The 108,357-nt window shown below is 36.5% G+C and overlaps 4 protein-coding genes across 7 annotated transcripts; 2 read left to right on the forward strand and 2 right to left on the reverse strand.

Annotated features, from left to right (window-relative positions):
* The first annotated feature begins 14,282 nt into the window (after positions 1 to 14,282).
* LOC129755845 (serine proteinase stubble) lies at positions 14,283 to 26,151 on the forward strand. 3 transcript variants are annotated; one of them, XM_055752537.1, is made up of 2 exons: positions 14,283 to 14,780; positions 24,070 to 26,151. In XM_055752537.1, exons 1-2 carry the CDS (start codon positions 14,297 to 14,299, stop codon positions 24,228 to 24,230), a joined length of 645 nt encoding a protein of 214 aa, XP_055608512.1. In that variant the 5' UTR covers positions 14,283 to 14,296; the 3' UTR covers positions 24,231 to 26,151. The 3 variants fall into 3 exon arrangements, with proteins under 3 accessions (XP_055608512.1, XP_055608510.1, XP_055608511.1); XM_055752535.1 differs by having other exon boundaries at positions 23,962 to 26,149; XM_055752536.1 differs by having other exon boundaries at positions 24,061 to 26,141.
* A 20,212-nt stretch (positions 26,152 to 46,363) lies between these two features.
* Positions 46,364 to 67,253, reverse strand: LOC129756511 (elongation of very long chain fatty acids protein AAEL008004-like). Its single transcript, XM_055753417.1, has 5 exons — positions 66,912 to 67,253; positions 66,515 to 66,846; positions 66,350 to 66,455; positions 46,833 to 46,969; positions 46,364 to 46,750 (listed from the first exon to the last, which is right to left on the reverse strand). The coding sequence occupies exons 1-5, from the start codon at positions 66,970 to 66,972 to the stop codon at positions 46,565 to 46,567; spliced, it is 822 nt and encodes a 273-aa protein (XP_055609392.1). The 5' UTR covers positions 66,973 to 67,253; the 3' UTR covers positions 46,364 to 46,564.
* Positions 67,254 to 75,456: 8,203 nt separating this feature from the next.
* On the reverse strand, positions 75,457 to 84,183 carry LOC129757887 (elongation of very long chain fatty acids protein AAEL008004-like). The gene is made up of 5 exons (XM_055755259.1): positions 83,998 to 84,183; positions 83,794 to 83,934; positions 83,532 to 83,725; positions 83,215 to 83,458; positions 75,457 to 75,875 (listed from the first exon to the last, which is right to left on the reverse strand). The coding sequence occupies exons 2-5, from the start codon at positions 83,852 to 83,854 to the stop codon at positions 75,556 to 75,558; spliced, it is 819 nt and encodes a 272-aa protein (XP_055611234.1). The 5' UTR covers positions 83,855 to 83,934; positions 83,998 to 84,183; the 3' UTR covers positions 75,457 to 75,555.
* A 9,651-nt stretch (positions 84,184 to 93,834) lies between these two features.
* LOC129755667 (elongation of very long chain fatty acids protein AAEL008004-like) lies at positions 93,835 to 97,834 on the forward strand. Of its 2 annotated transcripts, XM_055752281.1 has the most exons (5): positions 93,835 to 96,213; positions 96,288 to 96,546; positions 96,613 to 96,803; positions 96,870 to 97,001; positions 97,068 to 97,834. In XM_055752281.1, the coding sequence occupies exons 2-5, from the start codon at positions 96,486 to 96,488 to the stop codon at positions 97,488 to 97,490; spliced, it is 807 nt and encodes a 268-aa protein (XP_055608256.1). In that variant the 5' UTR covers positions 93,835 to 96,213; positions 96,288 to 96,485; the 3' UTR covers positions 97,491 to 97,834. The 2 variants fall into 2 exon arrangements, with proteins under 2 accessions (XP_055608256.1, XP_055608257.1); XM_055752282.1 differs by having other exon boundaries at positions 93,835 to 96,546.
* Positions 97,835 to 108,357: the final 10,523 nt, after the last annotated feature.

Consider the following 108,357-nt stretch of genomic DNA (forward strand, 5'->3'; position numbering starts at 1 on the left):
TTACTTAAGTAGAGCTCACTCTAATCCTCTTGGTTTTTCACCACCACGTTAACTGCACACCAAGATTGGCCGGTCGGTCGGTCGGTCGAGGGATATAAACGATTGTTAAACACGATTTTACTTCGTTTCATCCGGTTTTTCCGGTTTCCGTTTATTCTTCTTCCTACCCGGGGATACTTAGAATGGACGACAAAGAAACGAGTAGAAGGTAAGAATTTTATGGAGAAAAAAGTACGCAAGTTAAACTTGTAGAAAGGCACGTATTTTCACTCGATCTTAACCTTTTATCAGCAGCGGTGCGTTGAACATATTTGAAAATATTAGCAGCTGCTCATTAAAAAAGGGAAGGGAAATGTTGTCGGGTAATTTGTAGAAAAAAAATTAATCCCCAAAGGATTTCGAAATATATCTTAATAGTAAAAGTCAGCTTACAGTTTATTCAGGATATCATATTGGAACTTGAGACGAGCATCGAAATATACTGAGATATCCTAGTTGTTATTAGAATTTACATATGTAGGGGTGGTAAAATGGACACCTTAAGGCATTGCATCAATTCCTCAACAGTTAAACGTCAAAACACTGGGTGGATTGCACACTTTCAATGAGCCACTAATAGTTGATACAAAAAATTAATAAAACAGCCAAATGTACATATTTTTTAAGTTTTTTCAAAACTATTTAAAAATCCATTTTTGTGCGAAAAAAAACATGTGCGGGTATAATAGTCACAGGGGGGGGGGAAGAGGTGTCCACGCAAATAACTCGGAATTGAACAAATCTTTTTGTGTGTGGTCATTTCAAGTGCACAGCAAGAAACTGGTCACGACCAGACATTCCCGGTGCATGTTCCGTATACCCAATGGAACCAGATTCTGAGTAATACAAAAAAAAATACATCATGCGACCACTCTAAGTACTCGGAAATCTAAAACTAGGGATCAAATTCTGTCAACCTTATTTGAAATGTCCAAACATGTACCAGATAACCTTAAATTCAATAGAAGGTAAAAAAAGGAAAGTTAAAATGGAAATAAACACTGTCCATTTTACCACCCCCCATGGGGTGTCCATTTCACTCGCACTATATGTTTTTTTTAAAACAGTTAAATTTAACAAAAAATTATTGAAAAAAACACTTATCTTAGATGATATCTGTTGATAAGTACTCTGAGCACAGATATTTGTACAAAAAACTCGGCGGAAAGGCGTTTAACACTCTAAAAAACGTTAGTTGTTGTAGGCCGAAAACAACATCACCACCTGGAAAGTGCACGTGTGTTTTGTTTTTGTTTATTATTTTCAGTGTTTGACAGCTCCGTGTTCCATAGGGTGTCTCTAATAGCCTCTAGTGATTCTGTGATAGGGTGGCCATAAAGTTTGCACTACTTTATAAAGAAATAAGTAAGATTTAAGGGGGTGTCCATTTTACCACCCCTGTCCATTTTACCCACACTTCCTCTACATAAATAGTTGATTCTACTATGTCAGTGATATTTCAATTTTAAACTTTGTTCTATCGAAATCTATAGCTAAGATGAAGCATATGAAGTTGATTATATAATGCAAGATTTCTGAGCTGTCACTTGCTGAAATATACCCATTAGAACGATGCATGAATGGTACTGTCAAAAGCGCTGCCTGCTATGTCAAATCTGTAAATTCTGCACCTCCCAAGTCCCCGCCCAAGAAATCTCTGTTAATTTAGAAAGCAGTTTACTTAGTTCTGATCTAGCGCAATGAGTTTTCATTTTGTATCAGGAAACAAAATTTGTCCTTAAAAAATTACCAAAGGTGTTCTGAAGCCAAAACAACTAACTTCAGATGATAAATGTGCCTTGTTTCCTGCACTATATTTCATTTGAATAAACCGCGAACCATATTCGTTCCCTTTGAAATATATTCTACGCTTTACAATTTGTCTAAGTTTCTCTGGCGGATAATTTTAAAGCTGGTTAAAAGTAGTACGAAGATCAAAAATCGCCAAAAGCTAATTCGCAAAGCCAACAATCTTGTGTGTTTATAGAACCTTTGCAAAAGCATTCCACAGAATTATTGAAAACGCTAGCAATTCAAACCTGTAGTTTTAAACAGCTTGCACTGGATTCAGGTTTTTATATTTATTATTTTTATTGCTTATAACATTTTGACGGAATTGCCGTAAGAAGCGCAGATATTTAAGGCTGCTGCTGCTGATTGTTTTGATTTGGCCTTCTGGTGGAATAAGACGGAATTGCCGTTAGAAGCGCAGATACTTAAGGCTGCTGCTGCTGATTGTTTTGATTTGGCCTTCCAGTGGAATAAGACGGAATTGGCGTTGAAAGCGCAGATATTTAAGGCTGCTGCTGCTGATTTTTTTTGATTTGGCCTTCTGGTGAAATATGATGGAATTGCCGTTAGAAGCACAGATATTTAAGGCTGCTGCTGCTGATTTTTTTTGATTTGGCCTTCTGGTGAAATATGATGGAATTGCCGTTAGAAGCACAGATATTTATGGCTGCTGCTGCTGATTGTTTTGATTTGGCCTTCCGGTGAAATAAAACGGAATTGACGTTGAAAGCGCAGATATTTAAGGCTGCTGCTGCTGATTGATTTGATTTGGCATTCCGGTGGAATAAGACGGAATTGTTCTATTATGTTTGTTACGATTTGGCTTTCCGATGGAAAAAGGTGGAATGGGTTTGGAAGCGCAGATTTTCAGGCAGCTTCTGCTGATTGTTTATTTCGATTTGTTCTTTGGGTGGATAAAGACGCAATGGCTTTGGTAGCACAGATTTTCAGGACTATGGTGGCTAATTGTTTGTTATAATTTGGCCATCCGGTGAAAAAAGACGGAATTGACGTTAGAAGCGCAAATTTTTAAGGCTGCTGTTGTTGATTGTTTGTTTTAATTTGGCCTTCAGGTGGAAAAAGGAAAGAATTGGCTTAAGAAGCACAGATTTTTAAGGCGCTTCTGATTTTTTATTTTGATTTGGATTTTTAAGGCTAATGCTGCTGATTGTTTGTTTTGAATAAGCCTTCTGGTTGGGTAGGCTGTTTCTAAGAATACTATCGAATTATTCCGGCTCTGGTAAACAGAGACAGAGTGATAAGGAAAGCACAGTTTGAGAAAGCTGTTGCTAAGAATGTTTTTTTTTGCGGATTGTTCCGGCTCTGGTAAATAAAAGCAGAGCGACAGGGAAAGCACAAATTGGGAAGGCTTTTGTGAAGAATATTATCGTACAAAATGAAGAATATGCAAAAAAAAAATAAGATTTGAAAAGCATTTGCAGGGAATGGAATGTAGAATTGAGATGAAGGATATTTTAGATATAAAATTTACTATTTTAGAAAAACAATGTCTGTAAATTAAAGATTCTATAGGGTTGAGAAGGAATGTGGAGATGAGATGAAGGATAAGCAGAAATCAAATAAAATTTGTAGGATGGAGAATAAAGATGTGGAATATGGAATTAAAAATTGAGGATTTTTGATAAATAAAATTTTGCTCTAAAGGAAAAAAAAAAACAAAAGTCGACGCGTGAAAAGTTTTAATTGAGAATAGAGGTGAGAAGGAATATTCGGCAACACTGAAGATAAATAAAACAAAATAAATTTCTATGACAACGTTTTATATTTTGGCAACACTTGACAAACAAACAAAACAAAGTCAGTCATTGATCTATTCTTGTGAGTGACAGACGTGTTTAAGTGAATCTCTGAATTGAAATTCAGACACCTAATTTTAAACGAGTTTGCTTCCTAATTCGCAAATTCTGATGACTCTCTGCGAAAATTATTCAACTTGCAATGTCGTTCCCCTTCTTGCCATTACGCAAATTTTTGCTAAATTGTGTCCAGTAACAGTTTATTCGACGGCATTATTTGCCAGTGATGTCAGAAAATAAAGACCCAAAAATGTATACTAATTCAATAGGACCTTCTCCAAGCCCTAGAGGAGGTTGTTAGTTCAACAACCCTCAACCAAAATCGTCTCATTGTGCGGCTTTAGAGGCAACTTATCAGGGGACGACATTCCTCAACCGACGCTTTGTGGCAATGGCTGGAACCTGGGTGCTTCCTAATAGGCATCCTAGCTCAGCTCAACTAGCGCCGGATTTCTACTCCCACCACAGCATAGCATCGCATCACCGCATTCAAAAAGCCCATTCCTAATCGCGTTCGCCAATGAATAATTCATCGCATCATCTCGTTCCGGCAAATCCTCGGGCCCTTCACACTCCAGAAAAGGACTCCAGGTTGACGTTTCAAGTGCAGTCTCGTTTCTTCTCATTTCCCTCGAGGAGGGGATGTTTGGGTGGGTTTGGTCCTTTGAGGAGGGATTTAAACCGACGAAACCCACCTGGAATGCTTCCTTCTACCCGTCCTAAAGGCGGAAAACACTATTCCCGCCATTCATTCGTTCGTTCATTCTGCTAAAATGGGAGCATAGGTAAGTTCTCTCTGATCTTCCGGCCTCAGCAGTTCGGTTGCCTTCCGGTGGTGGTATGGTGCGAGCCGGTGGTGACAGGAAATGCTTTGCAGTTGCTTCTAGTTGGGTTGGGATGAATGACATTCCTTTGCTGGTGCTTCCCTTTTGCAGCTGAAGCTGGAGCGAGAATGATAAGAAGTGTCCTACCGGTGCGAAGTTGGAATATGATGTAATTTTCTGTTAAAAAGGGGTGACTGACATTACTTTTTTGCACCGAGAAACCGGATGGTGGGATGTAAATGACCTTTAATTCAGGAAGCCCGACCGAAGTAGTGCAATGGACTTAAAATCGATTTTCCAGCATCTGTAGCCAGCAGGTTTAATAGAGGAGATGTGAGATGCCTTCAATTTCTGAATAGACGAGTTAGATAAATGGAGAGTGCATGAAATGTTCATAATAATTGTGGCTTCAAGAAAATCAAAATATTAAAGAATTCGTTCGATATTGAAAAAGGTATTGGTGCAAACGTTATTGAACACGTTCCTTTAAAAAAAATCCTAATACCTAGGATTACTTTATCTTTTGGATATTACCTAATCGTACAACTGAGTCTTTCGTCACAATTCTCTGCACTCGGAATCGAGTGCTGAAGCAGTTGAGAGCAAGCTAATGCTAAATAGCGACACTGCTATGAAGAAAGGAACGGTCAAATGAAACACAGCACTGAAGTTTTTGTTTTTCCTCTATGCATCACGTTGGTAAAAGCAAAACAATAAAAGTAACTATAGCAACATCAACGAACAAATCAAACTAACTTTCTCCCATACACTTAGGTTGTTCGCGTTAACTCGTCGTCTATACACATTTGGATTAGTATGCAGAGAGAAAGAAGCTCTGAGGAGCTTTTACGAAACATTTCTGGGGAGAAATTCCAGTCATGGAGGTCAAGATCCGAATCAGGATCAGGTTAATGATCAGGATAAGGATCCAGGTCAGGATCAAGATCTGATTCTAAACAAGATTAGAATCAGAATCAGCATCATGATGAGGATCAAGATTAGAATCTGGTACAGGTTCAGGATCAAATCATAATAAAGATAAAAAGAGATCCATATCAGGAACAAACTAAGAATAAAGATCATGAACAGGATCAGGATCTGGAACTGTATCGCTATCCTAGTCGACATCTGGACTAGGATAGCATCTAATTTAAAATTTTAGAAATCAAGATACGGGTCAGCCTCAGGAACAGTATATCGGGTTTCGAAAAGTAGCTGATTGTCACCAGGATTTTATTTCATACAAACTAAACAGAAAATAGAATTAAATGAAAAACAATCTTTTCTCATAAGAATATCTTATGAAAATGAATAACCCCTCATTGAAACCGGTGTTCGTCCTTTGAGTTCGTTCTATCATAAGACAATCTTATGAGTTTCATTATTTTTTCTTATGGCGCCACTTCATAAGAGAATCTTATGGCATACATAATAAGATTTTTCTGAGTGTAGGTTTCTGAATCTGGAATTTCATCAGGATTAACTTCAAGATCAGAATCAATGTCAGAGTAAGGAGCGAAATCTAGATCGGGTTCAGAATCAAGATCTGAGTCTAGATCAATATGTATTATGTTTCAATAGTCAAAAGAAGGTGAGAAGGAAGTCGTTAGCCTATCAAATGGTGTTTATCAGTGTTATAATTTTGATATTGAGCTGAACATTATTCATATTTTGAAAACGTTTCTCGGTGAATTCAGTCTCAAAAAATCATAAAACGATGCTTCTAACAGCGTGTTCGTAAACTCATTTGTTTGGGTGATGCATCGATTTGTTTGGTAGATGTCAAATCACCTTCCTATGCGTTTGCACACAGTTTGTTTAATTTACGAACGCCAGCATCGATAGAAAAAATCACTTCGATAGAACAAATCAATTTACGAACACGCCGTAATACATCCGATGTTTTGGCATTCATGGGATAACATCCGTGGAAATGCACATAATATCAGTCTAAATTGATATATTCCTGGAAATTGTTGAGTTTTGCACCCATGCCATCAGTGGGCTAGCCATTACCGTCTTACCACGCTAACCACTCGACCACCGAGACGTACGTTTCTCTATGAACGTGTGACCAACATCTATTTGCTAAGTGCTAGTAAATCTCGTTTTAAGCTATATTTGATCCGATTGAAGTTTTTTTATGCCTTGAAAGCATTGGAGATGAAAGCTTAAATCTGATAAAGCACGTTCGCCGCCATGGGACCCATATTCGGAGGACGGGTGTATTTCCTTGGAGGCCCCGTCACATCAAAAACGTGTGACGCTCTATTCTTCAAATTAGACACGTTGAAAAACATGGAGTTCTCCCTATTTGCTTTCTCGCTCCGAGAATATCTTTGAGCTCGTTGTGAGCCTGGCGCTAAACATGTTAAATCTGAGAGATGTGCTTCACACGGGTTGAATAAAGTTGCATCTGCCTGGACAAAAATTAAAGATGTTGTACCAAAGGATGATTCGTCGAACGTTGTTTACAGTCAAAATCTGAATCATAAGTGTGTCTTATTCTCGTCCATAAGAGTCCCAATGAAAAAGAAAGAGAAAGTCTGATGATACAGAAAAAAATATGACATCGCTGTTACAGTATACTGTGCAATGATTGCAGTTTATTGGCATGACAACGAATACACTAAAAGAATGGATTGGAGGACACAGCTACTACGAAACGAAAAAGCGGACAAATTCGACCGAAAAATGGCATTTTTAAAAGGACAAACAACACTTTTGGACACTCATTGAACATGGAAAGGACTGATCATAAGCGATCATAATTACACCTCTGAACTTCAAACTCTTGAAATGTGTCACATCGCTATATCCATGCAACCTTATACAAGCCGTGTGGAGAACATCTCTCAGAATATTCCCTAAAAGTTTAAAAGAAACTTAAAAGCTCATTCAATGTTTTATGTTTTCACACCATAGAAAACGAGGCAATTTTTCTTCAAGACAGTTTCAAAGAATCAAAAAACATTCGGAACAGTTAAAATAATAATCAATCAAAATTTTTGTTAACTTTTTCCAACTTGACAGATTCCTTACCGAGACGTCGGATGTAGTAAACAAATTTCTCCCCGATAGCAGTCCAAATATTTTCCGCACGATTTGACCACCGTAGTTTGTTAATTTTACCGGTGGGCAGCATTTTTATCTTGTAGAAGTAAAGACAGGTATGTTTATTAATCAGCCAGGCGAATTGCGCTTGATAAAACCTCTTACATTTCTTAATTTCATGGAATCAATCTTTTATTGGAATTGTAGCTCACTGACCCTGTAGAACTCCTTAAACGATTTTTCATATAAAGTTTGGTCGAATATTATATTTCCAGCTGATTTTGGGTCTCCTACTGGGTCTAGAATACGGTTGCCAGATTGCCCGGTTTTATCCGGGTTGCCGGATTTTGCCAGGTTTTTATGAAAAATGGCCCGGTTTTCCCGGCCCGGATACGTGCAGAAAAAAATCTGGCAACCCTGAGTCTAGAACCTGCCCAAAAAAAATTGTCAATGAGCTTCAGTATTGGACGCTATCTCAAAAACCACTAGACAGATTGTCACCAAATTTTTTACACGTATAAAGAACATGACTAGGTTTTTTCACTTAAAAATTTATCAATTATTCACTAAACAAGGTGCTGCATTTTTTATTTTCGAATAAAGTCTGCTTCATTTAATATTGGAACACAAACAATTGCGTGTAGTTCAGTCATTTATTAACGAATTCATAATTTGTTTTTCATACAAATGTAGCATTTTCTTTACTCTTTCATAAAAAAAATTAAAAAAAATATTCATTGCTGTTTCGAAGAAATTCTCGTACTTTTCCCGTAATACGGCAATTAGGCGGCGCACACCCTTTTCGTCCACCGTTTTGGCGATTTGATTCCACCAGTTCTTCATTTGAGTCATGTTCCTAACAAGTTTTCCCTTTGCCTCCGCTTCGTGATTGCCCAGTATTTCTCTATCGGCCGGAACTGGGGGCAGTTTGGGGGGTTGAGGTCCTTCGGTATTACGCTTACCCCGTTCGTTGCGTACCATTCCATAACCGTTTTGCTATAATGGCAGCTTGCGAGGTCCGGCCAAAACATTACTGGACGGTCGTGGGCACGAATAAACGGCAGAATCCGTTTCTGTAGGCACTCTTTTTTGTAGACTTCTGATGTCATTGTCTTGTCAGTGAGAAAGACTTTGGTTTTCTATCCACAACTGCATATCCCCTGCCAAATCATGTACTTGCGGGCGAATTTATCCACAAACACGAACTTAAATTTTGCAGGTACATCCCCCCGAGCCGTCGCCAAATAAAATTTTTGACCTGGGATTTGCCCAAAGTCCGCCTTCACGTAGGTCTCATCGTCCATCAGAATACATCCGTCGAACTTGGTCAGCACTTGGTCGTACAGCTTTCGAGCACGGATTCTGGCCACATTGTTCTGCTTCAGCGTCCGATTTGGCTGTTTGCTGGCTCGGAATGACCTTATTCCTTCCCGGAGACGAATTCGTCGCACCATACTGTGAGCGGCCTGGAACTTATTGGCCAAATCGCGGTCTGAAAGATTGGGATTCCTCTTGACGGCCTTGATGACTTTCCCACGCAGTTTCCGGTCGACAGTTCCACTCCGACGCTTCGAATGCGGCTTCCGAGCCGTCGTCAATGTTTCCTTGTACTGCTTGATAACACGCCATACGGTATTTCTGGGCATTTTAAGCTGTTTAGCTAGCTTCGATGCCGACAACAATGGATTTTCAAGAAAACTGTGCACAATTTGATCTTTCCGTTCGGCTTCCATGGCGGTTGTTTACAAAATGCTATCGTTTGGTGTTATGACATAAAAACATGGTGAAAGGTAATGAATTTCCCGACACGTGGGTGAAAAAAGTTTCCAAATCCGTCCACTAGGAGCGCCACAATGAGCAAAAGAATTTGTTCCAATATTAAATGAAGCAGACTTTACACTACTTACAATACATATTCTTAGTCGTAATTCCAATTCTCAATTTAAAATCTGAATCCATTGTATGATTTGAAAAATATGAATCGAAATGCGAAATTCAATCAGAATCTAAGAAAAGCAATATTTTGGTTTTGATTTTTTTTTTATTTCGATATCATTACAGTACAGGTAATTAATTTTAATAAGGCCGGAACAAATTGCGTCAACTACCATGGATCGACGCTCATAACCTCCCGCCTTATGAACAACGCTGTTTGTTATTGAATTTGCCGACACTGGAATCAAGGCGCGTTTACCTACAACGGCTTTTCATCTTCGACCTCCTGCAGAACAACCTGAATTGCTCAGAACTGCTATCACTACTGCTGTTCAGTGTTCGGCACAAAAGCTCTAATCCGTTATTCGCTAGTTAGTCCGCTAACTTTTCGCTAGCGGTTTGATTTTGCTGCTAAGTTTTGATTGATCTAGCGAATTAAAAAGATCCGCTATTATTTGGTTCCGCTAATTGAAGACCGCTAACTCCCATATATTTGTATCAATCTCTCGAATTATTAGTGACAGAATAAACTTTTTGTCATTTATCAAGTTGAGGTGACATTGGGCATCATTCTGATTGCTTAATTGGATTAGTTAGAGGAATGTGTACTCGAGTTAGAGAAAAGATGTATTAACTGTAATTTTTCTCTCTTTTAGCACTTTTTTTCGCAATATTTACAGAAGAAGATAACAATAAAAGATGTTAAACAATTTAAACTGTTTTAAATATCCCTTAATCAACATTTGTTTTCAAATGGTTGAGATATTGTAGCCTTCGTTTTAAGTTCAAATAGAAATTGTACATCCGTTTACGTTTGACAAGGTTCCTGCAAATTTGAAAAAGGGGGAAACAGTTTATAGATTTTAAATGATAATAATGTAAAATAATGCATAAAACAACAGAATGAAAAGAATTGCACAAAAGATTGTTTGCAACGAAATTGCATACTATCTACTTTGCACAAAACTGATGAATCGAGTAAATTTTTAACCAAAATTAAAATAAAAAAAGAGATATCTCCCATCTCCCACTTGCTGTTATTTGCTCTTGTAATTGTTCGAAAATTCGTTCGTGGAACACAGAGAGTTGTTTAAATTCCCATCTTCGACAGATTTTGTTTTGCTCATATAATTCTATAAAAATTCGATCAATTTATCTTATTTTAAATTAAATACTTGAAATATTATTTATTCTCCCTTGAGGAGTTGGGAAAATCGATGGGGCGGCGTGACAATAGAAGAATTTGATATTAGTTCCGGCCCTTACGTTGGTCAACAGTTAGCGATTAGCGATTAGCGCTTTAAGCTTAAAGCGATAACTTTTTCGGTACATTAAGCGTATTTTATAAGCGATTGCTAACTTTGAATGAGTTAGCGATCTAATTAGCGGCGCTATTTTTTCAGTTAGCGATGCCGAACACTGCTGCTGTTAAATGCTGCCATCAGAACAACCCGGACGCGCGATTTTCTTAGACTTGCCCTGCGACGATCCCAATACGGTAAAAACAACCCGTTGGATGTATGCTGCGTGCGCTTCAATGAAATATCTAGTGATTTCGATTTCAATGTTCCCAAAACTGTTTTTAAATCTAGAATAAGATTGTTTAAATTTTTTTCATTGTACTTAGTGTAGTACGGACGAGGAAATAAACGGAAGAAATAAAATTATAAGTTCATTGTAAAACATCTAAAAACCCGATTTTTTTTATTCAAAAAAAAAAATGCATTTTGCAAAATATGCAACTCATAAATTTTATGGGTGTATCAACGGTTCTATGCCGTCGATGCCGTCGTGTCGTGTGCAAAAAAAAATGCGTGCGCTAGGGGTATTGTATAAATACCGAGGCGGTTACACAATTTGGTCACACTAACTTAACCCATAATTACCTTCTTGAAAAAAAACAGACCCCCCTATCTGCTCTACCTGTGATGTTGCCCTCTCAGTTCCCCACTTATTATCAGAATGCCTTGCCTATAGTACTGAACGTTCGGTAAACGATTTGGATACCACCCTGGAGCTAGTACTATCACCTCCCTATGAGAAACAACTTTTGCGATTCCTAGAAGACACACAACTACTATCCAAAATATGATCCATCACAGCAGGGACGAATAACCTTAAGGTTAAAGTCCCGTACCAAACAAGCAACAACAACAAAAGCAATTTGGTCATTCGTTTGCAGATATTGTAACAAGAAGGATGCACTGGTTCCTCCTAGGTCCTAGGAGAAGAACGGAACACTTGGTAAACTCTCACGATTTGTGTAAGAGTTTATCGTGAAGAGTTGCTGAGTGTTCTGTTTCGACTCTTAGGAGGAATCAGCAGGAAAAAGAGCAGGAAAGAGAGCAGGAAAGAAAGCAGGAAAGAACCCCAAAAATGGCAACCGAGAGGAAGGATCCCACGGCTACTGCCTCCTTGAAGGCTCCCACGGTGGTGATTGGTTCCCAGAAGGATTCACACGCTATAAAGGGCGCATCGGAGGAAAAATGCGCATCTGAGAAAAAGTGCGCATCGAAGGGCACTACGGAAAAAAAACGCGCACAGGAAAAAAAGGGCACAACGGAGAAAATTGCGACTACCAAAAACGACACTTAGTTTTTAGAGCATCTGCAAAGATTGGAATAAATAAATAAATTAACTTCATAACGTAATTCGTTTGATTTTCCCGTTCTTACAACTTTTGAAAAGTATAGGGATGGTTGAGCTGCGTTTCGGAACGAAGAGACTCGGTTTCCGAATAATGACTGAAATAAAACTTATATAATTTTACACTGTTTGCGAAATATATTTTATTGATCGCTTGATTTTTATATCACGGAATGCATAATTATAACATAACAATTTATTTCTATTCGCTTTTTGGAAAAAAATTAAATTTTATCGAAAGGAGGGGAAAATTACATCTATTTTTAATAACACTTGTAAAAAAAATCAATCCCTCGTGTTTTAGATTCCGTATACTTTTAGAAATGTTTTGCTGTGTACATACATACAGTCTTTTCCAAAAGAATATTATTTCTTTTAGCATTTTTCAAACACGTTATGTGTTCGAGGATTACAGATTGACAGCAATGTTAACTACAAAAGTTTGAGTTCTGGAAAAAAAACATAATGGTTCTCTTTTTATTTGTCTTCCCTTATTTATGTTTCATCATAAATTTCGAAAAGCAATTCGAGAAAGCACAAGTTTTCATTAAAAAAAACGAAATTGTACCTATTGATAAATGAATGAAAAAAATCATGAATGTTAAATAATCGAGCTTTGTTGGGAGAATATTTTTATAATATGACCAAGTGTTGTACCTAGTTATTGACAACATATTTTTCTCCTATTTTTCCCAGATTCGAAGAGCCACATTTGCCCCGGAAAAACATCCGCCTGTGCCACCAGCAACAATTGGATCGGCTTCACCTTAGCAAATCATCAGCAAATCAAGAACAGGGACAGGGACAATCCTCTGAATCCGCATCACCGGCATCATCATCATCGTCAAACGTCAGCAACGCCGTTGATGCATCCACCAACACCAGCAACCGAAAAAGCTTCGGTCTGAATGGCGGCGGCTTTGAGCTGATACCGGAAAAATTCCACTCATTACGGGACGCCAGCTCATATGCGGAGCTGCGGCAAATCTTGGGCCGCAACGGAAAATACTTGAAACGGGCCGGGACAGCAACTGGTTACAAAAAATTTACCTTCTCACCAGAAGGACACAACAAAACACTTGGGCCACGGCCACGTGACTCGTACTCGTTGTTGGGTGGTGGCGATTATGGCCACTTGTCCCATTCAGGTGGTGAAGACCGGAAGGCATCGGAAGGACGTCAACAGCAACAGTTTTGCAACAGTTCTGAAACGTGGTCTGGAGGGAAACGTGAGCGGTTCCAGTTAGGTTCTAAGGACTGCACTCAGGACAACTTTGACAACAGTAGTGCTAGTGTTAGTTTTTATGACGGAGATCGTTTAGTGACTCTTGCCCGATTAGCTGACTTTTATCACAGGGAGGGTTTTCAGTGGCACCTGGACTATCTGGACGCGTGTTCGCAACGTGCTGAAGCAGTGAAGTTACGGTTTATTCAGAAGAAATTTGCCAAACAACGTCGTAATAGAAGAAAACCTAGTAATGGGTCAGTGTATCGAGTGCAGCGTTTCGAATCGGAAGAATTGTTGAGTCGGTCAGTGGAAGAGGAGAAAAAGTTTCTTCAGCAAACTATTATGGACAATTATCCGTCGAAGCTGTGCCAGCAGAAATCTGACAAGCTCATAAATCTCATCGAGAATCTGTACCAGCTCAAACTGGAAGCCGGAGAGCTGGAGAACGAAAACGCATTGCCAAAAATCATCTTGACGGATTGCTGTTCAAGTCCGACGCCGGAAGAAGATACGGACTTTGGAACGGTAGCAGGAGATGTAGCCAAATCAGTGCAAAACAATAACGCGGAACATCCAAAGGCTAGAGACAATTTTAACAAACATAGTGCTAATCGAACCGGTGATAATCATCTGAACAATAACGGAAGCTGTTTTCTGCAGCCCCATTTCAACGTTCTAAAGCTAGACAACCGCCTAGACGTTCCAGCAACAGGACCTTACCAAAGCGAAGCGAGGCCTCCGTAACAACCTTTGATAACCTCTCTTTACTTTACCCTCTTGAGGAAAACTATGATAGTGAGAAGACAATTCAATCTACCCAAGATAGCCAATCATTCACATTTCATCAATCTTCGTCTTCAGCGACCACCCATCGAAGAATCTAGCGCATCGACGAGCAATCGACGACGAGCTCGAACCTAACTCGTCAAAACAACAAACAGCTGGCCAACCCCCGGCAAACCATGGTTTCAATTATGGATATCCAGCCCAAAAGACAAATCTGTGATACCCGAGCAACACTGTCGCAAAGTGCTGTCAGTCAGAAATCGATCGATCTGGAAATCCCGATCCCCCTCAAATCGCCAACCTCACCGACCTCACCGACCTCGGCAGAGCAGCAAAGCCCACCGTCCCCGGGCCACATCGATACCGAGCTGGCCAAGCGCACTATGAAACTGGATCTGGTTGCAACGGAACAGCAACAGCACCAGTCCCAAAGTTTCAGTCCAACCGGAGGCGGAGGCGCGGCCAGTAGCAGTGGTATTGCTAGTGCTAGTGCTAGCACCACAACGATCACCACAACCGCCACCACACATTCCTCGACGTCGACGGCGAATTCGGCTGCCACGACCACTACCGCCGCGATCCTGATGAAGCACCGGAAGCTGAAGGAGCGTACCTTCAGTGATGAGCTGGGGTCGCCCAAGTCGCCGGCTGCGGCGATAGGTATTGGATTTAATTTGACCTTTAGTGTTGGGTGTGGAGTTTGAATAGCTTTATTCCTGTTTTGCACATTTTGTGAACTGTATTGCTTGATAAACGTTTCGATTCATTATAATTAGGAGAGTTGGTGAATCTAAATTACTGAAATAATACAAATGACATCACCTCTACGTTTCGATTTTAAAACTTTCCATTTATGGAATTATGTGAACCGCAGATTTTTTTTCTCAATTTTGAAAGTGACACACACACGGACATAACATTGAGCCCTATTCTGCAGACCTCAAGCAAACGATTTAAATATTAATATATCAGTAATGATACCATCCATGACTTATTTGACTGACTGGTATCAAGTATCGACAAAATTGCAATTCATGTACGCTGCCGTTAAACGCATAATTGTCACATGTGACATTTCGACGTTTTTGACTTTTTTATGCAAATCGTCATAATTTGATACGTATTATTGAAATTCTTTGTCGAAACATAAAGTTTATTTTAGAAATTTCAAGAAAAATTCGAAGTCAATTTGTCACACTGGGACAAATGGACGCATAACTGTCACACTGAGACGATTGGACGCATATTTGTTACACTCAAAAATGAACGTATTATAACTTCGGAACGTCTAAATAGATTTTCGCCAAACTTGGCATACGTGTCCTTAATAGTCTGGAGGGGATCACAGAGATATAAAGAGGGAGAAGGGTCACTGTTTTCACGACATCGCAGCATGTATATGCAAGAAAAACTTTGCAAACTGCTTCGGGTTCGTTGCTGGCGCTTGGAAGAGTACATGCAAACGTAACCCGCTTCACAACATTAGTCAAATTATTACTCTTCTGGTGCCGCGGAACTGTAATCCACAATTGTCCAGGATGGCCATATGTGATTGTCGGTGGTTTCAGCAGACCATTTCTTTTTTGGTTTTGCTTTGAGTTTTTGATTTTGACGCACCTCACAAAATACCGGAGATGTCTGTTTTTTAGTGTTTAAGAACTATTCCGCCAGAGTTACTTCATCCGGAACTTGTCCCAGGGCCGTATTCACATCAAACGGATTGATTGTCGTTTTCTGCACTTCCCTCGCTGTTGCGACATTTTCAGCGCGGCAGCTGACAGTTAGTTGAAGAAATGTTGTTTCCTGTAAAGTAAGTGAGCTGCCTCAATTTGCTCCATGGGCCGATTCATTGATCGAATCCGTTAAACACTTCATGTTTGTCTCCAAATAATGTACGAATGTACGCTTTCAAATAATTCGATTCAGACCTGATTTTTAAAATTTAAGCTTCCATTCACGAATAAAACACAAGAGCCACACACGAAATGCCAAACCAAACAACTACTGAGAAAATGTTCGTAGTGTGATAAATAGGAGAACATGCCCTATTATGCGCCACCTAAGTGAATCGCTGATTTTCTATGTATTCCACGTACAAATTGTGTTAAAAATGAGTGCAATCGTTGAAGAAAATTGTTTTCTACAAATGCCTATGATTTTTTATTACTCAAATCGCTATAGTTTTATCAAAAACTTGATTTTTTAAAACCTTATTAAAAGCCACAGAACAAAACTGTGTTGCAAATACGCGCCACCGTGTATTCAATACGCGCCTAGCAGCCGAACACACCCGAAAGCAGCCGAAGACCGAAAACACACCAATCCTTACAGACACTTAGAATGAAAATAATATCAAAATGGACTAATCAAAAATTAAAAAAAAAATAAAAGTAGATTTTTTGGGCTGAATTAAGGCTGAAAATAAGGTTTTAGATTTTTTGTTATTTTTCAATTAAAATTGGCCTTTTTGAAAAATTAATGCTATTTTCAGCCTACTACGATTGGCGCGTTATAACGAGCGCATGGGCCGTGATAGAACATACCCATAAAAAACATACCATAGCGAGTTCGGTAGGGGAACATGTCCTATTATGCGCCACCTAAGCGAATCGCTGATTTTCTATGTATTCCACGTACAAATTGTGTTAAAAATGGGTGCAATCGTTGAAGAAAATTGTTTTCTACAAATGCCTATGATTTTTTATTACTCAAATTGCTATAGTTGCTTCGAAAACTTGATTTTTTAAAACCTTATTCAAAGCCACAGAACAAAAATGTGTTGCAAATACGCGCCGCTGTGTATTTAATACGCGCCTAGCAGCCGAACACACCCGAAAGCAACCGAAGACCGAAAACACACCAATACTTACAGACACTTTGAATGAAAATAAAATCAAAATGGACTAATAAAAATTTAAAAAAAAATAAAAGTAGATTTTTTGGGCTGAATTTACGCTTAAAATAAGGTTTGTGACTTTTTGTTCATTTTCAATGAAAATTGACCTTTTTGAAAAATTAATGCTATTTTCAGCCTACTACGATTGGCGCGTAATAACGAGCGCATGGGCCGTGATAGAACATACCCATAAAAAGCATACCATAGCGAGTTCGGTATATTTTTTTAGCATTAAATCATAGTTTAGATTCTCCTCTATCGATGTGTCAGAAAATATTGTCTTATTCGTTTTTCTCTGCTTGGTGACACCTTATTGCAAGTGTTTTAAAATTTAGATCGAAATGAAGAAAAACCTAAATTGTGAAATTATCACGACACAGGAGCATTTTAAGGAAAAATTCATACTTGCCATGACCAATCACAGCATTTAGAACAAATTGGTAATATTTTGCAGGCTTAAAATGTTTCAGATTCTTCAAAACAAGGGTGGCGCGTATTAGCCACATGGGGCGTTATATGAACTTTTCCCCCATGCGTCCATTTTTCGACTATTCATAGAATTTTGCGGCATAAATTTCACACAAGGATTTTAATTGAAAAAACAGTTCATTTTCGAAAAATTTTATCGAGGCTGATATGATAGTGATAGGAGTATACTTTAGAGATCTAGGGCATTGAAGTCAACAAAAATTGCGAAACTATGCGATAACAGCAAAGTGTTTTTGTGAAACTTTGGTCGTGTTTTTCTCGCTTTGCCTTTTTGTAACATGTGACAACTATGCTTCCCACGACAGTACGGTATAGTCCAAAAATTGGGATACGTTGACTAGTAAATTGATTTCGTTCCCCTGGTTACATATCTCGATTCTCGACAGACATTTATGATTTTAAATTCATTGTTTAAGTAATTTGTTCAAAATTTTGAATGCATAAAAATTAAATCAATTTTAATTTAGCAGATGACCTTTAGAAAGCTTTGAACAGAGAACCTCCGAAAAAAGACATAATTTTAAAATTCTTATATCTGCTGGCGTATGGCGTATTAAAATTATTTTATAGTTTGAATAAGTTTTGAAATTGTAAAAATAAATCTTTTCAAGCATATATGAAAATTTGAGGGATCACATGAGAGTTTTGACCGCTATCTTGGAATTACCGGAAAAAAATTTCACTTTTTAAAAGAGGTTACATTTCTTCTTAGCAGCGCAGTATCTCATTCTGAATTGAACCGATTTTCGGCATTTAAATTCCAGGTTTATTTTGATAACATGATCGTCATTTTAACTTAATACACATAGTATCTCGAATACTACTGTTATTCGTAATATGAGAATGAAATAAACAAATGTAGTTTTCGTACCCGGCTGTTTTGTAGCAAGCAAGTTAACAGCTACAAACTACATTTTCAATCATTGAAATCGCTACGAGTTTTGAGCTTTTTTAGATGGAAATGATTCCTTTAAATATCAAAATTAAAATCCGCATGAAATAACATATAAAACTACAATAAATGCTTTCTACCGCCCTTCAGCAATTCCAAAACACATCATAATCTACTAAACGATTGTATATCATGGCTTTGATGAATTTATCTCTTTTTCCTTAAACAGCTACATACTTTTGTCCCGTTAAATCCTGATGATGAAAATTAAAATAGGTCTAACACATTCGTTAATCGATTTTTCCAAAAAAAAAAACTTCATGATGGTATAAATTGTCCTTATTTACATACTTTATTTCACTGACTGTACTACAGTGCATCAATTAAACTTATAATTTCTATAACTTCAGAAGAAAAGGTCGTAGAGACTTTAGATCTAGTGCAAAATGTGCGTATTGAGTGTATCAACAAACGCAATCAACATTATTTCCATGATTTTTTTGTTCAAAACTAATAATATTTAAGCATAAAAACTAGTTTTAAGAATTTTTTAAACTAAAAGTTTTATGATTCGAAATTTTAGATGGCATGTGAATGAAAGAAAGGTGGAAAAACATGCATTAATGCGTCAATAGCAAAAAGCTTGAAAGGTGTTGAAATTTTAGGCTAGAGGGCATGTTGATGAAAAGCTTCCATGAATTGTAACGCCTTTGCTCTACACCAGCTACCTTTAGAACAAAATGGGACATATATTGTGTGATTATTTTCCGAGAAATCCAGCGAAGCCTTTTTGAGTCACCGCACGCTTTGGAAAATTGAGTAATTGCTGGTTTTACCCTCAATTCCCCTATTTATTTATTTATTTACATAAATAGTATTCCGTCTCACGACATAACTTGACGAACATAATTCCTAAAATACACTCGGTCCATGGCAACCGTTCTCCAATTTCTCGGACACCCCATGTTCACCAGATCACGCTCAACTTGGTATAACCACCTCGCTCGTTGCGCCCCTGCCCGTCTTATTCCTACCGGATTCGTAGCGAACATCTGTAGGCATTCTCACAACATGTCCCGCGCAGCGTATCCGGCCAGTCTTCACCACCTTCTGACTAATCATCCTTCGCCTCCAAGCTGTACGCCGCCAAAGATTGTTCTCAACACTCGTCGCTCGAATACTCCGAGTGTACGCAGGTCCTCCTCGAGCAATATCCGTCGACTATGACCTTGTTATTGCTGGACAAGCGGGTTCGGTCGGACTCGGATCCGCAGGCCAGCATGTACTTCGTCTTGGACGTATTAATCATCAACTCAATCCTTCCTGCTTCGCGTTTCAGTTAGCGGTAGATCTCCTCCACCGCCGCGATGATCTGCCGACTATATCAATGTCATCGGCAAAGCAGATAAGTTGACTGGATCTGTCTACAATCGTGCCCTGCATTTCGCCCACCGCTCGTCGAATAACACCTTCTAGCGCCACGTTGAACATCATGCAGGATAGACCATCACCTTGTCGAAGCCCCCTGCGCGATTCGAATGAACTCGAAAATTCACCCGAAATCCGCACACAGCACTGCGTTCCATCAATCGTAGCCTTAATCAGTCTGATCAGCTTCCCAGAAAAGCCGTTCTATTTAGTCCATGATTTTCCATAGTTCGTTACGGTCGATCGTGTCGTATGCGGCTTTGAAGTCGATGAATAGATGGTGCGTAGGGACTTGGTGTTTCCGGCATTTTTGGAGGATTTGCCGTAATGTGAATATCGGGTCCGTCGTTGACCGTTCCTCTATGAAGCTGGCCTGATGACTTCCCACGAATCTGTTTGCTTGTGGCGTTAGGCGGCGGAGTAGTTAACCGTCTTGATCTCCTGCATGTGCGCCGTTCAGGTGTTCATCGAAGTGCTGCTTCCACCTTTTGATCATCTCACGATTGTCCGTCAGGATGTCCCCGTCCTTATCCCAGCACATTTCGCCTTGCGGCACGAATCCTTTGCGGGATGCGTTGAGTTTCCGATAGAACTATCGTGTTTCTTGGGAACGATGCAGCTGCTCCAGCTCCTCGAGCTCCTCCTCCTCCAGGCGGTGCTTTTTCTCCTGAAAAATTCGGACTCGCTGCCTCTTCCGCTGTCGGTGATTTTCCACATTTCGACGGGTGCCTCTTTGCACTACTGCCGCCCGCGCGGCATCCTCTTCGTCCATCACCCTCCTTCACTCCTCGTCGAACCAGTCGTTCTGTCGATTCCTCAATTCCCCTACATTTTTCAATAATTTCAGAAAAAAAGGATGTTCGTACTTGAAAATTTTAAACTAAATGGGTCTCATCTTATGTGATTTTTTTCCGAGGAACCTAACAATGCCTATTTGAACCACCGCACGGATTAGAAACTGAAGTTAGGGCTGTTTTCCCCCAATTTTATGAATTAATTAATAAATGTTGGGAAATTTAGTGTAAAAAAACAATAATTTCTGTTTGCAATAGACTTTGTTCGATTTCTCGGAAAAAATCACATAAGATACGTCCCATTTTGTTCAAAAATTTTAAGTTCGCACATGCTTTTTTTCTGAAATAATTGAAAAATGTTGGGAAATGGTGGGTAAAAGATCCATAACTCCATTTTGCAATCCGTGCGGTGACTTAAACAGCCTTCATTGAATTCCCCAGTAAAATCACAAAAGATATGTTTAATTTTGTTCAAAATTTTCAATTCTAAATTAGTTTTTTTCTGGATTGTTTACAAAATATAGGGAAATTAGGGGTAAAAAGGCACTATAACTCCGTCCGTAAGCTCATGCGGCGTCTGAATCTACCTCCAAGCGATTCTCCTGACAAGGTGCGCCGTCTGGATATATCCAAAAAACGCCATTTAATGCCATTCTAGCTTCGAGTCAATACACACTAAAAAAACGCACTGGTGTTTGTGGGATACCATAAGACGATTGATATAAAAAGGTTATAATCTAGTACGTCTATAAAGCCATCGAGGCGCCCCTCGGCGGCAAGTGTCCTCTCGCATCCATCTCACGCACACACTCATCCTCCACCGTCGACATCGTCAGTCCGCCATCATCTATCGACCCCTGTAGCGACGAAAGTAAGTCCGTGAAATGATACCCGGGAATCCACAGATACCGTGCGCGGGAATACCTCCAGTAAACGACTAGCTCCCGCTAGGACAAACCCTCGGCCCGAACCAGTGCTCACAATTGGCGATCCGTGCCAGGTTTGTTCTAATTTCCGAGGAACAAATAAAAGAAGAATTTCGAGACGGCCATTTTGAATACCAGGTAATTGCATATTTTGAACGTACGTGTTGAGAAATCGGGATGACGTGTGGAAACTTTAAATGTTTGCTAATTCGATTTTGAAAAGAGGGATTCCATTATCGAGAGAGGTGAATTGTGATTGAACACCAATCTATGTCAAGTTTGAAATTCAGGATGATTTTACCAGCTTGAGTTGAAGGAGCTTAGATACTGTTGGTTCCCCGCATACTAAAAAACTATAGCTTAAACAGTGCATACCAAATGTAGAAAATAAGCCGCTGGAATAATATAATTAAAATAGCTGTTAAAATCAAATCGAATATTTAGCTCGGTGTAGTACATCAATCGTAAAGTAGCGTTGCTTGAGCACAATCTTTATTTACTCTGAGTAAATAAGAAACCAACTTAACGAAAGTTGTCGGTTTCGGACTTCGGTCGGATCAGCAGAGGAGGAGCGGAAACGTAAAACGAAGCGATGATTGAGAGAAATGTTCGCCTTGCTCGAGAGATTTTCGAAAGGCAAGTCGGCAAACAAAGGCGGCACGAGCGCCTCGTCAGTTTTAAGAGCGACGTTCTAGGAAGGAGTTGTCTGGCGTTTCCGAAAATCAAAAGGCAGGGCTCTACGGAAAATTTTTGGTTGTAGGATACGACACCAAACATCAACAGTTCTAGAAATAGTGATTGTCTCTGTAAAAGTAGCTTTAATATTAAACTTTACTTCGACAACGTTAAAAACGAAAAATGAACGTTCGTGGGGAAAAGTGATGGTATTTGGAAAGGTGAACGAATGGTATGCACGATTAACTTCAAATTTTCTTGAATCGTCAAAATTATACCGAACCGTTACCCATAGCGTTCATGTCTTCTGTCAAACCCACAGTGTTGAAGCGCATTCTATTGGAAACGATCGTTCCATTGTAAAAAATGTGAAAAAATGAAAAAGTGCGAATACTCGAAAAATGGTGATTTCTAGTGACTAGTGACCTCGTTCTCCGGATTTAACAGTATCAGAGCTTTTTTTCTTAGGGGAAATTTAAAAGAAGAACTTTAACGATCTTAAAGCCTATAGAGCTTGTTCCACTTAGAACCGGGTCATTTTATTTTGTTAACTGCAGCGACTCTCGTTGTCGTACCGAGAAACTAATAACAGCGGTTTGATCTGTAAGATTTTATCTTGAGGTAAAATTTTTGTCAGCATTGGTACACACGTTCATTAATCGGCAGCCATTTATGGACAAATTTACTCCCATAAAAGAGGTTGAAAATATCCAATGTCTTTTCAGCGGATCTCTGTGCCGAAAATAAACTGAAAAGTGTACTGCTCCAAAGAGGATATGATTGAAAAAGCACTAAATGATTCATGATTATTACATTCAAGTCAAACAAAAAAAAATTGAAGGATTTTCATAATAATAGATAATTAATCAAAAAAATAGTGAGAATCGAACCCACTGCAACATCTCATCTCGGCTTGTCAGTCCGATATCTTACCCAATGCACCGTCTTAATCGGTTAGCAAACGAAAGTTTATTGTCATAGTCCTTCTGCCACCGCCGATTACCAAACGCATTGGCCGTTTGGCCGGTGTTTTTTTTTCATCCTCCTTTGTCTTTGATGGGAAAGGGATGAAAATGAGATGGGAATGGGGTGGGAATGGATAACTTGAAACTGTTTTCTATTGCCGGCCGGTTTACATACACACACAGCTCATCTGCAGTTGTACAGGGAGGAAAATGCCAGTTATTAGTTAGCTTGTTAATGCCGGTCTGGCATAGAATCTTATACCGATAATTCCACCTCCAAGAAAGTTCATTATTCGAGCAGATTCTGATTCGCGTGTGTAGTGATGACGATAGTGGAATGAAAAATGCTTTGGGAATGGTGAGCTAGATGTTTCCCAGTGCTCTGGACGATAAAACGCTGTTCAGTTGCCGTTATTAACGACTTGATCTATTATTTCAAATACGATTGTATGTTCGCTGGATTAAAACTCATTTGATCGAATGTGACGGTCGCCATACATAATTTAATGAACATCTGCGTTTTTCGGCAAGCATAGAACATAAGGGTTTCCGAAAATTATATGCAAAGAATTGATATTTTAGATTTAATGGTAAAATGTTTATTTTAGGTAAATTTAACAAAAATGGATGGAGAAAACATTCATTCTGTATTGATGACTAACTGTTGCTTAAATGTAGATGGCTAATGTTTCACACTGTGTACAATGTCCTTTTGCACAACCACACCTTGCCTAACATGCGACCCGTTTTCTCACTCTCTCGCCCCGTGCCAACAGGTCGGGGTGGCATCGGCGGCGGCGGTGGAGCATCTTCATCGTCGCCGCCAGCACCACCCCTTCGGCTGCAAACATCGCTTTCCTCACAATCCTCGCAAGACGTTGTAGACGACCGGAAGGCGCTGCGGGACGCCCTCTACCAGGGGATCTTCCATCGGCACCGGCGAACGATCTTCGCCGTTGGCAGCTTCCTGCGGATGCTGAAAAGCCGCAGCTCGTCCTACAACACGATCCGCAGCTCCTCGGAGGGCGAGGACGACACCCGATAAGATGACGAAGAATGGCGAACGAGCCAGCCAATTAATCGTTAAACTTTACATTAAATACCGGACACACGTTACACACTTGTTATCTGAACGAGAATGGAAACAACCTAGTTTGTAAGGAAGAAAATACACACTTAAACATTAAAAGTGAACTATTGTATAAGACCAAAAAACAAACTCTGTTTCGTCGTCGGTGGACGCGCCTGGGTACATATTGAATATCGTTATCGGATGAGAATGCATACAGTATAAGTGTTTTATATCGTTAATCAGATAAATAGCAAGAAGAAAAACAAACAGAATAAAATCTCGTAGCAGTTGGGACAGAAAAAAGCCGAGGATGAGAATAACGAAGAATATATGGTATATTATCTGGACACAGGGTGCTGCAGGTCTCGATTCTATAATCCTCATAAGAAATGTTCTTTGATTTTATTTTTATTTATTTGGCTCTGGAATCATTGTTAGATACTCGAAGAAAAATTCCGTCTTAGAGCACATCGATGTACCTACCTCCTCTATTCGAAACACAAACATGTCCTCGCTGTATGTTTTGCTAGCATTTTTCCAGGGAATCGAAATAGGGTGAAATGCATTTCAATTGGACTACCTTACTGGAGTAAGGAGCAAAACTCTTCATAAATTCAACAAGCAAGGGAAAAATTCCATCACTCATGCCTGAGCGAGTGGGCAGCAGAATTCCAAACAGAGCCGAGTTGAAGATGAAAAAATATGAAACCAGAAAATATCTGTAGGTGGAAAGTCAATCGATTGATTCGCTTCGACTCTGTTCTTTTTACCTATCATCCAGCTCCCATCCTTGAGGATTGAGGACGTGCAGAAACGAGATGCTGAAGCCTTATCTCGTGTTTTTTCTCTATTCTCGAGAGTCCCCATGAGCAGGAAACGTAATGAGAATCCCAAGACGTATGCTTTTGCAACCTGGAAAACAGGGGAACATCAAAAAGCATTAGAAAATAGAATTCAATTTGTAGTTGAATTGATCAAAACACTTAACACAACGAGATTAAATTTAAAACCCAAATGAATTTTCATGAAAATTCAACAAGAATCTTTATTCAATGAATTATGAACTTCCTCGCCTTAAATCTGAAACGTGGATCTCAAGATTGAAATCTGAATATGAAATATGAATCTGAAATCTGAATCTGAAATCTGAATCTGAAATCTGAATCTGAAATCTGAATCTGAAATCTGAATCTGAAATCTGAATCTGAAATCTGAATCTGAAATCTGAATCTGAAATCTGAATCTGAAATCTGAATCTGAAATCTGAATCTGAAATCTGAATCTGAAATCTGAATCTGCAATCTGAATCTGAAATCTGAATCTGAAATCTGAATCTGAAATCTGAATCTGAAATCTGAATCTGAAATCTGAATCTGAAATCTGAATCTGAATCTTAAATCTGAATCTGAAATCTGAGTCTGAAATCTGAATCTGAAATCTGAATCTGAATTCTGAATCTGAAATCTGAATCTGAAATCTGAATCTGAAATCTGAATCTGAAATCTGAATCTGAAATCTGAATCTGAAATCTGAATCTGAAATCTGAATCTGAAATCTGAATCTGAAATCTGAATCTGAAATCTGAATCTGAAATCTGAATCTGAAATCTGAATCTGAAATCTGAATCTGAAATCTGAATCTGAAATCTGAATCTGAAATCTGAATCTGAAATTTGAATCTGAAATCTGAATCTGAAATCTGAATCTGAAATCTGAATCTGAAATCTGAATCTGAAATCTGAATCTGAAATCTGAATCTGAAATCTGAATCTGAAATCTGAATCTGAAATCTGAAATCTGAATCTGAAATCTGAATCTGAAATCTGAATCTGCAATCTGAATCTGAAATCTGAATCTGAAATCTGAATCTGAAATCTGAATCTGAAATCTGAATCTGAAATCTGAATCTGAAATCTGAATCTGAAATCTGAATCTGAAATCTGAATCTGAAATCTGAATCTGAAATCTGAATCTGAAATCTGAATCTGAAATCTGAATCTGAAATCTGAATCTGAAATCTGAATCTGAAATCTGAATCTGAAATCTGAATCTGAAATCTGAATCTGAAATCTGAATCTGAAATCTGAATCTGAAATCTGAATCTGAAATCTGAATCTGAAATCTGAATCTGAAATCTGAATCTGAAATCTGAATCTGAAATCTGAATCTGAAATCTGAATCTGAAATCTGAATCTGAAATCTGAATCTGAAATCTGAATCTGAAATCTGAATCTGAAATCTGAATCTGAAATCTGAATCTGAAATCTGAATCTGAAATCTGAAATCTGAATCTGAAATCTGAATCTGAAATCTGAATCTGAAATCTGAATCTGAAATCTGAATCTGAAATCTGAATCTGAAATCTGAAATCTGAATCTGAAATCTGAATCTGAAATCTGAATCTGAAATCTGAATTTGAAATCTGAATCTGAAATCTGAATCTGAAATCTGAATCTGAAATCTGAATCTGAAATCTGAATCTGAAATCTGAATCTGAAATCTGAATCTGAAATCTGAATCTGAAATCTGAATCTGAAATCTGAATCTGAAATCTGAATCTGAAATCTGAATCTGAAATCTGAATCTGAAATCTGAATCTGAAATCTGAATCTGAAATCTGAATCTGAAATCTGAATCTGAAATCTGAATCTGAAATCTGAATCTGAAATCTGAATCTGAAATCTGAATCTGAAATCTGAATCTGAAATCTGAATCTGAAATCTGAATCTGAAATCTGAATCTGAAATCTGAATCTGAAATCTGAATCTGAAATCTGAATCTGAAATCTGAATCTGAAATCTGAATCTGAAATCTGAATCTGAAATCTGAATCTGAAATCTGAATCTGAAATCTGAATCTGAAATCTGAATCTGAAATCTGAATCTGAAATCTGAATCTGAAATCTGAATCTGAAATCTGAATCTGAAATCTGAATCTGAAATCAGAATCTGAAATCTGAATCTGAAATCTGAAATCTGAATCTGAAATCTGAATCTGAAATCTGAATCTGAAATCTGAATCTGAATCTGAAATCTGAATCTGAAATCTGAATCTGAAATCTGAATCTGAAATCTGAATCTGAAATCTGAATCTGAAATCTGAATCTGAAATCTGAATCTGAAATCTGAATCTGAAATCTGAATCTGAAATCTGAATCTGAAATCTGAATCTGAAATCTGAATCTGAAATCTGAATCTGAAATCTGAATCTGAAATCTGAATCTGAAATCTGAATCTGAAATCTGAATCTGAAATCTGAATCTGAAATCTGAATCTGAAATCTGAATCTGAAATCTGAATCTGAAATCTGAATCTGAAATCTGAATCTGAAATCTGAATCTGAAATCTGAATCTGAAATCTGAATCTGAAATCTGAATCTGAAATCTGAATCTGAAATCTGAATCTGAAATCTGAATCTGAAATCTGAATCTGAAAACTGAAATTATAGTCTGAAATCTTGAAACAAATGCATCCATTGTAAATTTTTCTGAGTTCGGATATTTTTTCTTGATTTAGAAGCCTAGCACCATGTGTTTAAGTATAGATTTACAACCAAAACTTCAATTTTTTTTTCACGATCATGAGACCTGTAGCATAAAGTTAGGTAGTTAGCTAATGTGAAGATAACTTTCCTTCATCAAAATGAAGAAAGAAATGGAGTGGTTTATAACAAAAACCGAACAAAAAAGGATAAAAGTGAAGTGAAAAGCCACAAGTGCATAATGGAAATGAAAAAGAGAGAAGGGAAAAATGTGGCAAAGTTTCAGAGTAATTGCCACCCCGAAAGCTGGCATCCAAGGGAACAGATTTACATATAAAACAGTAGAACTTCTATGCTATGTAGAAGATTGAGTGGAGTAATAACACAAATAAAAAACCAACAAAAAAATCCTTTTATCCCTGATTAGTTTTAAATTCGTGAGTAAAAGTTACAGTTCTTAAAAACGATTATAACGTATTAAGAGAAAGCCCAATTTTTATATAATCCAAAATCATTGTTGTTAATTTTTTAGCGCGTATAAAAATATGTATCGAACATTGCTTAACCAATAATACGCATACATATTTAATGGACGATGGTAAGCCTAAATTTCCCCCTCGAGTAGTTGAATTGTGTTGAACCTTCGTTAGCATTTCGTGTATCTCATAACATAAAAAAGGGAAATTAATCGAGATCAATCTGCCAACATGGAAAACTCCTGGGAAGTTCGCGGAAAACCAAGAGAGTATAAGAACGAAAAAAAAAACAAACCACACAAAACCAATCAATCAGTTAAGTTTACTTAGTCAAATGTAACGCGCTAGGCTAATGTGGGTGGTAACACTCCTAAACCAAAACCAAAACAAACCAAATGAAAAATGTAGGCCAACCAAAGCCAAAGAATCGGAACCACGTGTGGAAGCAAAGAACCGCAGTGCACTCACATGTATTGTGTAGGAGCTTGTTGGGTGGGTGTATGGAAAGTAACAAAAAAAATAGAGAATGAAAAACTAAACTAAACCGTGGGGCACGAGCAAACTTTAGAGGAAAGAAACTAGACAAAAAAAAACCACACTCACAAACCGGTGACAAAAACTGTTGTTGTAGGGCGCTTGAGATGACGCACGCATAACTGATACCAGAGGAGGAAAAAACCCAGTAAGGATTGTACATTTAGTGGATAATATACATACATACCTACTTACTTATGATAGTGAGAGAAGAAATCAGTTGTAGACTAGTTATTGCTGAACAAGAAAATTGAAGATAATAAGCTGTGTTGCGTTTTGTTGTTGTTTGCTATTATTACGATGACAGTCAGTCCCCATTATATGTTATTTTAACCATACATGAACGAATGAAAAACCCTCATTTACCCTAGCTAACAATAACAATATTATTTTTACACAGTTTTGTCATTTTTATTAAAATTACATTCTCAAAACTACTCAGGTACTTTTCTGTGCTTTGAAAACAACTACATCAGACTGACTCGATTTGGGGTCATTTTTGAGTTTCTTAAACTTTGGGGTCTAAAAAGCTTCGTTTTGGTTTGAAACTCATCCATGATGTTTTGCAGAATTTTTATAGTAACGTTTACATGAGTAAATTTGAACTTTTATGTTTGTATGGGAAAATTTAACATTTTGTACTGAAAAATAAACATAAATTTTGTTTCTTCTGTGGAACCGAGCCTGTTAATGCGTGTTGTGCAAATTTTTAAATTCTTTAAAGAAAACTTTCCACTCAACAACTTTCACGCCGCCGACCGTGGCCTAGAGGATAGCGTTTAAGTCTTCTAAGCCAGAGGTCATGAGATCGAGTCCCGGTCACGGCATACATAGTACTCTTTCTATGAGCTGGTGGTGTTAGCATTAATAAGATGCTAGTCATCAAACCCTTGAAAGATGTGCGCTTTAGTCTTAAGTTGAAATTAGATCTCTTCAAAGAAACATGAAGTTTCACTGAGATCCTATATGTGTGTGTTCGTTTTAAAACTTTGTCCAAGGCCGAAACTTCGTATCTTGTTAGGCAAAATAATTAGCAGTGATGCCACTTGAATTGATTGATTTTCAATGATAAAAGACATACTTCTATTCAACAACTAATATCTATCATTTTTGCTTAATGAGATACGATGGTGTTCAGCGGAAAATTTTCTTTAAAGAATTTATAAATTTGCACAAAACCCTTTACCAGGCTCGGCTCCACAGAAGAAACAAAAATGATGTTGATTTTTCAGAACAAAATAGTCAGTCTTCGCTTACAAACAGAAAAGTTCAAATTTACTCATGTAAACGTAACTTAAAAATTCTGCAAAAACTTTTGGACAAGTTTTGAAACAAAACAAATCCTTTAAGACCCCAGGGCAGGCCCGTGCGAAAACCCGGGGGGGGGTTTCAAAATTCAAATTTAGCTAAAAATACCACAAATAAACAATAAAAAAAAGAAAAGGAATTTCTAACATCGCATTTCATTCATGATTACCAAACAAACTAAAAAAAATGGACTGATAAAAAAATCAAAATTTTCAAATCATATCACTATGAAAGTTTAAAAGTAAGCCATTTATATTTTTTTTTTTCAAAATGATGTTCTTTATTTTAAACTAGAAATTTGTTTGAAAAGAATGGCTAAGCTAATTTAAAATAAACTTTTTCAAAACACAGAGCTTAAAAAAAATCTGAATTCTTAAATAAATGTCCAATCAGGTAAAAAACTGACCATGATTAGTTATTAGGAAAACGATAATAATTGTTAATTTTTATTCATCTTAATTAAAATTCTTTTCTTCATTTTCAACTCAAAGTTTGGTTGAAAAATTTCACTGTAGTTTTTTGAATTTGAGCAAAAAATATTTAATCGTGATTAAAAATGTGAATTTTCGATAAGGGGATTTTTTTTATTATCTGACGGGTTTGCGCCGGGGGTCTTCAGATTTTCCCCAAAATTGAAAATTTGATTCATTTTTGCGACTTAAAAACACATGTATTTTTTTCAGATTTCTAACATTTTTATTTTTCGAGTTAGCTTCGGTTAGATTTTTTTTTTCAATAAAAAATAACCATTTTTCAAAGCTACATAACTAAGTTATTTTTCAACGGAAATTATAAAATAGCACATCAAAATGCATTGAAGTTTTATCAGCTTTCCAAATAAAATAGTTGAAAAAAGATAAATAAAGACCTTCAACAAGAAAAGTTGTAAATAAACTATAAATGGCGTCTAAAAGTACCGTCTGCACCACCGAATATTTTGCAAAAAATACCATTGAATAGCTCAATTTGTGATGCAACTTTCATCTGAAGACACCAAAGTGGGCCATCAACTCCAATCTAACCGAAGTTAACTCGAAAAATAAAAATGTTAGAAATCTGAAAAAATACATGCGTTTTTAAGTCTCAAAAATGAACCAAATTTTCAATTTTGGAAAAAATCTGAAGACCCCCGGCGCAAATTGTCAGATAATAAAAAAAATCCCCATAACTGAAAAAATTAATTTGAAATTTGATTTGAAAAGAATAGATATATTTATTATTATTTGAAAAGTGTCAGTGCAAGCAGTCAGAGATTAAACCTATTTATAGAAAGATCCTCCTAATATCAAAACAAATGGCTTAAAAAGTTAATTGTATAAGTTCAAAATAATAACTTCATGTTCAATTGTACTTACAAGGAAAATTTGAGGAATGGGTAATTTCGTGAATGATCAATGAAAACTGACTAAAATTAAAAAATATGGAGTTCCAAGTTTCAACAAATATTGAAAGAATAAGCCAAATACAAAGTTAGTAAATAATCCGCGTTGAAATTAAGTTTAAAGTTGCTACTTTCAACTAGTATCTAACGTTTTAAGATTAATTTAAAAACCATGATCGATTCATAAAAAAATTTATCTTAAAAAAATTAATGAAAAGTTTTGGTGATAAAGAGTTTTAAAATGTATCAGTTTTAAGTAAAATCAAAAATTGATACCTGCTTAACTAACAAACCCACATAATATGGAAAATCTGATTCTGATTCTGTTTATCATATTTCATCCAATTAAGGGATAATATTATGATGATCATGCATGATGTAAAAATGTAAAATTCAAAAATAAAAAGAAATGAAAATATATCATTATAAATATTTTTGACATAACTGCAGAAAGTGTAAAAAAAACTTGATTTCATTTAACACATTTGTTGAAACCTGCTTAAGATAACATGTTTCCTTCAAAACATCTAAAATTCAGTTTGGTTTAAAACTTCTTGAAAAATTTGATAAAAGAGAAAAAGTAAAAAAACATGAAACTTCTTTAACTTTATTCGTAGAACTCCAAATTATTTGATTGTATGAAGTAAGTTGATAGTTCATTAAAACTTTTATTTTTAAATGGATATGTTTTTGAGTCGAGTTTTTGTACAAAAAGTGCAGAAGTTTTTAAAATACTGTTTACTTAAAAGTCATTTTAATAACAAAAGCTGATAGAAACATTGCATATTCAGATTCGAGGTACCCATTAGTCGAAATTACCATTGCACTTCAGTATCATTGCACTTCAGAGAAATGTAAATTTTGATGCCTTGTGTAAATTATGTGTTGTATTGAGCATTTAAAAAAAAATTAGTCGAAATTGGTTTCTTGAAGAATATTTCGTATCAGCATAACATTTGTAATGAAATAAACGATTTTTTTTAAATAAAAAATTGGTACGTTTCAAACTCTGTTCTTATTTAGTTACACTTCTTAAAGTAGATTTTTGTATGTCAAGTTTAGAGTTTCTATACAGAATATTAATAAAATTGCAATTTAGAACAAAAGTTAGTTTCAATTCGTAAACGTCGAATAGTGTCATAGATCGAAATGTCTCAAGCCAAGGGTGATGTAAGACTAAATTCCGCCGGAGGCGAGAAAAATTTCTGACTTGCTTGTTAACACATTTTAAGATCAAGTAATTTTCCATTACTACGGTGAAAATTTTACTTGGAAAAAATCTTCATAGGGTTAAACCCCTAAACCCCCCCCCCCCCCCCTTTCGCACGGCCTTGCCCTAGGGGCTGAGAAATTAAAAGATGACCCCAAATTTACTCAATCTACTACCTACTAGGGCAACGGATTTATTTTGGACCGGGTACATATTTTGGACCACCTTGTAGCTTTTTGCCAATATTTCTCTCATAAATCATGTTAATGAAATTATTGAAAGTTTGTTCTAAAAATTTCAACCATTTAAGATTGCCAGTAAAATGAGTACATCCAGGAATGATTTTCGAGGAAAAAAAACTTGGGTAGGTAGAAGAAACGAGATATAAAACCCGTCTAAAGGAGGGGTGTGGAAAAAAAACGACAACAAATCGGCAAATATGCAACGAGTTTAATTTTCGTAACAGTTGAAATATCTCAGTTAATATTAGAACAATTTTATCAAATAATATATTCAATTATAGCTATATCTATATATTTCAAAACTTGGGGAAAGGTTGTTGAAATGTGTAAATTTTACAAGCGATAAAGTACTAAAAATCTAGTTTTTCAGCCCCTGTGGTTATGCAATTTAAAAAAAACTGTTGGAAAATTACTCCAACGATAAATTTTAGAGAATTTTTTAGAATTTAGAACAAAGTTAGTATCAAACCTAAAACTGATTTTTTGTGAAAAAAATCTGGCTTTTAGATGGCTAAATAAATAGCATTAATCTCGCATTTTTTTTAAACTATCTACAGAACTGAAGCCAAACCTAATCCACTAAGGTTTTGGAAGTCAAAATGCATCAATTGATGTCGCGAAGTTAATGATGTCAGACTTTCTCAACTTATCATTGGGTCACCTGAAGAAGATTTGCGTTCTAAAAATTGAGCCTAAAGATAAGCCAACTGGCCAGTATTGAACACTGCAGAAAAATTTCGTCGTGATTTCAGTGTGCTGTCAGAATTTTCATAACATTTGGAACACATTATATGTATAACAGGAATTTTACTGTTTTTACTCTATTCTTATCGAACAAACAAAACTTGATTAGTCTATAACAATAAGAAAAGACAAAATTATTTGGATAATTCACATAATTGTGCATCAATCGCTGTCGAAATATAGCGAAATTAAGAAAAAAAACTGATTTAGTTTAAGGGTGGTCCAAAATAGAAACCTGGTGGTCCAGAATACTGACCAGAGTAATGATTGAAGAATCGTGTTTTAGGCTTTAAACTTGTACATTGCAACAAACGGTGATATTGTGCGATAGAAAAAGCCTTGATCTTAGTAATGAACGGGAAAAGCAGTCGAAAATTTTAACATATGCTTTTTTATTCCAGAAAATAGCATAGCCACTTCCCAAAGCGGTCCAAAATAGGTCCGTTACCCTACAAGCAAATTTCGCATCAAGCGGTCCAGTAGTTTCTGAACCCTTAAATAACACTGATACAAGTTCTTTCTATTTCCAATGAGATTTTGACGGTTTTAGGAAATTTAAAACAACACTTGAAAGCTTTAATCAGAAAACATATGTAAGGCTATGATCATTTAGTATCCGTGCAGTTACAAACGTGTGTATTTTAAAAACTATAAATTTGATCGAAAAACTTTCTATGTAGGAAATGAAGGTGTTCATATGACATTTAATGTAAAAATATTTTTAAAAAAAAGTGTTTATCAATGATTTCAAGAAATACTTCAACTTTTTCATAAAATCTCTTTTTTATCTTTGCACACTTTTTTCAGTCATGTATTGATTTATTTTTTTTACCACAGAAGCAAAACCTTTGCAAAATCATGATATTTTACACAAATTCTCCTGGAAAAAGCAATTGGAATCTGGTTCGAACCTTTTCATGAGTAGGCATCTCGAAAAATTGGACCTCTTAAATTCGGTTATATCATAAAGTTCTCTGTCCATCAGAACACATCTGTCACATTGCGTAAAAACCGGTTGCACAGATTGCGATCTAATGAACTGCTCACAATTAGTTATTTACTCGGTGTCTACTAGTCAGGCAACACTTTTTGCCAGCCGGAAACGGATTTACTGCATAGTAAAGCGGTCTACTTTTAATTATTCTCAATAACCATAGTCTTTTTACCCATATTTGAGATCAAAGGTCCTACTCCGATGCTTGGTTTGAACTTCGTGAGCATCCTAAAGTGGCTCTTTATACTTCTTAACCATTTGAGCCAAAAAAAAATTAGAAAAAATCAAAAGTGCATGAATTTTCAAGTCGACAATGAACAATTTCCGAGGTGATTGTGCAAACTTATTTTTACCATGTCTTTTTGCATCGTAAATATCTCAAACACATGTTAACTTAAAAATCTATCAAAAATAGGCAAGATAGTCCTTTTCTACCAACACAACGCTACTAAATTTTTGCATATCCGAGCTCGAGAAACGTAGTTATCACCGAAATAAAGTACCCGGATACTAAATGATCATAGTCTTATCTCCTGTTTTTATGTTGCAAGGTTTTCAATATGAAGTTTCAAATTAAATCATCGGATATTTTTTTTGACTTGCTCTTTCCGAAAGTATCAAAGCTCTAAAAGAGTAATTTTTGAACACAAATCCTCTCATAACTTAAAAAAGGGAAAGTCGGGTAATATGGACACCAACATCACAATAGATCATCAGATATTGCATTTTTCATCGTTATTTTCATGAAGAAGGGCAGTTAAAGATGTTTGCTATCGCATTTTTCATTGGCATAAGTAGATTTGCTTCTTCAAGACTGTTTTTATAGGAATCTAAAAAAAACACTTGCAAATTACACTTTTTTAAAATAGATTTTTATTTATTTACATAGTATTCCGTCTCACGACATAACTTGACGAACATAATTCCTAAAATTCACTCGGTCCATGGCAACCGTTCTCCAATTTCTCGGGCACCCCACGTTCGCCAGATCACGCTCCACTTGGTCTAACCACCTTGCTCGTTGCGCCCCCGCTCGTCTTGTTCCTACCGGATTCGTAGCGAGCACCTGTTTTGCAGGACAGTCGTCCGGCTTTCTCGCAACATGTCCCGCCCAGCGTATCCGGCCGGCCTTCACCACCTTCTGGATACTGGGTTCGCCGTAGAGTCGCGCGAGCTCGTGGTTCATCCTTCGCCTCCACACTCCGTTCTCCTGTACGCCGCCAAAGATGGTTCTTAACACTCGTCGCTCGAATACTCCGAGTGTACGCAGCTCCTCCTCGAGCAATATCCAAGTCTCGTGCCCGTAGAGAACAACCGGTCTAATGAGCGTCATATACAGGTTACACTTCGTGCGAGGGCTAAGTCTTCTCGACCGCAGTTGCTTGTGGAGTCCATAGTAGGCACGACTTCCGCTGATAATTCGCCTCCGGATCTCACGGCTGGTGTCATTGTCTGCGGTCACCAGTGAGCCGAGATAGACAAAGTCTTCGACTATCTCCAGCTCGTCGCCGTCGATCGTGACCTTGTTATTACTGGACAAGCGGGTTCGGTCGGTCTCGGATCCGCAGGCAAGCATGTACTTCGTCTTGGACGTATTAATCATCAACCCAATGCCTCCTGCTTCGCGTTTCAGTTTGCGGTAGATCTCCTCCACCGCCGCAGATGATCTGCCGACTATATCAATGTCATCGGCAAAGCAGATAAGTTGACTGGATCTGTTGAAAATCGTGCCCCGCATTTCGCCCACCGCTCGTCGAATAACACCTTCTAGCGCCACGTTGAACATCATACAGGATAGACCATCACCTTGTCGAAGCCCCCTGTGCGATTCGAATGAACTCGACAATTCACCCGAAATCCGCACACAGCACTGCGTTCCATCCATCGTCGCCTTGATCAGTCTAATCAGCTTCCCGGAAAAGCCGTTCTCGTCCATGATTTTCCATAGCTCGTTACGGCCGATCGTGTCGTATGCGTCTTTGAAGTCGATGAATAGATGGTGCGTAGGGACTTGGTGTTCACGGCATTTTTGGAGGATTTGCCGTAATGTGAATATCTGGTCCGTCGTAGACCGTCCCTCCATGAAGCCGGCCTGATGACTTCCCACGAATCTGTTTGCTAGCGGCGTAAGGCGGCGGAGTAGGACTCGGGACAACACTTTGTAGGCGGCATTGAGGACAGTGATCGCTCGGTAGTTCTCACAGTCCAATTTGTCGCCCTTCTTGTAGATGGGGCATATTACCCCCTCCTTCCACTCCTCCGGTAGCTGTTCTATGTCCCAGATCCGCACTATCAACCGGTATAGGCAATCGGCCAACCTGTCCGGGCCCATTTTGATGAGTTCAGCTGCGATGCCATCCTTCCCAGCCGACTTGTTTCTATTCAGCTGGCGAGTGGCTTCCTTAACTTCACTCATCGTTGGGAGTGGCTCCTCTACGTCGTTGGCTACGCCGGCGATGTACCTTCCCCCACCGTCTTGATCTCCTGCATGTGCGCCGTTCAGGTGTTCATCGAAGTGCTGCTTCCACCTTTTGATCACCTCACGATTGTCCGTCAGGATACCTCCGTCCTTATCCTGGCACATTTCGGCTTGCGGTACGAAGCCTTTGCGGGATGCGTTGATTTTCTGATAGAACTTACGTGTTTCTTGGGAACGATGCATCTGCTCCAGCTCCTCGAGCTCCTCCTCCTCCAGGCGGCGCTTTTTCTCCTGGAAAATTCGGACTCGCTGCCTCTTCCGCTTATCCAAAATAGTACAAACTGGTCTGAATCCGCTAGTGTGTTGATTTTCGGAATTCATATTTTTTTGGCCCTTTTTTCACCGGGGATCAACTTTAAACAGTTATTATCGCCTGTTTGCGATTCTGAGTAATTTTCGACCGACAATTGGTCTTGCCAAGGTCTTTTTAAGGCATATGGAGAATCAAACCAATGAAAAATATGAAATAGTTGGCGAAACTTATGTGTCCGTTTTATCCGACATTGAAGTGTCCGTCTTACCCGACCGAGCAACTTTTTTTTCAAAACGTGTGTTGATCAAGGCCATCGACAAAAATTTACTGGTTTTCCTCCAGGTGGTCAATGAGAAGCCTAATGAACATTCCACCGTGGAAACGTTTTTGTTTGTTTTGTTAACTGTTGTGAGACCTTGCAGCAAGTAAATCGAGAACGGACCTCGAAAATGAAAATGTTGATACATTTAGGCAAATATATTACCATCATTTGTGCCAAACATTGTAGATAGTGGTTTTCGAAATATAGAAAGTGTCCATCTTACCCGACATTAATCCTTAAATCCTACGTTTAATGTCATCCACAAAATTTCATGAATTATTATGTTCTAAAATAGATTGTGTCGAATTGCAACTTCGTTCGAATTTAAAAAAAAAACCTGTAATCTAGAATGTTTTGATTTCAGTCAAACCGAATGACATAATTTTTGCAGATTTTTTAAACGAGATTTAGGTAACCGGGTTTTGATTTGTTTGGAGAATGTAACTTTTATGGATTTTCAAATATTTTGTTCTCACGCAATGTCAATGAAATTCCATTATATGGAGCATATTACAAAATTCGTTGGGTACAACTTTTCCCAAGACGACAAAGCAGTATGAGTAACGAGACAAAAGTTATAATCAGTAAATAAAATTGTCCCTGATATTGTCTCAAAATTCTTTATTCCTTATTTTCGACGTCGGAGGGGTAATCAGTAGGCTCGAGCTCGATTCCTTTCCGAGGTGATATTTTTTTCATTTACCATTCATGATCGATGCATTTTACACTAAACGGTGAGGCGTAGATCCCTCAAACAAAGCTATACTAAAAGGAATGTGCGACAACCTTTTGTCGCTCCAGTATGTGTATCGGGATTATAATTTTAATGGCATGTTCGGTGGAATGAAAACTACACAGCAAATTTTTTTTTGCTGGAAACCAGCATAATTTTGCTGGTTTTTGTCCTGCTGACTTTCCAGCAAAATTTCCAGCACTTTAAATTGCTGGAAAAAAAGCAATTCAAATTGCTGGAAAATCAGCAACCCAGATAGCTGGAAAACAGCTATTTCTTTCAACACAATCGGCAGTATTTAGTATCAAATTTATAATTCAATTCAAAATTAAATTTTTAATATTGGCTTTGCATATAATTAGCAATAAAAACAATCATTTTTTACTATTTTTCCCTAAGAGATTTATTAATTTCTAGAAACATAATTTTTTTCAACTTTCTAATACCGGCTCTAGGGTGACAGCTTTGTGCCAAAATGTTGACCATCCGCTACCTGTAAAAATAGTTTTGATTAGTATCTTTTATGGAATAAATATCACCTGTCCAATAAAAACTCACCTTTGACTTGATGTCTGGTTGCTAGAATATAGAGGAAAATAAAAAATAATAATATTAATCTAACCAAAATTGGTAAAATAGAGTCCCAGCTTGCTTCAGCGTCCGAAAAAAAACAGACTTCAATTTACAATTCGATTGCTGATTTTCCAGCAAACTAGATCAATTGCTGAATAGTCCAGCAATTTGAAAACCGATTGCTGATTTTTCAGCAAAAATTACAAGAACACAACCGAATGCTGAAAAACTCAGCAATTCGAAAACCGATTGCTGGTTTCCAGCAAAAATTTGGATTGCTGAACATTTCCAGCAATTTTATGATTTTTTTTTGCTGGAAATCAAGGCAAAAATTTACAGTGTAGAAAGAATTTTATTTTTTATAGAAATTTGAAAGAAAGGTGGATAGGCAGGCATTAGTGCGCTAATAGGAGAATGCTTGATAGGTGTTGAAATTCGTATGTGAAATCAGATCAAGACCTATCTGAGAAGAGCTTTTAGCCTAACAATAAGCGAACCCATGTTAAAAATAATACAGGAACACTGTTTGGAAAATATGATGCTGAGCATGTCATAGCCAAGGAATCGTGCGCGTGGTTAAAATAGTGTCGTAGGCTTCTAGCTAGACTTGGTTTAGTCTTTTTACAAAAATCATGCATTTGTTCGATAGCAACAAGCTGCACCATTGGAAATGCCAAAACTTTTTTTTTATGTTTTATGTTTTTTTATGTTTACGTTACTTTATCCATATATTTCATTTCTGAAAAGAATACCTTTTTTTTTATTTATTTGTTTTGAGCCAATCCATTCATTTTGTTATTGTATTCCCTACAGCCTATACTTGGAAAAGAAGATAAAAACGTTTAAAAATGCATTTTAAAATTTGTAGGGGCACTGAAGGGGCATAATGAGAATCCCCCCTGCGGTTGTATAAGCAACATTGATCGGGCACGATGAGCGTTTTCTGCCGTGGAATCTATCAGCGAATTTTACTTGATGAAGTCAACTGAATAATAGAGCTACAGCTTGACTTGTTTCGTCTGACGATTTGGCCTATTGGTTCGACGTCGGAGGGGTAATCAGTAGGCTCGAGCTCGATTCCTTTCCGAGGTGATATTTTTTTCATTTACCATTCATGATCGATGCATTTTACACTAAACGGTGAGGCGTAGATCCCTCAAACAAAGCTATACTAAAATAATGTATGACTGTTTGTAGAATACAAACAATTCACACACACTCACATCTTACCAATAGGCAGAGGGCGGCAACGTTACACGATTTGCCTATGTATCGTGTGACCAACATCTTTTACATATGTGCTCGTGAATCTCGTTTTTTAACTTTTTTTCCTCAGATTTAAGCTTTTTTTGCCTTGAGGGCATAGGAGATGAAAGCTTAAATCTGAGGAAAAAGCTTAAATCTGTCAAAAAAGGGGAAATCTGAGGGGAAATCTGATAGATGTGCTCCACACGGTTTGAGTAACATTGCAGGGCTCTGCCAATAGGCCAAATCGTCAGATGTAAACTGGTGAAGCTGTAGCTCTATCATTCAGTTGCCTACATCGAGTTGAATTCGCTGCTAGATGCTACGGCAGAAAACGCTTATCGTGCCCCGATCAATTGTGCTCTGTTCGCCCCGAGTCAGCAAATTAAAGTAAAAACGCGTTTTAAAATTGATTTTAGTGCAAAATAAAAAAAAATTATGATGAAAATTGAGGAACAATGTGTCTATCCCATCATATTGCAGTGCGTACATTATTATTCAAAGATCATAAAAGCTTATTTCCTCGTGCTTGAAAATTATAATATTTATGTCACTTGAGAACCTAGATGTTTTTGTTTAAATATTTCTGTATAGATGATAAAGAGATATTTTTTTGGTGAAAAATTAATACTATAGGAAGTACGAAACTATATGAACATATATAAAAACTATATAAGAATGCGTACTTTTGTGGAAAAGAGAAGGGCTTACTTTGCCCCGGGTGCTCGTTATGCCCTTATCTCCCCTATGAGCCGTTCCAAAAAAAGAACTACAAAAGCTGTTTATTTCATTTGGTTCATTTGGTAGAGTTATTAATTGATCTAATGAAACTTTTTTTCCTTTTTTCTCAGGGATTTTAAACCAAGTTGGTTTATTCATCCCGAAACTCAAATGAAACCAAATTTTAACTGGTCATAGAACAATGTGGTACAAAGAAGGTGATGTAGTAGATAACTCAGTTTCACACCCCAGATAACCAGAAATCGTAAAGCAGTGTTCATTTTCGATTGTATATGCATCCAGTTTAAATTGGAATTGTATAAACATCATGTTGTAGCTAAACCAAGTTATATTTTATCGTTTATGGTTTGTATAGTTTATTACATACGATAACATTTTGTTAATCGTATAGAAAGATCAATAAAGTTGTTTTGAATCGCAGTAGAATTGTGTAAAGCTCAATATTTAATACCACTGTACAATTAAGCAATCTTTCATGCTTGCGATCTATGATGACATATTATTTCCATGCAAGGTTGTACAGTAATTGTGAGAAAATCGTATAGTGTAGTTTAAACAATCTATTCATACATGTCATTCAAAGTCGCTTATTGAGATTAACCTAATCGGTAAATAATTGTCAATAATGCAATTCCTATGCTTAGTAATATCGTAATCATCTTATGACAACAACTGCAAAAATTGGAAATCCTTGACAAATTATGTTTCAAACATGAAGGCAGTGTTAATTAATCATGTTGTAGCTAAACCAAGTTATTTTATCGTTTATGGTTTGTATAGTTCATTATATACGGTAATATTTTGTTAATCGTATAGAAAGATCACTAAAGTTGTTTTGAATTGCAGTAGAATTGTGTAAAGCTCAGTATTATATCCCACTGTACAATTACGCAATCTTTCATGCTTGCGATCTATGATGACATATTATTTCCATGAAAGGTCGTACAGTAATTGTAAGATCATCGTATAATGAAATTTAAACGATCTGTAGATTGTCAAATTGTTTAACAGTACAGTAAATAGCTAGCTAAGATCGCACAGCGCTGAATACAATTATTGATTGTTATAGAATCGTCTATGAGATAGATCAAAGTTGTATTTCAAAAAACGGCATCTATAAATAGATTTGAAGTCCGAAATGATGCAGTCAGTGGTATTTTATACGATCAACTGATTTTTAAACAGAACTCTCAACTGTACATGAACAAATTTGCTTGTTTGTATCAACATGAAATGGCGCCGAGGAAGTATCGAAAGACAGGGATCGGAACGTAGTGAGTTCGAGACTGAGGAAAAAGAGACACATAAAATTGTATAAAGTTCAATTTTTTTTCGCAGTAAACATTAAATTCTATTGTATTAATGTTCAAGGCGATTCATAGTAAAATCGTAATAAGGGAAAAATATAATTGCTTTGGGATACAGTAACAATAAATTGTATTACATGGCGAAGAAAGTTGTACAAACCTCAGGCTACCTGCAAAAGGAAATTGTAATCAAATTGTAGGGCAGGCAATAGAAAGTTGTAAGTTGTACAATCCTAAGATTTTATGCAAAGCAAAGTTGCTATCTAATTGTTGAAAATGCAATACAAAGTTTTATATTTTCAAGGTGAGCAGAATTTGGTCCGTATATTGCCTCCACTTTGGTACGTACAGGCTCATATAGAATATTCTATACAACTTTTTCAGATTGTACAAAAGTGTGTATATCTCAGAAACAACTGAAATATACAGACCAAAATGTTCACTGGGACTAATTTTCAGCTACTCAGTTTAGAGTGATGGTTATTCAGTTGTCGTCAAAACCATACCTACTCGGATCTGACTAAACGCCGTCTTCGCGACAACTGAGTCGGGGTTACTCAGAATGCGCGAATGATTTCGAAGCGGATTTTCGCTGATTTTTCGTGGTAGAACCATTAAAACAAATATGATTATCAAGAGAAATGATGGATTTGTAGATATTGATGATTAACAAGTCCAAATATTGCTCATAAACTTTTATATAAAAAACAGCAGGTCAAACTTCAATTCCTGAACTTCGTTTGAAACGCTCCCACGGATGTTTTCCAATATGTATAGCCTGTGGTTGGATTGAACATGCGTGATTATTCTTAAATTACAAATAAAACTGTTAAATTACCTGTTCATTAGAGTGCCCCAAATGACCCGACATTTGAAAAAGTTATGCGCTGCAGGCCTAAATTGATCCTAAGCCTAGTACAAGGTCTCAAACCAAATTTGGGCCAGATCGGATCACGAGAAGGAGTCGCTCAAGAGTCTGAAGTTTGTATGGGATTTTAAGACATTTTGTTCGGGAGGAATCTGAAAATCCAGTTTTCCATGAATAACTTTGATCCCCTTAGGCCAGCGGTCGGCAACCTTTTGAGACAGAAGAGCCAAAAATTGCAAATTAAGGAAATGTCCAAGTTTCAAAGAGCCGCAATTCATTTTATCCTTACTACAAATAATGGTTTGCATCCTGATGTTAACTCAGTTTTATTATCCTTTTTCACAACGCCACAGATTTTCGTTGTTTTATTGGCAAACGGAAGCTATTTTCTTTCTTCTGAATCAATTTCATTCAATTTTAAACTTTGGTGCAATTCTTTTCTAACACCTGTTCCCAGATAAAAAAAAATAGACATCCGATGTGTTCTGTTGAAATATTTAAAAAAAGCATTGAAAATTTCATATCATAAAAATGCATACATGTAAATTAATATAAAAAAAAACTTGTCACTATTATTTTTTCTTCAAATTCTACAAATAAGCCATAATTTTTTTTTGGTTTTGAACATCCGTTAAAATCTATCATTTGTTTATGATGCGCATAAAACTGTCATTTTAAAAAGATAGTTTAGATTTTGCCGCCGGTCGTGGCCTAGAGGATAGCGTTCCAGTCTTCTAAGCCAGAGTCCATGAGATCGAATCCCGATCACGGCACATATAGTACTCTTTCTGTGGTCTCGTGGTTTTAGCATTTGTAAGATGTTAGCCATAATATCCTTGAAAGATGTACGCCTTAGAGCTAAGTAACTTAGATCTCTTCAAAGAAACATGAAGTTTCACTGAGATCCTATATGTGTGTGTTCGTTGTGTGTTCGTTTTTAAATATTTTCCGGCTCTTAGAATAAATAAACCAACAAATTTTAAATCATAAATGCTCATTTTACGCATTTTATGCTCATTTTTCTTAAGTTTAAATTATCAATTCTGTTCAAAATCGTAAGCCTTCCAAGTTGTTTCTTCTCCATACTAATGAAATCTTAAAAATAATGTCTAAACCTCTGAACCTGAAATATATCATAGATTCAGATCGATCTTTCTGTTAAAGTTTCTATGAATTCCAACCACAAATTCATATTTTAAATTTTTATACAATTAGTCATTTGTAGTTTAATCTATTTGATTTTTTCAAACAGATATTTTAATTTGTTGCATGAATTCTTAGTTTTCAATTGCGAATTTGTATTGTTAAACATTATAAGAGTTTGTTGGCGGTTCCCTGGCCGAAAATGTTAATCAATTTTAATTATATAAGATTCGTTGTGTGAATAATTCATTCTTATTTTTCAATATTTCAAAACAAAACAATATATAATATTTCAAACAGTCAAAAATATATTTTCAAAATACTTTTTGATTTGATGTATTTCAGTGTATCTTGGATTTTTGGAATCTTCAAAAATAGATTCAACCGATGATGCAGAAATATGCTGGGGTAAAATGAAAGTTTTGAAAGCTATCTCGGATCTTCCATAACAATAATAAATTTTACATAATAATATACATCTAACTTTGGCTTTGCTTCGCTGTATTTCATTTTTCAACGAATAGTTTTTTAAACTCAAATTTTTGTTTTTTGACGTTATTTTGATCATCAAATCATAGAACAAACCAAAACCAAAATTCTGATAAAGACTTAGAAATCAAAATCAACTTATAGAACAGCCATGACGTTTTAAAAATAATTGCAGAATAAAGAATTAGGTTGAGAATTAAAAAAAAAGACGTAAAAGTTGTTAGAAGATATATTAAAGTTTATGGAAGAAAATGTTTCTTTACCAAATAGAGTTTCTCCTTCGAATAAATACCTAAAAATATTCATATTATACATGTAATTCTAAAATTAGACCAGCACTCAGTTCCCAGTTTACAAAAATATTTTTTAACAAACTTGGAAACTTTGTTCACTTGAACTCATGTTCAAAATTAGAATGAACTTTATTTTTTTTCATTGATTTGAAAAGGAACAGGGAGAAATGGAATTCAGTATTTGAAAAATTTAAAAACAAAATGTTTTAAAAAATAAATTTTAATGCATAAAACAATTATTATCAGTTTTCAAAGCATTATTAAAATCTTCATCTGATGTTCATATTTGATCAGAACGGTGGTAAAGCAAATTTATTTTTAAAATATTCAATTCAAGATAAACAAACTTGATTTCATAATCTTAACAGTGAGGATTTTATTTGACGATTAAAAAATGCTCGGTTTTTATCCGATTTAATCAGAAAATCAAATTCAATGGAAAACTTCCCGTGCCAGCGAAGAAAAATTTCTTCAGGCTTCCAAATGCTATATCAGACTTTAATGAAGAACGTTAACTGATTTCTAAATCTCAACTTGGTTGCAAACTGACAAAAAGCTATTAATTTGTTTTATAGTAGTTTTTTGGTTTCTTTTTTAACCCTGGGAAATATTATCTGAACTGAAGGAACTAATGTTACGTCCGTTTAATCTAGAAAATTTCTAGGATTTTCAAAATTTTCACACATTGAGCTAAAGAGCCGCAGTTATACATCCAAAGAGCCGCAGGTTGCCGACCTATGCCTTAGGCCGATTTCTTTTGAATACGGGTTTCCTGGGCAAACATTTCATCCGAAGACTCCATTTCGATTCAAGTTAAGACACAAAAAATATTAAGCTTCAAAAAATAGTTATCTTTTTTAAGGGTGATATTCAGCACTATTAACGAACGAGACACTGCTTCGAACATTTTGACGCAGCATTAACAGTGATGAATATCACCCTGAAAAAAGCTACCCCATTTTTAAAGTTTAAAACTTTCTTATCATAAGTCGAATCGAAATGCAGTCTTCGTATTTGTATCTACCACTTCATAGTAGTGCCCCGCGCTGACCAAAAATTTAATAAAATTCTACTGACTCATTTTCACCATCTTTTATATCTTCTAGCTTTCTATACGTCTTTAAGATTTCTTGATTGTGAAATTATCTTACTAGAAAGGACATCACTTTTCACCGATAAAAGCGATAAACAAATTAACATTGTGATTACTTTTATTTAAATCGACCTTCCTGATAGCTGAATATCGAAGAAAAATTAATCAAACGATTTTTATTAAAGTTTTTTACTGAATGTTTTCTTTATTGATACCTATAGTTACGATTTCATTGATTTGACGTTCAAAATGTCCTTTATGCCGAAAGTCTTAATTTTTTTTGTATTGTTTGTTAAATAATAGTTATCAACTCAGGGAAACACTTATCGAAGTGACTTAGCTCGTTCTAACTTACACGCTAATCTCACGAGAATGGTACCTACAATACGTTCATACAATTTAACTCTTTTCATCCTTCAGCTCCTTTTTCCGACCCTTCACGTAAGTTTTCACGTAGAAGTCTGCAAACAGCGTGAACATGAACAGATTTTGCGTGAAACCGACGAACAGAAGGAAGACAGGATAGTTGCAATAGCCGAAGATAAGTGGCAACCCGAAATGAACCATCAGGATCAGGAATTGTATCTGAAAAATAAATAAACAATTTAAAGAAACAAGTTCAGTTATTCCATTCCTCAGATGGCGGAACCAAATGTGTTAAACGTACCAGTTGCACCTGTGTGATGTGCCTCTTCCACCAGAGGGAGTTTTTCAGCTCGGGCCTGAAGGATGTGAGGAAGTAATAAAAGTACATGATGACGTGCACCATACTGTTGATCAGACCCAGGAGAGTGGCGTGACTGCCTAAAGGAGGAAAAAAAGAGGTAGGAAAAGGGGAAATTGCCATCAGAATAAACATTCAATTAGACGACCGGGTAATACCTCTTCTACTTTCCCGCAAGCATATTACCTAACCAAACATGTGCTCATAACACATAGAGGTCAATTTCAGCCAATTTATTTAGTTGGGATGCTTATCGCTGTTTAGATATGTACCCATGTCTAAAGTACTCTACTGAATAAAAAGGAGATTATACGAGTTGAACTCAGTTTATTTTAAGTTATTCTACCATGTGGAATAAAAAAGGTAACACATTTATGGCACGTGGCTTCGAATCGCATGAGAAATTTTTGCTTTCCAGTCTAACTGAAATTTAACAGTTTGTTTAAACTGTTGTTTATTTGTTTGGACACCTACTGATTTGCAATCTTTTAAGTTTTTTTAACCTTCCAAAGCCGTTCGCTAAATATCCGTTTCGGGGAAATTTGAGCTGTAGTTTGATTGTTCTCCTGGTTGTAAATGTTAATCGATTTTGATGATATGACATTCATTGAGAAGGTAGTTTATTGTAATTACTCAACATTTCAAATTTAAGCCGATATGTATTACAAGGTTATCAGAAACTGGTTCAGAAAGTAAAAAGTCCGAAAAATCAATTTTATTTTTAAAATATGTACTCATAACTTCTGACAGCTTTTCTGTATTTAAGAGATTCATTGATGAATCAATCAAGAATCCATCCATCCAACAATGTATAGATAGGTTGGGGTCCAATGAAAGATTTGACCGCTATCTCAGATCTTCCGGTAGAAAAAAATCTTATTTTGAAAAAACCACGTCCAATTTGGCTTTGCTTAGCTGTATTTCATTACCCAATGAACCGATTTTAGTTTTTTGGTCTGATAAAACTTCCAGTTCTTCAGTATATTGGAATGATGATAAAGATGTTTGAAATGTGCGCTTCGGGTCATATTGATCCGAACAGCTTTGAGGGTTAAGTCAGACATAGTGCCATGGCACCTGTTGTTGGCGGAATTGGGGTTACTTGATCTCATTTTTTTTTCATCATAACATTTAAAAAAATTAAAACTTTTCTGTTTTCCACAGTTTTTGACAACATGTACCAAAAAAGCGTATCTCAAATTTTTGGAATCAATCGAAACCATGGGGAAAATTTTAAAAAACAATACTCCAGCAAAACTTAATAATTAAATATTACTCTGAGAAACATTTGAAAAGGGTTGAAATAGATCTTTCAGTAGCATTTTGTTAATTTTCTAAAAAAAAATAAGACAAATTTAGTACATTCTATGAATATATGCCAGCAGCATAGTTGTTCAGATTTGTTTAGCACGAATTTCTAAAATATTTGCCTTTTATATGAGAGGCTAATTTCGAGATAAATATGTCATCCTAGAGATCAAAGCTGGCAAATTTTAGGGTACCAAAGTTCAACATCAATCTTAACAAATAAAATATTCCAAATTATTGTAAAGATCTTTTTACAAGCGAAAGTTTAGTTTGAATGAGAAATATTTTATCAAGTAACAATGCACAGTTTAAAAATTAGGACAAAAAATACCCCAAAAAAATAAGCCTCAGGTTTGTGGAATTATCTTTGGTTTTTTTTCATAAATTTACAGGGTGACTACGTGAAAGTGATACACTTCATTTATGTATGAGTATGAGTTGATGAAGTTTACCTTGTTCAACACCATACTCAAAAGCAAAGGTTGCTTTGAGGCAGCCAGAACAACAGAAACGACGATGGACACTGAAGGAGCTTAGTCAGTTACAAGACGGAGAAATCCCCCATAACCATAAACCATAAACACTGAAGCTTTGAATTTTTATAGCTTTGTACCAGCATTCAAGTGCCTTATTGCATTATATCAGCACATCAAGTGCAATTCTGCATTAAAACAGCCATTCCAGTGCTATGTTGCATCGTTTACGAATTATACCAAATTTTCAAAATCCAACTAGCATTTTAATTTCTAAGCATTAAATTGGCATCACATAAGCTTGCTTTAATGCTTTTTAGCACTATTTAAGCACTATAGTGGCATTATACCAAAACACATTGGCATTGATTGATGCGGAATTGATGTAAGTTTAGTTCACCGGTTGCTAGAAATATGGTACAAATTAGCCTTTAATTCATCGATTTTAGGCGAACCTAATAGGTCCACAAGCAAAATCATTGAAATATGCCGGAGCCATAGATGTCATGAGTTCGATTAATGTTCATCTCTAGCCAAATTTAAAAAAAAATCATGTAGGAACTTCCAGCCGATGGAGTCCCACAATATGCTTAAGAGAAGTATCAATAAGAGGCAAATTCAGTATAACGACAGTAAAATTCAGCCAAACGAAAATAAAAAAAAAAAACATTTCGCATTTGGACAACATTTGCATTTTACCAGCATTTTGCCCGCCAACGCTATAGCATTAACCAATGCTAATATAGTGCTTATAGTAAGGTTGCCAGAATTTTTTCAGCACGTATCCGGGCCGGACAAATCCTGGCTATTTTTTTTTAAACCTGGAAAAATTCGGGAATTTATTTCAAAACTGTCGACAAAAAATTTGGGCAATAATCGGGCAAATTTGGTCGAAATTGAGGAACCATCAAAATCAAGAAAAAAAATATTCATGATTATTTTCATAAGCTTGCTCAAAAAATTTCATTTCGGACACACAAATAAAAAGAGTTTATAAAACAATTCGTTTTTTTATTTGGCAAATAAAGTGAAAAAAATCCGTGCTTTTTTCAATGAAATCCGGGCAATCTGGCACTCTTATTTTATAGATTTATACTCATAGATGCCGCATCCACCGATTTTTCGGAATTCATACCGATTTTTGAACAAATTTTTATCCAAGAATCGGTATATACCGAATACCGATTTTTGATAAAACCTACCGATTTCATACCGATTTTTGAAAATTTCGTTCTGACATAATTTTTTTTCAAACTATAACTATAACTTACGTTTTGCTTTTTTTATTTTGAACCAATATAATTCTAGTGCCTATTAAGCTAGCAAGTCTCAGAGTATGCGAAAGGATTTTTGTCTTCTATGCCAACTCTCTTGAGATCGAATTTTGATTATCAAATAACATGGTAGATTAGAGAGTATAGCAGTTTAACTGATAAAAATTCTTTTAAAATTTGTGCGATGTTTTGGCAAAGCTCTAAAACATTACAAATATTTTAAAAATAAAGAGTTTCACACAACAATCAACATTCCCGGAGACCACGAGTAATTTTGATCTCAAAGAAAAAAGTTATGGAGGGTTTGATTTTGTTATTTTCTCCCTACACCGCAAAAAACGGGAATACTGACGAAATTTTAATCAGAATTGAATTTTTGATATCTAAAAAAATCAATAAGTCAAATAGTATCGCATTCTGCAACAAAGTTGTTAAATGAGTCTAGATCTATAATATCAAATACTCAACAACTTTTTTGAATGATGTGAAAATTAGCTGTAATCTTATCTATTCCAAATTTTAAAAATTGTAGAAATTAATTTTTCCTCAACGTTGCACTTCTGGATCCATTAATTTAGATTAATTTAGATTAATTTGATTCAAAATCAGCACCAAAAATTCTGTTCCCCTGTGTAGTATTCAGTATGAAAATACTGAATGATAATAGTGTTTAGAGTGAGTAACACAATAAACCCACAGAAAGTGAACTATGGATGCCGTGACCGGGATTCGATCTCATGACCGTTGGCTTAGAAGATTTGAAGGCTACGCTCTTCGTCACGGGTGGTGGCTGTAGGATACAGATTAGGCAGTGAAAAGAACAGAGTCAAAAGTTCATGGATTCTGATTCTGTTCTGGAACCATCTGACGAACAGATAAAATGAGATAATCGGAAAGCATGGACTGCTTAGATTGCAGCATATTTTCAGCGAAATGCGCGGACAATTTTCCTTTAAAAAGAACAGTGCCTGTGCGGAAAGGTGATTCTTAATTCGGATTTTATAGTGCGAACATCGAGACATCTAACGAAGACGGCAAATAAAGGCGACGGAATATCCTGGGTTTACGACAGTGGCCAATGTCCAAACTTATTTTCGATCGACATTTAAAAACAATCTGCTTAAAATTTTTGAAGAAAAAATAAGTCGTTAAACAAGTCGAACAAAGCTATCTTTCAATGTAAATATTTATAAGTTTGAAGCATTTATTTTGTAAATGTTGTAAAATTTTGTAAAAATTTCATCACATTTCCTCGCAATTAATTGAAATGTTTGTATTCTCATCATGCGTAGAATTTGTTCATGTATTAAATAATCTTTCTTTCTTATTTGCCACCAGACGTGCTGAGAACAGTAGCGTCTATTACTAGAGGGCTCAAATGAGCCTGTTGGGAGTGTTGTGAGCCGCTACACAAAAAACAATTAAGAAAAAAGTCGAAAAGAAAAATCTGATTTTTAGATACATCATCCAAGGGATCAAAGCTGTGAAATTTCTGAGTATTAAGATTCTTCATCCCTTGAGTATTTTACAGACTTAATCATCTGAAACCAGCTTAGTGAAAACACTAAGGAACGCATGACATTTTGGGTAAATTTTCGAAGAATCAAGAGTTTGCATAGGTTTTTGATCAGACAAAAGTTGTGCTCCTAGCAATTTAAAAAAATTCTGAGTATTTCTCACAAAATAGATTTTTTAATATACTTATAAGATATTAAGAAAATAAAATTATCCAGATAGTGAACTTTCCAGTTTTGGAGAAAGCTCATGATTTTGTTTTTTTTTTGAATTTCTGAGGGGAATAATTCGGGTTACTGCTTTACATTAGCTTTCGAGAAAGCTCAGCATTTTTTAATTATTTATTTATGAGCTCACCAGCTCTTGAGAAAACCCGCGAGTTTTGAAGAGAGCGTAAAAATTTTTGAAGGCAGTTTAAGGAATCATGTGTTCCTGAGAACGTCTCGATTTTTTTTATATTAAACTAGCTGACCCGGTGTGCTTTGCTACACCTTACAAAAACAAATGATATTTCTAGAAATTATTCAATTTTTTATTGTTTTGTTGGCATAATTTTAAATCAAATTTTAACATAATTCATGAGCAACCGCTATAAAATGAAAGATGCAGTTGGAGTTTCGAATCGCAACACAAAGATGACTTAAACTAATTTTCTGAATTTGGATCTATACATTTGTGTTAAAGATCTGATAATTTTTTGAAATTAATTTTTACGGCCTTATCGGTAAATGTTATGTTCTCATAGTGAAAACATTTCAAGAATTGAAAATTATAGATGGATAGAAGAAGATTAGAAAAAAATCTGATAATTTTAATCTGTTTTTCTAAGCTTCGCCCTGAAAAATCTTACTTATAAAATATAGTTGTTTTTGCTTGATATATTCTGGATTTATGCTAAAAAACTGATAAGAGATCCCTCTGTCCTTCCTTTTACCCCTTGCTGAATGGAGGTCGTGGTCTTTAAGAATCATACCCATTTTTTCGTGCCCAAAAATCATCTTATATCAAAAATATAATTCCATTGGCTGATAAGTTTTCAAGCTTTACAAAATTTATAAAGAGCTCCCTCCTTTCTTACCCTCACTATACTGTAAAGCGTAAGGGTCTATAACAATCGTAGAAACCTATCTCGTAACCAAATACCTTTCCATGCCATATTTGTTCCCATTTGTTGGCTACGTTAGCATGAATTGAGAACAAATGCTAACAAAATTGTATTGGACTCACCCCCTCCTATGTAACTACTTACTGAAAGGAGGATGGTGCCTCAGATAATCACAGAATCGTACCAACATGATTTTCTTAATTAAATTTTGTCCATTTCTCGAATTTTGTAAAAAAAAAAGTTAAATGTAAGCTTTCCTCTTCCCTTCCTATATACCCAATTCTATCCTCTTACTGCAAGTAAGGAATTGCTTCACATTGAAAAATTTCTCGCTCTGAAATACCATCCCATGCCAAATTTGGTTTTATTTGCGTAGTAAATTCTTGAGTTATGCATAAACTTGAAAGGAAGTACCATCTCCTCTTCCGTTCTCCCCATTGAATGGAGGGGTGAGAACTTAATATTCATAAAAGTATTTTTCGTGCTCAAATACTTGTTGATGCCAAATTTGGTTTCAACTGTTCGATTAATTCTCAAGTTATGCAAAAAAATTGTATGAAAGCCCCCCTTTCCCCCTGTATATCTTTCCACTGAAAAAAGGTGGGGCTTCAATTTATTATAGAAACATTTCACGAATCCAAATACCCTCATATGCCAAATATGGTTTAATTTGCTCGAACAACTCTGCAATTATAATGAAAAAAAGGGAGACCTCTCCTCTCCCTTTTCATCCACCTCTTTGAAGTAGTGAGCAATACAAAATATTCATAGAAACATTTCTCGCACTCAAATATCGTTCCATGCTAAATTTGATTCCTTTTGTCGTTGTAGTTCTTGGGTTATGCAGTAAAAATTGTATGAAACTCCCCTCCCTCTTTCCGTTCTTCCCGCTGGAAGAAGGTAGGGGTCTCAAACAATCATTAGATCATGTCACGTTCCCAAATATCCGCTCATGCCAAATTTGGTTCCATTTGCTTAATTAGTTTTTGAGTTATGTAAAAAATTATAAAAGAAACGCCCTCCTCCCTTTATATCTCTCTACTCGAAAGAGGGATGGGTCTCATAAAACCTTAGAAATATTTTTCGTATCCAAATACCTTCCCGTGCCAAATTTGGTTCCAATGTTTTGATTAGTTTTCGAGTTATATGAAAAATTGTAAGATAGCCCTCTTCCCCCCTTCCTATCACCCCACTGAGAGGAGGGAGGGGTACCTAATATTCATAGAAATATTCCTCGTTCCCAAATACCACCCCATGCCAAATTTGATACCATTTGCCTAATTAGTTTTTGAGTTATATGAAAAATTATAAGGTAGCCCCCCTCCCCCCTTCCTATCACCCCACTGAGAGGAGGAAGGGGTACCTAATATTCATAGAAATATTCCTCGTTTCCAAATACCACCCCATGCCAAATTTGATACGATTTGCTTAATTAGTTTTTGAGTTATATGAAAAATTGTAAGGTAGCCCCCCTCCCCCCTTCCTATCACCCCACTGAGAGGAGGGAGGGGTACCTAATATTCATAGAAATATTTCTCGTTCCCAAATACCACCCCAGGCCAAATTTGATACCATTTGCTTGATGGGTTTTCGAGTTATGCAAAAAATTGACTTTTGGATGGGAGTCTCAAACCATAATAGGAACCTTCCCCTGCCTTCAATACCCCCACCTGCCAAGTTTCACGCAAATCGGTTCAGTAGTTTCCGAGTCTATAGGGAACAGACAGACAGACAGACAGACAGACAGACAGACAGACAGAAATTCATTTTTATATATATAGATTCAGATTTGTGAGTAAGCTCACAAATCTGATCTTGTAAGAATCTATGAGTTCATTGGAAAAAAAAAGAATAGTTATAAGGGTTCTCACAGAACACAGAATTGTCACGTGTTTTAACAAAAGCTCAAGGGTTTTCCGAACAAATTATCAGTTCCATCAGAGAACATAAGGAAGCATGAGCTATGATGGGATTGTTCGATTCCAGATGAAAACTATTGGTTCAATTCATTAGCTCTTGAAGAAAATCACGAGTTCTCTAAATCCAATATTTATACGCTTCCAACATTTAAAGGTGTTTCTGATTTGGAGTTACTAAAATCATTTAACAAATGTGTTCGATTTTTTAACCTTTCTTTGCGGTTAAAAAAAGACAATTAGCCGGTTAGGGTCATATAGACTCGGATTACTATTTTGGATATATCTTCAAAATTACTTATCCGATTTTCATAAATTATATTTTTGGAATTGTTTACTTGTTCACTACCCATTTACTAAGAAAAAAATCAGTACAACTTTTATAGCGTTTGAAAATTGAGCCGAAAGACAAAATGGCCTAAAAATGATGGTAGTTTTGAACATAGATCGTGATCATTCCGGTTCGAATAATGAAATTTTTTGCTGAATAATTAGCTTATATTTAAAAAACTGAGCTGATAACAAATTTAATCTTTAAGAACATGAGAACCAATATTGAAAACTCTTAATCTATCTATAATCACATCAAACAAAAGTTTTTCAATACGACTTCAACAAATTGAGTTATAGGTATTTGATGCCAAACACTTATTTTTAAAGACCTTTTGGTTTTAAAGTCGTTTTCTGAAGACCATTAAAATAAAAACTCAATTTTTTAAGAAGCATCTGATAGCATCTGAACAAATTCGGTTCGAGAAATCTATTCAAACTTATTTAAAAAAAATGACTAAAGAGTACATCGAAAACTTTAAATTATTGAAATTCATTGAATTTCTTCCAAGGAGTTCCCAAAAACGTGTATCAATAAAAAAAAGAGTAACATTTAAAGTTGGTTTTCCGTTTTTCCGCAGTTTCTTATTTCAACCTAAGCTGTAGTATATTTTAAAACGGCGAAGTTTGTTTTATACCTGCCAAAAACTTCATATAATAAATGGCTTAATGAGTTTTAGTGTGTAAAACTTTTCAATACATAATGCTATGTTGTACAGTGTATCTATCAAGAAGTTCAAATAAAGTGAACAAAAGTTTTTTTGCTCTGATTTAAAAATATTTGAAAAGTATTAAAACCTCAAAATTTGGGCACTCTGGATTCCGGTCTCTATGCAACTGTCGAACTTGAAAAAGCGAGAGTCCAGGCAACCCAACTTTTTTTTTCCCGCTTCAAAAGGTTTCTCACTTATCCAGGTTCTAATTTCTATAGGTTTTGTAACAACCCTTTTCCTTATAGAAGTTATCAAATTATTCAAAATATCTTTTTAAGAAGTAATTAAAGATATTTTGACTGGAAGAAATAAAAAAGAACATAATAATTCTTTGTATGATAAAAGTCATGTTGTCAGTTTGGTATCAGAAATCAGTTTGGCACCAAAACTTCACTTAGGAAACATCATCTTAATGATTTGCTTATCATAGTCAGGAAAAAACTCTCGCCTATAAAGGTTTTTAACTCTCACTTATAGAAGATTTGTTCTAGAAAAATCACAGGATCTAACGAGTTCTCCAGCTTCTAGAGGTTTCTTGCTTATCCAATTCTTGCTAATCCAGGCTTGACTGTTGTATGATTTAAAGTTTATATTGCATTGCGTGCCGGTAGTTTCCTTTGTTTTCTTTTTTGTAGATCATTTCAAATGTAATTACAATAAAATTATTTGATTGATTAAAGCTATTTAAAAGTAATTATATTTTCAATCCATCAATTGATAGCTCAAAAAATTTAGACTGGAATTGTTTTCAGTTTCACAATGAATTTGAACTCTTTTTCTTCCGTTCATTTGCTCCTTAAAAATAATTAAATTAAACAGTTATACCTCTCTACTGCTTGTTTTTCCCAAACATTTCTTGTGCATTTGTCATTTTCTTTAATATTGGTATGTTTATCTATATCTTGTTGGGAAATATTGTTCAGTTGATTTATATTAAACCTCAATTGGGTAAATTCAAGCTTGCATCCGCCAAATTTTTGATCAGTTTTCTGGTTACTACGTTTAACGTGGTTTAACTATTTTGTTGTTTGCAAATGTGGCCTCACTTTCTGGAAAACATCAGTATTCCGACGAACAACAGCAAGAAATTAGAGATTAATTTGTTTTTCCCGCCAACGATACTCAGCAAGAAAATGGAAACAGAATGTCCTTCCAGTTTTCTTTTTCCTCCGGACCAAATGGTTGGATAAGAACGAACTGAATGGAGCAGAATTTCTGGTAAGATGGTGTTTTTTTTTGGAGTTACCAAACCAACCATTCGTCTTGTATAAGGGAGAAAAACAAAAACAAAGTCTTGACCTATACTCACCGAAGCGATGTTCACACAAGCATCAGGTTCTTGTTTAGTGTAGCATTTCTTTCTAACTTGTTTGTAACGCGTGGGAGATTTTTTTCTTCTGTTGCTGCCACGTGTAATTTCGATTCCAACTTTTCCTGTTTTTTACGATTTTTGTTTCAAAGCTGTTGAGTTTCTCTAGAAAGTTCATATTTTTTCGTAGGACCCATTTATTCATTCAAGGTTTTGTAGTACCTTATATTATTTTTAAAACAAATATTTATAAGAAAGGTAAAACATAAATTTTGACCTTGAGAAAGTTTTCTGGGAAGTTAAATAATCCAAAGGTAAGAGATGAACCATACTACTGTCCGTAGTCCGTCTGCATCCGAACAATTTGAAAACATTGGTTGGATCGCCGCGCGTCTTCGTTCGGAATGAAAGCATACAATTTTAATGAACTGTTAAAAATGTATCGCTCCCAGATTGCAACGCAAACCTTCTCCAGTCAGATCCGAACCGAGAGCCAGGATCGGATTGCTTGTGCCGTTGAGTTTGCTGTCGGGTAACGTAACCCATCTCAAGTGTAGAATGGCCCATGGTCCATGAGACTGGTGTAGAAATATTTGGACAGCAAGAAAATTGGAATTTTTTAATTTGAATAATGGACAAAACATGATTTCAATTGTGTACTTCGTTATTAACACTTGACATCATGGCCGTAGAAACGCCAGTTCTTATGCGAAATTCAAACATGTTAAAGCATCAAAATGGCGATCCAGAAATGAAAACTTAGAATCAGATGCATAATTTTTTTTATTCACATTTAATTTCAAATTCGCAAGTTGGATTAAAAGGAATAATAAAAATAATAAATACAGATTGAAACCGAAAATATCACAATTTAAATTATAGATCATGATTGAGAGTCTGAAACAAACTTCAATCTTTGGCTCGTAATGGAAATGCTGATTTGAAATCTAAATTCTGAAATCGTTTTTTTTTTGGTATGTTTCAGAAAATTGAAATTTGGAAACAGATCCAAAAATCAAATTTTGAGATCAGTTGCCAAATTTGCATATAGAAATTACATTCAAAATTCAGATTCAGTTTCAGCTCGTAAATGAGTTTTACAATCAAGATAAAATCATCAAGATTACTATGACATACGGAAATTCAAATTGCAAGAGATCGCACTTTGTTACCTTAGGATTTCTTATAGGTATAAATATAGCTTACCATTTTCAAGATTTAAGGATATATTTTCAAAAGTTTCTATTTAATACGAAAAACTGTTAATGTAAAAGAAGTTAAAAATGAATAATCAAATACCTAGTGTAAAAACAATCATTTTTAATGTGTATTATTCATGCATTGTTTAAGCGAAAATGTCATAGAAAAATTTGGTCGCTAAATCCCCCCATGAGTGAGGTTGCCAGAATTTTCTGGCTGGACAAATCCGGGCAATTTTATAACAAAAAAACCTAGAAATATCCGGGCATTTGATTTCAAAATTAACGACCAAAAATCCTGGCAATATCCGGACAAATTTTGTCAAAAGCCAGAAATTACTCGACACAAATTAAGAAAAAAATTGTAAAATTTTCATCAAAACTCAACGAGAGACTTCAAATCGTATGTTAGGCTTCCGAAAAACCTTTCATGATTGTTTTGATAAGCCTCGCTCAAAAAATTCCGTTCGTTGAAAAAAAAATTCAACATGTTCTTGTCTTCTTTTTTTTTTTTTGGTTTGATATGCCAAATACAGTGAATAAATCCGGGCAAGTGGGCCGGGCCAGACTGTTCCCAAATTTTATATTAAATATCCGGGCAAAACCGAAAAAAACCGGCAATCTGGCAACGTTATTTTAATCTTCTATTCGTCTATAATCTTAAAATTCTTAAACGTTCTTTCTCAAAGAATATAAAATTTCCCCGATATAGCCGATAAAATAATTTCTAAAAAGTACTTTTTGACAATATCCTTCAAATTTCAAAAACATACAATAAAACTAGATTTGAATTTATTTAGCAATTTCATTGGCTACCGAATAGGAAAATTTTCCGTTCTGTTTTGAAAATCTAATATAAAATCAAATGAGAAAAAAGACAAAAAAACTCCCTAACTTTTATTTTCTTCACATAAGTAAAAACGACTCGCAATCTTCAAGAAAGATGATTCATGTATTGAAAAATATAACATTTATATTCATAATAATAATCAATATAACCAAAAAAATATTAGTGCCGTTGGAGAAAAAATAGTTGCATGTCATTATCAAATCTATGCTCCCGAATCGTTCGAAATCAGCTTTGAAATCCGTCAAAAGATTACATATTCTTGATCTCCATTATAGTGAAAAATATTATACTAAAATCATTAATCGTATTAGAAATGATAGATTAAGTCGTTAATACTGAGAATCGCATATCGTACCAAATAAGGCCGGAACAAATTTCAAATCCTTCTTTTGTCACTCGGAGTTTGAACATCGCGAGGGGAGGGGACAATAAAAAGTAATGCGAAAAACAAATAAATAGGAATAAATTGCATGAAAGCTTGTATACAACAAAATTGCATACTGTATCGTTGCACAAAACCTATAAATCAAGTAATTTTTAATCGAATAATTCAATAAAATCAAGAATACAAAAGGTCCAAAAAACTTACACCTTCCAAAATTGGTTTTTTGGTCTTGTAATCTTTCGGATATATCGGATAGTTGGTATAAATCGGATATGATAAAAAGTCCACCATGTTTGCAAATTTGTTCTCCCACGCGGGATTCAAGTGAGAAAACAACCTTGTTGTTCTCTTTGCGAGTAACAGTGCAACCAGATTACTAAAAATCAGCTGGTTCATTTGAAAGAATTGTCCAATGATTGAAGCAGCAAATATTGTCGCCGGGGACGGTTTGCATAAATTGAAAGCAAAATTTGCGCTCTCTAACTTTCAGGATGTACGTATAAGGCGTTAAATATCGTCCAATTTTAAGACAGAATTTAAAAATATGTATGTATATTTCCTCCACTTTGGTAGGTAAATGCTGTTTTTTCGAGATGTATACAATCATTCTATAATGTATAAGACACGTATAACAAAGTTCTTGAGAAATAAACCTACAAAAATGTTGGCTGGGGATCTTATCTCAACATTCCTTCTCAACTATATTTTCAATAGAATCTTTTATTTACTGACTTTTGTTTTCTCAATTACAAAACTTTATATTTCGAGTATCCCTTATCTCAATTCTACATTCCGTTTTCTGCAAAAGCTTTTCAAATCTTCAAAAATTTATATATTTTCTGCATATATGTATTTCATCCAATCCGAAAATATACTTCACAAAAGCCTTTCCAATCTGTGAATTTTCCGTCGATTTGTTTTTGTTTACCAGATCCAGAAGAATCCGAAAACTTTCTTAGCAACAGCTTCCCCTAACTGTGCTTTTCTTGTCACTCTGTCTCTGTTTACGATAGCCGAAATAATTCGATAGTGTTCTTAAAGCAGCCTTCCCAACTTGAAAGCAAACTCATAACAAACAATTAGCAGCAGCCTTTAAAATCTGCACAGCCAATTTCGCCTTTTTCCACCGGATGACCAAATCAGAGCAAACAATCAGCCGCAACAGTCCTAAATATCTGCGCTTCTCAAGCCATTCCGTCTTTATCCAACGGAAGGCCAAATCATAACAAACAATCAGCAACAGCAACCTTAAAAATCTGCGCTTCCTAAGCCAATTCCGTCTTTTTCCACCGGAAAGTTAAATCACAACAAAATATCATCAATAGCAGCTTTAAAAATCTGCGCTTCTTTAGCCAATTCCGTCGTTTTTCACCAAACGAAAGCAAACAATCAGCAGCAGCAGCCTAATAAGTACCAAGAGTGTTCAAAAAAGCAAGCGAGATATTCTACCCTTCACTAAAATTTTAAGTTCAGAATCAAATTATGATAATATAATATTAAAGAGTAACAATCTAGACTAAAACTAATGCCAAAACCCCAAAAACCAACCCCAAGTTTAAAATTCTGCTACACTTTTTCAAAATTGTCTCAATTGACCATAGAAATTCAGGTCTGAATATTAAATTAAGGTTCTGATACCATAATTCCCATAACAAAAATTGTAATTCTATTATCGTATTTCGCATTTTGTATCCAGTTCAGGGTTCTTGATAGTTCTCCGAATATGAAAAAAAAATTGGTTTTGTATTCATATCTAAAGTTCTCAAATAAAATTCTTACACTAAATTCAAACATTTTGACAATCATAAATATGAAAACGCATAAAAGTAAAAAACAGTCGTTTTTACTTAAAAATCCGACAATGATAGCCGTTAAAAAATCCATTAAAAAAATCAGGTTAAGAATGCAAATTCAAAATTCAGAAAAAGATTTAGCTTGTAAATAAATTTTACAATCAACATAAATTGTTGAGGAATTCAAGAGATCATGAACTTAAGATTGCTTGTCAATTCAACTTCCAGATTTCAAATTTTTAACCATAATTAGTTTGTACACACAATTTAGCTGTAAATCACAAATAAAAAGTAGAATTAAAGTCAAGTTTTGTTTTATACAAAAAACCAAAATTTTATTTCACAAAATCATCTACAGGATTTTTATTATGGAATTGATTCTTTATGAAAAATATTTGCTGTTAAAAAAAACTTGTACCTTTCTCAATGCATTGTTTCACATTAAATTATTCATATTGCAGTTTTTATTAAACACAATTTCAAACTAAATCTATCAATTTGATTTAAGTTCGCATCAACCATGTTTTATCTGAAAATTTTTTTATCTCTTGCTTTTTGGGTTTTGTTTGAAAAATTGAATTATTTCTATCAATGGTTGAAATCTTTCAAATTGCAAAAAGATATGGAATGGCTTGTTCGATTTGAGTATAAAATAAGTTTTTTTGAGAAAATTTAAGGCTCTCCTAACTGTTCGGATGAAGGAAAGTCGTTTCTGAAGCGGCACTTTTTGTGGGGCTCAAAACTACAAATAAATTTTATTAGCTAAATCATTTTCCATACTTAGATCTTGTTATCTCCTATCCTAGCAAAATCGAAAAGGTCCTACACACTGTGGTGCAACTCTCAGATCGCACTATCCTACATTTGTAGATCAATTGTTAGAAAAGAATATAATTTTACGGAATAACTTTAATACTCACAGTAGATAGTTATTACAATAAACTTTCAAAGGTTATAAGTATAAACTGTTAACTGCTCCGATCTCAACAATACGGTATAAATATTCTAGAAGCTATCTTGTGTTCTTCTCTTCTGCTAAGTCATCGCGCTTAGTGTTGAGTGTTGACGAATGAATCCCTAAACGAACTGCCAAACACACTTCGACGATCAGGGGCTCTTTTAGAGAGAACGGCCATGTCGGTGCTAACATTCCCCGCCCCGTGGAGCTGATGACCGTCCGTATCCATCGGCTTCACCTGCAACATCCAGCACGGCAAGTTTGACCACTGGTCGTCTCAATTCTCCATTTCTGGTTTTCACCACGACTTGCCTTACTACTCCATCTTTATTCGGCATCACCTGTAACACGCGTCCGTGAACCCAGCACCTCCAAGTACCTTCGGCTATGTAGACCAACCAGGTCCCCGACCTTGATCGGATGCGTAGTTTGGAACCACTTAGACCTCTGCTGCAGCGTTGGCAAGTACTCCTTAATCCACCTCATCCAATAACGTTCAGTCATTTGCAGCGATCTCTTGAAACTACTGCGTAAAGCGTCCCCTAGATCGACCGGATCACACATCGCTTCTTTGTTCTCCGATGAGAAACCTTTGATCAGGTGGTTTGGTGTAAAAGCTACTTCAATTGCGGACTCTTGTGGCATGTAGGTAAGTGGCCTCGAGTTTATCAGGTCTTCTATTTCGGCCAAGGATGTAAGAAGTATTTCGTCGTTCAGCTTTCCACCATCGTCGTACGCCTTGAGAGATTCCTTCACCGAGCGCACCATTCGCTCCCAAACACCACCCATGTGGGTAGCAGAGGGAGGGTTGAAACACCATTCCGTTCTTGCGTCCGTTAAGGTCTCCGAACAAGCTTCGTTGATTCGTCGTAATTGCTCAGCTAATTCTCGACTTGCTCCCACCAAGTTGGTCCCGTTGTCAGAAAATATGTTCATAGGAGCGGCCTTCCTCTTCACGAAGCGACGTATCGCCATCTTGCAGGAGTCTGTTGATAGGCTATGGGCAACTTCAAGATGTACGCCTCTGGTCACGAGACACGTAAACACCGCAATGTACCGCTTTTCCTTATGACGAGTCACAGTTACTTCAATCGGGCCACAGTAATCGATTCCGACGTAACTGAAAGGTCGAATGTGCGGCGTCAAACGTTCCTTTGGCAAAAGAGCCATCTTTGGATGATCTGGTTTACATTTCCGTATCTTGCACCACTGGCACGTCTTCATCACGTCTTTGATAGCAGCACGAAGATTTTGTACAACGAAGCGTTGGCGAACTTCGTTCATTACAGTTTCCCGGTTGGAATGTCCGAACTGACGATGAAAGTATTCTAATAGTCTGGTGGTAACGAGGTTCTTCCGCGGAAGGATGACAGGAAAACGAAGATCAAAGGGAAGATCTACAGAGTGTTCTATCTGGCTCTCTATGCGCATCACTCCGAACTCGTCGATGAACGGAGATTTGTTGTATAGAAAACTGCTCTTTTCCACTTGTCCACTGGTTTGTCTCGGTTGAACACTAAAATTGAGTATTCAACAGAAAATCCCTGTTGTTGCGCCATCTGTCAAAGACGAAATTCTGCACGTTGATATTCTTTCTGTTGAACTTGGATAATTGTTGCCGGAAGTTGTAAAAGGGCTCGCATATTACCTTCTTTGCAGCAGTCTGCGGCAGTTTTCAATAAATCGGTATACCATCGTCATGGTTCTTACTATTATTTTCTATCTTGAAATACAGCTCAGATCGATGAGAGCAGCTGTAGTTGTCACGTCATGAAAAAGAAACTTTGCTCGAAGTTCTTCCAGCGTTCCCGGAGATGGAAGCGCTGATTCCGGCCAACTAGATTCACAATCTAGTAAAAACTGAGGACCATGATACCCAATGAGGTATACTTTTACTAAGGTGGCGCAAAAGAACGCACACTATTGCACGTAGGAGAGAAAAAAGGAAAATAAACATAAACAAATCCTACGTCGCGACGCGTCGTTGTCAGGGAGCTCAATTTATTCTAGGCAAAATGCGTCGCGAAAATGGTCGGTAGTGACGTCACTTTTGTCATGGTAACATGTTTTCGAGGAAAAAACTTTACTACTACCTTTGCAACGTTTCTTTCTCATCACCTCTCTTTCCACCACATTGCATGATACCATCGACTGCAAGATTTCAACTCTGCTTCTCCGGTCCACTTGGTTAGAATGTCAGCAACGTTGTCTTTCGTTGGAACCCACCGGCAAGTTCTTACATCGATTAGATCGTGTATCTCAGCAACTCTGTTCCCTACGAACGGCGTGTAGTTCCGAGGAACCGAAGCAAGCCACGAAAGAACTGCTTTGTTGTCTATCCACAAAAAAGATTCTCGTATTGGTAAAGAATGATTCGACCGCACCGCGTTGATCATCCTAGCACCAGCAACAGCTGCTTGTAACTCCATCTTCGGTATTGATAAAGGTTTCAACGGAGCAACTCTAGACTTAGACATCACCAAAGCGCATTTAGGTTGCCCCGCATCTACTATGGGGCCGTTCAAATATTACGTAACGCAATTTTCGAGAATTTTCAAGCCCCCCTCCCCCCTACGTAACACATTCGTCTCAAAATTTCTAAGCAAAATCCACAAAGCGTAACAAACTGCTATACCCCCTCCCCCCTTAAAGCGTTACGTAATATTTGAATGGTCCCTATACAGTAATATGCCACGCAGCCATACGCATGCTTGCTGGCATCAGCAAACACATTGAGTTGCAAGGATTCGTACGCAGCAGGATCGCAATTTTCAAAATAACAGCGTGGAACAGATCGATCTTGTAGACAGGAAATCAGTGATGTCCATTTCAGCCATTGTAGGAACTCTGGTTCTTTGAGTTCTTCATCCCAAGTTATTCCACTTCTCCACACATCTTGTAACAGAATTTTCCAATGAACCAATAACGGTGACAAAAGGCCCAAAGGTTCAAACAGGCTCATAAGACAACGTAACGCCATTCACGGCCATGTCGGTGCTAACACCTAACAAAAGCTTATTTTATGCTCAAATAAACTAAGTTTGATCTACCAGACTCTTAAACTAATTCAAAGATTTTAACCATCGATGAAAGCGAATTTAGCTCGCCTTTTAGGTTTAGGATAAATTATCAAAAGTTACAATTTAATACGAAAATTTGCAAGGTAAATGTACTTCAAAATGAATAATGATACCGCTACAAACATTATTTGTCATCCATGAGTCGGTTCTTACGGCCCTGTTCATAGCATAGCATAAGCATTTCAATTTGGCCGGATTTATCCAAATTTGCTCAGATTTTTAAAGATTTCTTCTCTGGAAATCTTGATCCGGCCTTGCATTCAAGATATTAATGGAAGTAACATGGATTTTGCTCGAATTCATAAACAATATGCAAAATCATGAAACATAAAATTTAGTTTACATTATTTATATTTTTGTGTCAAGAAACACAAATTTTTTAACAAGATTTATCAAAACAAACTTCAATCATGATTTTGGAATTGTAAAATAAGATTGGAACAATGAGCCTTCAAAAAACAATGTGAGTGTCTTCCATTTGAAATACTTCGATTTTGGTCAAGTTTGCTTGGGTATGGCCCAGTTTTTTTGAATAAAAGATTTGAAATTCAATATCCGGATGTTTCCTTGGATTAAGAAATAAAAATATCCGGATAGGTTAAGAAAATATTTAGGAAAGCTCAGCACTTGCTAGGGAAATGGCATTCTTTGAACTGTTATTTTTTCATTAGAACTGTTTTCATTTTAAAGAATGTACTTAAAGTTCTGTATTTTAATATAGTTAATTAATTTTAAACCATTATATTTGGAATATAAAAGATGTTTAAGAAAATTTAAAAAAACTGCCCCAAAAAGTCGAATGAAGTGTATAGAATATTTTAAGCGGCATTGTCTAGCCAACAACTCTCCATTCATATCCTTCGAAAGTAGGTACGCTTGTATTGTTTTGCGGGTATATTTTTCGTATGTTGTTCCCTCTGCTGCCACATGGCACGGAACGTTCTCGCCATTTCTAATCTGGATTGACAGGAGGCAGTATGATACCATAAATCTAACAGAAAACATACCCGGCTGGGTGATGCCACGTGGGTTGGTGTACCTAAACACTGATTGCTTGAAGAACATGCTCCCAAAGTCAACTAACAAATTCAAGTCATTACGGGGGTAGAATTTGAAATTTCGAGGGCAAAATTGACTGTAGAAAGCATTTTCTAATTGTTGATTTTAAATCTGCTTAGTTCCAAAGTGCTCGTCTGAATTTTGTTTTCGAGGGTTCGAATCTTATACATCAGATTAGTTAACCAACACTCACCTGAGACAAACTTCGTAAAAATATAGGTGGCAAAAACCATGCCCGCGTGATGATACGTGTGCAGGAACGTGATCTGATTGTTCTTTTTTCTCAGAACGAAAAATACCTGAAAATTGTGTCAGTCATACTTCAGTAGACATTCGTCAAAAGATGGCATCTACTCACGGTATCCAGCAAATCCATAATCTTGGTCAGAAAGTAAAGGTAGGTCATATAAATTAACGTTTGCCTGGACGGGGACACTTTCTGATTGACGGGCTCGCAGATCCAATCGTAATCATCGGAAAAGTACGAATTGAGCCATCCCGAAATGCCGATCCACAAATTCAGCACCACCTGGGTCCCGTTGTAGATGTTCATAATCGTGGTCAGCTGGTATGGTTTTCGGTTTTGCATCCATCTTTGGCCCCAGTTGTTGACCAAGTTCAGATATACTACGATGATCACGAAGATTGGCAAAGGTGAACCCAGAAGTGGAAAATGCTCTACCCTGGGGTCTGGAGATAAGAATTAGTAAAACATAAGCTGAGGTTTCGAAATGTTTGAGAGTGTTGATACGAACCGTTGTATTCCCGGAATAAATAGTTGTAATAGTCGTATACCGATTGTGCGACCAAAGCCATCCTGAGAGTATGCTAACACACTGAAAATTTGAATGCACTTTAAAAAATTCAAATCAGCCTTTCCTATTCTTCACAGCGACACTAATTTTGGGGGTTCCATAATTGAATTCACACTAGCTACCGAAAACCGCAAAAACTATGGAATAGATCCCACCACAGTCAACATTCCCGATCAGCGAACCCTTCTGAACTGCGTTAAAGACCTATTTAGCAATACGAAAACCCGTAGGCTAAGTGAAATTCTTGTCCCGGTTCAAAGTTGATCGCCGTCCGCCGTCCGCCGTCCGCCGCGCATCGTCATGGCGGATAGCAACTCAATCTAAGGAAATTTTTCCTCTATCAAACGAGGTGCCCTATATAAATTTCCGAACACAGTCAACGACACGTTTAGCAAATGCGACAGGTCAAATGTCGCTGGATAAACCAAGGCACAAATTTATTCCGTTGCAATGGAATGTGTTAAGCGATTCATATGTAGGAAGTTTAGGAGAATATAAATGTGAATTGCCCCATGGAAGAGCACACTTCATTCGGTGAAATTCATTGAAACCGATCTTATTTTATTTGAAACACATTCCATTGGTGCTACTATCAATAGAGGGATAACAGTACTTTTAGTTTTTTTTATTAACGTTACGCGTGTCACCGTTTGTCTCTTACATTTTTTCACTTAGATTTGAGTAGACAATCAAGCTAAGCTCGGATTAGCTACATTTTTATTCACTTAGCTTTTAGTCCACGTGTACCCTATTTTGTCATTTAGGAACAACTCGTCATGAATCCTAATACCTAATAGGGTGATTTTCCAATCATTGCACAGCTATTTAAGCACATGATTTTGTTTTTTATGCTGTATTTCAGTCATTTTAACCGAATTCACTATTTTTTTTGTCGATTGCTCTTATATAGGGTCAGTCAACAAGATCCGAAAGTCTAAGTGTTCGAAAAAAGTGACATATAAATTTGAAAAATCATTTAAAACAGCTTGTTTGAGCCCAATAGTTGCACAGGCAAATTTTATGACGTGTCTATTGTTGTCCGACTTTTTCTAATGGTTGCACATTTCAAAAACCTTCTTATGGCTCAGCCACCATGTGGTCAAAAAGGCTGATATTTGTTACGGAAGGTTATTATGAGAACTTCTAGTTCAAACGAAATCCAATTTGGAGATGGCCCCTTTCGAGGGGGGTCTTCCATATAAACCATCCAATGCACAATGGGACAATTCGGACCCAAAACCGAAAAAACATAAATCCGCCGGTTTGAGAGTCTGGAATAGCATTTATCACACGTGAAATTTCCTCAGAAATCAAATCTGAGGCCGAATTCAACTGGAGCTATCTAAGTGAAGTGTTATTTGACCTTATTTACTCAGTATTGAGCCTTTTTCTTTATATGTCTTACCAACATAAATTTTTGTGTCATGAAATTTTATAGAATGAACTGAAAGGTATTTAAATCTTTTTTAATGTGCCTATTTACAGTTGAAAGGATAAAGGTCGCGATCTGTTCTGCCTCCCTTAAGTTGTGGTTTCATTAAAGAATTGCCTTAGAACTCACTTCGAAGTCGATAGATTTTTACTTAAGGGGGGGGTAGGGTCTAACACTTTCAAAAAATCGATTTTTTTATTTTTATATTTTCTTATTGTAAAACATTTCAAGATTGTTGTGTCAAATTTTCAAGTCAATTGGAGCAAAACTGTAGAAATTATAGGCCTTTATCTCCTCCTATCTAATACTGCAAGAAAGCAAGAGCAGAAACTTCAAATGCGTTTTTCTCGAAAGCACTTTTTTAAAGTCCGTGGACATCGTCATTTGAAAACTACTTATCCGATTCTTTTCAAATTTGGAACATATTTTCTCCATATAAAATACCAGACCCCAACGTTTTTCTTTTTTGTTTTTTTTTACTTTGGGGAGATTTTACAGGTGAAAAATGGCGGTTTTTTTCGTGAAAAATCGTAGTTTTGACTTCAAACAGCCACAAAAATTTCATAAATTTTTTTTTAAGTTAAATAAAAACGTTGGGGTCCAGAAAAACATCTATCAAAAATATTTTGCTTGGATTTTTTGATTTCAGATGATTCTGTGCTGAGATACAGTGTCCACCGCAAATCCTGTTTTCTAAAAGGCATCCTCGAAAGTGCTCCGTCACCGGCACATTTTTCAATATTTTTCTACGAAAAAATTATTAAATGTTCTTTTAACAATGATTTGTATAATGCAAAAAAATTGAATACATTTGTTTGAACGATAGCTCTAAAAAAAAATCGTGAAAATGGTGTTTTTTTATACCCGTTAGACCCTACCCCCTCCTTAATGAATATCAATTCTGTTACGGGCGAATAGAGCCACTGTGTCTCCCAAGTTGCACGAGGTCGATATGTCAGTACTATGGGCGCTGACATTTTGAAATATTAGGCGTTATTCGTATTCGAGAACTGCTATCTGAAGTCCATGTTAAATACGATTTCGCAAATGTTTAGTTGAATTGCTTATATGGTTTGAGAGAAATAGAATTCAATAAACATTCTGTAAGTTGCTTCACGCCTTAAAGGAATTATATTAAAATTTATATCTTACCTGGTTAGTTTGAGCCAACAAATCCTGTCCACGTTCCGTTAGAAGATATTTTAATACTTACCATTGAACTTACCGTGAGTGAAAAATGCTTAAAATTTAGAAAGATTAAATTAAAATGTTTATGCTTACCAGGATTCAAATACTCTAAATTGTAAAAGCTATCGTTGGAGAATAATTGGAAAGCCATAAGAAACTAATAATGTAAGTCGATTGAATTAACTTCACAAAACGATATTAAAATAAATCTATTTTGTAGCTCTGAGTTACCCCACAGTAAACTTCAAGGATTGGTTTTATTTGGCGGAGAATATCGATCAAAACAAATTCAAAGCTTTAAAATTGGACTCAGCCATGCTCAAAGTTTCAGATCGTTTGTCTGATGTATTGATTATATCTTTTCTAAAAGTTGATTTAAATATTTCGAATATCTTTTTCAAGAATGTGAGATTATTTGTAATGAATGTAACCGCTCTAGCATCTACAAGAAATATTAATTTCACATTGCAATAATTCCCAACAGTTTTCCGGCTGAAAAACTGTTTTGATTATATTAAATTACACGAAGTTATGATTGTTTATTTTTCTGATAATAAGAGCCAAACAAAGCTATACTCAAATGTCTCCGGTCTACCTCGACGGCAGATTTGAATTTCTGAGAAAATTGCACATGATAAGTAATATTTCGGGTCTTCCAACCTTCATCTTCAAGTTTTTTGGGATTTGGGGTCAAAGTTTCCCTACTGTACAATATTTTTAGGGTATTATTATCAAAAGCAAGGGACTCGCTGTTGACATGAAATACAGTTCTATAAGAATTGTCGTCTCGTAATTAGAGAAACAGGGTTTTTTAAGAACAACCTTAAAATTCTTTGCATAAAATGTAAAGTGAAGAATGGTCGAGATAAGGGATTTCAAAATAAATCTGATAAAAAAGTAGTTCCAGCAGTCAAAGCAGTTTTAGGCGGCATCCATAAATTACGTAACGCAAAAAATGCACTTTTTTCACCCCCTCCCCCCCGTATGTCACAAATCGTAACGCTTCGACATACCCCCTATAAAAATTACGTAACGCTGACAATTACCCCCCCCCCCCATCTTCTCATGATTTTCGAAGATAAAAAAAAAGTTCTTTAAAAGGGAATTATTATCCATCCAAATCGCTTCTTAGTACTCATTGATGATAACTCTCTGATAAAATAAATTAATTGTCTTATTACGAGTTGCTCTGTGCTTGTTAACTGGTAATCTACCTTGTTTACTTTATTTTGTTCAAGCAGCATATGCAAAATATACTCCACTTAGTAATATTCGTCAGAATAATCAAAATAGCTGATCGGAATAATCAAAATCAAGTGAGAAAAAATAGTAAAATTTCCTTCTTAAGATTGGATTGAGTTCTTGGGGGTAAATGTACCTAATATTCGGTTTTCCAAAGGATATTTCACGGATATCCAATGCATTGTTTACAAACCAGTTTCAATCTTGTTAATGCTTACCAATTTTAAGGTGATTTTAGTTTGCTTATCATTTAGCAAAAATTGCATGATATAAAAAAAGCTGCGAATAAACTGAAGTTTTTTAGGAAAAAAATCGTTACGTAACGATGAGCATACCTCCCCCCTCCCCTATGTCACATTTCGTAACGCTAAAGCTTACTCCCTTCCCCCCTAGGAGCGTTACGTAATTTATGGATGCCCTCTTAGTACAGAGAACAGACGTACAAGCTCGAACAAAAAATCTCCAAGAAAGTGTGTAGAATTTCATATGTTGACATCCAAAAAATACGTTTAAATTTGACTTGAAACAGTGCCATCTAATGCGCTGTTCAAATGTTACAAATCAGATTTTCAAGAGCTCGGTTTTCAAAAAGGCGTAATCGTATAATTAAACTAATGCTGCGCTAAAATAAACGGGTTGAATTTATTGCTAGATAAATGCAATAAGAGTCACTTTCGACTGGACAGAATTTCACTTCCTTTATTTAATACAGTTTTTACTTATCTTTTTTTCGGTGAGTGCAACCCTTTTTTTTAGTTAATTTACGTAACGTTTGGGGTTACTTTTCATCACCCATCATCAGATATTTCCCAGAGTAACCCAAAACGTTACGTAAATTTAAAAATAAAAAAAAGTTGTTTCACTCACGGAAAAAAGTCCATAAGTAATACCGTATAAAAAGTACCGGTGATAAATTTTTATTCATTCCTTTATTATTATACTACTGAGGCAGCCGAAATAACTAACAGTTTTACAATAAGTTTTTGCACTTCTTGAACGGTTATCATCAGAGGACGAACCGGCTATATTCAGTCAATTAGTCAGTCAATTACATTATTGACGATCAGTCCTCATCAGAACTGATTCTAGACATCTTAAAGCGGATTATTTCAAGTATCACTTTTGCATCCCATTGTCCAAAATTTGGCACCACGCACTAGCTTGAAGGAAATAGCGAAGAACTTTTAAGATATTTTTCCATTATGCAACTGGACGAAAGTGTTACGAAACTTTACCAGCAGTTTCCTTGAAACATGCCAAACAGTTCATGCGACCTGTTCAAAACTGAGAAAAATTTTGTTTTATTTTTCTCAGTTTGGTTTTGACATTTATCTCTGGTGTGTTTGGAGACATCTGGTGGCCTTGCCAAAAAACAGAAATTGGTTCAAAACGATTGTTGGAAATTTTACACAAGTTCCGCTTATACGTCTGTTCTCTGTGGTTTAAGTGACTTTGACACTTTTTAGACATTGCAAGTTGTCTGGCTTTTAATATTCTAAGATAGCCAGATTCTTTGAATAAAGGTTGAATTATCGAAAAGTGAGTGGAAAACAGTTTATTATAGCGCAGAAATTACTAAAATTAATAGTTTAACGTAAGTTTTCACTTATTCAGCAAAAACGATGTTATATTAAGAGATAATCTGATTTTTATTTCAGTTGCATGTAATAAATCATCGTGTTCAATTTTGTATGGAAATTTGTATGGAAGTAGAAATTTTTGCATATGAAATCATCCAGTAAATTCAAATAAGCTGGAAATGAAGCTTGTTTTTGATATAGATTTTACCTATTCCTAACTTTCATTTTTTGCCGACATGAGAAAAATCAAACTATTTCACGAAAAAAGTTATAACAATTTCAAAATAGAAAAATCGGAAACCATTGAAAAGTATTGCAAAACTGCAGGCTTCGCTAGCTGGAGCATCCAATTATATCATGACATTTTTTTCTGCGAAGGTTATAAATCAACAATAATCATTGGCTATGCAAAGCAGTTAATTGTGATCTTTATTTTCATCCTATGGATAAGCAGCTTTCAAATTAGCAATAAAAAACACAAAAAAAATTTTTTTTAATTTTTTGTGTGACTTTGAATATTATTTCTGGGGTACACGTTAGGTTTGGTTTTTGTTTACATGAAATTTATTGCAAGAACCATAAAATATTTCAAAAATCAAAAAAAGCTTTTGCCTTCAGTGCATCTTTGGTGATTTTAGAATGAAAATGTTCATTTCCAGTACAAATCAAAACACGTTGCGCTAATTTAAGACTCTATTATTTGCTTTCAAAAGTTTTATTGCTATTTTTGGTAGTAAAAACAACCAAACAAAGTTTCTGAAGGCATGCAAATCAATAAATTTACGTACTTACGTACAACAATCGGGCAGGAGGAGATTGAGTGAACCAATTGTTGCACGATTAGTTTTTTTTTTGGTTATGTATGGATCGTAATTTTTTTTTCAAAATCATGGTGTTATATTATAATTGTCCAACAAACGTTTTCAACAAACGAAATGCCATAATTTTTAAAGTAAAATGAACAAATGAAGAAAACTATGGCTCCAGAATATTGTAAAAACAAGTCCCTATTTTGATGAATTTATTCACATTATGTGAAGAAAAAAAAACAGAAAACTCAAAATGAACTGATTCTTAAAGCAATCTTTATCTAAATTGTTTTGTTTTTCTCTGGTTACATATTTTGATAAAAAAAAAATCAAATTTAATATGTTTTTCTCAGACGAGATTATGTGTTGAAAATTTTTGAATCAAATGCCCAGATTTCACCAGGTTTTGGAAAAAATGCCTTGATTTGCTCAGCTCGCCGAATGCGTCACAATTTCTGCAATGTTTACGACCCCAGAAAAAAACAGAAGGAAACGAATTTCAAACACAATAAACACCTGCATTTAAATTTTCAAGGTGATGGAAAATTTAGAGAAACATGAGGAACAAAGAAAATAAACTTCTTTCTAGCTCGAAAATATCATGAATTTCTCAAAAAATATACAGCGGCTCACCGACAAGAATTAAACCCGCAATCCCTGCTTAAGTACAGTGTCGCGTAAGCCAATTACACCACAATGAACGTGATGGAATCGACCGACACGAGCGTACAATTCGAGCTCCAACGGTCGACTGCTCGTTGGACCTTCCATCGATACACTCCATGAATATCCGTAGGAAATTGCTGAAATTCCGCAGATTTCGGGCATCGATCCGTTGCTCCGTAGAAGTAATCAAAATCCGTCGGTCTAGCCACGCTACTCACGTGTGCTTGCCTCCTATTTATCTTTCTTGTTTCTCTATACACAATCATTGATTCGGGATTTTAGTCGAGCACCCACAAGGTCGATTGCTTCGGGGTTGCCGCTCACAGAAAATAGAAAATACCCTAGTTTGAGGACTTCTACCACTCAAACCTTAGTGTAATATTGACAACTCAAGTTTGTGAAAAGATCACAGCTTGTAAATAAGCCAAACTTGCTATTCAAGCAGTGATTTTCATCGTCCATAATGTCTTCATCAGCCACATTCTTTCACATTGATTTAAGGTGATTTTTTTATTCCGAAGCTTGAGGTTCATAAACATCACATAGCATGCACCAAATCACTGGATTTTCACGTAAATCGAATGTATAAGGGGCTTCAAACGCATACAACTACTAGATTTTTTTTGGTGATTGAATAAATGAAAGTAATGAAAGATTACGTGAATTTGTAGGTGAGTCTGATGTTTCCTTTTCATCTGAGTGTACGAATTAGAAAGTTAAAAAGAAGGTCTCGTTGCACCTTGAATTGCCTGACCTCATCGTCATCATCGTTAATTCTGAACGATAATGCTAGAACACTTTTTTAGGCCATACATAGACATTGCTTGAAAAACGTTCGAATTGCGTCGTATTTTCTGTTTTATTTATATTGGAGTCCTCTGTTAAACTTTTGAATGCTCCAAAGGATTTATAATTAAAACGTTCTATGTACCTACGTGGCAGTTGTTGCGGTCTACCTTTGAATTGGAGGTACCTCTCTTGAATCCTCATCAGCGCTTTTCTTTCAGCTCGCTTCATGGTTTCAGAAGAAATAAAAAATAAGGTCTAATTTGAGAAAACAAAACCTATCTGTTGAAAATTTCAGCAAAACTAACGAAAGGTAGAGTCAGAACCGTAATTTTATACTTTTGCTGAAACAAATGGTATCACAACTTCACAGATACAAACTGGAGTCTCGTTGAGTGAGCTCCTAGAGTCAACCAAATGAGCTAAATTTTGACAACTTCACAACTTTAAAGTCACATAAGCCTTCATGTTTATCACTATTAAGTTTAAAACAAATTCTCTACAAAACATAACAAAAAAGAAAAAAAAAAGTAACATGATCTTGAATCGAAAACGCTCACTGAAGAAGATAGTAAGTTGCTATCGAAACAACGGTATCTGAACTTTTCATTTACCGCGGTTGAATTAAAAGGAATCTTTCGATTGCTTCATTTGAATCATTCAACCAAGGCTCACAACACAATAAAGTAATATTTTAAGTATTGTCGATGGTTACCAGAAAAATAACGCATGTGAATTCTTTCAGTTCTCATTGTGTAAAAGTGATAGTAATTAAGTCTCACATTATATTTATTGAGCTACGCGTTTCAGTCGGGTCGATCTTAGCGACACTCATTCATCCACAAACATCGCACTCACTCCATAATAAGTTACACAATCAATCAATTCGTTTTTTCGACTGGCTTGGGGGTTTCACTTTTTCGGTACGTTTTGATGTAGAAGTTTAAGAACATGGCCAGTATGATGCACGCCTGCGAAAGCGCCACCCAGCTCCAGAATTTTGAATATTTGCAATCCGATCCCATCACGATGGCTATCATGAAGTGGCACCCGAGATGCACGAACTGCACCAACTGGAGCCTAGTCAGGTATTTCTTCCACCAGACGGCGCTTTCGTCACCATAGGACGCCCGATAGTAGTAGTAGTACATGACCGCGTGCACCAGCGTGTTCCACACGCCCAGCAGGTAACCGTGACCACCTGTAGAAGGATAATTGTATAGGCATAAGTAATCATAAGTTAAATAAGTTGAAAAGTTTCTCTATTCATTAGATCCCTAACTAACTTTTTTGTTCTATTGTTCAATTGAAATTAATATTTTGTACCTACAGTTCTTTCTTATTGAAATCTGAACTTTGTTCTATTTGGAACAATTTTTGTCAAAAAGTTCTTCCAAGCATCAAAAATTTCAATACTCAGACCCAATTATAATACAACGGGGCAACGAGCACGGACACATAGGATCTCAATGAAACTTCATGTTTCTTTGGAGGAAGCTTCTTTCCCTAACTCTAAGCGTATATCTTTCGAAGTTATGACGGCTAGCATCTTACAAATGCTGAAACCACTAGACAACAGAAAGTGTACTATGTATATTCGATTTAGAACCTTGGCGTAGAAGACTTGAGCTCTAACCACTACGCCAAAGCCTGGAGATCACCGTACCAACCGCAACCACAGGTCGGCTACATTTTGATAGACAGCCGGCACTTGCTCTGCGACGTAGTTCTACCTCCCCGTGGTGCAGAGTGGAAACGTGTCTACAGACTTGTCACCTGTAGATGTACGGCCAAGAGAACTACACGTCACACTTGGTACAGTCAGCTGCGACGGGCTGCGTGCCGAGTGTGGCAAAAACGTGGTGCGACTGGGCACCTTGGTACCAGTGCTCAGTTGCAGGAGGAGGGGTCGTAACGTGTATCGGGTAGTCGTGACCCCGATATGCGGGACGACCAAATGTTCGAGCGGGTGTTTGTCGAATTCGCGCGTCGGGTGGTCCTAGCCCTGATTCGCGAATATGACGGACTCACGACGGGCAGAGGGGCCTTGTGCCGTAATATGTGGCGCCCATTAGATGGGCCTCAGTATGAGTCTCGAAGTGTCGAGACGGAGGAAAAAAGTGGGATGTGTGGTTATCTCCAGACCCGAGGAGAGGCGAGTTGTTCTCGTCTCTAATTGGGTCAAGAGACGGAATGAACGAGGGCTCTCGAGACACGAGGAGAGGTGGGTATAGACGCCTCAATTTGTGTCAAGAGGAGGAATGTGAGAGGGCCTCGAGTCACGAGGAGAGACGGGTCGAGACGGCTCAAATTGTGACAAGAGGCCATATGTGGGACTCGATTCACGAGTAGCGGCGAACGGACTGCCAACCCGTAAGTCGTGAATCGTGACGAAGAGTGGATGATGATTGCTGGTGTAGTACGAATTAAACGAGTATTTGCCGTGGAGCGCATTGCGCGAGTATGGTCTCCCATCATGGGTAAAGCCTTCGTTGCCGGTCCGGATGGGAATTATGGCCAGAGGCCCCAGGTGGATTTTATGGCGTAGGGGTACATAGTATCATGAGTCGTCCAATTGCACCCATGGACCCAGAGTAGCAAACTGGGGGGACGCGGTGGCTCGCCGTGCCTTGGAATGCAATCCGTAAAAAGGATTTACCACCTGGGTGATCAACTAATAAAAAAAAAGACAGCAGGCACTTCTCGGACATCATTGATCCTGGCGAGCCGCCAACATCGAGTCAGACCACTATCTGGTGATGGTGAAGATGCGCCCAAAACTCTCGCGAGCTTGATGAAGCCCCTCTTGAGGACTGTTGGGATGCCATAAAGACAGCCATCATGCGCCGGTGCGGAGGGGGGTCGGACATTCGACCGAAGGCCGATAGACCGAAAGATGTTAGGCCGAAGGTCGCTAGGCCGAATGCGTTAAAAGACCGACGGATGTTCAGTCAAATAGGACAATAGGCCGAAGGTTATTTGGCCGAAAATTATTTGGCCGAATGGTCATCAGGCTGAATGGACGATAGGCCGAATGATCATTAGGCCGAATGGTCACTAGGCCAAATGGTCATTAGGCCGAATGGTCGTTAGGCCGAATGGTCGTAATGCCGAAAGGTCGTAAGGCCGAAAGGTCGTAAGGCCGAAAGGTCGTAAGGCCGAATGTTCGTAAGGCCGAATGTTCGAAAGGCCGAATGGTCGTAAGGCCGAATGTTCGAAAGGCCTAATGGATGCTAGGCCGAAAGGTCGTTAGGCCGAATATTCGTAAGGTCGAATGGATGCTAGGCTGAAAGGTTGTTAGGCCGAATGGTCATTAGGCCGGAAGGTCGTAAGGCTGAATATTCGTAAGGCTGAATGGATGCTAGGTCAAAAGATCGTTAGGCCGAATGGTCATTAGGCCGAATGGTCATCGGGCCAAATGATCGTAAGGCAGAATGGATGATAGGCCGAATGGTCGTAAGGCCGAATAGTCGTAAGGCTGAATAGATGCTAGAAGGTTGTTAGACCAAATAGCCACTAGGCCGAATGGTCGTTGGGCCGAATTTATGCTAGGCCTGTAAGACATATTATCACTTTCTTGCATGTTAGGCCGATCAGTAGTTAGGTCGAATGGTCAGAAGGCCGAATAGTCATCAGGCCGAATGGATGCAATGCCGGATTCGACTATTCGGCTTTGCGACCATTCGTCCATTCGGCTTCACAACCATTCAGTCTAATAACCATTCAGCCTTATGAACATTCGGCCTATTGTCCATCCGGCCTAACAGCCATTCGACCTAACGACCATTCGGCCTAGCATGCAGGCAAGTGTAAAAGAATTCTCATTGACCTAGCCACCATTCATGACGATCATTCAACCTTATGGCCATTCGGCCCAACGACCACTCGGCCTTACGAGCTTTCGGCCTAGCATCCATTCGCCCTTACGACCATTCGGCCTAATGACCATTCAGCCTAACGACCTTTTGGCCTAGCATCCATTCGGCCTTATGAACATTCGGCCTTACGACCATTCGGCCTTGCGACCATTCGGCCTAACGATCATTCGACCTAATGACCTTTCGGCATAATGACCATTCGGCCGAACATACTTTCGGCCTTGCGTCCTTTCGGCCTAACAGCATTCGGCCTAGTGGCCTGTTTGGCCATATAGCGCTTTCGGCCTAACGTCCATCGGCTAAATGACCTTCGGCCGAATGGCTTTCGGCCTCATGACTTTCGGCCGAAAAACCCAGCCACGCTGCGGAGAACGTCATCGGACATGTGGAACGAACTCGACGGAACGACTGGTTCGACGAGGAGTGTAGGAGGGTGATGGACGAAGAGAATGCCGAGCGGGCGACAATAGTGCAAAGAGGCACCCGTAAAATGTGGAAAATCACCGACAGCGGAAGAGCAGGCGAGTCCGAATTTTCCAGGATAAAAAGCGCCACCTGAAGGAGTAGGAGCTGGAAACATCTGCTTCGTTCCAAAGAAACACGAAAGTTCTTTCAGAAACTCACCGCATCCCGCAAAGGCTTCGTGCCGCAAGCCGAAATGTCCCGGGATAAGGACGGAGGCATCCTGACGAACAATCTTGAGGTGATCAAAAGGTGGAAGCAGCACTTCTATGAACTCCTAAACGGCGTACATGTAGAAGGTTCATCGTCGGCGTAGCCAACAACTAGGTGGAGCCACTCCCAACGTTGAATGAAGTTAAGGAAGCCATTCACTAGCTGAATAGCACCAAGTCGGCTGGGAAGTATGGCATCGCAGCTAAACTCATTAAAATGGGCCCGGACAAGTTGGCTGATTGCCTACACCGGTTGATGGTCCGGATCTGGGACACCGAACTGCTACCGGAGGAGTAATATTCCCCATCAACAAGAAGGGTGACAAATTGTACTGTGAGAACTACTAAGCGATTAGTGCACGTAGTGCAGAACATCAATCTAGCTGTACTAAATCAATAGCGCCCAGGTATGAAGAGATAGACATTTGATGTCTTGAGCAACATTGTTCAGTTTTGTATGGGGCATATTCTAGTATCATAATTTTTGCCAAGGGGTCCACTGATAGCGAGATAAAAATTCTAACTTTTTTGTTCTTCAAAGTAGGGCTTTGATGTCTTCGACAAAGTAGTTTATCTGATCAAAATACACAAGTTTGTTGAATATGTCAAAGTCCTATCACATCGCCCTCAGGATTTACAGTCACAGAAAAAAAATCTCTTGGAAAAACAATTTTTTGAACATGACACGTTGTAGATTGGATAAAATGGTTCGCTGTCTTTGAAACAAAGTTGTAACAAGCCACGATCTACAACTGTCTCATACATTATGATGGGTTTAGAAGTTGGTGAAGCCCTAAAGAAAGCATTTCGTGTATTTTATTGGCAATTTTGGAAGGCTCGTCCATCGAAAAGTGCACATTTTTGCAACACTCCCTTTTTGTGATTAATTTTGACAATAAGTGGAACCATTTCCATTCGAAATAAGCGGGGAAATCGGTGAAACTAGTAGAGATTTGAATGATTGAAAATACACTTTAAGTATAAAAATTACCTATTTGACTTATAGAAAAACAGTTGAAACATTTAATTTATTTATAAAGTGTGCAGTTTTCTTTTATATATTTTGTTTTATTAAAGACATTTAAATTCGATTTTTCAAATCATTTAAATTCCAAAAAAAATCATAGAACAAATCTATCAATTCGGTAGAGCACTAAATTAGTATTTGATATCATATAAATGAATAATAGAACCGGGTTTGCCTGTTCAATATAACCGCTTCAACCGGTTCCAAGTAACTGTATCAGAGCAACCAATCTAACAAACATTTCGCTTTTGTCTTTTCGTTGAGACATAAGTTTCCTCTCGTGGACCTTAACAGATAAACTCAGAAGTTTTGTTACTTATAGTTGTAAGCTAGTTTTCATATTGTATAGTTTATGTTACGATTTTTCTATTAAAAATGTTTTTTGAATAAGAAAAAAAGCATTTTCAATCATTCAAATCTCTACTAGTTCCACCGATTTCCCCGCTTATTTCAAATGGAAGTGGTTCCGCTTATCATAAAAAAGAATCACAAAAAAGGGGGTGTTGCGAAAATGTGCACTTAACAGCAACTTCTAAACCCATCATAATATATATGACACTTGTAGATCTTGGCTTGTTACAACTTTGTTTCAAAGACAGCGAACCATTTTATCCAATCTACAACGTGTCATGTTCAAAAAACTGTTTTTTCAAGAGATTTTTTTATTTTTCCTGTAAATCCTGAGGGTGATGTGATAGGACTATGACATATTCAATCAATTTATGTATTTTGATCAGATAAACTACTTTGTCCAAGACATCAAAGCCCTACTTTGAAAAACAAAAAAGTTAGAGTTTTTATCTCGCTATCGGTGGACTTCTTGGCAAAAATTTTGATACTAGAATTTGCTCCATACAAAACTGAACAATGTTGCTCAAGACATCAAATGTCTATTTATTTCTTCATCCCTGGGCGCTTAAATTTCGTACAGCTAGATTGATGTTCTGCACAACTGTCCTCAAAGCAGCTCACAAAGTGTTGTTCCGAATCCTAGTCCGCCGACTAACTCCCAAGCAAACAGATTCGTAGAAAGTCATCAAGCTGGCTTCATGGAGGGTTTATGCCGTAAAATGCCGTTTATGCCAAAAATGCCGTAAACTCCAAGTCCTTACGCACCATCTATTCATCTACTTCAAAGCCGCATACGAAAATATCGACCGTGACGAGCTATGGAAAATTATGGACGAGAACAGCTTTCCCGGGAAGCTGACCAGGCGACGATGGATGGAAAGCAGTGCCGTGTGCGGATTTCGGGTGAATTGTCGAGTTCATTCGAATCGCGCTGAGGGGGCTTCGACAAGGTGATGGTCTATACTGCATGATGTTCAAAGTGGCCCTGAAGATAAAGTCGGCAGATCATCTGCGGCGGTGAAGTAGATCTACCGCAATCTGAAACGCGAAGCAAGAAGCTTCGTCTAAGACGAAGCATATGCTGCCCTGCGGCTCCGAGACCGACCGAACCCACTTGTCTAATAATAACAAGGTCACGATCGACGCCGGCGAGCTGAAGATACTCGAAGGCTATGTCTATCTCCGTCCACTGGTGACCGCAGACAATGACACCAGCCGTGAGATCCGGCGGCGAATGATCAGCGGAAATCGGACCTACTATGGACTACACAAGCAATTGCGCTCGAGGAGATTCAGCCCTCGCACGAAGCCTGAATAACCTGTACATGACGCTCATTAGACCGGTTGTCCTCTACGGGCACGAGACATGGATATTGCTCGAGGAGGACCTAAGCACACTCGGAGTATTTGAGCGACGAGTGTTAAGAACCACCTTTGGCAGCGTGCAGGAGAACGGAGTGTGGGGGCGAAAAATGAACCACGAGCTCACGTGACTCTATGCAGTATCCAGAAGGTGGTGAAGGCTGGCTGAATACGCTGGGCAGGATGCTGGGCGAGAATGCTGGGCGACTGTCCTGCAAAACATGTGTTCACATGTGGAATTCCGTTCTCTCTTTCTCCGTAAAGAAACATATTATCTTAGCGGTCTAAGGCTCTATGGTCTAAGAACTGGAAGCGCTCCAGGAGCGCATTTCTGACTTATCACGAAAACGAGAAGGTGATTTCTAGTCCAAACACCCAACTCTATATTGTACTCGGCGATGATGAATGACTGCTGGTCTAGCTTCAGCTTGCAGCAATAAATAGTGGTAAGGGAGAAGCGTGCCTTCTCAAATATTTCGAAACGGATTTTTGCAGACTGCTCAATCCTCTACCTTGATAATCGGCAATTTAACCTTAAGGTTATCAGCACATGCCAAATCATCTTGTTTGAGGCGGCCTTTGTAATATAGGAATTCACACCAACGGGCAGTATGTATGCAATAGCTCCCATAGAGAATAGAGAACCTGTCTGATATGATTGCTGACCATGTAAAACTGAGGAATGGTGAGAACTCCAACACTTGGTTGACTACATGCCGATGAGTTCTTCCGAATTTTGATGGCTTTTTAAAGGCAACATAAGAATTGGACCATATTGATAGACATTGGTTCCAAAATAGGGGGCCCTTAGTTACAGGGGTAATCTTCTTTGCAGTTGATATCCTAGGAAACTGGTATCACTCTGTCAGGAAAAATCAAAGAATATTAAAATCTTACGTCGAAGGTTACGATGGTCAATATGATCAATAGTGCGGTTTGATGTCAATATATTGGCAATCGAATGAAGCGCCTTGATGAATAAAAGCGGCCTGGTAGATATGATAAAACCGATTTCTGCTAGACAAATTTTCTGAAATATTACTCAAACTGTACAGTCATATCGTAGCTATAATTTTATCAAAATTTTCCGGCAACAACTGAAGGTGCTTTGGCACAATCTCTTAGGGAAAGGTTCATAACTTTAGTCATATGTTGATTCGATTTATTACTATGTACGAGAAATATCAACTTCAAAATCTTTAGAGAAAAAAACACAGAGCATATTTACAGTTCCGAATCATCATTTACCTGGTGAAAACATGACGGCCCAGAAGGTAACGAACACCATGAGCGCGTGGTGATACACGTGCAGGAAGGACACGTGCGATTGCTTTTTCCTCAGCACAAAAAATACTGTATCTGCGAGATCTAAAATTTTAAGCAGGAAATAGTAGTACGCCATCCGCATTTCACGCATTCCGGCGGGGGTCGCCGAATAATCAATTAGTTGACACTTCCAGTCGAAATCATCCCGAGCCCACATGGTGGATCCCTGCGGAAAGAAAAGCGTGGACAGTAATTGATTAAACAGGTTTTTCCTTACTGGATCATGCCGGGAAACTTACAATAGTCACACAGAGCAGCGCATTTAGGACTACTTGCGCTATGTTGTATATCCGGATGATGTTTCTAAGATCGTAGGGTTTTCGTTTCTCCATATATCTGGGTCCAGCCCTTAGAACCACGTACAGATAGCTGATAAGGATGCCCATCACCGGCCATGGGCTCTCCATGAACGGCAAATCGAGGCTTCGGTTATCTGCAAAAACGGATGGGATTCTTCACAGCGTTCGTAGCATTCATCTGGCCTTCTCTTAGAAAACTCACCTCGGTTATCGACGATCCATTGATAGTAATCTCCCGCCAGCCACTCCAATACGAGAGCCATCTTGGTGGGATCTCTCCTGCGTTCCGGACACTTTCAATTTCAACAAACCGACATATACGTGCTGTTCGACTGAACGGCTTCTACCGAATGAATTAGAATTTATAGAATCTCAATTAGACCGAAATCCCAACAACTCCACACACCGATTTCGATTCCGATTCCGGTCTCGAAAGGTTGAGTCTTGCAAATATTCAAGTCCGAATCAGAGAATTGGGCAATTCCACTGACTGAGGCACACACCAATTGCACGGGACCGTAACCTTCACTGAGGGCTATCCTGGCTTGGCCGTCTGATTATCACCGAACCGTAATCATCGCATCGTAACGCATTTGCTAATCGGTCCCCGATTATTGGCCTCTAATATGTCTGCGGCTAACATTTTGACCTGCCAGGAACCGTTGCGCGGTTCATGATTGGATAATTTTATTCAAATCAATCGAAATGCACCAAAGTTTCCAGGCATTTGCGTCAAGTTTGCCCACGGGTGGCAGCACTAATTTTATTCAACGCTCACCGCTACTGTTCCATGCGAATGCAAAGTTGATGTTTGGCAAAGTCGGGAACGTTTACGTGTTCCAGGAACTTTTTCCCTAATTTTTTGACAGCATAGCTGAAGATAAAGTGATTTTTAGTAGCAGAAGAAAGCCTTTTCTCTGATTCAATACCAAAAACATTACATTTTGTCGAATTTAACAGTTTTGATAATTTTCCCAAATATGAAAATTTTAAAATTTTGACAAGCTTGACAATTTTGACAATTTTGACAATTTTGACAATTTTGACAATTTTGACAATTTTGACAATTTTGACAATTTTGACAATTTTGACAATTTTGACAATTTTGACAATTTTGACAATTTTGACAATTTTGACAATTTTGACAATTTTGACAATTTTGACAATTTTGACAATTTTGACAATTTTGACAATTTTGACAATTTTGACAATTTTGACAATTTTGACAATTTTGACAATTTTGACAATTTTGACAATTTTGACAATTTTGACAATTTTGCCAATTTTGACAATTTTGACAATTTTGACAATTTTGACAATTTTGACAATTTTGACAATTTTGACAATTTTGACAATTTTGACAATTTTGACAATTTTGACAATTTTGACAATTTTGACAATTTTGACAATTTTGACAATTTTGACAATTTTGACAATTTTGACAATTTTGACAATTTTGACAATTTTGACAATTTTGACAATTTTGACAATTTTGACAATTTTGACAATTTTGACAATTTTGACAATTTTGACAATTTTGACAATTTTGACAATTTTGACAATTTTGACAATTTTGACAATTTTGTCAATTTTGACAATTTTGACAATTTTGACAATTTTGACAATTTTGACAATTTTGACAATTTTGACAATTTTGACAATTTTGACAATTTTGACAATTTTGACAATTTTGACAATTTTGACAATTTTGACAATTTTGACAATTTTGACAATTTTGACAATTTTGACAATTTTGACAATTTTGACAATTTTGACAATTTTGACAATTTTGACAATTTTGACAATTTTGACAATTTTGACAATTTTGACAATTTTGACAATTTCGACAATTTTGACAATTTTGACAATTTTGACAATTTTGACAATTTTGACAATTTTGACAATTTTGACAATTTTGACAATTTTGACAATTTTGACAATTTTGACAATTTTGACAATTTTGACAATTTTGACAATTTTGACAATTTTGACAATTTTGACAATTTTGACAATTTTGACAATTTTGACAATTTTGACAATTTTGACAATTTTGACCATTTTGACAATTTTGACTCAAGAAGCATTTAGTCTAGCAGGAGTCAGTGCACTCCTTCAAATACATGCGCTTCGTTTTGGTTTTAGTAACACTTATTCCAGTAAACAAAATTATTAAGTCAATCGGTTTGATATTTTCGCTCTCAGAAGCTTATATTTTGCCGTACAAAAGTAGTTTTGCCTAGCGCCACTGGAAAACATGTTTGTTTGAATAATTACATCAAGAGGTTAAACGAACATTTGTCATCAAAACAGGCCAAATAGATCCTGAGGTCAACTCGTGTAACGGGTACTAGACCACATTAGAAATAACTTCGAAAAAAATCATCCAAAATGTTTTTACAAGGAGTTAGACACAATAAGATAGGCGGAAAAAGGCATGATTTGCGTTTAGATTAATTCTGCCAGAATTGTTTCAGCACGTATCCTGGCCGTACAAATCCGGGCAATGTTATTGGAAAACTGGCAAAATCCGGGCATTTGATATCAAAATTTACGCCAAACATTCCGAAATTATTTTGTAAACACCCAAGAACTACTCAACAAAAATTAAAAAAAAAATCATCAAAATTCATCGACAGATTCATAATTGTATATAAGTCTTCCAAAAACCCTTCCATGTTTATTATTATAAAACTTGCTAAAAAATTTCGACTTTGCAGGCCTGAATAAAAAAAATTCAAAAATTTTTTTTTTTCCAAATAAAGTCGACAAATTCGGAAAATCCGGAAATTTTTCAATGAAATCTGGGCAACAGCGTCAGGCCGCACTGTTCCCAAATAAAACCGGGAAAACTGCCAACCTTAGTTTTGATCAGTGATTTTGAAACTTTTTCCACTCACCGCCACCTTTTGCTGGACTATACTAATGATTTATTGAAATTTTAAGAATACATCTAGTAGTTATTCGTAAAATTGTAATAGTCTTAAATTTACTTTTTATTCATTAAATAAACCTACAAATAAAATTGCGAAGTTTGACTAAAATTACTCATTACCCAAATTACTTTTGCTTAAATTACTGAAAATTTTCTAGTATTAAAAAAATGAATTAAATTGTTTTTTGTTCCATTTGGTCGTATTGCCAAGTTCTTATTTTTTATATCAACAAAAGTGAATAAATTTGATCTTAAATTCCTGTTAAACTTAGCTATTTACCTTGTTAAAATATTTACAATTTTGTTATTTTACTAAACAAAATCTTTCGGTCTGAAATATTAATAAAACATTCATGCTTTATTTGTTGTTATTTTGTTAAAAACCCATCTGGTTTCATTTTTATCAGCTCTTGATTTCAAGATAACTTTTGGTACAAATTTGTTTAATTAATGTTTGATTAAACAAATTTGTACCCTTTTTTTGGAAAAGCTATAGAACATCATCCAGACCTGAATGGCTCGGGTGGTTAAAAGGTCTCTAATAAATTAAAATAATAATATAGAACATCATCAATGTTTTGATAATATTAAATAGGTTCAAACTAAATGATCATTTTTTTTTTCGAAGACCGTGAGTAATTTTGACTTCTGAGAAAAGAGTTGTTAAAGTTTTCTTTTTGTTGATTTTTCCCAAATCTACATAAAACGAGAATTTTGATGAAATTTAAACGAAAATTCAAACTTAATTGAATCCTTGATATTTTAAAAACTATAAGTCCAATCGTTCTACAGTCTTCAACAAAGTTGTTAAATGAGTTGAAATCTTTAATATCAAATACTCGATGACTTTTTGGAATAATATCACAAAAAGTTGTTATCTTAACTTTTAGAATTTTTAAAATTGTAGAATTTAGTTTTTTTAAGCGTTGTATCTCTGAAATAGGAATATTTAGGCAAGACCTGAATTCTTCATTGAATGAAGTATAATGAATTGATCTAAAATCAGCTTTTAGTATGCATTTAATTTTATTAGTTTATCAGTAATACAAGGTCGATTTTACCCAAAACTGATCAAAATTAAAACTTACACACGACATATTACAAAACTAGAGGTGAGAGAATAAATCTGACAAAGGTTTTGAATTCAGGACGCCAAAATCCTCCAAAATTAGTTGTTGTGTAATCAAAAGGAGGCGTTTGTAGCGAAAGAGGTAGGAATGCAAAAGTAATCAATTTAAAGTTAAAAATGCCAAAAAATTCTTCATATTTTAAGCTTCTCTTGATGTTTTTAACTTCATATGTACGTTTTTGATTTGAGGAAAACTGCAACTTCCACAACATTATAGGTATGGAAAATGGATAAAACGAAAACTTTGAAGCGTGTCTTCTTGAGAACCGCTTTTATGCAATTATACTGTGTTGTCTCTGAAGGTCTCGAATGGTTTTTGAAGTTTTAAATTGACTTTTTGAGTACGCGGTAACATAATTTTATTTTAAGTCTATTTGAAAATTGGTAAAAGTTAGAGACTATACAAGCGCAATGTTCTGATAAACATTTTTATTATAGGTGACAGAGAGGCAAATTTTAGAGGTGAATGCAGTGGAAGCTAAAAGCATTCGAAGATATCTGATAGATAGAATTAATGTTTTGGCTTTTCAAAATCATACAGATTTTGTATTGAGAGGATGGATAATGGATGATTTTTTCAGATTTTCTTTTCAATTTTTTTTCAAAAAGCTTATGACAAAAATCCAACACATTAACCATACATCCGAGAAATATTTTTTTAATTAGGGGCCGTTCCAATATTACGTAACACAATTTTCGATCATTTTCAACCCCCTATGTAACACATTCGGGTGAGATTGTCTATCCAAAATCTACAAAGTATAACAAGCTGTTATACCCCCCTTCACGCGTTTCATTATAATTTAATGGCCCCTTATGTTGAAAAAATTTAATCACGCATTGGATATATTTTGAACCCTCATAAAATGATAGCATTTGTTTAATTAATCTAAACTTAAATAATAAAATCGCCGCTTTAAATAAAATTTAGTTAAGGATGAGTCCCAGTGCTTCGAAGCGTTGGGAAGAGTAGGCGTGTAATGAACCGAAAACATGCGTTTATTTGTGGCTGTAAAAAATTTATCAAAAATTTAATACCTACACAAATTTATATATTTTAAATTTAAAATAATCAAATGCAGTTAAACTTTCCGAAGTTCGTGTGGGAGGTCGTTTCCCAAAAGTTGCGTGTTGGAACTGTGTACCACACAGTATTAAATTATTACACGTTATAACTTGCAAATAAATGGAACAAGTTATTTCTACTAAATTTACATGACTTATGACGTAATGTAAATTCCCGAAACGAAAAAAATGACATTGTGAATTTACATGACCATAACAATGAAACCGTTCCGGCTGGTTATTCCTTTTTAGTTTTTGAGTTATTGTTTTATCAACTATAGCCATCCGCCTTGTAACAAATTATGCCAATCATTAAAAAGATACTCATAATGGTTTACACAATCGAAATCCACGAGCTCCAGATTTGAAACAGCATTTTCTAGGCGCATCAAATCGAACTTGCTTCTTACCAGTCGGCCGTTCGGTGTTTGTGAAACGATCCTGCTGCAGGGTGTATCTGAATTTTCTTTTAGTTTCGTCAATACTTTTTGTATGGATGATTTTGAAAACAGTTTCTCATTACTTTTCAAAAAAGGTACCGTTAAGTTAATCTAGAATGTTTCTTGATTAATAAAACTTGTTATTTGTTTGTATAAATATTAAACAATTCAAAACGATTCACATGTATATAAATCCAAGTATTTGATTTTTTTGAATTCACAAGTTTATACTTAAATCGAAGAATAAAGAGAAAAAAAAACTCTATTTTGCTGAATCTTTTGTAACAACAAATGAACCAAAAGTTTGACAACTTTTTTTGCTATTCATTTTTAATTCTTAGATTTCGTATCAATGTTATCGGTTAGAGTTATTCCTATATTTTTTTTAAATATTAAGAATCAAAGACAAGAGGTGAAAAGTTGCTTAGAACAAAATATCACTTTTCCAATAAAGCCTACGAAATTCTGTCGAGTAATATACTATTTTTAAAGTGTGTTTTTTACAATAAGCAATAAAACATCATTTGTTTTTGGTGAAAATTGTTAAAAGGATTTCCTTTTATTATATTTATTAAAACTGACAAACAATAAGACACACCCTGTGCGCGATAGCAACGTGTCTGATTCCAAACATCGTTTCAAGCAAAAGTCATGTAAAATTACAACAAAATGATCCGAATGAGGAAACGCAAGGTTTTTTTTTCAGGGCTGCGTTATAATATACAACACATCTGACCGAATTTTACATGAAATCAAATTTTACATCAAATGTAAAACTCAGATTTTTTTTGTGTGCAGTTGTATTGGAATTGTGGATTGTGTTTATAGGGCTGATAGTCAGAAATTCTCCTGTAAACTGGCTGTGGTGTCCTTAAACAAATAAATTGTTTTTGGGGCTGTTCACTAATTACGTAAGCACATAGGGGGGGTGGGGGGGTTTCACATTTTCTTACGATCTCTTACTAGGGGGGTAGGGGGGGTTTCCAAAAATCTTACGTAAGAAATTTTACATTAAAAATTCATCACAGCCTCAGTCATACGAAACCATATTACTCAGGTTTTTTTACTAAATAACTACCTTTTTGTTGGTTAATTTTGATGTTATGTTATTTATCTTTTAATGTCTTTGAATTGTTAAAAAAAATGCAGGTCTTATAAAATTTATAGAGAACCAATTCAAACCAACATGCCATCAAAAACACTAAATCACATTTTAAAAAAAGATCGTCGCTTTTTGCTTTCCATCGTAACAATCTTTTTAATTGAGAAATTAATGTAGCGCGTTGTGACACCACGATTTCAATCCATCATATTTCGAAAATGACTTCTTCAAAAAAAAATCTTTGTAAAATCAATATAAGGCGCTTTAAATAATGAATTTCTAGACAGTTTTTTCAGTGATAGACACTACCAACTCTAAATTTTACAAACGATTTACCAAAAAATCCTAAAACTTTATCGCTTACCGCTGAATGAGTCTGAGCTTTTAGGTTAGTTGAAAACGTGATTGTCGTTAAACATTTTCTCCCCAATTTTAATGATTTTCAGGTCAAAACATAACAATTTTCTATGGTACCTTGTGCTAACCTCATCTCTCTTTTTTAAATCGGAATTTAGATTTTATATTGTTTATTCGATTGTGGAAATTAATTGAAAATTCTTGTTACCCCAAACATGCTATGTCTTGAATAATGTTTTCTATGATCATTCATGAAATTTCATCTGTGGTTTTGTATAGATTGTGCATTTCAAATACAGTTTATTTATTTTACTTAAAAAAATGCTTTGATTTGAAGCATGTATGTCACATTTTTAATATTTCAAGCTATTTTGAAAAAAAAAAACGTGTCAATTTCTCTAAAAATAAAAACGTAAGATCTTACTAGGGGGGAGGGGGGTTTTGAAAAATCTTACTTTGTCTTACCAGGGGGGGGAGGGAGGGTTGAAAATTTCCAAAATCGTACTTACGTAATTAGTGAACGGCCCCTTTCTAGTAAAATTCAGAGTGTTAATAAAAAATGAAGTGTGAATAACGCAGCGTCTCAAAGGCATTACTCAATAAGGAAATAACAAGTTATCTTGTTAAAATAACTTCATTTGATCTGGTCCGGATCATGGGTAACACAGTGCCGTTTTTGCTGCTGTAAAATTGGTTAATCCGTTCTTTTTTTTATTATTATTTTAATATTCATAAACATCTATGGTTGTTTCACAAAAGATTATTAGTGTAACATTAAAGTAAAATGTGAAATACTCTATATTTTCCTTGAACATTTCAGTTGTCATAAAGTCGCATGTTGTGTTTAGCTTGCTGCGATCATAAAAATTAAAAATTATTGGAAAATATAAACGCAGGATTTGTGAAACCTGAGAGCAAGTTCACAGGTGTTGGGAAAAAGTGGTAGAAATTTTGTCACTTTTTGCACATTTTGAAAATTTTGCCATGCAAAAACATTTTCAAGATCTGTGGCCTTCAAGTTTTTTTTTACATCACGTGTTATATTTTCTCGTGCTGTGATGCAAAAATAGCAATATTTCTAATAGAAAAAATTTTCTATCACATACAGCTGAAATAGAAACAGTGTTGTAAAAAGATTCAACGGCCAAAGATCTTGAAAACATTTTTGCATGGTACAATTTTCAAAATGTCAAAATTTCTACCAATTTTTTCCCAACACCAGTGAACTTGCTCTTAATAAAGTAAAACTTTGAATGGTATTTGGCAACCATTTTTTGAAAGTACAAATTGATGTTTCCGTGGTGTGGTGTACTTTATTGTAGACGAATTGTAATTTTATTTCATCAGTTTCTTTTTTCATTTCAAGTGCGAAGAAAGGCGGTATATCCTTGGCCGATGACCAAAAATGAAAGTACATAGAAATTTAAAATTGGTCCACGCTTCCTCTTTTTCTTTGTTCCTGACGTTTCTGCGTTCTCTGCTCCACAGTAGGCCCAACCAGTTTATGTTTTGATCATTTCAATGTTTTTATGTTGCAATGATTCAAAACATGAAGAAAAACAAAATAAATAATTAAAAGCTTTGATTATTTTTCGGAATGCGGGAAAGTTAGATTAGTGAGTCGTGATGAATGGGGCTTGTGATATAGCCCAGTTGGCAAGTCAGTTTGCGAGTTTGAGGCCAAGAGTAAACAAGGAACGCAGTTGTACCGGATAAGTTTTTCAATAACTGTCTTCCTACTGCAACGTTGATATAAAATCTCGAATGGCATGAAGATGGTAAAACGGCTATAAAGGGTGTTCGGTTCAAAAAGAGATCAACTAAAATTCGCCGTATTGTTTCTAATCATTCATATGAAAATCCTGAACAACCCTCATTTTGTAAGTGTACTTGTGAAGAATGATGCTTCCAAATCGCAACGATAAGAAAATCCTTACGGCAAAAACAAGATCTCGGAAGCTGTGTACAACATTGTTGACAAAGTTTGATTGCGTGGTAATGGACGAGGAAACCTACGCCAAGGCAAACTTCAGGCTTCAGACTGGACAAGAAGGGGAAAAATGGTAGACATTTTCCAGCATATTAAACTATCAAAGTTTGCCAAGAAATATCTCGTTTGCAAACTATCTGTACCAGTTGCTTGAAAAGGTAAATTTTCTTGCAATTGGGACTGCCAACCAGAAAACTTGAGTGAAAAAATGTTGTCAAAAGCGTTTGCTGCCTTTCCTGAAGAAAAATCGCTCGTCTGTGCTGTTTTGGCTAGATTTGGTATCCTGCCATTATGGAAAAAGGCGATGGAGTGGTATGCCGCTAACAACATTCAGGTTGTGCCCAGTTTAGAGGAAACACCCTAACATGTGGTGTTTGCCTGTCCGAGGTTTGAGGCGGTACGTACCAACATATTTGTCACCTGCGGGTCCAACATCACAGCAGACAACGTGGTGCAAAGGATGTAGGACCTCGCAGGAAGAGGGTTAACCACTGTCGGGGGATACCCACGGGAAGAGAGGCTCTCAATGCCGGGAGAACCTCTCGAGTCGGTGTAGGATGTCGTCACTGTCGGGAAACATCCGAATCGTATCGTTCAAAGTCCCGAATGTGTGCCGTGACAGGCGCGAGTCCAGGACAAACTGCTCTCGATCTGGCACACAACGGGCAGAAAAAGCCAGGGGCCGAAAATCCTAGGGCTGCTAAAGGGATAAAGAAGACCGGAAAACGGTCAGTGTAGACTGACCCCACCGACACGGGGGGCTGTCGAGTAGTGTGCGTCCGACCCCACGGTTTGAAGCTACAAAGATAAGGCAACATCTTCTGCGTAGCGGATGTGGTGGGTGCGCCGCGTTCTTGCTCCACCTTCCCAACCTTCCCCTCCACGGTTCCCAACGACCGGCGGCGATAAGACTTGACCTTTTTCGCAGTGGAAATCGGAGGGAAAGGGTTATTCCACGATCGGATAATACCCACGGGTAGAGTGGCTCTCGACGCCGAGTGAGCCATTCGAGTCGGAGTAGGATCCTGGAGATAAGAGGTCGGTCCTCGAGTCGTCAGAGGAGAGCTCAGGCCTCAAATCTTCAGGAGGAGAGGGTTGCGTGGTCAACCCCGAGTCTTTATGATAAGAGGTCGTGTCTCGAGTCGTAGAAGAGAGATCAGGCTTTTGGAGAGAGGGGTAAAGGGGGGGGGGGGGCAGAGGAGGGGTATAAATGGTCACCTCGAGTCACTACGAGGAGAGATCAGGTCTCGAGTCGCGAAGAGGAGAGGTTTATGTGGGAATCTTGAGTCATTGCGAGGAGATATCGGTTCTCAAGTCGTTAGAGGAGAGTTCAGGCGTCGAGTCGTAAGGATGAGAGGTTCTGCTGAAAGTGGTCTCGTCGATGAGTATTGCCTTAAGGCGCACTAGCACGAATAGACCCCCCACTATTGAAGAATAGTGTGTTAAACAGTTCGAGGTGGGAATCAGGTCTGCGGCCCAGATGGAGTTTAGGGAGTAGGAGGTATACATGGAGTATATCATGAGTCTTCCCATTGTACCCATGGACCCAGAGTAGCAAACTGGGGGAACGCGGTGGCTCGCCGTGCCTTGGAATATAAGAACCCCTTCTCCCCCCCCCCTCCTCCCAACACACCAGAACTTCGCACAATCGAAAAATATTGAGTAATAGCTAAGAAGAACCATAAAAAGACCCAAAATATTGTTAGCAGCGACAAGCAGTTCACAGCAAACTGGCGTTATAAAATTGTAGGGATGAGATGAAGGATATACAGAAAATAAATCAAATTTAATTAAGAATAAAATAAAATAATAGTTGTATTCAGCAACACTGAAGATAAATAAAATAAAATAAATTTCTATGACAACATTGGCTATTTTGTAAATACTTGACAAACAAACAAAACAAAGTCAGTCATTGATCTATTCTTGTGATCGACAGACGTGTTTAAGTGAATCTCTGAATTGAGATTCGTAAAATCACGACAATGGTGTGATTGGTAGAGTAAGCAAAAATAGCGCAGATATTTAAAGCTGCTGCTGCTGATTGTTTTGATTTGGCCTTCCGGTGGAATAAGACGGAATTGCCGTTAGAAGCGCAGATTTTTAAGACTGCTGCTGCTGATTGTTTTGATTTGGCCTTCCGTTGGAATAAGACGGAATTGCCGTTAGAAGCGTAAATTAAAGATTCTTTTGAGAATAGAGTTGAGAAGGAATGTAGAGATGAGATGAAGGATAAGCAGAAATTAAATAAAATTTGTAGGATGGAGAATAAAAATGTGGAATATGAAATAAAAATTGTGGATATTTGGTAAAAAATATTTTGCTCTAAAAGAAAAAAAACAAAAAATGACGCGTCAAAAGTTAAAATTGAGAATAGAGGTGAGAAGGAATGTAGGGATGAGATGAAGGATATACAGAAAATGAATCAAATTTAATTAAGAATAAAATAAAATAATAGTTGTATTCGGCAACACTGAAGATAAATAAAATAAAATAAATTTCTATGACAACATTGGCTATTTTGGAAACACTTGACAATCAAACAAAACAAAGTCAGTCATTGATCAATTCTTTTGAGCGACAGACGTGTTTAAGTGAATCTCTGAATTGAGATTCGTAAAATCACGACAAAAATGACTGTACAAAATCTGATGGCAGACGTTAAACGAAAGGCTCGTCACAATTTGGACTAGGTCAATTGAACCTTTACTGAGCATTTTTCCGTCTTTTATATATATTGAACTTCAAAATTAAAGATACTTTAATTTTTTCAATAAACATTACTGACCGCTTTTTCATCCGAACACCCATTACTTGAAACAAAGTAAAGCTTTAAAACGTTGAGTCAATAAAATTACCATTACCAAAAAATGCAACGATTCGAGTTTATTTTTGATATTTAAACTTAATTCAGTTATGAAATAATTGCAGACTCTTATTCCGGGAAAAAATAATCAGTTTTTAAAGCACTTAAAGCACCAGAACGTCATTAAGTGTGCAATGTTTGGTAAATCACCCTATTCTATATACGATTAAACCCCGGTAAACAGGAAAAAAGCAAAGAATTTCATTCCGGTACCCCTAGTAGTTATAGCGCTGACCCACATAGTTCCTGGCCATTAGTTGTGTGTTAAATTAATAGAGTTACAACTATTTCGCGTTGCATAATCGTAACCTTTGGACTGTTTCACTTTTCAAAGGCAGTTAAACTACTTCCTAAAATACTAGAGTGGCTTGAATCTTTAAAATTGTACCAACAAACATTGGGAAAAAAAAAATTAGAATTCGAAATTTACGTCACCTTAATATTTGTTAAGCTTTTTGGAATGCAAACTTGAAACGTAAGATCTACTTTGAGAAATTTTTTCATAATATTTTATGTTAATATTCCACACGAACGTCAGGCTTGTGGTCAAACACTGCAGTTCTTAAGATTCTACAATACTATTTAAGTTGTACCACTCAGATGCATACTTATTTATTCTAATTTGAGCTAACAAATGTGCTTAGTCCTAGCTGAATATCTATTCTCAAAACCGCTAGACAACGGTTGCACTTTTTTTGTCTTCGAATCCTATCAGGTGCACCAGGGAGAAAGCGTTATTTTGTAAGTCATTGGCAATTGCAATTTGTTTGCAACATTTTATTAATCCATGCATTCTGTCCACACGACGCCACCAGCTATTCCATGCGTATCCGATCACGGCGAAATTGCTGACATCCGAATACATTAGCATCGATAAGCGATGTATAAGCTAGACCATCGAGTTCCGATCCGATTTAGTTCTTAGACTAGGCCCTAGTCTAGGCGAGTAAGCGTGTTACTGGAGAAGAAATTTTTAGTGATTGACAGTTGATTGGTCGTGTTGGCTGCGAAAAATGGCCGTAGTACTTAAGTCCCTCGCTCGGGCCTACAAGGAATTCTATCACGATGCGCAAGGTGAAATTTGGTTTGGTTTGAAGAAGAATTGGAAGGGTTTGAATGTATTGTTTTTCTGTAATTTAGATCCCCGAACGACGGATTTGTTCCTGATGAATCCGCCATGGCTTCCTGTTACCATCGTAGGATTATATCTGTATTTTGTGCTCAATTTGGGACCAAAATGGATGGCCTCACGTAATCCGCTCAACATCAAAACGTTAATACTAGTATACAATGTGGTGCAAGTTGCGATTAACACCTACATGGCTTACACAGTAATAATGTGAAGTGATCGAACTCCAGAAAATATCTCTGATACGAAAATTAACAATTTCTTACAGGGAACCAAACTATTCATAAAGTTAAAATTTTCATTGACCTGTCAACCGGTAAATCGGTCAGCTGAAGGACTCCCGGAACTAAATCTGGTGCATCAGTATTACTTGCTGAAGGTTTTGGACCTCGTCGATACCGTAAGTTTCCAAAATACTTGCATATATCGAATTCGCCCAACTAAAACCTAACAATATTTCCAACAGATATTCTTCGTGGTGCGCAAAAAGCAAACGCACGTGTCATTCCTACACGTGTATCATCACGCGGCAATGGTCCTAGGGCCGTTTATCTACAGTCGAGCCTATCCCGGAGGTCATGGATCGATGTTGGGACTCATCAACACTTACGTCCATGCAGTGATGTACCTTTATTACTTCCTTTCCGCCTACAAGCCGGAACTAGTCAGGGACATCCGATGGAAAAAGTACATTACCGGGATGCAGATAGCGCAGTTCATCTTTCTGACCGGATTTTATGGAAATACGGCTATTATGGGATACGATTGTGGCATTCCCATTTGGTGGTTCTGGGCCTGCTTCATACAAGCTATCTTCATGCTGGCTATGTTTAGTGATTTCTACTACCGGACCTATGTCAAAGCGAATAAAATCCGAAAAAGCCTTTGAGAACACAAATAAACAATCCATGTTTTTAAGTACAAATCCCTTGATCAGTAGCATTCATGGAAGGAAAATTGATCTAAAACCGACAAACCTGGATAAACAAAATGGTAACCATAAGCGACCACTGTGTACGATTGCTAAATAGAAAAGTGATAGAAGGGTGTGTGTGATTGTGCGTAATATTATTTAGTTGCATTCGGAGTGTGAGATTTTTTTGTTATCTTTTAGGCACTAAACATTGGGGATTCAATCCTACCTACAGTGTTTATCAACTTCAGTTCTAGAAAATTCAATCCATTACTATATTTACCTGAGAAATATATACCGAATTTTTATTTATAGAAATAAATGACATAAAATACAAAACTGTTATTTTTTTACCATAATTTTTTTTATAAGCACTCTACATGGAAAACAGTCATTCAAAAATCTAAATTATTGTAAAAGAATGCTCATGTGGCCAATGTGTTTATTTGGTACATTCACTCAACTACTCTCCATTTGCAAATGTGTAACCTGTGGTTACATTACTGAATAATGACGTTGTTCATCGTCTAAAAAGCACTTCAAAACTGCTACACAGCCGAGATATAATAAAGTGATGATCATCCATTTTTTTTTTTCGTTGCCAATCAACGATGCACAACGCATTCACCTTTACCGGTTTTGGTACGTTTCCAGCTGTTGGAAATTAAAAAGAAATGAAACTATGGTATGAACTATTTCATACCTTGATTATTGTTTCCAACATCTTTTTCAATTGCTCCCGTATCTTCAAAAAGATCTTCATCAGCGCCCGAACATGATTGAAAATGTTCCAATGAACATTGGCCATTTGATTAAACTAGCAAAGTTTTTTTTATTAGAAAACTGCAGTAGTCTACTGCCTACCATAGATAGGAGGAAATTAGTCACTACATCATAGAATCGTTTGAAGAAAATTTACGTTTTTATGCCAAAGTGACTAATGGATAAGCCAATGTAAGTTTTCAGTTCTAATTCTAATTCTAATTTGTTTATTTAGAGAGGATTTTAACCGACATGGTCATCCTTCCTCTAGTTTTTAGTTGAACATGGAATCATTCAACAAAAAACCTACATTCATAGGTTATCATAATATAAAGATACCATACGTACTCTTTTAAAAGTACATGTAGGCTAAGGTTGCCAGATTGCTTGGATTTATCCGGGTTTACCCAGATATTCATTCGGTTTCCATTGAAAAATACCCGGATTTTGCCCGGATTTTGTTCGGATTTATTCACTGTTTTTGGCAAATCAAACAAAAAAAACAACGAACGCCTACAAAGAAATTTTTTGAGCAAGTTTAAAAAAAATGATCATGAAAGTTTTATTTTAAGGCTTAAATACGATTCAGAATCAGTCGATGGGTTTATCTAGATATATAAAAATGAATGTTTGTCTGTCTGTCTGTTCCCTATATACTCGGAAACTACTGAACCGATCATCGTGAAACTACACGGAAAATAAAAAAAAGGTAAAATTTACCTTTTTTCGAGGTGATTTTTTTCCACCCCTCTTTCGAGGTAAATTTTACCTTTTTTTCGTTCACCTAGCAAAAAGGTAAATTTTACCTTTTTCGCATTCACGTAGCAAACTAGTAAATAATACCGTTTTCCTATTCACTGATTTGGAAGGTAAATGCTAGTTGGTTTGATTGGTTTCTTCAATAAAAATAAAAACAAAATTCATTTAAAAATTAATTTTATTATTAAGTTTTATTAGTGACACTTTACCATCTTCGTGGCATTCGTGTCATTTTCAAAAATTAATATTTACTTGAAATAAATGGGGATTTTTACCTTATCTCCCTGCATTGCGTTAACACATTCTTGCCCTTCTCCATTCTAATCCGGTCAGGTCCCGCTTTTCCGTAATGATATCTGGAGGATGATGTGGAATACACCTTGAAGATCTGTGGGCCGATCTGAATCAAAAGCAAAGTATTATGACGAGAACCAGCACAACTAAATGATATCTAGGAAAACACTTACCATTCTGTTCCGATATTCACATATTGGGCCCAAAGAAAAACTTCCTTCCTGAACGACAAAACAGCTTAACCTCAATAAACGTGTTCGGCAAAAGTTACTTTTTTTCGAGATGAATTGTATCGTTTTGTTTAGCTCAATCCAGGCCAACTTCACCTCACTACGAGGTAAGTTTTACCTTATTTGGATTTACCTTTTTTTCTGGGTGAATTATACTTTTTTATGCAGCTCAATTCAGGTGAACTTCACCTTGCTACGAGGTAAGATTTAACTTTTTTGGATTCACCTATTTTTCTCGGTCAATTGTACCTTTTTTCCAACCTCGATTCAGGTAAATTTTACCTCGCTGTGAGGTGAGTTTCACCTCGAAGAGGTAGAAGTTACCTTTTTGGCTTTCACGAGCGTTCACCTCGCTATCTCGGTAAATTTTACCTTTTTATTATTTTCCGTGTAGGAATCTGGTGGTTTTCGGTGCCGGAGATGGTTTCTATAATAGTTACAGAGAGCTCCGACTTAAGGGAGGGGAGGCTCCCATACAACTTTTGTTTTTTTCCCACGAACCAAAAGTCATAGCACCCATTTTGTCAAGCAATTTTCGTTTCCATTGGCGGGGTTATTTTTCCCATCACCATGGGAAGGGCATTAGAAGCAGCCATTCAGAGTTCACGTGTACTGGATAGCAAATCAAAGCTTGCTACGCATTAAAATTTGATGGATGTTTTTTTTTCCTTCTGCTATTTAAAGCACGTGGTACCGGTACGAGATATTTGGTTGCATTTATGAGCCTACATGTCAGATTGAAAAATACTACAAACCTGTTAGGAACATATTCACTACAATTGTAGTGGCTTTCAAAGTGCTCTTTAACGCTGCTGGGGGAGGCTTTGAGGGTCCACAAAAACAATCAGTTAACTGAACAGTGAACAATGAATTGACTTCTTCTGCTGAATTACTATTTGGTCTGAGTGCTGAAAAACTGATGAACCGATTTCCATAAATTCCAGCTTTTAAAAGCAAACCATTTTCATATTTTTGGAAATCCTCATACAGAAAGAAAAATTTATTAGATTTCAAGTTATAAGGCCAAGGCCAATGTTCGGAAAATCGCTCAAGAAAAGCAATCAAGATTCATTTCAAGCTGGAAAACGTATACCTCCCAGTGCTGTGATACGCACATGGTGATGATTTCCGTTGAATATTTGTCGAACATCATCACTAACTCGATACAAAAAATATACCATGCCCCATCGAGGGCTACGTTGCTATTCGTCACATGGCTTTTCAAAGGTGATAGACGATCATGAATGAATCAGAAGGAAAAATTGAAGAAATACCAGGACCAAATGTATAAAAAAAAGTCGTATCACATGCTGGACAGTTCATTGCGGTTACCTAGTAATGATTTGTCCTGCTATGCAAAGCGAAAATAAAAAAAAAAATCAACTGATAGCCTCCACAGATCGCTCAAAACTGATACATATCAGTTTTGATCCTTGAAGGTAGAAAATCATCAAGGAAGGCTATCATCATCGAGACGTTCATAGCTGACATTCTGCGTCCTTCTTTACCGCATCATGTTTTGCAAGAGTGTTTCAAATACAGGAGCGTCGTTGTCATGCATGATTGTTTTTATGGTTTGAATGGAGAGTTGAAAATTGACTGCTTCGATTCTTTAGCTCAGATTGCTGTAAAGCTCAGTGAAAATGATTGATTTTCGGAACATTGGCCAAGGCTGCGATTTCAGAGCTTCAATAGCCTTCGAGGAATTTAAACGGGGGATAAGAAAATTGATAATTGATAATTGATTTTATCATGGTTCAAAAAAGTTTGGAAGTCTTTTTAGAAATTTCAGAATAAATAAAATTAAAACAAACCAATGTACAAGAAGATTATCCATCTTGAAAAGTGGGATAATCTTCAACAGAGATTTTCATTTGATAGGTGGTAGGAGAGATAAAAAACAGTTTCATCTTTTGACGAAAAAAATTTAAGGCCAAATCTATTCAAGCTTCCTAAAAATGATGGATGTAAAAAATGTTTTTTCGTGAAAGAATGAATTATATTATACATGCAGAAAAAATCCAAAATATGAGCGCTAATAATCAAAGCAGCTTTGCCTACTAGCGACACGTCGCATTCGTCGGGACGTTCAAAATAATAACGACGCACCGCAAGTTTCCTAGGATACCTGGAGCATGCGATTAATGGCCTAAGGAAAATGTTCAGTAAATAACATAAACAATGTTCGAGTACTACATCGAAATCACCTACTGGACTAAAAAAGAAAAACAAACCTGCGAATGACAGAAATCTCGCTAGTAAAAAAGCGTCGCTAGTCCTACTGTCGCTATGCGGTTTGGTGCTTTACACATAATATTGAAATACATTGCAAGGTATAAGGTTACGAGTCAAGTTTCTACTATGTTTGAGGCCCATCTGTCCTTTTACTGGGGGGATAAGATGTGGGAAAAGGGTCTCCCTTATAGTTTTAGGCATTACTCGAGAACTAATCGAACAAAATAAAAACACAAAATTTAACAGGGAAGTATATTCAAGTACGAGAAATGTTATTTTTATGTTTTGAGATCCCTCACTCTCTTCAACGGGAAGAGGGGAAAGAGGAGGGAGGTTTTCATACAATATGTTTGAATCACTCGAGAACTTATTATTCAAATTTAATAGCAAAGAGTATTTGAGTAGATTTTTTTTCTATGGTTGTTTAAAGCTTCTACCTCCTTTCACTGATTCGATAGGGAGGAGGAAGGGGAGCTCTCATACATTTTTTTTAATAACTCGATTGATAATCTAGCAAATGGTAACAAATTGGGAAGAGTGTTTAAATTCAAGATGATGAATTCTTGATGATTTGGTTCCCCTCACGGGATGGAAAGAGAAGAGAGGTGCCATACGTTTGTTTTGACAAATTCCAGAGCTCATCATACAAATTTAACCAAATTTTGCAGGGGAAAGAATAAAAATACGAGAAATTATTCTATGGTTATTAAAAAACCCTTTTCACCTTCCTGTGGGGGTTAAAAGATGGGAAAATAGATCCGCACATTTTTTTGTATTACTTGAGAACTTATCCAACATTTGGAACCAAATTTGTAAGAAAAAGTATTCGAGTAAATACAAAAAAATGTTTCTATCTAATATATAAAGATGAGTTGGACTATATATGTTTGTATGCACCTTATACAAATCCACACCGCGTAACCGATCAGCCTGAAATTTGGTACAGTTATGTGTTTGGACCATGGTAAGGTTTTAGTAATAGTTTTGAGCCCCTCCCACCTAAGAAAAGGGACCCTCCCATACAACTTTCGTTTTTATTCACACGAATCAAAAGTCATGGCACCCATTTTGCCAACCGTGTTTCGTTTCCTTTGGCGGGGTTGTTTTCACCATCACCATGGGCTGGGCATTAGAAACGCAAACGACCATCCAGAGTTCACGTGAACTGGATAGCTAATCAAAGCCTGCTGATGATAGAAAAATTCATTGCGAAATTTTTGGCGGGCTTTTTTCTTTCTACTGTTCGTAGCACGGGTCACAAGCACGTGGTTCTTGGATGAAATAAAGAGCCACTCGCATGTTACGAATATATTGATGAAAACAGTGGTTTTCAAAGTGGTGCTTACTGCTCCTGGAGGGTATTGAGAGTCTACAAGAATACGCAGTATGTAATGTCAATGCAATGATTCATCTTCATAATGAATTAACTTCTTCTGCTGAATAGCTATTTGAACGGAATGCTGAAAACTAATGACCGTTTTTTATAAATTCCAGCTTCTAAAAACCAACCATTTTCATATTATTGGAAATCCTCATAGAGAAAGAAAAAGTTTTCGAATTCAGAGTTATAAGCTGAAGACTGCGAATTCATAGCTTTGATAGCCGTCAAGGAATGTAAATGGGGGGTAAAAAATTGTACATGCATTATCTGAAAAAAAAAACAAATCCAACGCATGAAACTTTATGTAATAAAATCTGAGGTTTTAGATTTATATCATTCAATTTCATTGGTAAAAATTCTTTTAAAAGACCTAAATCGAATGATACCTAAGAGATGTTAAATTGACAACTCTTCAAGTCTTTTCAATAATGAATGGGATAATTATTGTGTCCAAGAATAGACAAATTGAAATAGATCTCAGATTTTTCATACCATTATAAAATGAAATCTTATGTTTTGAATTTGTCTTGGTACATCTTCATATCTGAACATGATCACATTTTCAAAGGTAATGGGAAGTATTAGAGAAACATGAAGTGCGGACAAGCGGAAATTGCGAGTTCAAGTTCTTTACGGTGAGCCGTTGAATGTTTTTCGAGAAATTTATTATATTTACGGCATATGTTCTTACTTTCTTTGATATCTCATGTTTCTCTAATATTTCCCATCACCTTTGAAAGTTATAAAATGAACGATTTTGGTTCCTAGATGATTTGTGTTTGATAACTTCAAAAAACTTTTAGTGGATCTTTCAACATTCAGGAAAAAGTATCATAAAACAGTGTGAAATTTAACTGCGAAAAAAAGGACAAATACAATTGGAGACATTCAAAGTGAGTCTTCAACAAGGTTCAGAAGTCTATTTAGAAATTTCTAAGTAATTTTATTTTTTATTTGCATAGTATTCCGTCTCACGACATAACTTGACGAACATAATTCCTAAAATTCACTCGGTTCATAGCAACCGTTCTCCAATTTCTCGGGCACCCCACGTTCGCCAGATCACGCTCCACTTGGTCTAACCACCTCGCTCGTTGCGCCCCCGCTCGTCTTGTTCCTACCGGATTCGTAGCGAACACCTGTTTTGCAGGACAGTCGTCCGGCATTCTCGCAACATGTCCCGCCCAGCGTATCCGGCCAGCCTTCACCACCTTCTGGATACTGGGTTCGCCGTAGAGGCGCGCGAGCTCGTGGTTCATCCTTCGCCTCCACACTCCGTTCTCCTGTACGCCGCCAAAGATGGTTCTTAACACTCGTCGCTCGAATACTCCGAGTGTACGCAGGTCCTCCTCGAGCAATATCCATGTCTCGTGCCCGTAGAGAACAACCGGTCTAATGAGCGTCATATACAGGTTACACTTCGTGCGAGGGCTAAGTCTTCTCGACCGCAGTTGCTTGTGGAGTCCATAGTAGGCACGACTTCCGCTGATAATTCGCCTCCGGATCTCACGGCTGGTGTCATTGTCTAAGTCAGGGGTTTTCAGATCATTAGCTCGGCGGAGCACTTTTTAAAACCAAAAATTTTGGCGGAGCACCTAAATTTTTGAAAGAATGAAAACCCGAGTTTTGAAAATTTGATGATGTTTATCGTTTAAATAAAATGTGTCTTGTCATTGTAGCCAATAAAATGTAGCCAATAAAATGAATAGTCTTGTATGTACAGTACCGTTCATAATTGTATAGAAATTTTAAACAAGCGCACTGTCACATCGACTTTGAACTTCCATAACTTTTTACTCTGATGATATTTTTTGATCCAATTTTTTGCGTTAGATAGATCAACTATCAAACCATTATATCAGAAAATTTGAGCTTTCTGGAATTTGTGTTGCCTGAGAAACAGTTATTCTACGAAAATCGGAGTTTTTGGACTTTTCTCAATCAAACTGCAATATCTCTGAAAGTACGCAACATTTTTTATTGAAAATTTGCACAGTGATTGTTGAGATATGAAGCTAGCACGTTTTTTTTTTCATAGGAAAATCACATTCTCTGTTTAACAACCAGTAAATCTATTTCAACCGAAAAATCACAACAATATCGCGAGATTCTGATTTCAAAACACAAATGGATCATTTATTCCATTTTTTTCTTTTCTTCATTGCTTTTGCCAGACATTTTTTGTCTGATTGGTGGAGGAAACGATATTGTTCTCATGAATCGTCCGAAATTCTATAGAAATCGCATTTCAAGGTTCATGCCTGAAATATTGCACCTCGCGTAACTTTTGATCTCATCAATAGAACCTTTCGAAAAATTCAGACATGCTAGCTTCATATCTCAACAATCACTATGCAAATTTTCAATGAAAAATGTTGCGTAGTTTCAGAGATATTGCAGTTTGAATGAGAAAAGTCCAAAAACTCCGATTTTCGTAGAATTACTGTTTCTCAGGTCACAAAAACTCCAGAAAGCTCAAATTTTGTGTTATAATAGTGTGATAATTGATCTATCTAACGCAAAAAATTGGATTAAAAAAATATCATCAGAGTAAAAAGTTATGGAAGTTCAAAGTCGAAGTGACAGTGCGCTTGCTTCCAATTTCTATACAATTATGAACGGTACTGTATGTATGTATGTAAAAGTAAGGTTCTTTAAAAATTATTGATTTTAATAGCACAAATACGCTTTCTTCGATGTTTCAAGCTGTAACAAGTTTGGTTAAGTTTGTTTCAGTTGTAGCCTGACTTCTGGTTCCGACTTTAGTCGGGATCGGTATTTTGTCTTCGTTGAGAGATATGCGAAAAACCCAGCCTCGCAGAGATAAGTTGTGGAAAACGGCAGAAGACTAAGTTTTGTTTTGCTGGAAGCTGTCAAACAAATCATGCGGCAAAACATTGTAATTATAATTTAAAATGACTTCATTAGACACGTGGGCCTGTTAGTTTAAGTTTACACCAAGGAATACATAAATAAATTTATCAACGTGTTGTGATTGTGATAATTCTTCGAAATTTGTGATAACTTCGAGATTATTTCTGATTGAATGCTTCTCAAATTTGAAAAGCTGTCCAGGTTTAGCTTTTGAGCGATCCTGCCAAAATTTGATTTTTCTCGTGATGGTCATGATTTTGCCGTTTTAATCGAAGTCCTCAATCGACAAACGAAAATGCTTTCAACATCTTCAGCCATGTCACAAATTCGCCGAGAAATCGTATTATCAGACATGGGAATCGAATTTATCAATTTCACTATTTTATCATCAACTATGATACGGACGACTTCTTGAATACAAGGTTTGATTAGGTTTTCAGCAATAGTACGCGCTTCTCCAACTTTTCCAATCGGCAGCTACAAAGTGCGGCGCAAGAACAGTGTTTTCATTGAGTGTTTTGCACGCTGAGTCCTGCAACATTACGTTGTTCGATCAAAGCAGTGAATTTTGACAATCCACCATTCTTTGTCAACATGGATTTAGCCGCCAGTAAAAACAAAATTTACTCGTTCGTACTATATGCCCTGTAAATATTTTTTTTTCTCATGCTTCAATAAAAAAAACAGAATTTTTCAAAGTTGGTTTATGATTTTCGTTGCGTACGTCGCGGAGCACTTTCAAAAGCTTCGCGGAGCACCAAGTGCTCCGCGGAGCACGATCTGAAAACCCCTGGTCTAAGTAAATCAAACGTGAATATACTATTGTACGGGTAGATCATCTATCTTGAAATGTCGTATAAACTCGAGTAGATATTTTCATCAGATGGGAAAGGGGAAAGATAAAAAATAACAGTTTTAATATTTGAAGATAAAAAATAAGGCCATAAAAATAATCTCCATAAAAAAGGTTGGGTTAACATGTTTTTCGTGATAGGATGAATAAGCATACATAGGAAATTGTCACCTCATAACTATGAGTTTTTCAATATTATGAAAACGATAAACGCAGTAAATAATCTCAATCAAAGCTTTAAAAAGATTTACAAAATTTACAAAGTTAACTTGACCAAACATGGGTCTAATTTTTTACTATTATGAATACAAAGCTTCTATAATTTCTAGAAGTCAACGACTCATTTTGATTTATATTTTAAATGAACCCGAGCAAGGCCGGGTAAAATCAGCTAGTTTTTTTAAAGAAAAATTCCATACAATACAGAGCCAGGAATGAGAGAGCTTTTATCGCATAGTTTTAAAAACTTTTCACGCAATAAAAACCATAAGAGTTTTTTCAGAGGAGAAACGGGAAAAAGGAAAGTATGTAAAGCTTGAAAAGTTATCAAGCAAATAGAACCAAATGCAAAGCAAATATGTGAAATGTGATGTTATTTGATTACGAACTACTTGACGATCATCGTCAAAATTGGCATCAGAGGGTTTTTGGGGCCGGAGATGGTTTCTATAATAGTTAAAACCCCCTCCGACTTAAGGGAGGGGGGGCTCCCATACAAAATTTACATAAAAAATATACAATTTATACAATTTATAAGTAATTTTCATCAATTCACCCAAACGTATTTTGACATAATTCAATGATTCAGTATGATGGTAGAAAGTTTTGATATATTTAGACCAATGATGATACTAATAAATATTTTTGTAGGAAAGAGAGGGGGGGACTTTCTTACATGTTCATTATAAAATATATCAGAACTCGAACAATTTCCAAACGATTTTGACCAAATTTTGCACATAATAAAATTTTTGATGTCACGAGATTATTTAAAAATTTCTTTACTTTTTCCGTGTTTGTAAAGGGGGCACCTATACAAAATTTTCAAAAATATGATTAAATTCGAATAAGTTTGGAACAAAATTTGTCAAAAATTGTTTAATTGTGAAATTTGGTTTGTTAGAGTTTTTGGTGTCGGAGATAGTTTCAAAAATATTTTCAAAATACTCTGACTTTAAACAGGGGAAGGGAGAGGGCTCCCATAGAAAATTTTTAAAAAATGACACAATTCTAACAATTTTTTGAAAATACAGAGCCATTCAACGTGAAATTTGATTTGAAGTCGTTTTCAAGACCGGGAATGATTTCTATAATAACTCCCAACCCCTCCGAATCCAAAAAGGAGAGGGGCTCCTATACTAAATTATAAAAAATTTGACACAGTTTGAACAATTCTCGGAAACTATTGAACTGATCGACGTAAAACTTTGTGTGAAGCCGTTTTCAAGACCGGGA

This window comes from Uranotaenia lowii, chromosome 3, assembly GCF_029784155.1.
Source record: "Uranotaenia lowii strain MFRU-FL chromosome 3, ASM2978415v1, whole genome shotgun sequence".
Taxonomy (NCBI): Eukaryota; Metazoa; Arthropoda; class Insecta; order Diptera; family Culicidae; genus Uranotaenia; species Uranotaenia lowii.

Excerpts from the sequence above, each read along its gene's own strand:
- LOC129755845 (XM_055752535.1), top strand. The coding sequence starts at position 14,297 with ATGGTTTCAATTATGGATATCCAGCCCAAAAGACAAATCTGTGATACC. Across the intron at positions 14,781-23,961 it reads GTCGCCGGCTGCGGCGATAG|GTCGGGGTGGCATCGGCGGC; the intron begins GTATTGGATTTA and ends CCGTGCCAACAG.
- LOC129756511 (XM_055753417.1), bottom strand. The coding sequence starts at position 66,972 with ATGGCTTTGGTCGCACAATCGGTATACGACTATTACAACTATTTATTC. Across the intron at positions 46,970-66,349 it reads TTTTACGAAGTTTGTCTCAG|GCAGTCACGCCACTCTCCTG; the intron begins GTGAGTGTTGGT and ends TTCCTCCTTTAG. Across the intron at positions 46,751-46,832 it reads ACATCACACAGGTGCAACTG|ATACAATTCCTGATCCTGAT; the intron begins GTACGTTTAACA and ends TTTATTTTTCAG.
- LOC129757887 (XM_055755259.1), bottom strand. The coding sequence starts at position 83,854 with ATGGCTCTCGTATTGGAGTGGCTGGCGGGAGATTACTATCAATGGATC. Across the intron at positions 83,726-83,793 it reads ATGGATCGTCGATAACCGAG|ATAACCGAAGCCTCGATTTG; the intron begins GTGAGTTTTCTA and ends CCGTTTTTGCAG. Across the intron at positions 83,459-83,531 it reads CGCTGCTCTGTGTGACTATT|GGATCCACCATGTGGGCTCG; the intron begins GTAAGTTTCCCG and ends TTCTTTCCGCAG.
- LOC129755667 (XM_055752282.1), top strand. The coding sequence starts at position 96,486 with ATGGCCGTAGTACTTAAGTCCCTCGCTCGGGCCTACAAGGAATTCTAT. Across the intron at positions 96,547-96,612 it reads ATTCTATCACGATGCGCAAG|ATCCCCGAACGACGGATTTG; the intron begins GTGAAATTTGGT and ends TCTGTAATTTAG. Across the intron at positions 96,804-96,869 it reads ACACCTACATGGCTTACACA|GGAACCAAACTATTCATAAA; the intron begins GTAATAATGTGA and ends AATTTCTTACAG.